The sequence below is a fragment of the Hemiscyllium ocellatum genome, chromosome 5 (assembly GCF_020745735.1).
Source record: "Hemiscyllium ocellatum isolate sHemOce1 chromosome 5, sHemOce1.pat.X.cur, whole genome shotgun sequence".
NCBI classification, from domain to species: Eukaryota; Metazoa; Chordata; class Chondrichthyes; order Orectolobiformes; family Hemiscylliidae; genus Hemiscyllium; species Hemiscyllium ocellatum.
Genome location: NC_083405.1, coordinates 42,359,290 through 42,481,185, shown reverse-complemented (window position 1 = coordinate 42,481,185; position 121,896 = coordinate 42,359,290). Strand labels below are relative to the sequence as shown.

Here is a 121,896-nt window from a genome sequence, read left to right as displayed (position 1 = left end):
TACACCAATATGACAACACAATTCTGACTCCTAAATGTTTGATTTTCAATTTGCCCACATCAAATGCCTGTAAATTCACTTTGGTTAAATTTAAATCAGATCAGATAAATTTGAATAAATACATTCCACTTGGAACCCAGTTTGGACTTTGTAGATTAATAACACATAGCTGTGATATTTTTAAAAATTATGATAATAACTTAGTACAATATAAGTTGTCAAACAAGAATACCTTCAACCATCACTGGCACGGAAGTCACATGAATGTTATATCACATGTAGGAGGTGAAATTTGATACCTATGCCTCAGCATCACGGTATTATCTAATTACACTTAAAGGCATCAATGAAAAGGAAGTGTCTGTACTTTTGAGGAGTCATACTTAGAGAATTCATGAAGACCATTCTTAATACTGGCAAATAAAGGTAAGCAAATGCATTGGTTTACAATTTATTTCTACATATCATTGTTTAAAAAGAGTCAATCTCATTCAAAAAGTTCAAAAAGTTGTGATTTGGAGCAGCCGGTGTTGATCTGGGTGAACAAAGTTAAAAATCACACAATACCTGGTTCTAGTCCAACAGTTTATTTGGAGGCAGTAGCTTACAAAGAGCTGCTCCTTCATCAGGTAGCTGTGGTCCAGGAGCTGCTTCACAACCACCTGATGAAGGAACGACACTCCGAAAGCTAGTGCCTCCAAATAAACCTGTTGGACTAGAACCTGATGTTGTGTGATTTTTAACTTTGTAAAAAGTTGGTTATTTATAATGAACAGCCCGTGGAGCTGCTAGATTATTAGTGGGATCTAGATCTCTGCATTATTTGACTAAACTTGTAATTTTAAAACGCAGAATGTTAAAATGAGCAAGTTGATTTCGGAGGTACTCTGGTCACCCCAAAGCTTTTTGTGGTATCTGCCTGACTGTTCAAATTTGGGGAATGGTGTGAAGTTCCTATACTTTCTTCAGTGATAGTATCTAAACTCCCCCCAAAAAAAGAATTTGTTTATTTCAAATAAGTATCCCTTTAAATTTGTTATATTTCGTAAGTACTGTCAAACAGCCTCAGACTCTACATTACTCAGTCACAATTCTTCAATCTGATACGTTAAGGAGATAATAATATTAACTTGTATTATTATTTCCTTTCACATGGTAAGATGTTCTGAGATACTCTAATGAAGATTTGCTCAACTCCAAGTCACATAAAGGGAGGTTGGGACAAGTTCCCAAAACATTGGCCTGAAGGAGTGGCTTAAAAGAAGAGAGGGAGATAGAGAGGTAAACATATTAGTCGAAATAATTCAAAAGTTAAGGTCCTGAACAACTGAAAGTGCAGTTAAAATCAGAGATGTGTAAGAGGCCAGAATTGAATGAGTGCAGACCTGTTGAAGGTTACTAGGACAGAAAGAGGCCACAGATGTAGGGAAGGGTAAGGGTGATGAGATTTCTTTTTCAAAAGGATGAGTGTTTTCAAATTGTGCTATTGTCATACTGGGACATTGTAAGTTAACAAGCACGGGATGATAGATAAAACAGGACTCAGTGTGAGTTAGGATATGGGCAGCAGAGTTTGGATGAGATCAGATTTATGGACATTGGAAAAGGAGAGGCCAAATTGGTCTGAAGTCTTTGAAATGGATTTCCCCCTAGCACTGGATCAATAAGAACAGACCAGGTGAATGTACTCCCAACTAGCTCTAGCTGGTCAGCAGTGGAGGGATATTGAAGGAGGGGGATGTGGTCAAATTGAAAAGGAGGGATGTTACACAAAGGTCACGTTAAAGATTTCATATTTTATTTTGATTGGGACTATTACAGTAGAGAAGGGAGAACGGGGATGGAACGGATTAGGGAACCTAGTTGGAGGGCTCACACTTGGACTTACAGGAAGAGTGGGAAAGTTATTTATCCTTTTCATACAGCTCCCAGATGCTCTATAAAGGATAAAAAGTGAGGTCTGCAGATGCTGGAGATCAGAGCTGAAAATGTGTTGCTGGTTAAAGCACAGCAGGTCAGGCAGCATCTAAGGAACAGGAAATTCGACATTTTGGGCCAAAGCCCTTCATCAGGAATGAGGAGAGGGTGCCAGGCAGGCTAAGATAAAAGGTAGGGAGGAGGGACTTGGGGGAGGGGTGATGGAGATGTGATAGGTGGAAGGAGGGTGATAGGCCGGAGTGGGGTGGGGGCGGAGAGGTCAGGAAGAGGATTGCAGGTTAGGAGGGCGGTGCTGAGTTCAAGGGAATCGACTGAGACAAGGTGGGGGGAGGGGAAATGAGGAAACTGGAGAAATCTGAGTTCTGAACTCTCTCCTCATTCCTGATGAAGGGCTCTGGCCCGAAACGTTGAATTTCCTGTTCCTTGGATGCTGCCTGACCTGCTGTGCTTTAACCAGCAACACATTTTCAGCTCTATAAAGGATGTCATATTCATTGGCCTTTACTACACCATGACCTTTGGTTCAAAATGCATAGCAAACAAATTGACAGATTCAAGTGTAATTAAAAAATGGTGCCATTCATTCACCAATGAATCCAAAATCCAGACCATCAAGATACACTAAGGATCAGCAGTAAATGTTAGCAAAGCCAACAAAAGCTGTAAATCATGAATAAATAAATGAATATGAAAGAAAGCTAATGTCTTCACATTGCAATGTCATCACAGTTTCCTAGTGTCAGCACAGAAACCACCTTTATTTTCAGGAAATTTCTTTCTTTTAGGTTTGTTTTACACAACAGCCTGAATGCTTTTCGCTTTCTTTAATTAGTTTTCGAGGGGAGTAGGAATCCCAGGAATCATGGTTCAAGAATACAAAGCAAACCAAGGGCAAGATGTTTCTGCTGATGGTGAGTCTTTATTCTGTAGGTTTTTGTTTCAAGTACTGCACTACGCATTTCACAATGATCCGAAAAATGTCATTAAAATATGCAGTTGAAGCGCGACTGCTTGTTTTAAACATAACACATTTAGATCACTCTTAAAAAGAAACAAATATTCTGAAGCTCAGCTGAATATGAAACTGAGTTTGAAATTTGCAAAGCATATTTTTGTTTCTCAGATTTTCAAGTGATTATCAGTTTAGTAAACCATGTTTGTGCTGAGTGTTGACATTATGACCTACAAGAAATTATTTAGTTGGCAAGTGGGCTTTTCTGTGTGCAACCTGGGCTTTGTCCTTAAAATAATGGTATGTTACTGTTAACTGTTCATTTTATTTATAAGGGGGCATGTGTTGGAGAGAAGGACTATTAGTTCACTAGTTTCCCAGCATGACCACAGGTGCTACCAACTTTTCAAACAAATAAATTGAATTAAATCCATTCCTCATCTGCTATATATGGATTCAGTATGTTTTTTCTAGATTTTATTTCTTGTGTTGCACTAATTGTTATAAGTTATAGAGTCATAGAGATATACAGCATGGAAACAGACTCTTCGGTCCAACCCGTCCATACCAACCAAATATCCCAACCCAATCTAGTCCCACCTGCCAGCACCTGGCCCATATCCCTTCAAACCCGCCTATTCATATACCCAACCAAATACCACTTAAATATTGCAATTGTACCAGCCTCCACCACATCCTCTGGCAGTTCATTCCATACATGTACAATCCTCTGCGTGAAAACATTGCCCCTTAGGTCTCTTTTATATCTTTCCCCTCTTACCCTAAACCTATGCCCTCTAGTTCTGGACTCCCCGACCCCAGGGAAAAGACTTTGTCTATTTATCCTATCCATGTTCCTCATAATTTTGTAAACCTCTATAAGGTCACCCCTCAGCCTCGGACGCTCCCGGGAAAACAGTCCCAGCCTGTTCAGCCTCTCCCTATAGCTCAGATCCTCCAACCCTGGCAACATCCTTGTAAATATTTTCTGAACCCTTTCAAGTTTCACAATATCTTTCTGATAGGAAGGAGACCAGAATTGCTTGCAATATTCCAACAGTGGCCTAACCAATGTTCTGTACAGCCGCAACATTACCTCCCAACTCCTGTACTCAATACTCTGACCAATAAAGGAAAGCATGTCAAATACCTTCTTCACTATCCTATCTACCTGCGACTCCACTTTCAAGTAGCTATGAACCTGCACTCCAAGGTCTTTTTGTTCAGAAACCCTCTCCAGGACCTTATCATTAATTGTATAGGTCCTGTTAAGATTTGCTTTCCCAAAATGCAACACCTCGCATTTATCTGAAATAAACTCCATCTACCACTTCTCAGCCCATTAGCCCATCTGGTCCAGATTCTGCTGTAATCTGACGTAACCCTCTTCGCTTCCCACTACACCTCCAATTTTGTGTCATCTGCAAACTTACTAACTGTACCTCTTATGCTCACATCTAAATCATTTATGTAAATGACAAAAAGTAGAGGGCCCAGCATCGATTCTTGTGGCACACCATTGGTCACAGGCCTCCAGTCTGAAAAACAACTCTCCACCACCACCCTCTGTCTTCTACCTTTGAGCCAGTTCTGTATCCAAATGGCCAGTTTTCCCTGTATTCCATGAGATCTAACCTTGCTAATCAGTCTCCCATGGGGAACCTTGTCAAACGCCTTACTGAAGTCCATATAGATCACATCTACTGCTCTGCCCTCATCAATCTTCTTTGTTACTTCTTCAAAAAACTCAATCAAGTTTGTGAGATATGATTTTCCAAGCATAAAGCCATGTTGACTATCCTGAATCAGTCCTTGCCTTTCCAAATACATGTACATCCTGTCCCTCAGGATTCCCTCCAACAACTTGCCCACCACCGAGGTCAGGTTCACCGGTCTATAGTTCCCTGGCCTGTCTTTACTGCCCTTCTTAAACAATGGCACCACATTTGCCAACCTCCAGTCTTCCGGCACCTCACCTGTGACTATCGATGATACAAATATCTCAGCAAGAGGTCCAGCAATCACTTCTCTAGCTTCCCATGAAGTTCTTGGGTACACCTGATTAGGTCCTGGGGATTTACCCACCTTTAACTGTTTCAAGACATCCAGCACTTCCTCCTCTGTAATCTGGATATTTTGCAAGATGTCACCATCTATCTCCCTACAGTCTAAATCTTCCATATCCTTTTCCACAGTAAATACTGATGCAAAATATTCATTTAGTATCTCCCCCATTTTCTGTGGCTCCACACAAAGGCCGCCTTGCTCATCTTTGAGAGGCCCTATTCTCTCCCTAGTTACCCTTTTTGCTCTTAATATATTTGTAAAAACCCTTTGGATTCTCCTTAATTCTATTTGCCAAAGTTATCTCATGTCCCCTTTTTGCCCTCCGGATTTCCCTCTTAAGTATACTCCTACTTTCTTTATACTCTTCTAAGGATTCACTCGATCTATCCTGTCTATACCTGACATATGCTTCCTTCTTTTTCTTAACCAAACCCTCAATTTCTTTAGTCATCCAGCATTCCCTATACCTACCTACCAGCCTTCCCTTTCATCCTGACAAAAATATACTTTCTTTGGATTCTTGTTATCTCATTTCTGAAGGCTTCCCATTTTCCAGCTGTCCCTTTACCTGCGAACACCTGCCTCCAATCAGCTTTTGTAAGTTCTTGCCGAATACCGTCAAAATTGGCCTTTCTCCAATTTAGAACTTCAACTTTTAGATCTGGTCTATCCTGTTCCATCACTATTTTAAAACGAATAGAATTATGGTCGCTGGCCCCAAAGTGCTCCCCCACTGACACCTCAGTCACCTGCCCTGCCTTATTTCCCAAGAGTAGGTCAATCAAGTTTATCACCTTCTCTAGTAGGTACATCCACATACTGCACCAGAAAATTGTCTTGTACACACTTAAGAAATTCCTCTCCATCTAAACCTTTAACACTATGGCAGTCCCAGTTGATGTTTGGAAAGTTAAAATCCCCTACCATAATTATTCTTACATATTCTTACCCTATTATTCTTACAGATAGCTGAGATCCCCTTACAAGTTTGTTTCTCAATTTCCCTCTGACTCTAGTGAATAGATGAGTAATTTATCACGTTGCAATGGAGATTCCTCAAAATGATTTGTGCTGCAGTATTGACCTGGTATGCACCATCATTCATGCAGATTACTTGAAATTTTGAAAGACATCGCGGATGCATTATTTGAGACAATTAGCTAGCATGGACTTAATAAATGCTACATTGAATTCACACAAGTGGAGACGGATAGATAGGCTTAATTTCAGTGCTGGGAAGCATCAAGAGTGGATTAAAATTGATTGCCGTTTAGAAGAATAATGATTAATAAATGATAACTAATATGAATTCAGTAAAGACAAACTATGAATGGCAAACTTGATTTTGTTCTTCAGTGAAATAATGGAGAAACATAACATAGAGTCATAGAGCTGTATAGCATGGAAACAGTCCCTTTGGTCCAACTTATCCATGCCGACCAGATAGCCTAAATAAATCGAGTCCCTTTTGCCAGCATTTGGCCTATATCCCTCTATACCCTTACTATTCATATACCCATTCAGATGCCTTTAAATGTTATAATTGTACCAGCCTCCACCACTTCCACTGGCAGCTCATTCCATACACGATTTTCCCCCTCTGCATGAAAATGTTACCCCTTCAGTCCCTTTTAAATCTTCCCCTCTCACCTTAAATCTGTGTCCTCTAGTTTTGGTCTGAGAATTGATTGGCCTTGAAAAGGTATTGAATAAGGTAACAGAAAATAGATTTGTCAGCAAAATGGTGTGAAATTGAGAGTTTAAGATACCTTAGTTGTGCATACGTATGTAACAGAGGTTAAAATTTGGTTAGTAAATATATGATTAAAATGTTTGTTTTTTTTGACTTATAAATGATTTATGGATATAGAAACGTTGAAATATTTAAAGTTGTTAATTCTGATTGCTTAACTTAGTGGACTGGGTTCTTGAACTTTTGCTAAAAGTGTAGGTTTTGCAATTAGTGCTTGTTAAATTATTTTTCAGGTCATAGACATGCACAAATTGAGAGCAGGCGTAGGACACTTGACCCCTTGAACCTGTTACTACAATCATTAAGATTAAGGCTGATTTAATTACTTCCCCCCCACCCAAAATAATCTTTCACCCAGTTATTTATCAAGAATCTATCTATTTCTTCCTTAAAAAGAGTAGAGTTTCAAAGACTCTCAAACTTTTTAAAGAAAATAATTCTCTTTATCACAATCTAAATGGTGACATTTTTAAACAATGACCCCTCATTCTAGAACCTCCACAAGTGTAAACATTCTTTTTGTATTCACTTGTCACGAACCCTCAGAATCCTTTATGTTTTTATTAAATCACCTGTTACATTTTCGAACTCCACCAGATAGATATGTTTAACCTGGCAACCTTTTGTCATATGACAACCCATCCATTCTGATTATTAGCCTAATAAACCTTCTCTGAATTGTTTCCAATACATATACATTTCTTTTTAAAATAAAGAGACCAACATGTACACAGGAGTCCAGATGTCTCAGCAATGTCCTATATAGCTGAAGCATAGTCATCCATTTTGTATTCAATTCCCTTGTAATAAACAATAACAATCTATTCACTTACCTATTTACTTGCTGTGAGATATTGTGAAATGTAATAGCCAAGATAGATTTGAGACAAGAATTGGGAGAATGGGAGAATATGATAAACAAATTACCTTCCATGGATTGTTATTTATCTTGGGAGGTGACACAAAACAGAAACATCAGATTAGCTACCCATTCTGTACAACATCTAATAATTATTTACCTATTTATTTGGTATTTGTTTCCATTTTCTGGAATATAAGTTATTATCGGGTTCTGTGTAGAACAGGCGGCTAATCACTAGCAGCACTGTTTTCTCAAGAAAAATGTTGATTCGTTGGTGATTTCGAAGAAAATACCTCATTCCTAGGGATTTATTCGGGTTAATACTTAACCTGTGTAAACAGCAAGGACAGTGTTTGTGAGAAGTGTTCGATAATAATGTTATGCTTTCCTTAACTATCTGTAGAGAAAGTTAGGATCACAAGGATAGATTAAATTTACATGTCTCTGGGCAAAAAAAGGACAAATGCACAGATTCCTCTCTATATCCACATTTCAAAAATACTGTGGGAAACTTTATTTTTTTATCAACTACTACATGGGGAATATGCAAAAATGAAGACCAGGGATTTAGGAGTCAGACAAAGTTGGGCAGTAACCACCTAATGGGATTAGAAATAGTTAGGTGGTTGTTTGTGACTGGTATTGACCAAAGGGAAGGGCCTTTTTCTGTGAGGTAGATCTCTGTCTCAATGACAGCATTTACAACCTATCATTTAACACAGTGGGAACATTCTACATTCATGGTTTGATTAACAGCTCCATGCATTGTAAAAGTTGTCTTTGATGTGGGCTATGAAGGGATTTAAGTGCCATTCCAAAATTCTGCCCTTTCCCCCTTTGCCTACCACGTCAACTCACCGAGGATCTACTGCTACCCATACACACAGGATAAAGTATAAGGTTCAATTACTTAAAGTTGTATATTGCAGACTACATTTGATTGAAAAAATGTATCATTTATAAAAATCCATTTCGGTTGCTGTTGAAAAGGTTGATATTTCTGTGATAGTTGAACAGACAGCTGTAACACAAAGAGACTTAGGGGGAATTGTACACAAAACACAGAAAGCTAGCATAGATGTACAGCAGGTAATTAGGAATGTTAATGGAATGTTGGGCCTTCTTTCAAGGGGTTTGGAACATAGAACATAGAACAGTACAGTGCAGGAACAGACCCTTCACCCCACCATGTCTGTGCAGACCATGATGCCAATCTAAATTAAGCCCATTTGCCTGCCTATCGTCTATTCCCAGTTAACTCATGTATCTGTCTAAATGCCTCGTAATCGTATATGCTTCTACCATCTCAAGGGACAGTGCATTCCAGGCACCTATGACCCTCTGCATAAAAAACACTTGCCTTGCGCATTTCCTTTAAACTTTCCCCCTCTCATTTTAAACCTATACCCACTAATATTTGATATTTCCACTCCGAGAAAGAGACCCCAACTATCCACCCTATCCAAACCCTTCACAATTTTATATGGGTTCATTAGGTCACTCCTCAGCCTCTGATGCTCTAGTGAAAACAATCCAAGATAATCCAATCTCTTCTTATAGCTAATACACTCCAATACAGGCAATATCCTGCCAAATCTCACCTACATCCTCTCCAAAGCCTCCACATCTTTCCTATAGCGTGGTGACCAGAACTACAAATGTGGACTGGCCAAAGTTTCATACAGTTGCAAGATGACTTGCAAACTTTTATACTCCAAACCTGACTGATGAAGGCCAGCATGCCATATGCCTTCCATACCACCTTATCCATTTCTGTTGCCACTTTCAGGGAGTTATCGACTTGGACCCAAGGTTCCTTTGTACATCAATGCTCTGAAGGGTCCTGCCATTTACTGTATACTTTCCTCTTGAATTTGACCTCCCTAAATGCATCATGTCACAGTTGTCCAGATTAAACTCATCTTTATTCATTTCTTTATTCAACTTTCCACCTGATGTCTATCCTGCTGCCTCCTTTGATATCCTTCCTGTCTAAAACAACTTCACCAATTTTTGTGTCACCTGCAAATCAGACTACTGACATTTTCATCCAAATCATTTATATATATATTACAAACAACAGAAGCCCTAGCACTGATCATTGCAGAAAACCATTGGACACAACCCCTCCTTAACTACCCTCCATCTTCAAAGGCCAAGCCAGTTTTGTATCCAGCTTGTCAACTCACCATGGATTCCTTGCACTTTGATCTTTTGGACCAGCCTACCAAGAGGGACCTTGTCAATGTAGACAGCATCTACAGCTTAACCCTCATCAATCATCTTCATCACTTCCTCAAAAACTCAATCAAGTTTGTAAGTCAAGACCTCCCAAAGAATGAAAGGAAAAGACTGCCTGGTGTTGACTGGAAGTTGAATTCAGGCCTCCCACATGGCAGGCAAGAATATTACCATTGAACTAGCAATGTAACAAGAGCAGGGTTGCAGTATAAGAATAGGGAAGTCTTACTGCAATTGTGCAAGGTGCTGGTGAGATGATGTCTAGAGTCCTGTGAGCAGCTTTGGTCCCCTTATTTAAGGAAATATATATCATTTCATTGGAGGCCATTCAGAGAAGGTTCCCTCGAATGATCCCTGGAATGGAGGTGTTGTCTTATGAGCAAAGGCTAAACACGATGGGAGTTTACTCACTGGAGTTTAGAAGAATGAGAGGTGATCTCATTGAAACATATCAGATTCTAAAGGGGCTTGGCAGAGGAATCTCGATCATCCGGCATTTGATTATCCGAATAATGGATTCTCTGGAAAGATCTCAAGGTCCCAATGCTTGGCTAAGCTATGTTATCCGGCTTCGATTATCTGGAATTTGATTAACTGAACAAAGTACTGCACGCCCGTGTCCTTCGGATAATCGAGGTTCCTCTGTATCTGCTTCTCTCTCATGCCAGGATGAACAGAGCCCACAATTGAGCTAAAATAATCAAGATGAGTGATGGGCTGCCTGACATTTGGCCTGGGATCACGTGTGGGTTCACAGATAAAGCGAGGGGAAACCTGTGCTCTTTGTCCCACAGTGGCCTGTTGTAGCTGCTGGCTGCCCCATGAGTACATTGCACTTCCACCATCTTGGCCTGCAGCAAAAAGAATTCAAGGAAGATTTAGTAAGAGTATTGAACTTTTATTGTAGAGAATGAAAAATGGTTTCCTGTGGGAAAAGGAAAATAGATTTAGACAAAATAAAAAGCAAAGGGAAAATGGGGGCTTCCTTTCTCTTTCCATGCCATTTGTCACAATCATCTGGCATCTATTGCCTTACCTGGTGCTGAAGGAGATTCAGTACTAATTATCAAACATGAATAAGATATATTGAAAGAAAACTATCTGTAAAGTGATGGAGAATGAGAAAGAATGTGTGAAAGAGTGAACTAATTATTCAAATAAACAACGTTAACAATGGGCTAAGCGCCTTTTATATGCCCATTGTTTTAATGACATATATTTCAATACCAACAAAAAGCTTGATTAAAATATTAATAAATTTCCCACAGGATTCTCAACCGCTGGCTATGACAATCAAGGCTACAGGGAGGATGAGAATGAAGACACTGGTCATCCACAGAAAGGAGAGTAAGGAATCCACTCCTAATTCAGGGGCAAACAGATTTTCTCATGATGTTCACTGCAAGTTAATCTTAGATTTTTTTTTGATTTCTGCAGAAAACAGAGCAAGAAGAAAGAAAAGAAGCTAAGAAAGGCAGTTGGATTTTTTGAACTGGTTTGTTTTTCCTATTTTTCTTTACACAATAGGAACTGTATATTGTTGGTCTACACTTGAATATGAGCATCAGATTGTGTGAATTGTTTGGTTGCCATGGCAACTCCATGACCAGCTGTCCTATACTTGCTACATTTAAATCCTGGTGGACTGGCAGGAGAGCAGGAAGAGGGTCACTGCCCCTTGATCTTATCTCCTCCCCTCACGTTGTAGCTAACATCTGAGGTAGGGAAGCGGGTGGGCAAAATTCCTGCCTTGAGGTGGGATGATAGATGCAAAACTTTCTTTGAGGACTGAGACTTTTACAGAGATGGTTTAATAATTCAAGGAGGCGAATGGAATGTTGGCCTTCATATCTAAAGGGCTGGAGTATAGGGATGAGATGTTATGTTGCAGTTATACAGAACCCTAGTTAGATTCCACTTAAAGCACTGTAAGCAGATATGGGCACCACACCTTAAGAAGGATGTTTTAGCCCTGGAGGGAGTTCATAAAGCAGATTTACAAGGATGGTACGTGGACTTCGGTTATAAGCAGAGATTAGACAAATCAAACCTTTATTCTCAAGAATTTAGAAGGTTAAGAGGTGATCTAATTGAAGTCTTCAGGATATTAACAGGTAAAGATAAAATAGATAAAGAAAAACAATTTCCACTGGTCAAAGACTCTGGACCCAGGGGCATAGTTTAAAAATTAGGGATTCAGGAATAATGTTGGAAAGGATTTCTGTAAAGAATAATGGAGGTTTGGAACTCTCTTCCTCAAATGGCAGTTTTTACTACTTCAGTTGTTAGACATTTTTTATTCAGTAAGGGTATCAAGAGTTATGGGCACAGGGCAGGCATATGGAATTAAACCATAATCTTATTGAATGGCGATGCAGGGCACAAGGGGGTGAATTGCCTCATCCTGGTCCTGTGTTCCAATATGAAGAATATGGAGTCAGAAACTAAATGTGGGGTTAGTTAGGATGTTAAAGGGGGAACAACCAGAGTCATCCTCTGACAATGGGTGGAGAAATGGAAGAAACTTGCACAGGGGTGTCAGCTTTGAAGCAGACTGGAAATGGTGGCTTTAGTTTTCCTAATATTTAACTAAGGTAATTGTTGGATGTTGGACAAACAATAGTGCAACAGTATTGGGAATATTGAGAGAGCTAGGGCAGAAGTAAAGGTGGTCCAAGATAATGTCCATGCAGAAACTGACCTTATATCAATATTTACTAACTGTTATCAAAATTACATTCAGAATAATATGTTCATTGTATTTAAATCTTTCATACTTTAATGTGATATATCTATTGATGAGGCATGTTGTTATTTATAGTTTCGCTTTGCAGATCGATTGGACACCCTGTTGTTAACAGTAGGGCTGATTTGTGCAATACTACATGGAGTTGCTTTGCCCCTCATGATCATTGTTTTTGGAGAAATGACTGACAGTTTTGTCAGAAGTGGTATCGTGCCTAACATCTCCACTGCAGGTACTGAAAATGCTTTGATGCTTCATTCAGTTAAACAAATAAATTATTAACTTTAAAGCAGTTTTATCACCCAATGATAACGGTGAACAGATAAACTTTTCACTTGGCAAACTTTGAATCCTATCTTTGCTCTTCCTGCATCATAATGTTTTGTAAAAGCAACATGGTCTGAGTGTATTTAACACAAGTGGACTAACTTCTGATCCCAGTTCCTTCCAATTTCGCATTACGAATGAGGCTAAGAGTGTTAATGGTGCTACCATCTTTACACCATGCAGAGTAGATTAATCCAAGTGAATGTATTGTTCAGCTAAAACCTCTACCAAAGACACTTTTAACCATTACAGGAATTCAGTTACTGTTACTAGCTTTGAACTTAGTTCTCTATTTCAAGATAAAATATATCAGTCAAAGAATATTGCCTCAGAAACAACTTAACAAAATGTGATATAACAGGAAACTATTGGGTGATTGACTAGCATCAACAGTCTCTGTTGATTTGTCAAGTGATTTTAATCAGGACACATTATTACAACTGAAGAATACAATTAGGAAACTCCCTTTTATAATACTTAACATTTTGATCATTCAACATTGCCCTTTGATGTGAAGGGCACTGCTTGTCACAGGCCTCTCAGGTGTTTCCTTTCTTCCTGGTGGTGGAAATTTGAATAAAGATTTGTGCACCTTGTGTCTTTCACTGTGTCTCACACTGCACACACACAAAAAAAAGAAAAAAAATAGAAGTGTCTGAGCCCTTTTAAAAAAAAAGAAAAAAATAATCCTTGACATTCAAATTAAGTTGTTAAAAAAAAGAGAGAGGCCCGGCAGGTGATCTGTTGCAGCTGTAGTATGCGGGAGTTGGTAGATCCTGGTGTGATCTGCAGCAAGTATTGGCTGCTTGAGGAATTTCAGCTCAGAGTTGATGTGCTGCAGACACTGTGACTCATCATGGAGGGGTTGAATTACCAGGACACTGTGTTTCAGGATGCAGCCCACACCTCTTAGAATAATTGTAGGGACATGTGATCATGAGTGAGGTAGATGTGGGAATCCAAGATTTAGCTGTGAAAGAGCTTCAGCCAGTGCCTTTGTCCAAAGGTATGGAATTCTTACTCCTGGTGTAGATAGGGCACAGACTGCACGGATAATGAGCAAACTGCCCACAACTCCATGGCACAGAGCACTGTTTGAGTACAGGGAGAAAAGAGCTGAAAATGTGTTGCTGGTCAAAGCACAGCAGGCCAGGCAGCATCTCAGGAATAGGGAATTCGACGTTTCGAGCATAAGCCCTTCATCAGGAATCCTGATGATTCCTGATGAAGGGCTTATGCTCGAAACGTCGAATTCCCTATTCCTGAGATGCTGCCTGGCCTGCTGTGCTTTGACCAGCAACACATTTTCAGCTGTGATCTCCAGCATCTGCAGACCTCATTTTTTACAGGGAGAAAAGAGAAATTGATAGTAATCGGGTTAGTACAGTTAGGGGAATAGATACCGTTCTCAGCAGCAAAACAGAGAATGCCGAAAACTAATCCACAGTAATTTTCTGCTGTTGGTTCACTGGAATTTGTGCCATTGTTATTTTGTGGTACTAAACAACATTGCCCACTGCTATTATCATGTTGTGTATGTGATGATGCCGACGACTACGAGCCTGCGGTTGGGGTAGTTTGTTGCCATTATCCTACATCCTTGATAGTGTTGGAGGAAAGTTAATGGTAAGACTTAAAATAAAGATGCTCTTATTTTAAACATGACTCCGCCCTTGCACTGTCTTGTGCTTCCTCTGCTGGGATCCCCTGGCACTCACATGGCAGCTGTCACATTCCAATCCCAGCTGCCCACTATGCCAAACACTGCCAGCTGGTCTGAAGTAGCCACCTGAAATCAGGGACGCTCAGCAATGCCACAGGATAGTTAATGACCTTCTGCGCTCCTTGAATAGAAGTGCTCCACTTTTCTCTCTACTACTTCGCACTCACTCTAACTCCGCTGCTGCATTCTAATGCATCTCAACCATCCCATCCTCCCACTACCTCCTCCCTCTCCCCCCACAATCTGTTATCCCTTCCTGCCCTCTGCTATCTATACTCCCTCACTCAAGATAGCTTACTACCTTGACTGACCAACGACAGAACAGCCTCCTGACTGATCATGCTTCCCTTCAATGGTTCATTACTGGCAAGCATGACAAATTGCCTGGCTATCTCTGTGCTAAAAGGTAAGGCAGAGATGCTGTAAGCATCCAAGTAAGCGTGAAGGGAATGAGTACTAAGAAAATAAGTGAACAGCAGTGAGATACAAAATAAAAACCAAAAGAACTGGGAATGCTGTAAAGCAGAGACATACGCTGAAATTGCCGGAAAAGTTCAGCAGTTCTGGCAGCATCTGTGGAGAGAAACAAGAGTTAGCATTTTGGGGTTGAGTGATCCTCCCTCAGAGAAGGGTGTCTTTTCCAATGCACAAAGCACCCTGTCAGCAACACTGCAATGACAGGTGTGGTGAACTCCAAAGTACATCGTGAAGTGCTGAACAGCTTTATAAATGAGTTCCTCATGTGCCATGATGATGTGATGAGGCTGGTGCAGTGCTGATGCCAACATCCATAGATATAGAGTGTATGCAGTTACTGCCTATGGAATGTGCCCTGAGATGTTGGGAAATGCTGGTCAAGGTGGAGGCCAGCTGTAGCCACCAGGTACCTGCTCAGAGCTTCATGTTGAGAATTGTTGCCATTTCCACTGCCTGGGAAAGCAGCAAACTGCATTTAAATGACATGCAGTTAGGTAATGATGAGATATTAATGTCTGAAAGTAAGTCCCTTAATGCTCCCTAGGAAAATGCTCATCTCACGATTTGGATCTTGGGTGAAAAGTTAATCCTTTTCTTCTTGACAACGAGAATCTCATTTTGCTATTCTTGCTACATTTTCTCATCTGATCCGCCGTTGCTTATGTATTCAGGGGCTGGGAACTTTATGCCCAGTGTTCATGTGTGAACTGGATACTGAATACTAGTGAATGTTAAACCCTCACAGATGATCACCTCCTCAATAAAAGAATTTCAGCAACAGCCCTTAGATACAGACAAGATGGAGATTTTGGTTGATATTTCCTCTCTGTTACCTGGGTTGCAAAAACAAGAATTCTAAACCCAAATCCTAACCTCACCACAATAGTTCACAGAAACCTAAGATTTTATAAACTATATGGATTGGTGATGCAATACATTTGTCATTTAACAATTGTCTATAATTTAAGCATTTACATTAATACACATATATCTATTGGTCTTAACAGCATTTAACAACCGTTCAACAGATACATGTTTTGAAATACCTGGACTGGATTTGGAAGCTGACATGACACGGTAAATAGATTATGGAACTTGGAAATACGTTTACTGCAGTCACTATCCTTAACTAGAGTTGACACATTAAGTTCCTGCAACGTTTTTACCTAAATGTCTTCATTACTATAGGTTTGCCCTCTATTTTATGGGACTTGGATTCGCTGTCCTGATTTTTGGCAGTTTTCATGTCACCATGTTTTTAATCGCTGGCATACGACAGACTGGAAGAATAAGACGAGAATTTTTCCATGCTATTCTTCATCAAGAAATGGCTTGGTTTGACTCAGTCCAAATAGGTGAACTAAACACAAGGCTGACTGAGTAAGTAATTGAGCTTTAAAAACTAGCTACTCTTTATGATAATCAAATACTGTAAGGATTACAACATATTTATCCAGCCTAGAAAATTTCAAGTTTTAGAACTGCCTATTTTTTTGTAGCAGCTTAATTTGTATGTACAATTGACCTAAAAGTACATTTTAGCATTTGATAGCCAACTTTATTACTCTACCAAAGTTATTTAATGGTCATATTCCTTTCTACATCACTTTTGTCTATTTCTATGTTAATCAGTTATTTAAATTTTCCCTCAATTACTGTTTAGATTAGATGGAAACAGGCCATTCGGCCTAACAAGTCCACACCGACCGGCCGAAGCGCAACCCACCCATACATTTACCCCTTTACCTAACACTACAGGCAATTTAGCATTGCCGATTTACCTGACCTGCACATCTTTGTGACAGTGGGAGGAAACCCATGCAGACACAGGGACAATGTGCAAACTCCACCCAATCAGTCGCCTGAGTCGGGAATTGAACCCGGGTCTCTGGCGCTGTGAGGCAGCAGTGCTAACCACTGTGCCACCGTGCTGCCCGTGATAAGTTACTTATCACAAATGCATGGGGGAAACATTTCACTGCTTTCTCTGAAACTGCTGTAACATATAGAGGTACCAAAGATGGGTCTTTAAATCAGAGCATCGAAGTTATATACCTAATCTTTTGATGTTTGTTGATAAGGAAATAGGCAAATATGTTTGATGTCTCTGTTGTAACAAGATGTAACAAGACACACCTTGTCATACAAGATCTTATCAGACTTTTTGTAGTTGCTACAGCAGTATTTCTTGGTAGCATTTAAGCTATGTACAAACATTTTATATAACTATGAAAATTGTATTCATAGTATTAATTTAATGTGATATTGTTTCAGTTACATAATTATACTGATGACAGTAATTGATTCTGTGTCTTTTATATTAACAGTGATATAAATACTGTCAAAGACGGTCTTGGAGACAAGTTCAGCATATTCACTCAGTTATTTAGCACTTTTGTGGCAGGGTTTACTATTGGATTTGTCTATGGATGGAAGCTTACACTGGTCATATTGGCAGTGTCTCCTCTTGTCATGGTCTCAGTAGCAGCATGGACAAAGGTACAAGCATAGCATATATTTTCAAAAAGTTTAATACCTGATCAGAACAAAATGGACCCAGTATGAGATGAAGGTTATTATTTTATGTTTATAAAGTTAATAACTTTTTAAGTAATAACTTATAAATTTAAACCAATTTCAATTCTGTAATAGCTTCTGCAGTAATTGTTTTAAATAAGGAATTGGTCAAACAACAGGAGAAAGGCAGGTGATGAAATTTGGTGTATTAACTTTTTATCAGATCAAAAACAGTTTTATAAAGTCAGAAACATAAAAGACAGGAGAAAGAACCAACAGATACGCCAACCACTGAGTGCCGTTACTGTGTCTAATATACTGAAAATTGTTAAATAGAAAACTTGTGACATAGAAGTTCATGGAGATAATTCTGACCTTGATCAATCTCAATTTTTATTTGTACTGACTTTGATAGAAATTAGAATCCTAAGAATTGAATAAAGTTGGCTGATCCATATCACCCAGATTACATTCTCACCCAAATTAAACATTCAGTGCCCCTATACCTGATTAACCCGACATGTAAAGGACAAATATTCCAGTTGTTTGGGGGTTGCAGAGGGGTAAAGAAACACAACCAAAAAGGAGGAAAAAAACATTGGCTTCAACAAATATGAAACTTAAAACACACAGTAAATTCAAATGAAACATGCTGGTGACTAGAAAAATACCTGAAGTTGAATATTATCCATAATGTAGAGGTGCTTGTTTTGGACTGGGGCGGACAAAGTCAGAAATCACATGACACCAGGTTATAGACCAACAGGTAGATTTGAAATCCTAAGCTTTCAGAGTGTATCCCCTTTGTAGTGTGATTTATGAATAGTATTAGCAACTTCAATTATATAAACCAAAAAAATGCTTAATTTTCAATGTTTTTGGTTATTGTAGCTTTATGGAATACTGAGTATTTAATACATTTCATGTTCAACAATTGTCAATACTATATCAGGCAAAATAATGTATTTTATTAAACTAAATAACATGAAATTGAAACTCATTAATAGTACCTGATGCACATAGTAATAGTAATTATCTTGATCTGCCCAAGTTATGTCAAATATAACTTGGGCACGGCACGGGGGCACAGTGGTTAGCACTGCTGCCTCACAGCGCCTGTAGACCTGGGTTCAATTCCCGACTCAGGCGACTGACTGTGTGGAGTTTGCACGTTCTCCCCGTGTCTGCGTGGGTTTCCTCCGGGTGCTCCGGTTTCCTCCCACAGTCCAAAGATGTGCGGGTTAGGTGAATTGGCCATGCTAAATTGCCCGTAGTGTTAGGTAAGGGGTACATGTAGGGGTATGGGTGGGTTGCGCTTCGGCGGGTCGGTGTGGACTTGTTGGGCCGAAGGGCCTGTTTCCACACTGTAAGTCTAATCTAATCTAAAAAAAAATAATAGATAGTGGCATAAATTATACCCAGATTACTCTATGTGGTGGAAATATATATAAATGCTACGGACAAGTTTCTGAAATATAATTTTAAAATAGACCTTTAGTATAATGTATATATTCTGTGAGATACAGAATATCCTAGATTTCATACAGCACCGTTGCTAGACATTAGGAAAAAATGACAGCACATATACTCCGTGAAATGCCGGCGCTGAGACTTGGGTAGCTTTGTAGATTTGACACTAAGTATTTCTAACTAGTTCGGAACAGAAACCAACTAAGTCAAACTGTCTGAAGCCACATTGACAAAATAGTAGACTAAATTCAAAATGTAGTGATCAAATTTCATATTAATTTGTTTGAACTGCATCTTGAATATTGTCTACAGTGTTTTCTCAGGGCCATGCAGAGACTAAACTGAGAAGGTAAGGGAAGAGTTATGGGTGCAGCAGGTGAGGGATTATCGATCCAGAAACAAGTGTTTCCCCAAAGTCCTGCTGAAATACCAGCAGGACCTCTTTTACATGTTTTACCCGATTTCTTCCTTGACAGCTAGTTTGAGTGACCAGGAGAAAGTGAGAATTGAGGATGCTGGAGGTCAGAGTCAAAATGTGTGGCACTGGAAAAGCACAGCCAGTCAGGCAACATCCGAGGAGCAAGAGAGTCGATGTTTCGAGCATATGCCCTCCATCAGAAGTGTGGAGGGGCACAACAGGACTGAGTTACGGAGAAGGTAGCTTGGAAGGCGATAGGTAGATGCAGGTGGGGATGATGGTGCTAGGTCAGAGAGAAGAGTGGAACAGATAGATGGGAAGGAAGTTGGACAGGTAGGACAGTTCAAGATGGCGGCGCCGATTTGGAGGGTTGGATCTGGGATAAGGTGGGGAGGAGGGGAGATGAGGAAATTGGTGAAATTGACATTGATGCCGTGTGGTTGGAGGATCCAAAAGCAGAAGATGAGGCTTTCTTCCTCCAGTTGTCTGGTGGCTAGGATTTAGAGGTGAAGGAGGCCCAGGACTTGCATGTACTTGGTGGAGGGGGAGGGAGAGTTGAAGTGGTCGGCCATAGGGTGATGGGGTTGTTTGTTGCGGAGATGTTCTCTGAAATTTTCCACAACTGACAAACTGACTTCCCATTATGAGAGAAAGCACGGAGGAGAGAACTGTAACTGTGGAGCTGAGAGAGGTGAAAGTCAGGTGGGAAGTTTGACCTGGGGTGGTGAGGAGGAGATCAAAGATGGGAGATCAAAGCTGGAGAAACTGAAGTGAAGCTTTTAAAATACAGATCAATGTGAAAAGCATAAATGTCAAAGCTTATCATGGGCTCCAAGTTGATTTAATTTTTTTGAGCTGGAGGAAACCTTTCAGCACATTGTGGCCAACTAGAAATGCTGTAAAGACACTTACCTTGTAGACCTAGTTTTTTCTGACTCACTTGCACTGTGAAATCATCTGAAACTAGAGTCATCTCCTCTCCTTAAATAATTTCAATAACACATTTGGAATATTGTGCACAGTTTTGGGCCCCATATCTCAGGAAGGATGTTACTGGCCTTGGAGCGTGTTCAGAGGAGGTTCATGAGAATGGTCCCAGGAATGAAAAGCTTAACATGTGGGAAAAGTTTGAGGACTCAAGGTCAATACTTGATGGAGGTCAGAAGGATGAGGGGGGATCTAATTGAAACCTACAGGATACTGAATGGCCTGAACAGAGTAGATGTTGGAAAGATGTTTCCATTGGTAGGAGAGACTAGGATCCAAGGGCACAGCCTTAAAGCAAAGGGAAGACCTTTTAGAACAGAGATAAGGAGAAACTTCTTCAGTCAAAGAGTGGTGAATCTGTGGAAGTCACTGCCACAGAAGGCTGTGGAGGCCAGGTCTTTGAATATACTAAAGACAGAGGTAGATAAGTTCCTGAGTATCAAGGGAGACAAAGGTTAAGGAGAGAAAGCAGGAGAATGGGGTTGAGAAACGTATCAGCCACGATTGAATAGCTGAGTAGACTTGATGGGCTGAATAACCTAAATCCTGCTCCCATGTCTTATGGTCTTATGGAACTCCTGAGAGTGGAATGTTTGTCTTCCAGTCTACCTCAGATTACCTTACAAGAAGAAGGTGTCACAAACTTTTGGACAACATGTGGAACTAGCTGTCTCACATTGCTATTATGCAATAAACCCATGAGTGTTTTTCTCCACTAACGGGATGCCACTATCAAGCCAAACATCTGTGTGGCTACAGTAAATGCTGATGTGACCAATGTTTCAATACAGGTGGGAATGATGGGAATGTTGGCTGTATGTCTCAACAATTGGCAGACCATATCAAACAATGTGTCCAATTGGCCATCTGCAGCTGGCAACGTGCCACTCGTGCTTAACCAGCCCATCTACTTTTAGATATGATTCTATTATTGCTAATAGTATACTGAATAATCCAAACCATGTAAGAGTTACACTGGAAACCATTTTAGGATTAACAGTTGGGCTCAAAGTGTGGTGCATTTATGAATGCTGGAAGCTCTATATATAAATAAACTGGACCCGTTTCATGTAGGAAAAAGTACTTTGCACACACGCTTACAGCATTTTCATTAAAAAATGGTTATGGAGATAGTCTCTGCTATATCATCAGCAGAGTGGCAACACGCTGACCAATCAGAATCAACCTGCCTGGTCTGAGAATTAAGATTGACAGTTAACTATTGTTGCTGCACTGCTAGATCACTGATGACTCCACCAGTGAACACCCTCTCCACATGAAGTATTAAATGGTGTATTTTTCTCAAGTCTGTTCCTTGCATCTTAATTCTGCTGTTTGCAAGATCTGTTGCAAGCTTTGATATGTTGTCTCCTTTTAGCAAAGTTAAGTTCTGCCCTCCCATGCAATGACAATAATTTAATCTTCCAAATTTAACTAAGTACAGTTTCATTCATTTTGGATATGACTTATCACCATCCGTTATATTGAAACAGATCTTGACAATACTGACCGGGAAGGAACTAGAAGCTTATGCTAAAGCAGGGGCAGTGGCTGAAGAAGTTCTAATGGGAATAAGAACAGTCTTTGCCTTCAACGGACAACAAAAAGCACTAACAAAGTAGGTTTCATTCTGAGTTAACCTGTAGCAACTCAGATATTGTGTTGTGCAAATAAATGAAAACTGCACACGATCCTATTTTCAGAAAACATACTTTATTTGACAATTTTTTAAAAATACATTACATAACAGTTCAAATTTGACATGACATAAGGTTCTGCATAGAATTGTTTCTTTCAGTGAGCCATGTTCAGCATTCTGTGCTGCCAACAGCACAAGAACCTTTAAATAGTTTACAATCATTGTGTACATGACTTACACAGAAAGATGTTTTATATTTAAGAGTAAAGAACAAAGAACAAAGAAAATCTACAGCCCAGGAACAGGCCCTTCGGCCCTCCAAGCCTGAGCCGATCCAAATGTACTGTCTAAACCTGTCAATCAATTCCTAAGCATCTGTATCCCTCTGCTCCCCACCTACTCACTCATCTTAAATGAATCTACCGTGCCTGCTTCTACCACCTCTGCTGGCAACGCGTTCCAGATGCCCACCATCCTCTGTGTCAAGCACTTGCCACATGTATCCCCCTTAAACTTTTTACCTCTCACCTTGAAAGTGTGACCTCTCGTTATGGAATCCTTCACCTTAGGAAAAAGCTTGTTTCTATTCACCCTGTCTATACCCTTCATGATTTTGTAAACCTCAATCAGGTCCCCCTCAATCTCCTTTTTTCTAATGAAAATAAACCTAATCTACTCAACCTCTCTTCATAGCTAGCACCTTCCATACTAGGCAACATCCTCAGAAACCTTCTCTGCACCCTCTCCAAAGCGTCCACATCCTTTCAGCAATGTGGTAACCAAAACTGTACACAATATTCTAAATGCAGCTGAACCAATGTCCTGTACAATTTTAACATGACCTGCCAGCTCTTGTACTCAACACCCCATCCAATGAAGGCAAGCATACTATATGCCTTCTTGACCACTCTATCCACCTGTGCAGCAACCTTCAGGGTACAATAGACCTGCACTCCTAGATCTCTCTGCCCATCAGATTTTCCCAAGACTCTTCCGTTCATTGTATAATTCGCTCTAGAATTAGTCTTGCCTAAATGTGTCACCTCACATTTGTCCAACTCTCCAGTCTATCTATATCCTCCTGTGTTCCTTGACAGTCCCTTATGCTTTGTGCTACTCCACCAATCTTTGTGTCATGAACATTTTAATGAACAATAACAATTTTTAATAAATTATCAACTATAAAACACTTTAAAGTCATTGTGGTCATTCATTATTTTTAATTATTTCAGATATGAAGCCAACCTAAACCAGGCTAAAGATGCTGGAATAAAGAGAGCTGTCAGCACAAGTATTTCCATAGGACTTCAGAACTTTTTAATTTATGCTTCCTATGCTCTTGCATTTTGGTATGGGTCCAAACTAGTTGTTGATGAACCTGAAAATTATTCAATTGGACGAGTTTTGATTGTGAGTATGGTATTTTGTTACTTTTGTCATTTTGCAGAATATGTGACATTAGGATTGGAGTAATGGTCTCTACCATTTCTGGTTGTTATGCACTGCTGTCTATGCATCAGCCTTCAAGACTGCTGTGTAACTGTACCTGAATGTACCTTAAAGGGAACGTTGCTTGTATGCTGCCTATTTGTTCACTATGCAGAACATCCTTAAATGTTGAGGATCCATCCACACACCTTCAAAGCAACATTGCTTTGGAGTCTTCCACTTGGACAGTTCACATTTTGTATTATTCCGCATTCTGCTCACTTATTTTAACAAGTAGGAGAATTGGAAGCAGGAAACTTCAGTCCTCCAAATTTGTATAGAAGGTGGTGGAAATAAACAAGAGATGAAGTTACTAATGTAAGTTTAAGAGGATCTGCTGTTCTTTCATGGAGATTGTTCATCTTTATCAATTCTTTCATACGTATATAAATTTGGACACTTGCTCCAGAGATTTGTAATAAAGTCTCTGAACTGGTTGATCAGAAAATATCTAAGTCTGGAGGGGGCTGGGTTTTCATAGTCTGTGCTTAACAACCTCCAATTCTTCTCCAATTCTTCTCTGATGCCAGCTGGATTATACCACAAGCTGTACCCAGCTATTTGAGTTAGTAGGCAGAAATTTTATTTCATCAACCAGACCTCATGTGGGCATCTGACAACAAAATCCTGATTACAGGAGAAGTGGGCATTAATGTCCCACCTCCGAGTTTTCTGACCAGTCATTGAATGCAGAGATCGTAACAACCTGCACTTCTCAATGGAAGAATTTCTATTTAAAAGGACTCCAGCAGGATCAGAGTCTGAGTGGCTTCCTGAGGCTTCAGCATGCGCAATATGGGCAAGCTACTTGCTGGCTCTCTTTTTCCTGGAAGTCCTGGGGCAGCTGTGAGAACCTAAAGAGAGGTACTGTTTTCCAAAAGAACAAACAAGCATACAGCAGGAAGTAGCAGATGTAATGACCAGCAAGAGCTGGTCCCTCGCACGGGGTCAGAGTGCTGCAAGTGGTCATTGACGTCATGAGGACCAGAAAGGTGAATGAAATCCAGCTTGCATAATAGTAAAACAAGCAGTTGAAGCCAAATGGAGCACATGTAATGGGTATCGGATTCTTTATTTCTTTAAACAAAGAGTTGTGTACACATTGAGTGTAGGGGTTGGCATATCAACTTGCAATTGTAAAGGACATTGGTGAGACTACTTTTGGAGTGCTGGTTGCTGTTATAGGAAGGATATTATTAAATTGGAGAGGATTCAGAAAATATTTGCAAAGATGTTACCAGGACCGTAGGGTTTGAGTTATAAGAAGAGACTGGAGCATTAGAGGTTGAGGGGTGACCTTATAAAGGTTTATAAAATCATGATAGACAAGGATAATAGCAAAGGTCTTTTGCCTAGAGTGGGGAAGAGAGCATATTCTTAAGGTGAGAGGAGAAAGATTTAAAAGAGATCTGAGGTGTAACGTTTTCACCCAGAGGGTGGTTCATATGTGGAATGAACAACCAGAGGAAGCGATAGATGCTGGTACAGTTATAACAATGAAAAGATATTTGGACAGGTACTTTAATACAAAAGGTTTAGAGGGATAAGTTAGGAGAAGGGAAAGGAGGAGGAGAGAAGCAGGATAAGAAAGACTTTAATGTCCCCAGATTGCCTGTAACTACCATATAAATAATAGAAATACTTAATAAAGTGAAAGCGAACTGAAGAAGCCTTGGCAGATAAGACTTTGTCACAGGGTGCAGATCCAGGCTTAAAAGATTTTAAAGCCTGTCAGGGCTTCTGGATAATCCAAGATGGAGGATAGGAAAAAATTGTAGCTGTAAGAGCTGCCTGCTCCTTTTTTAGGTATTTTCAGTGCTGGAGCTAACTTTCTCGAATTCTAGGAAGAGTAATTACTGTTCTATTGTTACATTCTTTTTGAACTTTGGAGGAAAAAAAGACCAAAACAATGGCACTTTAAAAAGGAGGAAGAGAGACAAGGGCAGTGATTCAAATGGAGAAAGAAATCTGCACTGCCTGAGCCAGCAGTAACCTGCACAGCTACTGCCTTTGTTGTTTAGTTTCAAGTACCTTATATACTTGATTTGGAGATGCCAGTGTTGGACTGGGGTGGACAAAGTTAAAAATCACACAACACCAGGTTACAGTCCAACAGGTTTATTTGGAAGCACTAGCTTTCGGAGCTCTGCTCCTTCATCAGGTGGTTGTGGGGTATAAGATCGTAAGACAAAGAATTTATAGCAAAATGTTGGAAGCTACTGCTTCCAAATAAACCTGTTGGGCTATAACTTGGTGTTGTGTGATTTTTCACCTTATATACTTGAATAATAGTCAAATTGTTTTGCCTGCTTTTTAAGGTTGAATTTATGAGGTTGACTATCACATGAATGCTACTTTTGAGGGGCTGAAATTCATGCCAGTCAAAATTCCTACCCTATCATTAGCAGAAGGCCAACTGATCTCAAAACAAATAAAGAAATGTACATCTCTATGAAGGAAAAAATGAATATGGTAGTTCTGAAAACCTGGAGCAGAACACAACAGCCAGTGGACTGGAAGAGTGGGAGCGGAGCGGAACAACCAGCAGACTGGAAAGTTGGAGCGGGACGTGTCATGAATATTGATCTGTTATCTGTGAAGAACTAGGGTTGACTTTTACATGAGAACATGGGAAATTCCAGATTATTGGGCCAAAAAATAGGGCATCAACTTTTACATGTGATTGACTATTACTTGAGGGTCTCTAGACATCGAAGTTCTTCTAAGAAAAATAAACATACAACGAATTTCACAGCTGACCTTGGAGAAACCTATGTGTCAACACACACAGCAGGGGAGGAGTACCTGAGAGCTTTTTTAAAAAGTGTAACCTTCCTGTTTTACTTTTGCAAATCTGCAATAGCAAATAGAGTGAGGTTTTTTTATTGTATGTTGTTACTGAAATCTGTCTCTGGATTGAACTTTAAAAATATAAAAATGAAGTTACTACGTTAGCCTGGAGTAGTGTTTTTGGAACAGGAAGACTGCATTATTTTCTGGTCTGTATATTGTTAAGGTGCAAAGATGTTCATTATTGGAGTGATGTCCTCTTTTTGTCAGATGTGGGAGATTAGGGAGAGCTTCCATGTGACTGATGGTAATGTCTGTAGGACATGTGTTTAGTTGCAAATCCTATTGGACTGCATGGATCGGTTGGAGCAGCAGGTAGAGGCAATAAGGAATTTACAGGAGCTGGGGGTGTGATAGATGGCAGTTTCAGGGAAGGAGAGGTATCTTCAATTTAATCAGGTAGATGGCTGACCTCTAGAAAAGGTAGGAGAGGGAGGCAGATAGTTTAGGAGTCTCCTGTGGCTCCCAGTGTCACGAGCTAGTGAAGGTAGGAATAGGAGGATGGAGCAGATAAATGTATAGCTGAGCAGTTGGTGCAGGGTAGAAAGATTCACAGTTTTGGATCATTCAAATGTATTCTGGGATAGAAGTGACATGTATAAGAAGGGTGGATTGCACTTGAATTGGAAGGGAACTAATATACTGACAGGGAGATTTGCGAGAGCTGCTTGGGAAGATTAAAACTAGTAAGGTGGGGGTGGGATGGGGGCTCTTGGTTGTGAAACAGGGAGATTGTGAGGAAAGAGATCAGTCTCAGACTAGTACAGTTTGGAAAAAGACCAAGTCAAACAGGGCAAGAACAAAGTAGAGAACGAGATAGGATAGACAAAATTAAACTGTATTTATTTTGATGCAAGAGGTCTAACAGGTCAAGCAGTTGAACTCAGGGTATAGTTAGGAAGATGGGACGAGGATATAATAGCAATTACAGAGACGTGGCTCAGGGATGGGCATGGCTGGCAGCTTAATGATCCAAGGAAGGATAGAGAGGGGGAGGGGCATTTTTGATTAGGGCTAACATTATGGCTGTATTTAGGAAGGATATTCCTGGGAATATGTCCCGTGAAGTTACTTGGGTGTGGAACTGAGAATTAAGAAAAGGATGATCACCTTATTGGGATTGTACTATAGACCCCACAACAGTCAGTGGGAAATTGAGAAGCAAATTTTGGAAGGAGAAGTTCAGTATCTGTGAAAATAATAGGGTGGTAATGGTAGGGGATTTTAACTTCCGGATTATAAACTGAGACTGCTGTAGTGTTAAGGGCTGGAGAGAGAGGAATTTATGTGTGTAAAATAAAATTGCTGATTGTGTATGTAGATGTACCTTCTACAAAAGGCGCAAAATGTAGGCAAGGCATGTGAATGAGGTATTGGTGGAGGAGCACTTTGGGGCCAGTGACCATAATTCTATTTGTTTTAAACTCGTGATGGAAAAGGATAGAATGGATGTAAAAGTTAAAGTTCTAAACTAGAGGAAGGTTAATTTTGGCAGTATTAGGCAAGAACTTACAAATTTTCATTGGGGCTGGATATTTGCAGGTTAAGGGATAGCTGGAAAATGGGAAGCCTTCAGAAATGAGATAACGAGAGTCTAGAGACAGTATGTTTCTGTTAGAGTGAAGGGCAAGGCTGGTAGGTGTGGAGAATACTGGGTGACCAGAGAAATTGAGGTTTTGGTCAAGAAAAAGAAGGAAGCATATTAGCAGGTACAGACAGGAGAGATCAAGTGAATCCTGAGAGTATAAAGGCAATAGGAGTGAACTTAAGTGGGAAGTCAGGAAGGCAAAAGGAGGCATGAGATAGCTTTGGCAAATAGGGCCAAGGAGAATCCAAAGGGATTCTACAAATACATTAAGGGCAAAAAGGTAACTAGAGACAGAATTTGGGCCCTTTAAAGATTAGGAAGGCCACCTATGTGTGGAACCACAGGAGATAGGTGAGATAATATATGAGTATTTTGCATTTACTGTGGAGAAGGAAATGAGAATAAGAGAACATTGGGAGAAAATTAGCAACATTTTGAAAGATGTCCATATTGCATAAAAGGAGATGGTGGATGTCTTAAAACAGATAAAGGTGGTTAAGTCCCCTGGACTTGAACAGATGGTACCCTAGGATTCTGTGAAAGCAGGGGAAATGATTGCGGGACCCCTTACTGAGATATTTCTATCATCGATAGTCACAGGTGAGGTGCTAGAGACTGGAGGTTGGCTAACTTGGTGAAAATATTTAAGAAGGGTGGTAAGGAAAAGCCAGGGAACTATAGACTGCTGACCCTGACATCAGTAGTGGGCAAGTTGTTGGAGGCAATCCTGAGGGACAGAATGCACATTTATTTGGAAAGGCAGGGACTGGTTCGCAATAGTCAACATGGCTTTGTGTGTGGGAAATCGTGTGTCAATAACTTGATTGAGTTTTTTTGAAGAAGTAATGAAGAGATTGATGAAGGTAGACAGATGGATGTGATCTATATGAACTGGTTCGCAAGGTTAGATCACATGGAATACAGGGAGAACTAGCTATTTGGATGCAGAACTGGCTCAAAGGTAGAAGACCGAGGATGGTGGTGGAGGGTTGCTTTTCAGACTGGAGGTCTGTGACCAGTGGAGTGCCACAAGGATCGGTGTTGAGTCCACCACTTTTCATCATTTATATAAATGATTTGGATATGAACATAGGAAGCATTGTTAGTAAATTTGCAGTTGCCACCAAAATTGGAGGTGTAGTGAACAGTGAAGAAGGTTACCTCGGATTACAACAGGGCCTTGATCAGGTGGGACAATGAGCTGAGGAGTAGCAGATGGATTTTAATTTAGATAAATGTGAGTGATTCATTTTGGAAAAGTAATTCAGAGTGGGACTTATACACTTAATGGTAAAGTCCTGGGGAGTGTGCTGAACAAAGAGTGTGGACTGGAGGTTCATATTTTCTTGGAAGTAGAGTCGCAGGTAAATAGTATAGTGAAGAAGGTATTTAGTATGTTTTTCTTTATAGGGCAGTGCATTGAATATATGAGTTGGGAGGTCATGTTGTGGTTGTGCAGGACATTGGTTAGGCCACTATTGGAATATTGTGTGCAATTATGGTCTCCCTGCTATAGGAAAGATGTTGTAAAACTTGAAAGGATTCAGAAAAGATTTACAAGGATGTGCCAGGGTTGGAGAGTTTGAGCTATAGGGAGAGGCTGAATAAGCTGGGACTGTTTTTACCTGGAATGTCGAAGGCTGAGTGGTGACCTTAGAGGTTTATATAATCATGAGAGGCATGGATATGGTAAATAGACAAGGACTTTTCCCTGGGTTGAAGGAATCCAATACTAGAGGGAATAGGTTTAAGGTGAGAGGGGGAAAGATTTAAAAGGGACCTAAGGGGCAACCTTTTTACACAGGGGTAGTGTGTGAATGGAATGAACTGCCAGAGAAAATGGTGGAGGCTGGTACAGTTACAACATTTAATAGGCATCTGGATGGGTACATGAATAGGAAGGGTTAGAGGGATATGGGCCAAATGCTGGCAAATGGGACGAGATTTATTTAGGTTACCTGGTTTGCATGGACAAGTTGGACCGAAGAGTCTGTTTCTGTGCTCAATATCCCTATGACTACATGCTCTAGGCCTGTTGATTCTGTTAAGCTTCAAACAGGTTGGAAATCAATACGTCAGCTATTTAAGCCAGGATCCTGTTTAAGACATCTTATTATATTTAAAATACTCACCCATTATTTCAAGGATAATTTCCATTATTAGCTCCAAATGGATCTCCAGTGAAAGCTGGAAATAAATGGGATTATGTCAGACTTTCAACACACTGGTAAAAATCTATTTAAAATGATTGGTCTCTGGGTGGTGGGGGTATAGTACGGAGATGTGCTTCTTTCTACTATTTATAAAACAAACATAGAACAAAGAACAAAGCGAATTTACAGCCCAGGAACAGGCCCTTCGGCCCTCCAAGCTTGAGCCGATGAGACATGTACCCAATGAGATTACCTCTGGTGGTACAATGTAACAAAACCAGAATCAAATGTCAATGGATGTTTTCTTCTTCATACTGAGTTTAAGGTTTAGTTTGATTGTCAATATGGAGTATAGACTGCTAATGAGCCAAGAAAAGTCATTCGCCTTATGCAACAAGAGGCAAATATATAGCATAATAGCAATATGTACAAATTGCATTAATTAGTTAGGTTTATGTTAGATTAAAGACTATCAAGATCCAGTGATGACATTTTTCTGAACTGCCTGATTCTTCACATAAAGGTTGAATGATATGTTCAGATTGAGTGGAGCCCAACCCAATTTCAACGTTAACTTTTTCATAACTATTATTTTACTAAACACTTCCTACTCCTGAACCTGCACCCACCCCGGTCAATTAAATGCTGTTCATGGCTTTGAGGCACTCTATCTCCCCATGCTGTTTGTGTACCTATGGGTGTGCCACTGAGTGTGCTTATAAAGCACAATGTTCTCTGGTGCACTCACATCTGCTGGGACAACTCTCAAACCTCAGCACTTGTCCTATCATAGACTGCAGCAGAGGCAGAGGTCATCACATACAAATTCAGTCAAATGTAACAATGTATACTGTAACAGGAATTATTCAGTCAAAATCCCTCCCTTGTCTTCTTAACTTTGCAAACATCACTTCCCCACACATAGACTCCATACAGAGCAATCTGTGCGAATGTACCAGCAGGCATCTTTTGGACTTGGAAGTAGGAAAAATGAGCAGTCACCAACACATTCCTTGTGACAGTGCCCATTTGTTGAATGGCAAGTGTTGAGCCATCATGGCAAGAGCACTCCTTGCTGAACAAATGCAGGACATATCAGGGCCTCTGTCCAGCCAAGCTCTAGTGTTGTAAAACTCCTTATATCACAAATTATGCTGTGCATTATCCTGAGTGTCCTCTCAAAATGGTAGATGTACCACCTTAAACTTAATAAGTGATGAAGCTATTGCTTGGCCCTGGGGATTTGCAGTAGCTAAAAAATAATTATAATGGTGAGAATCAGTATCCTGTTTTCATGAACTCATATAAAATGTGGTCTGTTATTCAGTATAAATTGCCACCCTTTATGTGGGGCATTAGAAATGTAATTCAGTGTTCTGTTAAATTAACCTTGAAATTGGCAACTAACCTTCCATCTTCATTTTGCAGGTGTTTTTTTCAGTGATCATAGGAGCCTTCTCACTTGGCCAGGGAGCACCAAACCTAGAAGGTGTTTCAAAAGCTCGAGGTGCTGCTTACAATGTGTATAGCCTTATTGCAAAGGTAAATAATGCCTTGAACATCTGTTCCATTGCTAGGAATTACTTGACTTGTTTAAAATTGATTTTCACAGGGGTGATGTGGTGATTAATTCGGCAGCACAGAAGGTCAGTGGTCCATTTGCAAAGCTGTTATGCATTGGTAATTTTAGCAGGTCACCAGTTGGGACTTCAACAGTAAAGGCTAGAGATCACAGAAATGATCCAATCTCTTGTTCCTGTTCATGTACTACTGTTACCTGCTGGGGAGTGTTCACGTTTGAACATTTGGTTGAATTTTCAATATGTATTCACCATCCAGGCAGTCAAAAAGTAAAACAGTCAGATGGTTGAGGTAATTCTAGGTTTTTGTTGTACTTTTGGAACATCGCACAAGTCAAGAACTCTGAAGGGACGTAAACAAAAGAAAACTGCAAAATATTGGAAAGAAAATACAAAGCAGAAGTTCATGCAATTACTTGGTCACCTGTCACAATAGAGATTTGATGCTTTGTGAAAACATCACAATGCAAGTGTATTTATTTTGAATTCCTTTATTTGCAGCATCGGCCTATAGACAGCAGCTCCAAAGATGGTTATAAGCCAGATAGTATCAAAGGAGACATTGAATTCAAGAATATTTACTTCACCTATCCAACTAGACCAGATACAAAAGTATGTATATTTTAATTAATCTCTGGTTATTTGGTAAAATATCTAAATAGCCAAATCAAAAAGACAATGTGTACAAATTAAGGCCAGAATTATCATTAAAAACCACTAGGAAAACCCCAACTAAAATTTCACTGAACCACATGCTTTGATGAATGCACCCCCAAATGAACTAGACAAAATCTAAGTCAAAGCAATCTAGCCAACTGGCACCGCATCCACAAATGTTCACTCCTTCCACCACTGAGGCTGGGTAGCAGCAAAGTGTACTAGAGTACGACAAGAAACACTGCAGGCTCCTTCAACTGCTCCTTCCAAACCATGATCAACACTATCGAAAAGGACAAGAGCAACAGATGCCACTCTCCTCCCCGCTGACTTGGAAATTTATTGCTGTTCCTTCAGTGTTGGTGGGTCAAACTTCTAGAACTTCCTCCTTGACAGCATTGTATGTGAGTCTAGACCAATTGGACTGCAGCAATTCAAGGCAGCTCACCAATGATTTCTCAAGAGGGCAAAAAGGAATGGGGTATAAATGCTGGCCCAGCATCAATGCCTGCATCTCATGAATAAATAACATAAACAATTCCCTGAGGTCAGGATCAGATTCCTCATTTGGGATCAAGCCAATCCTTTACAAAGTCAGAAATCAAACACTTGATTGGTTTCAAACACTGACCATTCCTTTATTTCATTTGCAGCAAAGGTTCAGCATTTGAACGTCAAGCTTATGCCCCTGGGTTAGGTCTGCCATGCCTACATTGAGGGTCAGGGATCTGACCTGCCCAGTTCTGTGGCCTTGTCCCTGACTAAATGGAAGAGAAATTTATCACTTGGCTGATTGCTGGGCATGAAATTTGTCAAAGATTAATTATCCAAACTTTTGAGTATATCCTCAAATCTCCACCATTTCTTCTAGATGAATCAAACTGGTGGCTTAAAGAGTTAACTAAATGTTCAAAGAAAATTCTTGAATCACATCCAAACTACTTTCAAATGTGAAAAGCTGCATTCTATAAATGCCATGTTCTAGTGCAAGGAGGATGAGAACCACAGTATTCCACTGATTGTTTCCTTATATTCTTCAGTACATTTCCTTACAGATTATAATCACATTCCTCACCATATACTTATCCAGTTCATTTGTAAATGAGTTAATGAATAATACTCCTTTTGAATCAAAGTTGCAAAATTTGAATGAGTTATTTCTATTAAAAAAAAACCTTTGTCCTTTTGCTTAATTTGAGTTAGTAAATTTTCATTTTGCTTGACTGCAAAGGTGGCTCTAAGGCTGCAGAGGCTGGGGTTGTTTTTCTCTGGAGCATCTGAGGCTGAGGGGTGACCTTATAAAGGTTTGTAAAATCATGAGTTACATGGATAGAGTGATTAGTCAAGGTCTTTTCCCAGGATAGGGGGTGTCTAAAACTAGAGAGGATAGGTTTAAGGTGAGAGGGGAACATTTTAAAAGGACCTGAAGGGTAATTTTTTTTTACGCAGAGGGTGGTGTGTGTCTGGGACAAACTGCCAGAGGAGATGGTAGACGCAGCTACAATTACAACATTTAGAAGGCATCTGGTTGGGTATATGAATAGGAAGGGTTTAGAGGGGTATACATCAAATGCTGGCAAGTGGCACTAGGTCAGTTTGGGATGTCTGGTCCTCACAGATGTGTTGGACCAAAGGGTCTGCTATAGGTCTCTATGACTTGAATTTAAAAGCCTAGATTGTTTTTTTTTTGATTAGATTAGACTTACAGTGTGGAAACAGGCCCTCCGGCCCAACAAGTCCACACCGACCCGCCGAAGCGCAACCCACCCATACCCCTACATTTACCCCTTACCTAACACTACGGGCAATTTAGTATGGCCAATTCACCTGAGCCGCACATCTTTGGACTGTGGGAGGAAACCGGAGCACCCGGAGGAAACCCACGCAGACACGGGGAGAACGTGCAAACTCCACACAGTCAGTCGCCTGAGTCGGGAATTGAACCCGGGTCTGCAGGCGCTGTGAGGCAGCAGTGCTAACCACTGTGCCACCGTGCCGCCCACAACTCGGGCTCGTCCGGGTTATTTGGCCTTTGATTAGTTTTGTTGATATTCTTTTAACAAATTTCTTGTTAAGGAGCCGTTTACCTTTGATGATGAATTATGTTTCAGTTTGTTTCATGTTCCAGTTTGTATTCCCTGATATCTTTAAAATCCATCTCTCTCAACTGATTAATTTTCAGCATTTGGTGCACAGTCATCAATAATATTCTTCAAGAAAAGGTATAACAGTCCAATTTTTAGCAGAATGGGTGAATTATAGAATAATCCATAAGTTTTGTTTACAGTATTCATCAATAAATATCATGCAAACTATTATATTTTGATATTCCATATTATCTTCCTCTGAATGCAAGGTTAAAATGTTGACAGTGATAAGTTTCAAAAAAACACAACGCATAAGTAATCTGTGTAATGTATGTTTGGAAACATTATATGGCCATAACTTTTAATTTGTATTTTTATCCATAACACCTTTTATTTTACAGGCTTGTAAATCACAGTTCTTTTTTAAATCTCAGATTCTTAAGGGCTTGAACATGAAAGTATGGAGTGGACAGACCGTTGCATTGGTTGGAGCTAGTGGTTGTGGTAAAAGTACAACAATTCAACTGTTCCAGAGATTTTATGATCCAGAAGCAGGAGAGGTAAGATTGTGTTACATTTACTGAGCTCTTAGGAGAGCACTATATCATTAATGTCACACATCAATTCTAACTTAAACCCGGTGTTGAAAACTCTGACCTCAAGTGCAGATTTCATGATATTGAGAAAACATTACCCATGCAAACAGCATCACATCCAAGGTCAACAATCACCATGAATGGAAGGTTATTATGTACCAACAATACTATTATAATAATTGAAAAATATGCCTGCTATTAAGCTTTAAGTCTTGATTTAGAATCCCCTCGTTGCAGAGAAATAATAAAAGGAATGGATAACCTTGAAACATCTTCATGAATAACATTTCATGGTATCAAGGGCACTTGCAAAGAAATAACTTGTTCACTGGATTCTGCTGTTATTACAACCTTGATCCAAACATGGACAAAAGCTGAACACCAGAAATGAGGCTTGAGGGGTTGTCTTGCCATCAAAGCCACACTTGTCTGAGTGTGGCATCAAGGAACCACAGCAAAAGTGGAGACAGTGGGTATTGAAGGAAATCTTTCCACGGGCTGAAGTCATAATGAGCACAAAGGAGGATGATTATGGTTGTTGAAGAGAAGTTGTCTGAGTTCCGAAATTTCTCTTAGCACTGTACTAGCCCCAGCCACCTTCAGCTACTTCATCAATGATCATAACTTCATGATAAGATTATATTTAGGATGTTTGCTGATGATTTAAAATATGATTTCCCACTAACATAATCAAGTTGACTCTCCCTCACAAGCTTGATGTTATCCAAGTATAACAAACGACTCAAAACAAGACCTTACACCTAACATGCATTGTTTGACCTGAGATGTCACCTTTAGGCTGGAAAGTTATCTTGGGGCAGTGACTTGAAAGAAATTCTGGGATTTACATATTAGTCGATCGAAGCCTGTATCTCCATTCTTACTGATTAAAGACTCAATGGCCATCTAGGATTGTTCAATGTATTTGCATAAGTTGTATGACCCTTCAATTTTTTACTTTTAAATTGTGTGTCCAATGTTTTCTGCCTCAGGAAGGAGGGAGGCTCTAAAAGTTTATAGTTTCAAATAAACCTTTTGGGACTATAACCATGTGGTTTGAAAGGTCACAGTCAGCCTCTGACAACAGGATATTATTAGCTTTCAAACTGTCAATAAGTGGCTACATCCTGCTTGCAGGTAGAAGGCCTGATTGTCTCTGATTCTGCCTGGTGATGAATAGCCTGGGGGCAGGATGGAGCCAGTAAGGGAATGCCAACTAACTGGTGACATTGAATTTCATACCCACTATTCCCATCCATCAGGATTGAAAACTCCATATCATTGAAGTTTATCTGTTGTTACACAAGTAAAATTTATGCACTAAAGAACGGAATTGAGGTTGTAAATCTCAATTGGTGGAACTCAAGCCACTGTCAATCATCATTATGCCTGCAGACCCCTACCCTCGACTCTTAACCCATCTCACTTGAGAGTCCCATGTCTGCTATCTATCATGAAGCCACCTTTAATCTAAAGGAAAATAAATGCACTTAAATGACCCTCATGAATTCAATGTCCCAATGTATTTCAAGAAGCAGTTTCAAATGCAGTACATGGAATTAATTTGATTAATCATTAATTTAGGATTGAGCTAAGTTCAAAGATACATTTTTGATATTAATCAACATTGTGATTTGTAACATGATGGTAACTTTACTACTCTAGAATTCTGGGAGAAAGTGAGGACTGCAGCTAGAATTCTGGGTGAATATTCTGGAATCATAAGTTCAAATCTGATCACAGTGCAGGAGGTGTTTAAATTCTATTAATTAACAAATCTAGAATATAATTCAAATCAGACAACACAGATTATAGTCCAGTACGTTCATTTGGAAGCACTAGTTTTCGGAGCGCTGCTCCTTCATCAAGTAGTTGTGGAGCATAAGTTATAGTCCACCAACCACCTGATGAAGGAGCAGCGCTCCACAAGTTAGTGCCTCCAAATAAACCTGTTGGACTATAACCTGGTGTTGTGTGATTTTTAACTGTGTACACCCCAGTCCAACACCAGCATCTCCAAATCATGACTAGAATATAGTACCAGTTTTATTATAAATTAAAAACATTATATTGTCATTGAAAACTCCTTGGTATTTCAGGAAAGGAAATATCTGTTTTCTTGACCTTATCTGGCCTGTATATGACTCTGAGCCCACAGCAATGTGGTTCACTCCAAAATGCCTTCTGAAATAGCCTAGCAAACCAATGAGTTGCTGAAAGGCAATTAAGAATGGGGAACAAATATTGGCGTTACCAGGCAAATCACATTCCTAACACAAATTAATGCAAGTGTTCTGCATAGAAACTACACTTAGTTATGTAATACTGATGATTGTAGCAATCAGCCCTTCATCAAAAAATTTTCAATACATCATTTCACAATTGTTCGTTATGTAACAGCTGGAGTTACTTGCCAATTGAACTATGCTGTGTTTCTTGTCCTCCATCACATAAATAGTGCATTTTTTAAGAAATGATGTGCTATAGATAAGATTGCAGAACTGGATTTCTTACCTGTCACAGGAATTTTCACATACTGGTTGAAGAGCCAGCAGGGAACACACCTTTTGCTCTTTTAGACAGGGCCTGTCAAATTAAATGGCACTCTGGCATTTCACAGTATAACAGCAGGCTTCATATGAGATCAATGGTCCCAGAGAGGTAAGCCCCATCCACTGAAGCATGCCATTTAGATGTTCACAAACAGTAACGTGTGGAATGCGACAGGGAACATTACTAGGATCTCAATTATTTATGATTGATATTAAATGCTTGGCTGAAGGAACCAAGTGTTTTTTTAGACAGATTTTTTGATGAAAAGTAATAGTTGGGAAGGCAAGCTTGTGAGAAAGTTAAGAGCTGGCAAAAGGATATAGGTAGTTTAAGTGAGTGGACAGAAAATGGATTATAATATTGGAAAATGCAAGATGGTAAACTCTCATGGGATGGATAGAAAACCAGATTATCTAAACTGTTCCAGCTAAATCAGAACAGTCAAATAGCTACTGTCTTTGCAGTCCTTGTTTGAACACAACAAGTTTTCATTTAAAAATAATACTTCCCAATTCAGTAAATACTTGACTGCATATCTTCTATGATCATAAAATAACTAATTGGTCAAGTTTTCCTGTGTTTAACAATAATTCCAATAGTTTATCATCTTTAAATCAATCTAAATAAAGAAATACTGATTTTCCCACTGAATCCATACACACAAGTTACATTGGAGGAAAGGGTAAGATGTCCAATTTAGAGTCTTTGAAGAAAAGTAAGAGTACAAAGTCGGTGACTTTGGCTGGTTTCAGCCCAAATTTAAAGATGTAGACAACTCAGTTGATTGTTCTTCAGGAAACACAGCTGTAGATCGGGATGTAAGTTTGCTCGCTGAACAGAAAAGTTCATTTTCAGATGTTTTGTCACTATACTCAGTAATATCATCAGTGAGTCTCCAGTGAAACACCGGTAGTATGGCCAGCCTTTTATTGCTGTATTTAGGTTTCCTTGGGTTGGTAATATTATTTCCCTTGGCAATGTTATTTCCAAGGGAATTCCAAGGGAATTTCCAAGAGACCACAATTTCCCTTCCCACGTGGTTAAAGATGCCCTCCAACACATCTCGTCCACATCCCGCACCTCCACCCTCAGACCACACCCCTCCAACCGTAACAAGGACAGAATGTCCCTGGTGCTCACCTTCCACCCTACCAACCTTCGCATAAACCAAATCATCCACCGACATTTCCGCCCCCTCCAAACAGACCCCACCACCAGGGATATATTTCCCTCCCCACCCCTTTCCACATTCTGCAAAGATCGTTCCCTCCGTGACTACCTGGTCAGATCCACACACCCCTGCAGCCCACCCTCCCATCCTGGCACCTTCCTCTGCCAGCGCAGGAACTGTAAAACCTGCGCCCACAGCTCCTCCCTCACATCTATCCAAGGCCCTAAAGGAGCCTTCCACATCCATCAAAGTTTTACTTGCACATCCACTAATATCATTTACTGTATCCGTTGCTCCCGATGCAGTCTCCTCTACATTGGGGAGACTGGGCGGCTCCTAGCAGAGCGCTTTAGGGAACATCGCCGGGACACCTGCACCAATCAACCACACCGCCCCATGGCCTAACATTTCAACTCCCCCTCCCACTCTGCCGAGGACATGAAGGTCCAGGACCTCCTTCACTGCCGCTCCCTCACCACCAGACGCCTGGAGGAAGAACGCCTCATCTTCCGCCTCGGAACATTTCAACCCCAGGGCATCAATGTGGACTTCAACAGTTTCCTCATTTCCCCTTCCCCCACCTCACCCTAGTTCCAAACGTCCAGCTCAGCACTGTTCCCATGACTTGTTCTACCTGCCTATCTCCTTTTCCACCTATCCACTCCACCCTCTTCTCCCTGACCTATCACCTTCATCCCCTCCCCCACTCATCTATTGTACTCTGTGCTACTTTCTCCCCACCCCCACCCTCCTCTAGCTTATCTTTCCACGCTTCAGGCTCACTGCCTTTGTTCCTAATGAAGGGCTTTTGCCCGAAACGTCGATTTTGCTGCTCCTTGGATGCTGCCTGAACTGCTGTGCTCTTCCAGCACCACTAATCCAGAATCTGGTTTCCAGCATCTGCTGTCATTGTTTTTACCCCAATGTTATTTCCTGTTATTTTCTTCAGGGGGTGGTAAGTGGGATCCAAGTCAATGTGTTTGTTGGTAGAGTTCCAGTTGGAACACCATGTTTCTAGGAATTCTCGCGCATGTCCTGCTTTGGCTTGTCCTAGGATGTGTTGTCCCAGTCGAAGTGGTGTCCTTCCTCATTGGCATTAGCATCAGTTTTGGAACGGGGGGATCTGTACCATTGGGACAGTCTCCACTGAACCAATCAGGTACCAATGTTCTAGCGAAGAGGATAAATAGGGTGGTCAGTAGGACTTTAAACTTCTGAGTTGGGGGGAAGGGAAAGTGAAAGTGACAGGGAGTATGGAGTTAAATGGAAAGATAAGCAACAGGATAGCATATGTGCAGGTGGATCTAAACTCGAGGCAGACTGAGAATGCAGCAAAAAGGAAGGATAACTTCGGACATCTTATGACTTTCAATATCTCTAATGATAAAGTTAGCATTAAGGCACTTTACCTGAATGCTCGCAGCATTCATAACAAAGCAGATGAACTAATGGCACAGATCATAGTGAATGATTATGATGTGGTAGGCATCACAGAGGCTTGGTTACAGGGGGGTCAGGACTGGCAGTTAAACCTCCAAGGATTTTCAACTTATCGAAAAGACCGGGAGGTTGGCAGAGGGGGAGGGGTTGCCTTGTTAGTTAAGAACAAAATTAAATCTATGGCACTGAATGACATAGCGTCAGATGATGTGGAGTCTGTGTGGATGGAATGGAGGAACCACAAAGGCAAAAAAAACATAATTAGAGTTGTGTACAGACCTCCTAACAGTGGTCAGGACCCAGGGACGCAACATGTACCGGGAAATAGAGAAGGCATGTCAGAAAGGCAAGGTCACGGTGATCATGGGAGACTTCAATATGCAAATGGGCTGGGTAAATAATGTTGCCAATGGATCCAAAGAAAGGGAATTCATGGAATGCTTACAGGATGGCGTTTTGGAACAGCTTGTCATGGAGCCCACAAGGGAGCAGGCTATTCTGGACCTAGTGCTTTGCAATGAACCAGACTTTATAAAAGATCTTAACGTAAGGGAACCCTTAGAAAGCAGCGATCATAATATGGTAGAGTTCAGTCTGCAGTTTGAAAGAGAGAAGGCAAAATCGGATGTAATGGTGTTACAGTTAAATAAAGGTAATTATGAGGGCATGAGAGAGGAACTGACAAAAATAGACTGGAAGCAGAGCCTAGCGGGGAAGACAGTAGAGCAAAAATGGCAGGACTTTGTGGGTATAATTGAAGACACTGTACAGAGGTTCATCCCCAAGAAAAGAAAGATTATCCAGGGAGGGATTAAACAGCCATGGCTGACAAAGGAAGTCAGGAAATGTATTAAAGAAAAAGAGAGATCCAATAAAGTGGCCAAGAGCAGTGGGAAATCAGAAGATTGGGAAGGCTACAAAAACAAAGAGAGTAATAAGAAAGGAGAGGATCAAATATGAAGGTAGGCTAGCCAGTAATATTAGAAATGATAGTAAAAGTTTCTTTCAATACATAAGAAACAAACGACAGGCAAAAGTAGACATTGGGCCACTTCAAACTTATGCTGGCAGCCTAGTGATGGGAGATAAGGAACTAGCAGAAAAACTTAACAAGTACTTTGCATCAGTTTTCAAAGTGGAAGACGTGAGTAATATCCCAACAATTAAAGGGAGTCGGGGGTTGAGTTGAGTATGGTTGCCATTACAAAAGACATAGTGCTAGAAAAGCTAAAAGGTCTTAAAATTGATAAATCTCCTGGCCCCGATGGGATACATCCTAGAGTTCTGAGAGAGGTGGCTGAGGAAATAGCAGAGGCATTGGTTGAGATCTTTCAAGAGTCACTGGAGTCAGGGAAAGTCCTGGATGATTGGAAGATTGCTGTTGGAACCCCCTTGTTCAAGAATGATCAAGACAAAAGATGGAAAATTATAGGCCAATTAGCCTAACCTCGGTTGTTGGTAAACTTCTAGAATGCATCATTAAGGATGAGGTTTCTAAATTCTGAGAAGTGTAGAGTCTGATTAGAACAAGTCAACATGGATTTAGTGAGGGGAGGTCATGCCTGACAAACCAGTTGGAATTCTTTGAAGAGGTGACAAATAGGTTAGACCAGGGAAACCCAGTGGATGTGGTCTATCTAGATTTCCAAAAGGCCTTTGATAAGGTGCCACACAGGAGGCTGCTGAGCAAGGTGAGGGCCCATGGTGTTCGAGGTGAGCTACTGGGATGGATTGAGGATTGGCTGTCTGACAGAAGGCAGAGAGTTGGGATGAAAGGTTCTTTTTCGGAATGGCAGCCGGTGACAAGCAGTGTCCCGCAGGGTTCAGTGTTGGGACCACAGCTGTTCGCATTATATATTAATGATCTGAATGAAGGGACTGGGGGTATTCTAGCGAAGTTTGCAGATGATACCAAGTTAGGTGGACAGGCAGGTAGTACTGAGGAAGTGGGGAGGCTACAGAAGGATCTAGACAGTTTGGGAGAGTGGTCCAGGAAATGGCTGATGGAATTCAACGTGATGGAATTCAATGGCTGATGGAATTCAATTGCACTTTGGCAAAAAGAATAAAAGCATAGACTACTATTTAAACGGTGAGAAAATTCGTAAAACCAAAGTATAAAGGGATTTGGGAGTGCTAGTCGAGGATTCTGTAAAGGTAAACATGCAGGTTGAGTCCGTGATTAAGAAAGCGAATGCAATGTTGTCACTTATCTCAAGAGGGTTGGAATATAAAAGCACCGTTGTGCTACTGAGACTTTATAAAGCTCTGGTTAGGCCCCATTTGGAGTGCTGTGTCCAGTTTTGGTCCCCACACCTCAGGAAGGACATACTGGCACTGGAATGTGTCCAGCGGAGATTCACATGGATGATCCCTGGAATGGTTGGTCTAACATATGAGGAATGGCTGAGGATCCTGAGATTGTATTCATTGGAGTTTAGAAGATTAAGGGGAGACTTAATAGAAACTTACAAGATAATACATGGCTTGGAAAGGGTGGACGCTAGGAAATTTTTTCCGTTAGGCGAGGAGACTAGGACCCGTGGACACAGCCTTAAAATTAGAGGGGGTCAATTCAGAACAGAAATGCGGAGACATTTCTTCAGCCAGAGAGTGGTGGGCCCGTGGAATTCATTGCCGCAGAATGCAGTGGATGCTGGGATGCTAAATGTCTTCAAGGCAGAGATTGATAGATTCTTGATGTCTCGAGGAATTAAGGGCTACGGGGAGAATGCAGGTAAGTGGAGTTGAAATGCTCATCAGCCATGATTGAATGGCGAGTGGACTTGATGGGCCGAATGGCCTTACTTCCACTCTTATGTCTTATGGTCTTATGATCTTATGGTCACATCTCTGTGTAAGGATGATAGTGGGTCATGGATGTTTGTGGCTAGTTGATGTTCATGTATCCTGGTCGCCAATTTTCTGCCTGTTCATCCAGTGTAATGTAAGGTATTTTGTAAATGACATTAGTTTTGCTTGTTGCCTGTGTAGCTGCTGTTTTCGTGTGCTGATAGGTTGGTGGGCTACCACATACCTCTAAACACATAAATAAAAAGTGGGCCATGCCACCAGTGCTTAACTGGAGACTCACTGATGATGTGACCTAGTATAGTGACAAAACATCTGAAAAAGAACCTTGCAGCTCAGTGAGCAAACTTACATCCAGACCTGCAACATGAGTTACAAATCTTCTCAAAACTCACTAACACAGTTGTAGAATTCAGTCTGTTTTGTAAAATCGTTGCTTTCTACATATGGAGACAATGAACTGTAGCAAGCAAGATTCAAAGCTTCCAAGGAATATGGAAAAAGAGGGATCAAATTTAGCTTCTTGTTCAGACAAAACACATTCTTAAAACACATCGAGGTATTTGACCATTCTCTCAAACTAACAGTAATTTGAATCTTACATTTTAATTGTAAGTCAATTTGGTTATGTCGCTGATGTATCTTAAAGAAGGGTTCTATTATCCACGCAATTAACATTAAATAGTCATCTCTAACAGTTGAATACGCAGGTGACTGCCTTGTTAATGAAGCAGGTGGAGGGACCTTCACACTCAGGGGGCTATTGCCTTTCGTCCTTTTACAGATTTGCTGTTTTCATTCTAATTAAGTTGAATGCAGGATGGATATTTTTGCAAATCAGGTGGACATTTTGACTATAAGCGTAAGTTCTTTTTAATTTGTATTTTTTAAGACAACTTTTTAAAAGTTTGATTTCATGTTTCCATTTGAAAGAGTGTAATTTGTTTTCTGAGGAACCTGTCTGTCCTCTTATTTGAACCACAAGCCTTCAGAATGCAGGTACTGCAAGTAATTAAGAAGGCAATAAAACATCAGGCTTTATTGCTAAGGGTTAGATTATGAAATTGGGGAAGACTTGCTACAACTCAACAGGACATTGTTGGTACCCACAACCTGAGTACTATGCATAGTTTAGATCCGGTGGTGCCAATATTCATTGATGTTTCAAAGAATGAAACACTATCTAATTGAAACGTAAGATTCGGAGGGTGGTGACAGGCAAGATACTGATATGATGTCTCCATCTATGGGGGAATCTAGAACTAAGCAGCAAGGTTTATAGAGCTCTTCCATTTATCATGAAAGTAAGGAGAAAATTTATTTCTACGTGTTGCTAGTTTTGTGTGTTAGCTAGAATGTCTTGGAAGAGGTTGCTGAACCATGGTGGATTCAAAGGGTGAAAGTTTAATCATGTAGTAAGGAACTATGTCCTGCTTATGTATAATTACATCTGTCTCTACTGAAGTTGTGTTCAAACTCTCTTCAAGTCTTTGTTATGTGTTCACTAACATTATTCTAGGGGGTGGTATTCTTACAATTCCAGACAATATAGATGCGATGCAATTGGGCTTAGCTTTTCATCATGACTGAGACTTAATTCGTCACAGCAAGAATGTCAGGAAGAAGCCAGGATTCTTAAGTTATTCATTGAATCTGGTGCCTCTAATCCTGATGCAGTTGTGAGTGGAAGCAATCCATAGATTGCGCATGCACAGTTCTTGGATACAGCTAGCTATTTAGCAGGTCATGGGAGTTTGGAGCCTCTGGGGAGTGGAGATTATACCAGATAATAGCAGATCTGATATCAGTGATTTGAATAGCTAGGTGAAGGTCTTGAATCAGCTTGGTATGTACTTTCCGAACTATTTTTATGTTAACTGCAAATTCAGCCACCACATCTTTGAATGTTTTATTGAAGTTATTGATGTAAATTCTAAAAAGTTGAAGATGCAGCACAGACTCCTGTGGGACATCACTCAACACATCTTGCCAATACGTTAAAAAAAAGACAGAAGTGAGGTCAGGGATTAGAGGGCCATGACAAAATCCAAACTGAGAATCACTGAGCAGGTGTTTTTTTTTATTCTGAGCAAATGCTACTTGATAGCGACTCTCAACTAACCCTTCTATCATTTTGCTGATGATGATTGGGACAGCCAAACTATCGAAAGAACTGCCAGAATGTTCAAAGTTGTCAATGAGGAGTCAAATTTGTCAAAGCTGGTCATGAACTGTCCAAGAGAAATAAAAAGATAAAATACATGCTTGGTATTTCAGTAACAAAAACAGAAATTACTGGCAAAATTCAGCAAGTCTGGTAGTATCTGTGGAGAAAAAGGAGAGTTAACATTTTGCATCAATGAACTGAGGATATAGGCAGGCTTCTTAAAAAGCACAACTTGAAATATTAACTCTGCCTTTTCTTCACAGATGCTGCCAGACCTGCTGAGTTTCTCCAGCAATTTCACAGGGTAATTTGCCAATATGGCCTTTGTGACAGGAGGCACGGGTCAAAGGTTATTTTTTTGTGACTGGAAGCCCATGTCCATTGGCGTACCATGGCACTGAATCTCTTGCTGTTCATTGTTTATCTACATCAATGATCCAGACACAAAATTAATCGTTATTCTGAGATTAACATTCAGGAAGATTATGTCACGTCTTCTGCTCTTTGTGAGTCAGTGAAATATGTGCGATATGGGATCTTTTCACCACAATTCTAATTGATACCTCTTCACCAAGTCCTCCTGTCAGTCCTTTCAATCCTTCCACTACATCACTCCATTTTGTCATAGGAAAAAAAATCTTGTCTTCTTTTTAATCCTGGCAGTTTCATCTCTATCATCCGACTCACCACATTTCTCTCTCTTTGCAATTTGGATAATTGTATCATTTCACTATCCCCTTGGCTACATTCTTTGGTGCTTCCACAATCTTCACTGACCCACTGATCAGTCGATTCAGTTTTTGTTCTTTCTCATCACTTCACACAACTGTTTCAGCAAATTCATCTCATGAGTAAGCTGCAAATGTGTTGCTGGTCAAAGCACAGCAGGCCAGGCAGCATCTCAGGAATAGAGAATTCGACATTTCGAGCATAAGCCCTTCATCAGGAATAAGAGAGAGAGAGCCAAGCAGGCTAAGATAAAAGGTAGGGAGGAGGGACTAGGGGGAGGGGCGATGGAGGTGGGATAGGTGGAAGGAGGTCAAGGTGAGGGTGATAGGCCGGAGTGGGGTGGGGGCGGAGAGGTCAGGAAGAGGATTGCAGGTTAGGAAGGCGGTGCTGAGTTGAGGGAACCGACTGAGACAAGGTGGGGGGAGGGGAAATGAGGAAACTGGAGAAATCTGAATTCATACCTTGTGGTTGGAGGGTTCCCAGGCGGAAGATGAGGCGCTCCTCCTCCAGCCGTCGTGTTGTTATGTTCTGCCGGTGGAGGAGTCCAAGGACCTGCATGTCCTCGGTGGAGTGGGAGGGAGAGTTAAAGTGTTGAGCCACGGGGTGATTGGGTTGGTTGGTTCGGGCGGCCCGGAGGTGTTCTCTGAAGCGTTCCGCAAGTAAACGGCCTGTCTCACCAATATAGAGGAGGCCACATCGGGTGCAGCGGATGCAATAGATGATGTGTGTGGAGGTACAGGTGAACTTGTGGCGGATATGGAAGGATCCCTTGGGGCCTTGGAGGGAAGTGAGTGTGGAGGTGTGGGCGCAAGTTTTACATTTCCTGCGGTTGCAGGGGAAGGTGCCGGGGGTGGAGGTTGGGTTGGTGGGGGGTGTGGATCTGACGAGGGAGTCACGAAGGGAGTGGTCCTTGCGGAACACTGATAGGGGAGGGGAGGGAAATATATCCTTGGTGGTGGGGTCCGTTTGGAGGTGGCGGAAATGACGGCGGATGATACGTTGTATGCGGAGGTTGGTGGGGTGGTAGGTGAGAACCAGTGGGGTTCTGTCTTGGTGGCGGTTGGAGGAGCGGGGCTCAAGGGCGGAGGAGCGGGAAGTGGAGGAGATGCGGTGGAGGGCATCGTCGATCACGTCTGGGGGGAATCTGCGGTCCTTGAAGAAGGAGGCCATCTGGGCTGTGCAGTGTTGGAATTGGTCCTCCTGGGAGCAGATGCGGCGGAGACGAAGGAATTGGGAATATGGGATGGCGTTTTTACAGGGGGCAGGGTGGGAGGAGGTGTAGTCCAGGTAGCTGTGGGAGTCAGTCGGTTTATAATAGATGTCTGTGTTGAGTCGGTCGCCCGAGATAGAAATGGAAAGGTCTAGGAAGGGGAGGGAGGAGTCTGAGACAGTCCAGGTGAATTTTTTTTTACTCATCTCATGAGTACCCATTCATTGTTCTCCTCATATTTGCCATATGTATATGTAATGTAATATAAGTTATATAATAACTTTATTGCCATTACTCCAACTAGAATTAATCTATTGTTTAATTTCCACATCCTTGCTCTAATCTTCTGATATCGATGACCCCAGGTAAACTATGCACTTAATTTTCTCCTTCTGTTCAAACTGACTGGCTCTAACCTGACAAAAGGTAAACTACTAAAAGCTTTGACAGATTTAGATGTCTCATTGTGTGAAAAAGGGTCATTTGTCTTCCTGCCAACCTCACCCCTTTTAAAAACTTTCAAGGGCTCCCTCTCCACTCTGCACTGCTCCTCATAAAAATAAACTCAATTCCAATGCAATCATTTATTGAATATATAATTCAGTGCAGAGGAGGCAAGAATCAGGAGGTGACAATGAAACAAACAATTCACGAAAATAACTGCAAATGACTAGCATGTTGGATATTGGGAAAAGAAAATGTATTGAAACAAGTTAAATACATAATCCGGGCAAATTACTTTGGCAACTGCTAAATGAATAGTATAGAAAATGCTTAACTGAAAAATAATCACTTTATCTGTTCTTTTAGATCACTCTTGATGGGCATGATATCCGTACTTTGAATGTGAAGTGGCTGCGACAACACATCGGCATTGTGAGCCAGGAACCAATATTGTTTGCCACAACAATTGCTGAAAACATACGATATGGTCGAGAGGAGGTAACTGATGCAGAGATTGAGCAAGCTGCAAAGGAAGCAAATGCTTTTGACTTTATATCAATGCTTCCTGATGTAAGTGAATGTTTGAATTTTACAAAAGCACAAATCCTGTTTACCTCGTTTTTGTTTTGAGTGACAAGATTTCCATAGAAAGCGTTTTTATGTTGAATCTTTCTATTTTCCATTTGTTGTAACATGCTACATCAATGTCTGAGTTAGAGAAAATAACTTGAACACAAATCCCACCAGGTTTGATCTCTGGAAACTTGCGTACATTGAGGTGGAGGTTTTCCTTTTATGTTAGTCAAATGTGTTCAAAAATATCCTCTTGCGCAGTAACATTGAAAAGTCTGAATAGTATATGCATTAACAGATTGCTCAATTGGTAGTATTTAATGTTCCCTGTTATCACAAATGGTAACAGCATACAGTACACTCTAATATTTCACTACTACCATATTTAACTTAGTGACAATTACAGTCTGTTCTGATATAATGCAATAGTTCCATTCCTGTGTGGTCCTATGTTGTAACAAAATTGGGTAATAGCAGCACCATTTAAACTAATAGGACCGGAATTGAGTTGTAGCCAATGCAGGTAAGGAAAGTTCACTTTCTACAAATGATGGTCTAAACGCTTCAATCACATTATAGCCAATTTGCATTAAAGAAACATGTATTATAGCACAACTGACAGTATGCAGATATTAATTTGGTCTGATTAATGTAAATGAGGCAATCATGTGCTGGTCATACAGCAGCTATGGTATTATAAGCTATCTGTTTTAAACAATCCATTATTGTCCTTTCATCTGCCTTGCATTAATGTCTGAGATTCTCTCTCTCTATTTTCCTGCCTTCCTACCTTTCTACTTTTCTCTCAAGCTTTAAGATTTTCTGCAAAACTGAACTCTTTAGATAGTATCTTCCCATTCTAAGATTAAGTGTGAAAGTGCAAGAGATTAGCAGAGATTATGCTGTGTGTTTTGCTAAATGCTGTCTGTGTTATGTTAAACCCTGATAATTAACTGGATCTTCCAATGATTAGGCATGTGAATTGGTCACCAATGGATGTTTGACCTCATCAGGTCAGGAGAAGGTCGGGGGGTACGGCTCTAATTGGTCACTCTTTTGGCTGTATCCAGTCTCTCAGTAGTTACAGACCAGGTGGGATTAGAGCTTTAAATGGTGATGAGGTGGTTATTAATTGACCACTTAAAAGCCTGAATTAGCTGCAGGGTGGGAGGTTTGAGTTTGAACTTTTCCAACCAGAAGGTGGTTCTGGTAGAGATGGGAATGTGGCAGGATCCTAGGATACTGTGATTCTGCCTAATTAAGTTGCCTTCCCTAAGCCAGAGCTATTATCTTCAGAACCAGAGAATTCTTCCCAATGCCTAATGTCCTATCCATCTGTTCTGACATATTTTTCTGTGGCATGGTATAAAAAGGGTTTTCATTGTTAATGTTCTTTGTAAGTGAATTGGGATATTTTATTATTGTGAGATCACAATATGAATGGTAGCTGCAATTTTTATCGTTACTGTGTGGAAAACTATAACACTACAGGTGAATTACTCATGACCAACTTGAAGGAAGTAGCACTATTCATACAAATGGTTGATTTCCTGACTACAATCATGAGGTGATTTTTCTATTTATCCTACAAAGAAAAGAAAAATTGTTCACAGAATTAATAATAAACTGAGATTATTATTTCGGCCACATATCTTTAAAGGCTGCAAAAGTAACTCAGTGGTTGAGGTACAGTCCACCTGCTTGAGAGCTGTAGATCTTCTATTGTCCTACAATTTATTTTAGATCAATATAGCTCATTGTTTTAAACATAACACAGAAATTACAGGAAATTTTAATTCAGGACAATGAGGTGCACAGTGAACAGTGCTCATTGATCATTATAAAACATAATGGCACAAATTGTACAGTGAGTGGTAAGCAAACAGCACCAGTTTACTTGTTTGTTACTAACTTACTTCATACTTACACTTGGCTCTAGTCTGTTTTTTACAAGATTTTTACAAGATACTGTCAGCTGGACAAGCAAATAGAGCAATGCACTCCCTCACTTATGAATTAGAAACAGCGAGAAGCCAGTTTCAACAGCTAATAGGGAAAGCTGTCCTTTATTTCAACTGGAATAGAGTACAAAAATAGGAGTGTCATAGTCAAGTTGTACAAGACACCAGTCAGACCACAGCTGGAATACAAGAAAAGTTTTGGGCCCCTTATCTTACAAAATGTATAGTGACATTAGAAATAGTCAGTATATGTATAGGGAGTTGATACTGGGATATTCTTTTCACATTGGCATGCTAGGATGAATCTTTTGGATTCAATGTATCTCTGTGTATATCTTTTGACCAGAAACCACATTCCTTACCACATTCTGCCTGGTAGCTCACAGAGAATTTTCAGTTTCTTCTCTCTACAAGCCACACTATCCATAGTGATTTGTCTCTTTGTGTGTGACCTCTATCACCTCTGTCTGAAAAATTGGAGAATGCAAGTCTGTCCACAGTCAGGTCATCTGCTCTTTCCTTTTTTTTTAAATCTCATGAACAACTTATACCTTCTTCCCACTAAATCAACCTTGCACCCCATCTTTTCCTAATCAAGTCACTTGGTTTGTTGTTGGGCAGTAATCAGAGCAGTCTCTTCACTCCTTCATTGTATCTTAATTTAAAGAGACAATTTGAAATACAATAGCTTCATAAAACCTCAAAATATAACAATGCACAATTGTGACACGTTGAGTGATTTGTATCTAAGGGCATCGAATGCACTGTTAGCCTCATCATTACTGTCACAACTAATTTTGGCTAATAATTGGATTATCGTGTGAAGGTTTCCTATGCAGTAGTTATAACACTTCGATAACTCTTTATTGGTAGTGAAGCACATGAAAATGTTCTGAGTGCATAAAAGATATAAATGTAAGTCTTCTGTTCTCTTTTACTAATGCAATAATTGATTGTTAGACCAAGCGATACCTTCTGTCATCATTCTAAGTCCCTGCATGGTAGCATGGAGGTATATTTTTCCTAATAGTTTACTTTTTGTACTTATGCAATTTCTAGAGATTTAATACGATGGTTGGTCAAAGAGGTGCCCAGCTGAGTGGTGGACAGAAACAGAGAATTGCTATTGCTCGTGCGTTGGTCAGAAACCCAAAGATCCTTCTGCTGGATGAAGCAACATCTGCTCTTGATACGCAGAGTGAATCAATAGTGCAGGCAGCATTGGATAAGGTAAGAAATTATCAAGGAAATTGCTATTAAATTTCACAGCATCTCTTTCCTGAAGTTAACTTTAGGAGAATTTGTGATCAGTTTCACACTGTTAACTTCTACGAAGCACAGTATGGAAACTGTGGGCTCTTGCAATGGCTACCTATCATCTGCAAGTTCAATGCAAAGTGGGTAACTGAACCAGTTTCTGCCAGATAGATTAGTTTAAGGCTACCAGATAACTGTCCATCTCTGTATTCCTAGATAAACTAATCCCCAGAACAATCCTGTGTTAGCCAAACAACTCTCCAACAACACTAAACACAAACTTCAAGTTGTCATCCTGAAATATTTCCAATGCATAACAGATCCATAGAACAGTGTATTTAATTTAAGTTATCTTGGATAAAATATTTGGTAAATATCTATTCATTAAGAATGCATGAGCGGGAAGTACACAGAACATTTCTATTGTAATTATTGCAATTAGCTATAACTTAGAGGGTGCAGCACTATTGCAGTTGCCATAACTTTGCATGGTGTATACATAGGATACATGCAACATCCCAGACTTGATATAACTTGAAAATAGTGTTGTCAAAGCTTGTGTATTGCTGAAAATGTGTTGCTGGTTAAAGCACAGCAGGCCAGGCAGCATCCCAGGAATAGGGAATTCAACGTTTCGAGCATAAGCCCTTCATCAGGAATGAGAGAGAGTAGCCAAGCAGGCTAAGATAAAAGGTAGGGAGGAGGGACTTGGGGGAGGGGCGATGGAGGTGGGATAGGTGGAAGGAGGTCAAGATGAGGGTGATAGGCCGGAGTGGGGTGGGGGCGGAGAGGTCAGTAAGGAGATTGCAGGTTAGGAGGGCGGTGCTGAGTTGAGGGAACCGACTGAGACAAGGAGGGGGGAGGGGAAATGAGGAAACTGGAGAAATCTGAATTCATACCTTGTGGTTGGAGGGTTCCCAGGCGGAAGATGAGGCGCTCCTCCTCCAGCCGTCGTGTTGTTATGTTCTGCCGGTGGAGGAGTCCAAGGACCTGCATGTCCTCGGTGGAGTGGGAGGGGGAGTTAAAGTGTTGAGCCACGGGGTGATTGGGTTGGTTGGTTCGGGCGGCCCGGAGGTGTTCTCTGAAGCGTTCCGCAAGTAAGCGGCCTGTCTCCCCAATATAGAGGAGGCCACATCGGGTGCAGCGGATGCAATAGATGATGTGTGTGGAGGTACAGGTGAACTTGTGGCGGATATGGAAGGATCCCTTGGGGCCTTGGAGGGAAGTGAGTGTGGAGGTGTGGGCGCAAGTTTTACATTTCCTGCGGTTGCAGGGGAAGGTGCCGGGGGTGGAGGTTGGGTTGGTGGGGGGTGTGGATCTGACGAGGGAGTCACGAAGGGAGTGGTCCTTGCGGAACGCTGATAGGGGAGGGGAGGGAAATATATCCTTGGTGGTGGGGTCCGTTTGGAGGTGGCGGAAATGACGGCGGATGATACGTTGTATGCGGAGGTTGGTGGGGTGGTAGGTGAGAACCAGTGGGGTTCTGTCTTGGTGGCAGTTGGGGGAGCGGGGCTCAAGGGCGGAGGAGCGGGAAGTGGAGGAGATGCGGTGGAGGGCATCGTCAATCACGTCTGGGGAGAATCTGCGGTCCTTGAAGAAGGAGGCCATCTGGGCTGTGCGGTGTTGGAACTGGTCCTCCTGGGAGCAGATGCGGCGGAGACGAAGGAATTGGGAATATGGGATGGAGTTTTTGCAGGGGGCAGGGTGGGAGGAGGTGTAGTCCAGGTAGCTGTGGGAGTCAGTCGGTTTATAGTAGATGTCTGTGTTGAGTCGGTCACCCGAGATAGAGATGGAAAGGTCTAGGAAGGGGAGGGAGGAGTCTGAGACAGTCCAGGTGAATTTCAGGTCAGGATGGAAGGTGTTAGTAAAGTTAATGAACTGTTCAACCTCCTCGTGGGAGCACGAGGCAGCGCCGATACAGTCATCGATGTAGCGGAGGAAAAGGTGGGGGGTGATGCCAGTGTAGTTGCGGAAGATGGACTGTTCCACATATCCTACGAAGAGGCATGCATAGCTGGGGCCCATGCGGGTGCCCATGGCAACTCCTTTAGTTTGGAGGAAGTGGGAGGATTGAAAAGAGAAGTTATTCAGGGTGAGGAATGTCGAATTCCCTATTCCTGGGATGCTGCCTGGCCTGCTGTGCTTTAACCAGCAACACGTTTTCAGCTGTGATCTCCAGCATCTGCAGACCTAATTTTTTACTCAAAGCTTCTGTATTTGCAGCTTTACCATTTTCTTATTCACAATTACCTAAAAAGGAAACGTCCGCATTATGTTAATTTTGCAGTTTCCATTTCATGTAGATCAGTTTCCATTTCGAGAATCATCTATAAAAGAGCACAAAAGCACACTAACCATAAAGAAGTTCTGCTACCAATTTTCTGTACAAGATTGAACCTGTTTAGTCAGTATATATGAGAAATTTGACATTCTTAAAAAGTATTGACTAAATGGACTTTTATAATATGACATCACATCCTGTTTTACATTTGTCATTCCCAATATTAACTGTTAAAATATGATCTTCCAACGATGTTTAGTCTTGCTTTATGATGCAATCTTGATTTACATCCTGGTTACCTTCTAAACTCCCACTCTCTACATTCATGAATTTAGTCTAGAAAATATGGTCACCCCAATCTTACCTCAGGTTTCCTTTTTTGTTCCTCATTAGCATTAAATACCCCTCTCTTAATTATTGTTGTAATGAAAACAAGACAATCTGCACCTTCTTTGAGTCCAATCATTTTAAATCTTAGCTTAGATCCATTCCAAATGTGATTCCTCAGCACTTCAGTCTTCTCTGCTTTTTATGAAATATATTTATTTGAAATTCAAGCATTGTTTACATTATTTTCCTTCCTATTCTTTTCAACTTGGTATCTCTTATTTAGATTTCACCTAGATTTCTTGAATTAAGAAGTGTATTTATGGAATCTCCACTTAGCTACAGGATTTTAGAGTTGTAGAGCTGTAACCTGTCTGTAAATGAACAGCCAGTAGGTAATGGTAAGAATGTTGATTGAGGTGACTCATGAACAACTGATGGAACTTTGCACTTGCTAAAGATAGTTGTCTCAAAACATTTTTTGCAGGAGTAAGAATCAAAGTGGAAGTCTTAACCATCAATGTAAACCCATTAATATTTACATTTTGATTCCATTCATGATTGGATAAAACAAACCAGTTGATTTATTTTCATATATAATGCTATCAAATTCAGTATATATTTATGCAATACTTTAATTGAGAAGTTAAAGTTTTAAATTCCTATGTGTACGGTTTGCATACTTCAGATGAAACTGGTTTAATAAACAGCAGGCTATAAAAAAAACCTGACTCTGTACTTTGTGTAAGTAAGCAATGTTCTTTTTTTTAATTGCTGTCTGGGCGATATATTGACGCAAGGGACACAAAATTCCTTAAACTTTGAAAATTCAAGAATATGGGAAATGCCAAAGTTCTTTCAGTTACTCTAACTTTTTGGGCCAGTTTTCTTACTGAGTAGCCAAGTTGGTGATAGTTTTAAAAGATAAAAATTGCATTGTTATATATTTTAGAAACATTTTAAACCACTTTGCATGCATGATTTTAGTGTGTGGCTGCTGCCACAAGTAGACACACGCGGCACTCAGTTTTTATAAAGTACCATCTCACAAACATCCTTGTGATGAATGACCAGTTGATCTGTATCTGGTGAAGTATTTCCCCGATACTGTTAAGCTATTAGTTTCAATATGTGTACAATATTCTCAAAGGTTTTGCTGCAAATTTGATGAAAGACACAAATGTGCATTCCAAGTACTGTGTATAGACATTTGTTCGTCCATGGAGCCCAATGAGTATTGTAGGATTTTCCATACTTTAATTTAAAATAAAAAATCCTGTGAAATGTGTTGACCTTCATGCGATATTTCCTGACCTGCTCTCTTGGTCATTGAACTTATACTAAAAAGGTAAGTCTTGCTTCTCGGTTAATTTGTGACTAAATGCCTTCGGCAAACATGATGAGCTTGTTTTTGAACAGTTGTTTTCCTTACTTATTTTTCCCTCAGAAGTACTTTCTGTGAGAATTTTGCTTTGTTCTAAGTAAAGTATTCCATTTTGTTTCTCAAATTCCAAACATTTATTTACTAATTGTAATGCATTCCATTTCAATGATCCTATAATGTATCTGTACAACTTTTTCTTCTCCATAAATCCAAATACAGAAGAAAATCTGGACGCACATAGTAGACCAGCTAGTATTTGAAAAGAGAATGCAGTTGATGTTTCAGATTCTTATTCTTCAGAAAAGGAAAACATCTTAATAAAATTTGAAAGAGGGAGTGGGGGGCAAGGGACAAAATCAACAAAGAAATACCGAGAGGAAAAACTAGTAGAATTATTGTTAGAAGGAGTAAACAGTATTCTTAACCAAACAATAAAAATAACCATTAAATAAGTTGAAGAACTTAAAGCATCAAAGAATATTTGAGCAGCAAAAGAGAGTAATTTGCCTCAGGAAAAGACTAGAATAGTACAGAGTTTTTTTTTAGAAAACTCAGTTTGAACATTTCTGAAAGAATAACGTGCAGTGACTTCAAAAGCACCAGGAATGCAAGAAGTTGAATGACCAAAAGCACCCCCCCCCCCCCCCCCCCATCCCAACCCATATCGCCATTGCCAGAAACTCCATAGCCTCAGCATCTATCATAGCTGTCAGCATGAAGTTCAGCTGAAGGCTTCTTCACTAATGGTTGTAGTTTCAAGGAAATCGTTAAACACATATATGTGAATCTTTACACTGTTGCTAGCGTAAATGTAAATTATGCTTTTAGTTAGTTACTATTATAGAGTAATGAGATAGCAGCAGCATGTGCAAAGATGATGTCAGTGGAATGTGATAATGGGGAAAGAACTGGAATGATGCAGATGCTCAAGCAACATTACAGGATCACAGAATTATTTCAGCACAGAAGGAGGCCATTTGGTCCAACATGTCTGTGTATGCTGTCCTAATGAGCAGCTCAGTTAGTGCCATTCACCTACCTTCTTCCTGTAACCCTATTTAAATAGAGATCTAATTTCCTATTTGAATGTAACAATTTAATTAGCCTTATCCACACTCTTGCAGGCAGAACATTCCAGACACTAGCCACTCATTGTGTGGAAAAAAGAATTCCTCACATCACCTTTTATTTTAACAAATTAATATAAACCAATGCTCTCTCATTCTCAATCCTTTCCCATTGGCAACATTTTCTCCCCAATTATTTTGTTCATATTTTGAATACTTCTATTGGATCTCCTCTCAGCCTTCTCTTCTCCAAGAAAAACAGTCCCAAATTCTCTAATCTATCTTCATAACTGAAATTCCTCATGACTGAAAACATTCACATTAATGTTTTCTGTGCTTACTAAAGCACAGTACCCAGACATGGGTGGAGTACTGTAACTGAGGCTGGATTAATGTTTGTACAACATAACCTCCTTACCTGTAGTTTTAATATCCCTATCAATAAAGCCGAGAATGCTGTGTGTGCTTTACTAACTCCAAACTCACCCTATTATGTCAATGACTTGGCCACATATATACCTAGATCCCTCTGTTCTTCCAATCCCTTTAGAATTGTGCACCTTATAATGTGTTGTCTCTCCATGTTCGTCCTAACATTATGTTTTCCATAGTGAATTTTGTCCGGCCCCATTCTCCACATCCCACCAATCTCTCTATATCCTTTTGATTTTTTTACATTACCTTACTTCGTCACAATGCTTCCAAATTTTGTATCATCCACAAATTATGAAATTGTATCCTGTTCCCCAAGGTCTATATCATTAATTTATATCAGGAAAACTGAAGTTTCCAACACTGACTCCAAAATGCATCCACTAAGCATTATTTTCTGTTTCCTGTCACTTTGCCAATTTTGTTGTTACTGAGCCTTTTTTCCATGAACTCTAATGGTTTCCACATTGCTGAGAAGTTTTGTTGTATGGCATCATATCAACTGCCTTTTGGATGCCCATGTATACCACACATTAGCTGAGGTGCTCTCATCAACCCACTCCATTAGCTCCTTAATAAGTTCCAGCAGTTTCCCAACATTGAAGTTAAACTGACTGGTTTGTCATTTTAAAAGGACATGACCTTTGTAATTCTCCCATCCTCTGGCATCACCCCGAGCCTAAGAAAGACTGAAAAATTGTTAGTGTCTCCACAATTTCCATTCTCCCTTCCTTCGGTGTCCCTGGATGTATCTCATCTGATCACAGCTCCTAGTCAGCTTTAAGTAAAGACAACTTGTGTAATATCGAAACTCTATCAATTTTAAACTGCTCAAGCACCCAAATTTTCTCTTCTTTTCAAGATAATTATAAACTTTAAATTTAATACCTCAGCTGTGTCCCCTTGATCTCCGATCAGCTCTGCCTCTCCTTCTACCATTCATCTCTTTATCAAAAACACTGGGATTTCTCAAATGTTAGCTGCTAATCTCTAATAATTTTCCTTATTTTGTTTCTCTTATTTGATTTTTGACTCTCTTTTCTTCTGAGCCTTCTACATTCAGTCTGATTCACCAGTTGTATTTTTCACTTGACGTCTGTCATAAGCACACACTTTCCATGTTAGCATAATTTCAATGGTTTTTTGCATTCTAAGAGTCCTAGAATTGTTTGTCCCTTCCTTTCTTTTCAAGAGAATAAGTCTTGACTATGGTAGATCTGTTAATATGTTCCTGAAGAAGGGCTTATGCCTTAAACATTGATTCTCCTGCTCCTTGGATGCTGCCTGACCTGCTGCGCTTTTCCAGCAACACATTTTTCAGCTCTGTTAATATATGTGGATACACAAGAAGTTGCAGATTAAGAGTTCTAATGGAAATCACTCCACTCTAACTGGAATGGATTCCAGTACATTGGGAGGATAAGTACGGTTAGATAACTTTATCATATCTTTAGAATCAATCAGAACCAATCACTAATGGCTGGGGGTGAGTGTTGCCACCAATTCTCCTGTCTGTACTGGGTCTGAGTACCTGATCACCTGACAGTGGTAGAGGATGAATAACTAGGTAAAAACAAGGGCTGCAGATGCTGGAAACCAGAGTCTACATTAGAATGGTGCTGGAAAAGCACAGCAGGTCAGGCAGCATCCGAGGAGCAGGAAAATTCATGTTTCAGGCAAAAGCCCTTCATCAGGAATACAGGAATAAAGGCAGGCTGCCTGCAGAGTGGAGAGATAAATGAAAGAAGGCGTGGGGGGGGGGGGGGGGAGGTGGGAGTGGGGAGAAAGTAGCATAGATTACAATAGGTGAATGGGGGTGGGGATGGAGGTGATAGATCGGGGAGCGGGGGGAAGGTAGCAAAGAGTACAATGGGTGAATGGGGGTGGGGATGAAGGTAATAGGTCAGAGAGGCGGGTGGAGTGGATCAGTGGAAAGGAAGATAGGCAGGTAGGACAGGTCATGGGGATGGTGCTAAGCTGGATGGTTGGAGCTGGGGTGAGGTGGGGGAAGGGGAAATGAGGAAACTGGTAAAATCCACATTGATGCCCTGGGGTTGAAGTGTTCTGAGGCGGAAGATAAGGCATTCTTCCTTCAGGCGTCAGGTGTTGAGGGAGCGGTGGTGGAGGAGAACCAGGACCTGCATGTCTTCGGCAGAGTGGAGGGGGAGTTGAAATGTTTAGATTTTACTATCACCTCAAAGTACAGAAAGTACATGCGTTATTTTGCATGAGGCATTTTAACTTTGAAATGTGATAGGGTACAAAAAATATAGAGACCAAAATCTTTCCAGGAATTTGTGTCAAAGCTGGCTTGACCAATAAAGGCAAGCATACTAAATGCCTTCTTCACTATCCTATCTACCTGCACTCCAAGGTCACTTTGCTCAGCAACACTCCCCAGGACCTTACCATTAAGTGTCTAAGTCCTGCCCTGATTTGCCTTTCCAAAATGCAGCACCTCACATTTGTCTAAATTAAACTCCATCTGTCACTCCTCGACCCATTGGCCCATCTGATCAAGATCCCGTTGTACTCTGAGGTAACCTTCTTCACTGTCCACTTCACCTCCAACTTTGATGTCATCTGCAAACTTACCAACTATACCACCTACATTCACATCCAAATCATTTATATAAATGATGAAAAGCAGTGGACCCAGCACTGATCTTTGTGGCACATTGCTGGTCACAGGCCTCCAGTCTGAAAAGCAACCACCTTTATTGAATTCTATTGCAAAAATATTTCTTCACAGCAGTGAGGCCAGTTGGGAAGCTGTTACCTTTATGAATGGGTTTTGCTGTGACTGTTTAATGCAGTTATAATATTAATACCTACTCTGGATTCCTTGAGCAATGGCAAAATGAACGTCAGGATGATCTGGACCTATCAATGAACAGTTCTCCATTAAAAGGCACTGTAATTAAAATAACCTTTGAGACTTACAGATGAGTATTTTTCAGTTTTCAATCCCTTTGAACAAGGTTTGGTAATATCTTCTCTAATCATTCTCTTTCATTACAGGCAAGAGCAGGTCGGACCACCATTGTGATTGCCCACCGCCTCTCAACAATTCGCACTGCCGATGTTATTGCTGCCTTTGACAATGGCGTGGTCACTGAACAAGGAACACACAGTGAACTCATGGAAAGAAAAGGGATCTATTATTCCCTGGTAATGCAACAGGTAAGCTGAACACATCTTTACCAGAAACCAGAAAATTACAAATTCAGCCTTAATTATTCAGTTTCCTTGTGATAGATGTCACTTTAGAATTTTGCCACCAGCACTTCATATAACGAGGTAAAGTATTGAAGCAATTCATGGCAGAGAAACAACAATATGCACTACACGATGAGGAAGAAAAATTCAGAGATTCCTTTTTATTCCAAGAACACCTTCCTGAGCAAAAGAATGGAAGTCTCACATCAAATGTTCTAGCGTTCTTAAGAAGCCAAGTTTCTTGTCAGAGAGGCAACACACTGCATTTTCCTTTCTGCTAGCTAGAAATAATTATGTTCACCATAAAAAGAATATGTCTCCTAATTTGTACAGTGGTCCAAAACAAATTGATTTGTGACATATATGTATTCTGTGAAAATCTAGAAAATCCCTGGGCAAAGAAGTTGAGTTGTATGAAAGCTTTGACTGCTTTTGTTAATTGAGCTGTATCATTACATCTGATCCCATCAGGACCTACTGACTTAGCTTAATGTTTTTCAAGATACCCAACATCATCTCCTTCTTAATATTGACCTGCCCTAGAATGTCAACATAGCCCTCCGTGAGAAGGACACGAATGTCCCTGTTCCAAGCAATTAAGAAATTAATCAACATTTACCTTGGCAACACTTTCAACTGTTCACAATATCAATGTGAATAGCCCTTAACATCTGAAATGCTTCATTTTATATAATGATGGAATTTCAATCGAGAATGTTGTTGTGTCACCATAGTCTTACCAAACCATAGGGGCTGCTCTCTCATGAGAGAGAGAAGTGACCAGTGGTGATTTAACCTGAGGGCCACCAGACCTCAGTTGAACGAAGAGGTTAAGAAGGAGAGTCCTTCATGGTAACCTCAAAACAGTGATGGGAATTGAACCCACGCTGTTAGCATCACACTACTCTACAAACTGACAATCCAGCCAACAGAGATAAACCATTTCCTCCAACTGAGGATATCTATAACTTGTAGGAGCAAACATACTACTGTATGAGTGACTATTAAAAGGAAACCAAAATGTTGTGGTTTTGGAAGCCTCCTGACACTAATCCACTGTGTTGCTATTCCTAACCCAGGAAATAGCAATTCATCCAACTCCACGGCAGGTTAAGTAGTCTGGATGATTTTGACTCTCTTGGTTTATGAAGGACAATTGGGGTTCAAATTATCCATTTAGAATCTGCAATACTAACACCAAAATAATGGCTTGTGTGTTTATGTGTTTAAGAATTCATGTGAGGAGAGTGAAAGTGATGAAGAAACAGATGATACTTTGAAGGAAGTGGAACAACCAGAAAATGAACAGAAAAGTGTAAAGATTATCAACAGGAACAGCTTTAAAAGAAAATCAAGCAGGAAACATCACCAATTTGCTTCCACTGAACAAGAACCAACAACAGAGTCCAATGAGCAAGAGAAGGAACCGGTTAGACTTAAATAATAATGTGAACTAATATTGGCAAATGTTTTTCAATATACATATACATTTGTGTGTTTTTGTTTATTCTGAGGAAAATCAGAAACACGTTAGGTTGGCATGGACAAGTTGGACCGAAGGGTCTGTTTCCATGCTGTACATCTCCATGACTGTGAAGCAATCAGAGAAGTAATTAGCATTAACTTCATGATTTTAAAAAAAGGTAATCTCAGTAATAAAATCTTAAAGAATTGTGGATGCTCGAAATCAGAAACAAGAACAGAAATTGTTGGAAAAGCTCAGCAGGTCTGGCAACCTTTGTGGAGAGAAATCACAGTTAATGTTTCAAGTCCAGTGACATTTTCTCAGAACTCTCAGTAATTTGGTTTCACTCACAAACTGAGTTCATGCAGTTCCTGCTTCGATTTCTTTCAAACATTTGAACTGAATTGAATTGAGTTTATTGTCTCATGTACCGAGGCACAGTGAAAAGCTTTGTCTCATAAGCAACGCAGGCAGATCACAGAGTTAAGTAGCATAGAAAAGTAAATGATAGATTAACAGCAGCAAAAACAAAAACACAGGTACAGGCAAATGTACAGTGTTTGTGAGTCCATTCAGTATTCTAACTACAGTAGGGTAGAAACTGTTATGAAACCAGCTGGTGCGTGGGTTCAGGCTTCTATACTTCTCCCTGATGGTAGAGGTTATAGAAAAGTATTGCCAGGGTGGGATGGATCTTTGGGCATGCTGGTGGCCTTTCCTTGACAAAGGGCCTGGTAGATGGATTCTATAGATGGAAGGTTGGCCTTTGTGATTGTCCGGGCCAAGTTCATCACTCTCTGTAACCGTTTCCGATCTTGAATAGCACAGCTGCTATACCAGGTAGTAATACATCCAGACAGAATGCTCTTGACGGCGCATCTATAAAAGTTGGCAAGGGTATTCACCATCATGCCAAATTTCCTCAGCTGCCTGGGGAAGAAGACATGTTGTTAGGCCTTTGTAACCAGTGCATCCACATGAAGAGTCCAAAAAAGCCTATTGTGGATGACCACTCCCAGGAGCTTGACACTCTTTACTCATTCCACCTCTGTGCTGTTAATGTGTAGGGGGGCATGAGTAATATCCTGTCAAAAGTCAATAATGAGTTCCTTGGTTTTGCTGGCATTGAGAGCTAGGTTGTTCTCAGTGCAACATTTTTCCAGGTCTTCCACCTCCTGTCTGTAGTCTGTTTCATCACCATCTGAGATTTGACTGACTATGGTGGTGTCTCAAAATAAAGTACCATGAAATTCATGCTTTATTATTAGAAACTGATAGTGAAGAAAAAAGTAACATGAAAAAGAATAATTTTATAGTCGTGCAATCTAAAATCCAAGTCTCTGAATTGTAACCCTACCCTGACTGATATTCCTTTTGTACAGGCTTTTATTGTATGTAACTCCTCCTGTTTGCCAGTAGACACAGCACAAATCAGGAAATATTTTGTTTTAAATCTCTTAAGTTTATATTCAAAAGCAGTGCACACCACGGGTTCAGGATCCATGTTCAGTACACAAATTATATTCATCTAACATAATTAATTTGCCAATATTAATAAATAAATTGTGCAGCAATTGGTGGCATTAAGGAGATAACACTTATTGTGACCATCTCAACAAAATGTTGGAAATTTATGCTGCTTTGTTTCTAACCTTGTGAAAAGGACAGTAGCTTTCCCAAAGTGTCCCTGCCATTTTCAAAAGATTGCCAAAAGATTGCATATTAATAGTCTGTTGAACTCTCCACAGAGAGTTGCTACTTAACTATGGAAATGCCTTTTTAGTGAGATTTATATTTGTAGGATATCCCTGCACTATTTTTCTCACAAGGAGTACAATCAAACAATTGAGTCTTGTTTTTGTTGCAGCAAATTATTTTCAGTGGTTCTTTAGATTTTGCAGCATTTTCATATTTACCCTCTTTACTTTTTCACTCTCTCTAATTGTGGTTTTCTTTTCTTCTGTTAGATTTTGGGGAGGCATGATCACATGATTATAGTCAGTTGACTATTTGTAAACAATTTTCAGATACTTTGAAGTTCTAAAGAGCAGAGGTTTAGATCTGACAATTAGTTAATTAGACAAGGAAAATAGACAATCATGACAATTGAGGATGAGTCACTGATACTAAAGGATAAATAAGCTGTTGGCCATGGAACTTATAAATGTCAGTAAAGCTGTGAAGGAAGTATCCTATTTTCCAGCTGAAGTGTTCCCCAGGTCTTTCTTCAATCTCTCCAAGTCCATTTTCCATCTGAAGAAGACCAATCCCTGAGGACTACCACCTCAAGGATGATCTAATGAGGACTACTCTCTGCTCTTGAGTACTTGTTAAGATTACCCACTTCTAATGAATGAAAGTTTACATTGCATCAATCAACTGTCTGAATCCTTTGGCCAATGACCAAGGAGCAACTAATTATGATCAAGATGGCCGATATCCCCTTGTCCACCTCCATATGAAGGTCATTCTTCTAAGACCAAACCATCCTAATTCTCTCAGACACTGTATTGATGATAAAGTAATGTGGATCCAATAAATCATTCTGAGTAAGTATTTATTTGACAGTGACCCCTGTGGAAGATGAAATTACAGTTTAAGTTGTCATTGAAAACATGTTCTTATCTCTGCACTCCCTGCTTAACATCTGCAATTATTGCATGCCAGAGTAATAATCAAAAACAAACATTTTCTTTCAGGAAGTTAATTGTGGTTAACTTCTAATTTATATATTAAAAAATCCCCACCATGGTCAGTTGAGAATTATGGTAGATTTCCAGTTCAGTAACTTTCAATACACAGCTATCTAATATTGGTTTATTTGTTTACTTGATCTAAAATAATGCAAGGAGTTGGTAGATCTATTCAAGCCAAAGGGACCAGAAATCCTCTACACTGTTGGTGGATCTTTAGCAAAAGTATATGTAAATGGCTTGAAAATATCAGAAATGCAGGATCTCTGTCTAAATGACTGCTGCCTCTGAACTGCACCAGGAACTGAGAGTAGTTTGAACCTCTACCTGCTCCAGACCTGGGCCTGAGAGATGCCAAAGAAACAAAGACAAGGGGAAGCAGTTCCCATGTTAAGAATTTGTGCTGTTTGTTTGAGCTGTCTGAAAACATCAAAGGATTCATATCACAGTTTAAGAAAGGTCTTAAGGTCAAAGTCCTGATCTGAAATACAGCTTATAAGCTTGATTAAATAGTTTCTTTTATGAAGGGATAAACTAAAGGTAAAAAATCTCTAACATCTGTACAAATATATTGAGGGACCTAATCCTCTCTCTGTAGCCACCATCTTGGTCACATAGACTGTATTCTGTAGGTATTATTTAAGATGCATAAACTTTGAAAGGCTGCTCTCTGTTACCAGGTGAACCGTTGACTTGACCCGGACCCTGATATTCCAACAGAGTCAAAATCAAATGCCTGTGTTGCCAGTTCCGGTGCCTCCATTTCAACAAAATGTGGCCAAACCTTGTTAACATTGTTGTTTGATCCTAAAATGAGATGAATCGCATTTATTTTCCAAAACAAACACGCACAATGCTCAGTGACAGAAAAGCTGAATTATCATATAAAATGTGTTGTGTGATCTCAGGATTCAGTCCATCCATATTCCACAATCTCAAATGAAAGGCATTTTAGAGTTAAACTGGATCACGCTGAAATAGAAAATGCTAAACGAGAGCTGTAATTAATTATTTATTTTTGTTTTCAAATTTTAAAGGAGGAAAACTTGCAAGAAATTTCATATTCAAAAATTCTTTCTTTGAACAAGCCAGAGTGGCCATACATTGCTATAGGAGCTCTCACTGCCGTAGTGTCTGGTGCTGTCTCACCAGCGTTTGCTGTTGTGTTTTCCAGGATTATTGGGGTGAGCTATTTTTCTTTCTCTAATTGGTGACATTCAGAAATTTAAAATCATATGCCTTGCTTTGTTTCAAGTGATTTTGCAAGTTACATTGAAAATTGATGATTAAGTGTATTGAGGAACTCAATTAAAGGGTAAAGGGACTGCGGGAAAATGGGAAGCCCTCAGAAATGAAATAACATGAGTCCAGAGACAGTATATTCCTGTTAAGGTGAAAGGAAAGGCTGGTAGGTGTAGGGAATACTGGGTGACTAAAGAAATTGAGGTTTTGGTTAAGAAACAAACGGAAGCATATGTCAGGAATAGACAGGGTAGATCAAGTGAATCCTTAGAGCATATAGGCAATAGGAATATACTTAAGAGGGAAATCAAGAGGGTGAAAATGGGACATGACGTAGCTTTGGAAAATAGGGTTAAGGAGAATACAAAGAGTTTTTACAAATATATTAGGGACAAAGGGTAACTAGAGGGAGAATAGGGCCCCTCAAAGATCAGCAGGTCAGGCAGCATCCAAGGAACAGGAAATTCGACATTTCGGGCATAAGCCCTTCATCAGGGCTTACTCCTGATGAAGGGCTTATGCCCGAAACGTCGAATTTCCTGTTCTTTGGATACTGCCTGACCTGCTGTGCTTTTCCAGCAACACATTTTCAGCTCTGATCTCCAGCATCTGCAGACCTCACTTTTTCCCCTCAAAGATCAGCAAGACAGCCTTTGTGTGGAGCTGCAGGAGATGGGGGAGATACTAAACGAGTATTTTGCATCAGTGTTTACTGTGGAGAAGGACATGGAAGATAGAGAATGTAGGGAAATAGATGGTGACATCTTGAAAAAATGTTCATATTACAGAGGAGGAAGTGCTGGATGTCTTGAAATGCATAAAATATAAATCCCCAGGACCTGATCAGGTATACCATAGAACTTGGTGGAATCTAGGGAAGCAAATCCTGAGCCCCTTGCTGAGATATTTATATCATTGATAGTCATAGGTGAGGTGCCGGAAGGCTGGAGGTTGGCTAACATGGTGCCTCTGCTTAAGAAAGGTGGGTAAGGACAAGCCAGGGATCAATAGACCAGTGAGCCTGATGTCAGTGGTGAAAGTGAGGATTGCAGATGCTGGAGATCAGAGCTGAAAACGTGCTGCTGTGCTTTTCCAGCAACACATTTTCAGCTCTGATGTCAGTGGTGAGCAATTTGTTGGAGAGAATCCTGAGAGACAGGATATACAAGGCAAGGACTGATTAGGGATAGTCAACACAGGTTTGTGTGTGGGAAATCATGTCTGACAAACTTGGTTGAGTTTTTTGAAGATGTAGTAAAGAGGATTGATGAGGGCAAAGTGATGGACACGATTTGTATGGACTTGTAAGACGTTCGACAAGGTTCCCCATTGGAGACTGGTTAGCAAGGTTAGATCTCATGGAATACAGGGAGAACTATCCATTTAGATACAGAACAGGCTTGAAGGCAGAGGATAGAGGGTGGTGGTGGAGGATTGTTTTTCAGACTGGAGGACTGTGACCAGTGGAGTGCCATTAGGATCGGTGCTGGGCCCTCAACTTTTCGTCGTTTATATAAATGATTTGAATGTGAACACAGGAGGTAAAGTTAGTAAGTTTGCAGATGACACCAAAATTGGAGGTGTAATGGACAGCAAAGAAGGTTATATCAGATTACAATGGGATCTTGATCAGATGGGCCAATGGGCTGAGAAGCGGCAGATGGAGTTTAATTTAGATAAATGTAAGATGTTGCATTTTGGGAAAGCAAATCTTAGCAGGACTTATATACCTAATAAGACCATAAGACATAGGAGTGGAAGTAAGACCATTCAGCCCAGCGAGTCCACTCCATCATTTAATCATGGCTGATGGGCATTTCAACTCCCCTTACCCGCATTCTCCCCGTAGCCCTTAACTCCTTGTGAGATCAAGAAGTTATCAATCTCTGCCTTAACGTTCTCAGCCTCCACTGTACTCCATGGCGATGCTTTCCACAGGCCCACCAGTGGCACACCACCTTAATGGTAAGGTCCTGGGCGTGTTGCTGAACAAAGAAACCTTGGAGTGAGGTTCATAGCTCCTTGAAAGTAGAGATGCAGGTAAATAGGATAATGAAGAAGGCATTTGATATGCTTTCCTTCATTGGTCAGAGTATTGAGTACAGGAGTTGGGAGGTCATGTCGCAGCTGTACAGGATGTTGGTTAGGCCACTTTTAGAATATTATGTGCAATTCTGGTCTCCTTCCTATCAGAAAGATGTTGTGAAACTTGAAAAGATTCAGAAAAGATTTACAAGGATGTTGCTAGGGTTGGAGGATTTAAGCTATAGGGAGAGGTTGTACAAGCTGGGGCTGTTTTCCCTGGAAAGGTCGGAGGCTGAGGAGTGACCTTATAGAGGTTTATAATATTATGAGGGGCATGGATAGGATAAACTGACAAAGTCCTTTCCCTGGAGTGGGGGAGTCCAGAACTTGAGGGCATAGGGTGAGAGGGGAAAGATATAAATGTGACCTAAGGGGCAACTTTTTCACCCAGAGGGTGGTACGTTTATGGAATGAGCTGCCAGAGTAAGTGGTGGAGGTGGTACAATTGCAACATTTCAAAGCCATCTGGATGGGTATATGAATAGGAAGGGTTTGGAGGGATATGGGCCAGGTGCTGGCAGGTGGGACTAGATTGGGTTGGGATATCTGGTCGGCATGGACGAGTTGGACCGAAAGGTCCATTTCCGTGCTGTACATCACTATGACTCCAATTACTCTAATTAGATATCAGCCTTGGCTCAATGAGAGTACACTTGCCACTGATTCAGAAGCATCTGGGTTCAAACACCACTCTGGAGGTCTGAGTATACATCTAGCTTACACTACAGCACTGGACAATTGGAGGTGACCTCCATGAAATAAACTGAGGCATTCTCTACCTGATCAGGTGGATGTAAGTGATTCCATTGCACTATTTTAAGGAAGAACATGATAAGTTCCTCCTACACAACAGTAGTATCTCAAATTCAATCAAAAAAATTCACAAGTCTGGTCCCAAACAAGTTGCTATTTGGAACTTAGCTGTTTGTTTTGCAACAGGAACCTCACAACAGGGAAAAAAAATACTTACCTACTACAAACGGCTTAGGGAAGTCCTGAGGTCATGAAGGTTCTGACATAAAGGCAAGTCTATCTTTATTATTTCCAATAGGTTTTTTCAATCTTAGACCCTGAGTTGAAACGACAGAGGACTGCTATGTTTTCGCTGATATTCCTGGCTCTAGGTGCTATTTTCTTTCTGAGCTACAGTATACAGGTAAGTGGTCAAGAGGGGACACAATGTTTACCCACCAAAATAAAACTTTAAAAGTTGAAACAGATTGAAGTTTTAACTTGAATGCTGGTTTTACCCATTTGGGGAATCATAATTTTAAAAAAAACTCCTGCTAATCTGATGCTTTATTTTAATCACCAGTTTTCCTTTTTAAATCCTTTAGGGATACATGTTTGGAAAGTCTGGAGAAATCCTAACTATGAGGCTGCGTGGATTATCCTTTAAAGCCATGTTGCATCAGGTAGGTAGTATTTCGAAGTTTCTGTGAGAATGTCAGCTGTCATGACTGTTGATACTGTGGGGTGGCATGGTGGCTCAGTGGTCAGCACTGCTGCCTCACAGTGCCAGGGACCTGGGTTCGATTCCCGCCTTGAGTGACCGTGCATACTGCCCATATCTGCTCTGGTTTCCTTCCACGATCTGAAGATGTGCAGGTTAGATGTGCCATGCTAAATTGCCCATTGTCTTGAAAGATGTCTAGTTTGGTGCATTAGTCAGAGGTAAATGTAGAGCAATAGGGTCTGGGTGGGTTACTCTTCAGAGGATCAGTGCGGACCTTTTGGGCCAAAGAGTCTGTTTTCACACTGTAGGGATTCCATATATATATATATAATATATATATATACATGTGTGTAAATGTATGTGTGTATGTATGTATGTATGTATGCATAATGACTGAAGTGCCTTGTGCAAAGTAGAAGTACAATACTGTGAATTGGGCTTCTGTGAACATCTCGCTGGGAGTGTCAAGAACAGATTGATCCTTCAATAAGATTAGTAAAAGGGAATGTAAAATTCTTGGGTTATTTATCTCCACTAGAGATGCCAGAAGCAGCCAGCTCATGACTTTAACCTGCTGAATTGAGCCAGTGTAAGCAGGGGATTCTAGAATTCAGGAACTGGTGAGACAGAATCAGTGTTAGAGCAGGTAAAATTGGAAGTGAAGCAAGAGCTCAGAATTGGCAGAGCTCAAATATTGCGGAACATTATCGAACTGGAGGAAGTAACAGACATGGAGTTGCAAGATCTTGGATTCATTTAGAAACCGGGAGGTAAGTTGTAAAACTAAGGAGTTTCTCAACTGGAAGCCAGTATGGATCCCAAAGGAAAAGGATGAATGAAATGTTTGGAGGAATGTTCCCTTCCTGAACTGCAGCAGGGAAAATGGCATTAAAGGTAGGTAATCAAACATTTGTATGGACAAATTAGGACTGGGCATTAAATGCAAAAGATGCCCTGATTGCATGAACCACTATATATAAAAAAAAAAGCCTGGTTCAGTAGAAATGGTGTCCTCTGTGAGGGGCATTCAAAAGTTAAAAACCCTTCAGTTTAAAGGAAGTTATCACACACGGAGAACACCATCAAAGTCAATAGTCTGTCAGCCAAACACCGAGCAAAATGTCCAATTCCAAAGGAAATATTTTCCAGAATAATAAGACTGTAAGACAAAGGAGCAGAAATTAAGCTATTCAGCCCATTGAAGTCTGCTCCATTATTCGATCATGGTTGATAAGTTTCTCAACCTCATTCTCCCACTTTCTCCCCATAATCTTTGATCCCCATGACAATCAAGAAACTATCTATCTGTTTTAAATACACTCAATGACCTGGCCTCCACAGCCTTCTGTGGCAATAAATTCCACAAATTCACCGCTGTCTGGTTGAAGACATTTTTCCTTATTTCTGTTCTAAAAGGTCTTCCCTTTACACTAAGGCTGTGCCAGTTGAAACCTCTTCCTAACATCCACTCTGTCCAGGCCATTCAGTATTCTATAAGTTTCAATTCGATGACCACCCATCCTTTTTAACTCCATCAAGTGCAGCTCCAGAGTCCCCAGACATTCCTTATATGTTAAGCCTTTCATTCCTGGTATCATTCCAGTGAACCTCCACTGGACCCACTCCAGGGCCAATACATCTTTCCTGACTTTTAGGGCCCAAAATTGCTCATAATACTCTAAATGTGGTTTGACCAGAGCCTTATACATTCCTGCTTTTATATTCTCATCTTCTTGAGGTGAATGACAACATTGTATTTAGTGGAAACTGTCTGAATTGGTGAATTCAAAGAATTGATGGATGAGTTAGGATGGTAGTAAATATAACTATGTATTTGAACAGATTAATCAGAAATAAAAGCTTGAGGAGATGCATTGTAGAAGATATTTGGTTCTGAAATGGTTAGAGCTGCGAAGTGCATGAAGATCCACCATTTGGATAATGTCACATATGACGTGTACAGCTCTAGATTCTGAAGAAGCATGACACACCACCGAGACCTTCTCACAATTTTCAGAACGATGTCTATCATATTATCGATGTAACTCCTACCTGATTTGCTGCCATGCAATAAACTACACCAAACAGGGGTTAATTTGGGTAGGTAGGAATGTAGATTGATCAGATCAGCCACAATTCTGCTGAATATATATGAACCAGCTCAAGGGGCCAAATGAGCTGGTCCTGCTTCTGTCTCATGTTTATGTAGAATTTGATAACAACAAGAGTCTCTTCTTGTTAGGCTATCTAATAGTTTTCCTCAGCCACAGTAGACCGGTTCTGTAGATCCCGCCTAAAAAGGAAGCTGGTGGCAACAAATTTACTTTCTGGTCACCAAGCATCCAAGTAGCTCACATAAAATGATGAGCAGTGGTAAGGATTCATAACACCACTGCCCTGGCCTCTGACACCCCTGTACCCTTTTCCCTCCAATACCCACTGCCAACTCACTGTCAAATATCACCTACATTTCTCAGTGTTGATCCACTCATTGGATGGTCTTTTCCCAGCAGCAGTCTTATGCTACCGAGTTCTGGCACTGCCCATCTCTCCCTAATAATTCTAAATGGGTGGGACTTCCTGCTCCAGGGTCCTATTCCATCAGAAAGGTAGTCCATCAGCTGCCTAATTGCCAGAAGATCTCCCATCAGTTTCTCTCCTGAAAATTCCACTCGTCTCCACTCCACTGACAGAGCACAGACTCCTATAGAGTCCAGTAAAAAAATACACTTCTTAAAAACCATTCTCTCCCACGCTGCTGGTAGGCCTCTTGAGAAAGGTGATCATTGCTCTCTGGGCTTATTTTTCTCATATCAGAAGATCATGGCTTTTTCATCGAGACAGTTTCTAACAAGATTTCAAAGATGGATATAGGCAGAAACCCCAGGGTAGCTTGTGAACTCCCTCCAATGTGGCCCACTGACACAAGGTATGCATAGAAGATCTTCTAGGTTCCCTACAGTGTGGAAACAGGCCCTTCGGCCCAACAAGTCCACACCGACCCTTCGAAGAGTAACCCACCCAGACACATTTCCCTCTGACTAATGCACCTAACAACTATGGACAATTTAGCATAGCCAATTCACCTGACCTGCACATCTTTGGACTGTGGGAGGAAACCCACTCAGACACGGGGAGATCGTGCAAACTTCACGCAGACAGTTGCCCGAGGCTGGAATTGAACCTGGGACCCTGGTGCTGTGAGGCAACAGTGCTAACCACTGAGCCACCATACCACCCATCTGCACATTGGATCTGCCTATCTGTACATTAGAAGCTGGAATCATTGTTGAACCCAAAATACCAGATCAAGCAAAGGAACTACTTATTTACCATGCTTCCAGTTGGAATGGCAGGGTCCCTGATATTGCATCTTTTATCAATGTATATTGTTTAATGATTCAAATTTGATTGCCAATTAATTTATTCTAACACTAGGATATCAGTTGGTTTGATGATCACAAGAATGCTGTTGGTGTGCTAATAACCCATCTGGCTACAGATGCATCACAGGTTAAAGGGGTAAGTAAATTTATTAGAATATTCCTCTCTCATTCATGGAATAAATGCTTACTATCTTACAGTTACATGATAACCACAGGTGTAAGGTTCAGAAGAGAGCAGTATATATATTCTGTAAGACATGATTCATGTAATGTACTGCATTTTTTTTACAACTTAACTTTTTCTTTTAAAATGAAACTTTTCCATGCTCCAAAGAACTGATAGAAATCTTTGTCGCATTTCTCTGGGATTTCTGTCAAAGTTACAGCACGAAGTCAGTAGAACCCTTAAGCGAATGCTGCACCTTAATCTTTTAAAGCAGTACCTTTGAAGTAACTTGCTAATCAGGTAGATTTTAATTCGCAAAAGTAGCTTTCATAGACAGTAACGCAGCACCAAATAGAATTATCAGCTTTAATACTACAATCCTCCAAACAGGAATATTCAACAGAATTCTTCTTGATAACACCTGTCAGGCACTATTTCCACTCAGATGTGAACTTATTTTCAAGATACAGCAATAAGACTCCTGATAATACCAGAGCTTCTAATGTGTTTCTGCTAGGTTTGAGAGCAGGTTATATAGTCCTGACGCAGCATTTGATATCTTGTGACAAAACCGTATTCAGGCTGATCCACAACGTATCTTTTTGAAGCAGCAGCACCCATGAACAGCCTTACTGCCTCCACCTGGAACTTTGAGGCATCTTTCTGGATTGCTTCACTTTCCCTGATATTCTTTTAGTCACGTCAAACTTCTTGTAACATCTCAGAGGTACAAGTGAAGACCACTGACTTCCCCTGGCCCTCATGTTTATCTTTCACTAAAAGCTGATTTTCAAATCATTGTTGCCTGTGGATATTTAATATACACAACATGGCTGCTTTTATATTTCCTGTGTTATAACAGTGACTACATATCACCAGTACTTCCTTGGCTGTTTGGAATGTCCTGAGACATCCATCTATGTGTCTCTATCATCCCAACCACATGTAATGATACTGTTTACACTGCCTGCACATGAGATCCCAGCTCCCAAATGATTGATTCTTCAAGAATGGCCTGAGACCAGTGTCCCAACTGAGGCTGGTCAATTCTACACCTCTGGATAAGTAGCATTCCTATCCCCTTTCACTTGCACATCCTCATGCTCACTAGAACCCATTGCCTTTCCCTTTAAAAATCCTTCTATTGAAACCTTCACAATGGTCCTCTTTACACTTCTGTTCTAGCTTCTACCACTTCAGATAGACTGTCCATGAGGGAGGAGGCAGGATGTGTACCTTGACCACTGCTCTACCTAACTGGAGAATGGCTACACCCTCAATTCAGTTTCACGGGTGGTACTTTAGTAGACTGGGTCAGGAATACTTTTTGTGCTTGGGTTTCTCATGTGGTGCAAAGCAGCATACCCTAGACAGGGACATCTTGCAACTTAGCAACATCCTGCACAATCCTCATAACCAAAGAGAGCTGTGTCGGCCAAGGATGAGATACAGGACTTGCCAGGAAACCAATGAGGAGGAAGTTGAGGGTGAAGATCCAGAAACACGCCAAGTGACTACCCTCCCTCTTCCTTCTCTTTGACAATAGTTCACTGGGCCGAAGAGGCCAGAGACAACCACTATAGGCAGCTGCTTCCAGGACAACCGAAACGTGATGGAGACTTCTTCTGTTTTTGTTCCTCTTTCATTGTACAGCTGGCAGTCAGCCCTCTAATGCTGTATGCCACGCTTCTCAAGGGTTGCCTTGTCCTTCCATTTGATGTTATCTATGCAATAAAACATTGATTTTGTTTTCCTCTGAAATGTGGCTTTGCTATCCTCATATTTGAAAACCAAACTTCATGCAAAAACCTTGCCCTGGCCCAATGTTAGCATTAAAGGAGCTGTCAGACCGTGAGTCCTTTCACTACCTGAAGGTTTGTGACAGAGTCACCTAGTCAAAGAGATGTACAGCACGGAAACAGACCCTTTGGTCCAACTAGTCCATGCTGCCTAAATATCTCAACTCACTCTGGTCCCACCTGCCAGCACCTAGCCCATATTCCTCCAAATCCTTCCTAATCATATACCCATCCAGATGCCTTTTAAATGTTGCAATTGTACCAGCCTCCACCGCTTCCTCTGGAAGCTCATTCCATACACGCACCACCTGCTGTGTGAAAAAGCTTCCCCTTAGGTCCCTTTTATATCTTTCTCCTCTCACCCTAAGCCTATGTCCTCTAGTTCTGGACTCCCTCACCCCAGGGAAGAGACTTTGTCTATTTATCATATCCATGCCCTTCATGATTTTATAAATCTCTATAAGGTAATCCCTCAGCCTCCGATGCTTCAGGGAAAACAGCCCCAGCCTATTCAACTTCGTCCTATTGCTCAAACCCTCCAACTCTAGCAACATCCTAGCAAATCTCTTCTGAACTCCTTCAAGTTTCACAACATCCTTCCAATAGGAAGTAAACCAGAATTGCACACAATATTCTAAAGTGGCCTAACCAACATCCTGTACAGTTGCAACATGACCTCCCAACTCCTATATTCAATGCTCTGACTAATCAAGGAAAGCATACCAAACACCTTCTTCACTATCCTATCGATCTACAACTCTACTTTCAAGAAGCTATGAACCTGCACTCCAAGGTCTCTTTGTTCAGCAACACTCCCTAGAACCTTACCATTAAGTGCATAAGTCCTGTTAAGATTTACTTTCCCAAAATACAGTGCCTCGCATTTATCTAAATTAAACTCCATCTGCCACTTCTCAGCCCATTGGCTCATCTGATCAATATCCCATTGTAATCTGAGGTTACCATCTTCACTGTCCACTACACCTCCAATTTTGGTGTCATCCGCAAACATACCAACTATTCCTCTTATGCTCACATCCAAATCATTTATGTAAATGATGAAAAGAAGTGAACCTAGCACTGATCCTTGTGGCACTCCACTGGGTCACAGGCTCCAATCTGAAAAACAACCCTCCACCACCACCCTCTGTCTTCTACCTTTGAGCCAGTTCTGTATCCAAATGACTAGTTCTCCCCGTATTCCAAGAGATCTAACCTTGCTAATCAGTCTCCCATGGGGAACCTTGTTGAATGCCTTACTGAAGTCCATATAGATCATGTCCACAACTCTGCCCTCATCAGTCTTCTTTGTTACTTTTTCCAAAATCTCAATCAAGTTTGTGAAATATGATTTCCCACGCACAAAGCCATGTTGACTATCCCTAATCAGTCCTGCCTTTTCAAATACATGTACGTCCTGTCCCTTGGGATTCTTTCCAACAACTTGCCCACCACCGATGTCAGGGTCATGGTCTATAGTTACCTGATTTGCCCTTGCCACCCTTCATAAAAAGTGGCAACACGTTCGCCAACCTCTAGTCTTCTGTGACTATCAACGATACTAATATCTCAGCCAAGGGGCCAGCAATCCCTTCCCCAGCCTCCACAAAGTTCTAGGATACACCAGGTTCTGGTGATTTATCCATTTTTATGTGTTTCAAAATATCCAGCACTTCCTCCTCTGTAATATGGACATTTTTCAAGATGTCACCATCTATTTCCCCACATTCTATATCTTCCAAGTCCTTTTCCACAGTAAATACTGATGCAAAATACTCATTTAGTATTTTCCCCGTTTTCTGTGGCACCACACAAAGGCTGTCTTTCTGATCTTTGAGGGGCCCTATTCTCTTTCTAGTTACCCTTTTGTCCTTAATGTATTTGTAAAAACCCTTTGGATTCTCCTTAACCCTATTTGCCAAAGCTATCTCATGCCCCCTTTTTGCCCTCCTGATTTCCCTCTACTGCCTTTATTCTCTTCTAAGGATTCACTCGATCTATCCTGTCTATTTCTGACATATGCTTCCTTCTTTTTCTTAACTGAACCCTCAATTTCTTTAGTCATTGAGCATTCCATATACCTACTAGCCTTTCCTTTCACCCTAACAGGAGTATACTGTCTCTGGACTCTCATTATCTCATTTCTGAAAGCTTCCCATTTTCTAGCCTTCCTTTTACTTGCAAACATCCGTCCCCAATCAGCTTTTGAACGTTCTTGCCTAAAAACAGTCAAAATTAGCCTTCTTCCAATTTTTTTCTCAATTTCCCTCTGACCAGTAGGGGATCTATAATACGATCCCAATAATTTGATAATCCTTTTTTTATTTCTCAGTTCCATCTAAATAACTTCCCTGGATGCATTTCCAAGAGTATCCTCCCTCGGTACAGCTGTAATGCTATCTCTGTCCTCTCTTGCCTCCCTTTCTGTCCTTCCTGGAGCATTTGTACCCTGCTGCCAATCTTATCCATCCCTGAGCCATGTTTCTGTAATTGCTATGATATCCCAGTCCCATGTTCCTAACCATGCCCTGAGTTCATCTGCCTTCCCTGTTCGACCCCTTGCATTGAAGTAAATGCAGTTTAATTTATCACTGCTACCTTGTTGTCTCTTTGTTCCTGCCTGTTTGACTCACTTATTTTGTCAACTGTACCAGTCTCAAATTGATCTCTTTCCTCACTATCTCCCTGGGTCCCACACCCCCACCTTAATAGTTTAAATCCTCCTGAGCAGCTCTAGTAAATCTCCCTGCCAGTATATTAGTTCCCTTCCAATTCAGGTGCAATCCGTCCTTCTTGTACAGGTCACTTCTACCCCATAAGAGATTTCAATGATCCAAAAATGTGAATCCTTCTCCCATACACCAGCTCCTCAGCCGTGCATTCATCTGCTCTATCCTCCTATTCCTACCATCACTAGCTTGCAGCACCGGGAGTAATCCAGATATTACTACTCTCAAGGACCTCTTTTTTAAATTCCTACCTCACTTTATTTTCCCTTCAGAATCTCACCCTTTTCCCTTTCTGTGTTGTTGGTTCCAATGTGTACAATGACCTCTTGCTGGTCCCTCTCCGCTTTGAGAACATTCTGCACCGTCTCTCTGAGACATCCTTGATCCTGGCAATGGGAGGCAACACACTATTCTGATTTTTCCCGGCTGGCTACTGCAATATCTGTCTGTGCCTCGGACTAGAGATCTCTTGGAACCCGACATTGCTTAGAGCCAGTCTCAATTCTAGAAACTCGGCTGTTCATGCTACATTCCTCTGAGAATCCATCACGTCCTACATTTTCCAAAACAGCATACGTGTTTGAAATGGGGATAGCTACAGGAGACTCCTGCACTCGCTGCTTACCTCTCTTACCTTTCCTGGAGTTAACCCACCTATGTGACTGTATCTGCAACTTTTCTCCCTTCCTACAACTGCCATCCATCACATCCCCTTGCTCTTGTATTTCTTCATTGCCCCTAACTGCCTCTCCAACCGATCCATTTGATCTGATAGGATTCGCATCTAACAGCATTTATTGCAGATGAAATCCTCAGTAACATGTAAACTCTCCCTAAACTCCCACATCCAACAAAAAGAGCACATCACTCTACTAAAGGCCACTTTTGCTTCTTTCAATCTACAGACCCAGAAAATAGCACCGTCTTATTCCTCTACAAAACACAGCTCCAGGTTAAATTAATACTTATGGCTAATATTGGGTGGCATGGTGGCACAGTGGTTAGCACTGCTGCCTCACAGCGCCAGTGACCCGGGTTCAATTCCCGCCTCAGGCGACTGACTGTGTGGAGTTTGCACATTCTCCCTGTGTCTGTGTGGGTTTCCTCCCACAGGCCAAAGATGTGCAGGTCAGGTGAATTGGCCACGCTAAATTGCCCATAGTGTTAGGTGAAGGTGTAAATGTATGAGTGGGTTGCGCCTCGGCGGGTTGGTGTGGACTTGTTGGGCTGAAGGACCTGTTTCCACACTAAGTGATCTAATATTTGTAATCAAGAGACATACCTCAATAAAACATATAATCAAGAAAGAACACACTCTACTCACTACTGCAGGCCCACTGTAAGGCCACACTTAAAAATCTTCACTTATCTGTTTCTGTGCTGTGACCTCTCCCAAACAGGTTCCTCCAAGATTAATTGTGAATTTTATTGTTTGTTAATTTTTCCAGACGCGCTCCAATGTACAGCAATACATGAATTCAAACAGCAACAGTGGGTTTTTCTCTCTCACTGTGTCTCTCTCTCCTGCATGGACATCACCATGTGCTGCCTTTGTCTGTTCTTATCCCTTTTCAACGTGTTGTTGTTTTGACTTTTGTTCTCTCAAAAGTTCCAAAACAATGCAACAGCTTATAAAACAGTAATTGCTGCTCCTGGAATTTGAGGAAATCACCTCCAACACCTAAAATACCTCAAAAAATGAGCAGCCTGTAACAGACAGAAATTTTTCCCATCTTCCATCTTGGATTATCCAGAATCAAAATGGCCCTTTGTAACAGAGGCATATGAGTCATATTAGAAAGCCCACTCCCTTGTAAATACCACCAAGTTATACTTAGCTCTGAGACTGCTTCTCATGAGTCTTGTTATACTCCTAATTTTCCCTTCACTGTTGCAAAATACAGTGAACCTTTGCAATGTATCATCATTGACAATACCAGTACTTTGGACCATGAGATATGGATCTGTTCCCTCTACTTGGCTCCACAATTATAGTAAAGTGACATTTGTCACTGCTGATGAGTGTCTTTGTGCCACAAAACTAACCAAAAATTAATGCATTGCCAACAATGTTTTTGGAGCTTCAGATAAAATGTCCCTCTCTGAGTTTAACTCTGGTTAGGACAAAAAGCTTATCCATGCTGATAACCTAGATTGATTCAACCGTCTGCATTACAGTGTGGAAACATGCCATTCAGTCCAACAAGTCCACACTGACCCTTCGAAGAGTAACCCACGCAGACCCATTCCCCTACCCTATTTCCTATATTTACCCCTGCCTAATGTACCTAATCTACACATCCCTGAACACTTTGGACAATTTGGCATGGCCAGTTCTCCTCACCTGCACATCTTTGGATTGTGGGAGGAAACTGGAGCACCCGGAGGAAATCCATACAGGCACGGGGAGAATGTGCAAACTCCACACAGACTGTCGCCTGAAGCTGGAATCAAACCTGGGTCTTTGGCGCTGTGAGAAAGCAGTGCACACCACTGAGTTACCATGCTGCCCCACTGAGTTACCATGCTGCCCCACTGAGTTACCATGCTGCCCCACTGGGGAAGCACTGCATCACACACAGCCAAATTGTATCCATGATGCATTCTTCAATAGAAACATCATCCAGTTTTCTCAATTAGTCAAATTAGACCGAGCATCATAGACATTCAACAAGTCAGCTTTTATATAGATTTATGTCATAAAGTTCATTAAGTCATAACTGTTCTTCACTATTCAGCTTCTAGTTCTGAGAAGACTGCCCTGCACCACAAGAGCCCTCCTTTTAAATCAACTGGTTCGGGCATGTTCTGAGACCTCTGGGGCAAGTGGGACTTCAACACCAACCTCCTGACCCAGGGCCATTACCACTACACTAGAGGACCATCTACACATTTTAATAGAATTGACTTATTAATTCCCAACTCCTGTTAACCGTGTTATCCTTAATTCCTATGTATTTATCATCCTCTCACCAAAATTAGATGCTAATCTTTTAAATAACCTCAAGAAACAACCAAGTATTTACTAACAACACCATTTGATTATTTAGTTTTTGTGTGAATTAGTTCAGCAGTTTCTTCGCTGTAGCTTGAACTGCCCGCAATATTTTGTATTTAATTAGCAATGTTTTTAATTTCTCCTCAGGCAACTGGAATACGACTTGGTACGATGGCAATGACTGTTTGCACTTTTGCCGTAGCTTTAATTCTTGCATTCATTTTTGGCTGGCAGTTAACTCTTCTCATCCTGTGCTGCATCCCATTTCTTTTTGCTGCAAATATTATTGCAATGAAATCAGTTCTTGGGCACGCATCTAAGGACAACAAATCCCTCGAAGAATCTGGAAAGGTGAGAATTTAGCTAGACATTCTTACTACATCTTTTGATGCCCAAGAGGCAAATGTTCTGATTACATGTCATAACTTCAGGCAATAATGTAAAATGAGCATGTAGATTAGATTCCCTACAGTGTGGAAACAGGCCCATGAGCCCAACAAGTCCACACCAAACCTCCGAAGAGTAACCCACCCAGACTCATTCCCCTACCTTTACCCCTGACTAATGCACCTATCACTATGGGCAATTTAGCCTGGCAAATTCACCTGGCCTGCACATTTTTGGATTGTGAGAGGAAGTCCACACAGACACAGGGAGAATATGCAAGCTCTACCTGAGGTAGGACTTGAACCCAGGTCCCTGATGCTGTGAAGCAGCAGTGCTAACCACTGAGCCACAATGTTGCCCCATCACCCAAAATCAAAGTCCAGAGAACTGTTTAATTGGTGACTGAGCCGATGTCATCGATTTTGCACTGTTGGTTAAAACCAAAGCTTCTTTTGGTATTTCTCACCAGCCACAATTTTCCCAAAATAAAATTATAAGCAACTTTATAAAGAAAAGGCTAACACTGATAGAACAGGGCCAATCTATTTTGTGTTAGTGATTTGGTGATGCATTAAAATGTTTTTTCTTCCATATTTAAAATGTCTTTTCATTGATGTTTACAAGTTGAATCAACAAGTGCATATTTTTATTGGATATTAGATGGGAGTGTAAATTAAGAAACTAAGAGCACAATCCCTAACACTTCCTGTCCATTAAAATTTGAAATAGGAAATTATGGGATGTAATTTCCAACATAATCTCTTGGTTGATCTGGACCTCTGAATAGAAATTATCCTTTTTTTCATTACTCCGAGCAAATACAGTACAAATAAACTTATTTTAGTCTTCAGAACATGCACCTGAATATTGTTTTCAAGTGATAACAACAAAACAGTTCTCCATCCTGTAGGTCGAGGAGACATAGTTTAAACAATCTGCCATCCCTTACCTGTTTCTCTTGTATCAATGATTTTGCACAATTTATCAGAGGCTCCAGGAATCATAGGAACATAATACAATTGGCTGTTCTATGCTGCACATATATTAACCAATAAAAAGATAAAGGGGTTAATGTGATTTTCAGTCTCTCATATATGTTTTGTTCTAGTCATTTGCAATGTACTTTTTCAACTGCTCGATGCCACATCTAACTGATATTTGTAACACTTATTAAGAAATTAGAAAAATAAATATTTACAGAACATGTTACGTTGCTAATATTTGAGTATATACGAAGAGCAATATTTACTACTGCATAATTCATCATGTCGTCAGTGCACTTTATTAGGAATGTGTGGCTAAATATATGACCATAAGACATAGGAGCAGAAAGTAGGCCATTCAGCCCATCGAGTTTGCTTTGCCATTCAATAATGACTGATAAATTTCTCAACCCTATTCTCCGCTTTCTCCCCATAACACTTGATCCCTTGATACTCAAGAACCGGTCTATCTCAGTCTTAAATATACTCAACGACTTCTGTGGCAATGAATTCCATAGATTCATCACTCTGGCTGAAGAAGTTTCTCCTTATCTCTGATCTTTAAGGTGATCTCTTTTATTCTAAGATTACTCTAGATTAAGACATAATAATTAGATATGTTAATATTCTATGGCAAAGAGAATCAGATTCCTTTGAGCAGCTTTACTAATGAACTAATAATTTGTTAATTTTTGCAGGTTATGTTTTTTATAGATATTCTGAATTGAATTTTTGTACTTTTATCATCAAACTAAACATTCTTTCCCCTTTGGAAAACAGAATTGTTGTGAATGTCAGGTGGATTCCTCAGAATGGCTTCAGATGCAAATGAGAACCTCTGCTTTAGAGAATAAAATTTTGAATCAATTTTTTAAAACTTCATTACTGAAAGCAGACTTCGTTTGTTGTTCTGTTTATATTTGATTCAGTAAATTGTATGAAATAGCAATCTTTGTGATATTTTGTTTCACTTCCTCTCAGATTGCAACAGAAACAGTAGAAAACATTAGAACTGTGGTATCTTTAACAAGAGAAGATGCTTTTTATAAAAAATACATGGAACATGTAGATAAACCTTACAGGTACATAGTTTTCCCAAACTTATTTTAAATTGCATGCTGAGTCTATGATTGAAAACAGTATATCTAGAGCAACATTTTAGTAGCTCTTTTAGTAAAAGATTTAAAGCTTCCATGCAGTCTTTAGTCTAAAATAGGAACATGGGTGTCCACAATGCATATTATATGTTCAGACAAACTACTTATTTTTGATCTATGATTCCCCCTTATCAGAAACCAGTTCCTGTAATTTGCCATTTTTTTTAACTCTGGAGAAATTAACCAATCCACAGATCCTAAGGATAATCCAAGGGGAGCTTGTTTTCTCCTTTCTCACCAAGAATAAAGTTATCCATTTATTAACCATGGCATTGATTCCCCTATTATTCTACGATAGCCTTCACAGTTGTTTTAAATTTAACGCTGGATTTTTGAACACTACACATTTTCAAGATGAGAATTATTTAAATATAAAGTCAATGAATATATTGCATGAACCATATTTTCACTGATTCGCATTGTAAATAAGATGCCAAATTTTCTGAGCTATTTTATGATTTTTGCAGAGCCGCACTCTCAAAAGCTCCACTCTATGGCTTCAGCTACGGTTTGGCACAATGTATTGCATTTTTTGTTCAAGCTGCAGTCTTTCGATTTGGAGCATGGCTCGTTGTAAATTGCTTCATGGTTTTTGAAGACGTGTTCTTGTAAGTAACTTTATAAAGTAAAGCCATTCTTATGATCCTAGCTGATGGTAATATTGGACAGGTTAGATCCCTGAGTGAAATCTGGGTAAACAGAACATTAGATGAATTTTTGAGGTTGCTTACTGTGGGGATTAATTGCTGAATATATTCTCAAGAGGTTGCCAATGTTTTCTAACAAAAGAACACAAGTTTATTACACAAAAGAATAAAAAATATATAAGTCAGTTTGAAAAGGTCTTAATGTGAACTGTGTAACAAAGCAAAGTCTTGCATTTGGTCAACAGTCTATCCAAAAACAATTTGCATGCTGATTATGACATACTTTACTATATATTATACCAAATTATTCAGAATGTTTTGAAGCATGACTGATCATCACCCCAAGAAAAAGCCGTAAAATAATAATCATGAAGATGACAATATCCTACTACACTATTGATGTTATTCCTGTAGCCACTGCTGTGTTCTCCCATACAACAGTTTAGGGCTTTATATAACATTCCTTCAATATTTTTGTTGATTAGGATATAATATCTAGGAAATGAATGAAGGGGCTGTTTAACTGGATGGTGTGAATAGTGGCAAGAGTAGTGTGATAAGCTACCAGAACAATGTTCAAGTTGAATGGCCAAGTATTCACTTGCAGACTCCTTTCTTAGAATGTGTCTAAAAGCGGAAATTAAGTCTAATTTTTCAGGCTGTGTTAGTGAGCAATTAAAGCCTGTGTGTTCAAGCAATCCCTCTTTTGACAAGCTATGCAGTTAATCAACTTTGCTTTCATTACTTTCATTTAATTTTTAACAGTCTGATACAGTCTGGTCTGAGTGGTGGGATTTCTGAGGCAACATTGATTCTCATTTGTGAACAGTGACCAATTTGTGATGAACCACACCAGGAGTACTGTGTACGGTTTTAGTCTCCTTACTTGAAAAAGGATGTACTGACACTGGAGGGGAAACTGAGGAGGTTCACTACATTGATTCTGAAATTGAGAGGCTTGGCTAATAAGGAGAGGTTGAGTAGACTGGGATTATACTCTTTGGAATTTAGAAGAATGAGGGAGGGATCTTATAGAAACATCTAGAAATATGAAGGAAATAGATAAGATAGAAGCAGGGAGGTTGTTTCTACAGGCAGATGAAACTAGAACTAGGAGGCATAGCCTCAAAATAAGGGGGAGCAGATTTAGGACTGAGTTGAGGGAGAACTTCTTCACCTAAAGGATTGTGAATCTGTGGAATTTGCTGCCCAGGGAAGCAGTTGAGACTATCTCTTTCAATGCTTTTAAGACAAAGATAGTTTTTTGAACAATAAAGGAATTAAGGTTAAGTCCATGAAAAGATCAGCCATGATTTAATTGAATGTGGAGTAGGCTCAATGGCCAGATGGCCTACTCTATTTTTTATGTTCTTATGAGCTGCTAATAGTTATTTCGGCTGGAATTTGGAATGGGAGCAACTCTGGTTTATTTGAATTATGCTCCAAACTCCGATTCCTGAGGCAAGAAATAAATGACTTTTCCCTGCAAAGAAATATCAGATTTTTGGGAATTTTGTGTTTTGTTTTCTTTGTCCCAGTTATTATGATGGCACAGACCATACATATCTGAATGATATGTGTTCGGATCTCATGCCAATCCTAGTACACTGTTTATACATAATTACCTGTCAGGCTTAAAGTTCCGTTGAGGTACTGACCAACATTTGGGACCCTCAACTTCCCACACTGGAGATGTGACTCCATTCTACATCAAGGAATACTCCAACCACTGGCACCTGATTTTCCCACATGACTAAACCTTTGCTATAAAGCCAACACACAACCCACGGGCATTTGACCGTATTCCCTAATGCAGTCCAACTTCACCCACCTCCTCACTTATCTTGCAGCCCCCAGGCCCCTCCTGATAAATGGATGTCAGTCCTGCCAACCCCTGACAACTGACCCACCATAATCAAATCACCCACTTAACTGCTACCTGTATTCTCCACCAATCTGCTACCCAAACCTTCTCACCCACCTGGCTAACACCCTATCCCTTACACACCTGGCACCCTACTCTCTTAGGATCCATGCAGTTGAGCCATTATCCACTCTGCACCTAGCCCTTGGACTCTACCCATGTGCGTCTGGCTGCCATCCATACTACTTATATCTCCATAACCCTATCCCCTCATTCACCTGTCAACCGACATACTTGGCACCCCTTTCCCTCACCCACCAAGGCACCCTACACCCTTACACCCCTGGTACACTAACCCCCTCAACCACTTGACATCCATTATTTAATCCGCCTGTCATGCTACCCCATTACTTATCCATGTGCTACCCTGTGATACTTGTGATCATGACTGAGTGAGTAAGATGGTGGGTGAAAATTCCCTTTGTGATGTCGAAGTGAAGGTTCAAATCTTGCAAAATTCATTCCTCTCTGCTTGTCTAAACAAAAGGGGTGGGTGTTGCACTTCCTCCAATGTATATTACTGCTCCGTCATCACTGAACTTGTGTGAGAGTGGCTGCCTCTCAGCTCCTGGTTCTCATCTGTGACCAGAAAGAATAGATTTTGGCAGCTATTTTTATAACAATGATCTTTGCACCAGCCCACTGGAATGCTGCCTGTATGGACTGCTGGACTACTCCTGTTGTGATCAATCTTGCATCAGAAATCCAACCAAAATTGTTAGAAATGGGCAACACTTGGTCTAATCTGGTTTAGAAATAGGGATTGCAACCAGGTCAGAATATTTCAGACAAGTGTCTTTGTACATGATGGACAAAGTGAGGACTGCAGATGCTGGAGATCAGAGCTGAAAATGTGTTGCTGCAGAAGCGCAGCAGGTCAGGCAGCATCCAAGGAGCAGGAGAATCGACGTTTCGGGCGTAAGCCCTTCTTCATAAGCCCTCATTCCTGAAGAAGGGCTTTTGCCCGAAACATCGAATCTCCTGTTCCTTGGATGCTGCCTGACCTGCTGCGCTTTTCCAGCAACACATTTTCAGCTCTTTGTACATGATGTCTTTATTTGAATTATTGCAGAGACAAATCACACACGTTTATTTCCACAAGGGATGCTATGTTAAAAAATTAGAAATCGGCAAAAAAAAAGCAACGATTGAATAGTTTGCCCAATTCTGGTGAAGTTATTTCATTGCAAGCATGCTTTTCCAAAATACTAAAGAGAATAAAACTATTTCTAAAATCTGTTTTTAAATAATATTAGGGTTTTTGCTGTCATTGTATTTACTGCTATGCAGTTGGGACAAGCTTCAACTTTTGCACCAGACTATACCAAAGCTAAAATCTCAGCACAAAAGATATTCCGTCTTTTAGAAAGGAAGCCACTTATTGAAACTTACGATGAAGGAGGAGAAAAACTGGTAAGTAGCAAGCAATTGCATTAACCAAAAATTATTTCAATAAGCATGTTATATGCATGTTAATTAATTCTACAATTTTCATGGTGCATTCTTGGAATTCTATCTTCACCTCTAACAGTAATTTTATTATTAACTAACACTCACTGGAAATCCGTGGACCACCACAGCTAACTAGAGAATTGTACTTCCTGCATCCCACTTAACTGTTTTCCCAGTTTCTCCATCTCTGTCACTTTTTCCATACTAACAATTCTGCTGTCATCCCTGCATCACCGCTATCTTTCCCAGAACCATGACAAGATTAATCTTTTCCTCATCTTACCCCACAGCAGCATCTCTATTCAACAGATTATCCTCTGCCAATTTTTTCCAGCTCCAGTGAGAAGCCACCAGCAGAAGACATCTTCCCTTGCCAAAGCGACAGTTTTCTCTCTGTGATACCCTGGTCCATTTCATTCCCGCTCCCTACAGCACCTTCCTTTCCTACAGTACTTTTCTATGCAAGCACAGAAAATATAACATCTTCATTTTACATCCTCCTTTCTCACCATCCAAAAGGCTGAATACTCTGTCCGGTATTTGCTGCTCACAATATGGTTTCCTCAATTTTGGAAATGTTAAACATAGACTTTCTGCAGAATACCTCCACTCTTTCTATTGGAGAGACTCTGGGCATGGATTTCTGCTGCCAAAAGAAGGGAGAATAATGTACTAACTCATTCAGGAGAGTGAAACTTTAATGGTTAAGACTCTGACTCGCCTTGAGGAGAATGTTCTTGCCATCAAGTGGTAAGAACCTAACATGCAAGTATCCATGTCTCCTTAATGGCACAACTCAGTGGAATTAACTTTGCCTTCCCATTGACTTCTGCTCAATCTCACACTTCAGATACTCATCTGCGTTCAACAAACACATGCCTGGCAACTTGATCTTTCACCTCCAGGTGCATTCCCTGCCTCTTCTACATCTAGCAAAACACTATGTAAATAAAGCAAAGAACTGTGGATGCTGGAGAGCTGAAACAAAACAAAAATGCAGAAATTGCTGGAGAAGCTCAGCAGTTCTGGCAGCATCTGTGGGAAGAAAGCAGAGTTAACACTTCAGGTCCACTGACTTCATTAGTTAACTACTTGGAAAAATGATTTGGAGATGCCGGTGTTGGACTGGGGTGTACAAAGTTAAAAATCACACAACACCAGGTTATAGTCCAACAGGTTTAATTGGAAGCACACTAGCTTTCGGAATGACGCTCCTTCATCAGGTGATAGTGGAGGGCTCTATCGTAACACAGGATTTAGAGCAAAAATTTGCAGTGTGATGTAACTGAAATTATACATTGAAAAATTGATTGTAAATTAAGCCTTTCATCTGTTAGAATACAGTGATAGTTTCACTTCTTTCATGTGTAAATCACATAACCTTTTTTTTAAAGTTGCATTCTCAGGTTAGCTGTTAACAATGGTGATAGCGAGACAGTATGTTGAAGGTGTTAGCCCCCTGTGTTCTCTGTCTATGACCTGATGCTTAGATTGATTTTAATCTAAAAAGTGAGATAACAGAGTTTTACATAAATTCATGCAGTTTTTGAGCTCAGAGTTCTACATGAATATATACTGTTTTTGAGCAAAGTGCAACGTAACTCTGCAAGTACAAATTCACCCCACAAAATATATGTGTGCATGTGGGTCTTTGTGTATGTATGTCTGTCTGGGGTGGGGGTTGTGAGTGTGAGAATGTGTGTGTGTGTGTGTGTGTGTGTGTGTGTGTGTGTGTGTGTGTGTGTGTGTGTGTGTGTGTGTGTGTGTGTGTGTGTGTAGTGAGTGCAGAGCGCCTTAAGTCTGTGAGGGGGTGCATGTGTGAGTCTGGGAGTGTGTGTGTGTCTATAAGGGTGTGTGTGGGTGTCTGTGTGCGCGTCTGTGTACCTGTGTCCATGTGTATGTGAGAGAGTGTGTGTTAGGAATATCTGTGTGTGCATGTAGTGCAATGGTGATCACCTGTAATGTGACATGAACCCAAGGTCCCGGTTGAGGCCCTCCCTATGGGTAACAAACTTAGCTTTCAGCCTCTGCTCGGCCACTTTCCTCTGCTGCCTGTCCCGAAGTCCACCTTGGAGGATGGTCATCCGAAGGTCCAAGGCTGAATGTCCTGCACCACTGAGGTGTTCCCCAACTGGGAGGGAACCCTCCTGTCTATTGATTGTTGTGCGGTGCCCATTCATCCGTTGTCGTAGCCTTTGCTCAGTTTCCCCAATGTACCATGCCTCCGGGCATCCTTGCCTGCAATGTATAAGATGGACAAGGTAGACTTTCACATAGCTACTATTTTGCCATTGACACCTCAGCTGGACACCTCTATAGTTTCTTTACTGGTCCCATGTCTTTGGCTCTCGTCTTTGATTTAATTGCTATATTCGATAACTCTCCTGCCCTATCAAAGAATATTTTCTTTTTCTTTTCTTCCTACTCTCCCCTTTTTGCATACTCAAAACCTATACATGTGAAACTTTTCTTGGGGTTCTCATGAAAGGTCACAGGCCTGAACCATTAGCTCTGTTTTCCTCTCCACAGATGCTGCCTGACTTTGAGTATTTCTATTATTTCTGTTTTGCTTTTATAACCATATAATGTCTTATGTAAATGAACTATTAAAGATTCAGTTGTCTATTAAAGTTAGCAATGTCATTGATTGTTCAATAATAGCATTTCATCTCTATTTAATTATCATAACTATTGCAACCTTTCTCCTTTTGCAGAGCAAGTTTGAAGGGAACATTGAGTTCTGCAATGTGAAATTTGCATACCCTACACGACCAGACATACAGGTCCTGAAAGGTCTGAATGTCCAAGTTAATAAAGGCCAATCTCTGGCACTTGTTGGAAGCAGTGGATGTGGAAAGAGCACATCGATTCAGCTACTTGAGAGATTTTATGATGCTGTAGATGGACAAGTGGTAAGAGTCAATTCATAAAACTTAAATTGTCATTCATCAGCTCAGCAGGAATGTTGAACATCAAGTGAATTCACTTCATGGTCATTACTTCTGAACTGACCTCTTTGCTTCAGTCACTTTTATCCCTTTCATTAGCAAATTAATCTTGACATTGTCTATCCAGTGCCTCCTTGGTCCTCTTTGGCTGATTAATCTATGTACCTTTGCCGGTAAGTCCATGAAACAGTCCATCCAGCAGTTAAAATCATCGCAGTTATCACTTCTGAACCTTTTGAATAAAAGGTGACTCTTGTCCAAGCTATGTGTTTAGAAGATAGGCTGGTGATTCACACAATGTCACCGTATCCTTCTCATGAGCTCATCAGCTGTCAGCATCTGCTGCTGTCAACCTTTCGAATGCACCAGCTTTCCCATCCTTATAACAAGAATACATCTCTGACTTCACAGTATTTTTAACTGAAATGTTGTTGGCTTGTTATATCCTGTTTATTCTTTCCATCAGTGCGAGTGCAATTCTTGTATTCATCCAGAGTTCTCACTCACTGATACTAACCATTCAAGATATACAAACTTATAATCAAGTAACCTGTCTGCACCTATAAATGAAACATGGCACGTTGAACAGAGAAATGGAAAGTGCTGTTCTCCTGGAAACAAATCCCAGTCTTCAAGAAATAATGATGATATGATGCTTGTATTTGTACATTTCATAGTTTTTATTGACTACAGTACATTATATCATGCTATTATGCAAGATGAAATCATTTTGGAAGAAAGTGTGGATTAAAACTACTCTTAGAATAAATTAGTTATGTATATAGCAATCAACAAAATATTGCATGCACTTTTTCAGCATGCATAGTTTGAATTCACTGCATCATATCATTGTGTTTTCCAGTTGGCCGATGGGAAAGATGTAAAATGTCTTTCCTTGTCATGGCTGAGACAACAGATTGGAATCGTATCCCAGGAGCCCATACTCTTTGACTGTAGCATTGCTGAAAATATACAATATGGTGACAACAGCAAAACTGTAACTCAGGAAGAGATTGAAGAGGTTGCAAAAACAGCTAATATTCACAGTTTCATACAAAGCTTAACTGAAGTAAGTCCATATTTACATTGGTTGTCTTTTTAATGATGGGGCAGGCACAAAATCTTTAATATTTTAATACACTTCTACATATTAAATAATTTTCTGTGCAAGTATACACAAGTATATGTACATAATTAAGAGATTAAATCTAAACAATAGAATTTGTAAGTGCCTGAAGTTTTGTGCTACCAAATGAGTATTTTATAGTAAGAGAATTACTAGCATAAATGTATTTCTGTTGTTTAATGGATACAGACTCATTATTACATGCCTTTTTGAAAACAGATGGATGAAAGTGTTATAAATTATTTATTTGACTTGATTAAAAGAGAGGTTTTTGTATTTATTTTTGAGATGTTGTTATTGACCAGGGTCAGCATCTATTGTGCATCACTTTATGCAAGAGAAGGTAATTGGGAGCTGCTTTCTTTAAGTGCCTTTGGCTGCAGGCAGACCCACAGTGCTGTTACGTAGGAAGTTCCTGGTTTTTGGAACAGGAGAGAAGAAATGACAATGAAGATCCATGTCAAAATGCAGTGTGGCTTGGAGGAGAACTTGCAAGTAATGGTGTGTCTCTGCATATGTTCCACTTGCCCTTCCACCTGGTAGTGCTGACAAGTTGGAAGGTGCCTCAAAGGAGGCTTGAGTTAGTACAGCATCTGTGGCAGAGATTGGAAGTTAAAGTTGGTAGATGGGATGCCAAACAAGTGGGCTGCTTTCTCCTTGATGCTTCTTGACTGGTATTGGAGTTGCAACCATCAAGCCAAGTACAGAGTATTCCATCACAGTCCTGGCTTTTACCTTGTGGAAGGTGGGCAGGCATTGAGGACTCGGGGTGAATTACTTGCTGCAGAATTCCTCACCTGTTCTTGTTGCAACACTATCTATGTAAATGATCCAGTTTAGTTTCTCCTCAGTGCTAATCCCCAGGATGTTGATAGTGGGAGATTACGTGATGTAACACAATTGAACATCAAGGGGCAATGATTAGATCCTCCCTTGTTGGAAGTGGTCATTACCTGGCACAAATGTTACTTGCCACTTATCAACCCAAGCCTGAATGTTGTCCTGTTCTGGCTACAAATGGACATGGATTGCTTCAGCACCTGAGGTCATAAATGGTTTTGAACATTGTCTAATCATCAGCAAACATTTCTACTTCTGACCTTATAAAAGAAGGAAGGTCATTCATGAAGCAGCCGAAAGTGGTTGGTCCGGGGGCACTTCCCCGATAAACTCCTCTGAAGGGGCTGACATAATTGGACTTAAACTAAAACAGCCAGTTTCCCTTGTGCTAGGTATGACTCAACCACCTATGAGCTTTCCCCAATTCCTATTGACTTGAGTTTTGCTCAAATTCTGCTTTGATGTCAAAGGTGGTCACTGTCAGCTCACGCTGGCAGAAAGCTATGGTTCAAATGGTAGCAACTGGATTCAAAGTCTAAAGGGTTTGTGTTCAAATTCCACCTTTGGCTTTGAGGGTGGCAGTCTGGATTGATACTTGGACTGACGATGTGATTCTCTGTTGGAGATAATGGAATGAGTTTTTTCCAAAATTTAGCCTAATGTTGATTTCAGTGATGGGCATAGAAGGTTTCTCTCCATGAGCTCTCATGTGATTATGTGACGCTCACCTTAAGCGTGCACCACACTTCCACAGAGGTGTTCTCATGCCATCTTGTACCGAACAATAATGCAAGTATGTTCAGCTGCGAGGATGGTCTGCGGTTTCTGCCACCAGTGTCACACTTAAACTCCCGCTGAGCACTGGTTGGAATGCTGCAAGCCAGAAATAGCCTTTCATGGTTCACATTTGTGAACCATCACACCAGAAAAAGCCAATAGAGAAATATTGGCACCCCAGTTTGCTGATGGGAACCTAGAGATCCTGCTGGATGGAATAGTGGACAGGAAGGATGTCATCTTTCCTCACATCTGCCAGAGGAGAGCAGAGCAGCAGAACCTCCCAGTCTGGTCTGAATTTGTCACCTGGGTCAATGTGGTGTCCATGGTAAGGATTGCTCAGCTTTGCAAGGAGAAGGTTAATGATTTTCTGCACTCCACAAGGTTATATGTCATCATCTTCTCTCTTAGAAATTCACATTCACTCGTAACTCCACTACTGTGCCCACCAAGGTTCATGATTGGCCACTCCCATTGTTAGATGTAGCATCTTCCCTCAAACACACTCCATTCCCCCAAAATCACTAACCTAGCATGGAGGCACAGTGGTTAGCAATGCTGCCTTCCAGCACCAGAGACCCGGGTTCAATTCCTAACTCAGGCGACTCTCTGTGTGGATTTTGCACATTCTCCCCGTGTCTGCGTGGGTTTCCTCCGGGTGCTCCGGTTTCCTCCCAAAATCCAAAAAAAATGTGCAGGTTAGGTGAATTGGCCATGCTAAATTGCCTGTAGCCTTGGGTGAAGAGGTAAATGTAGAGGAATGGGTCTGGTTGGATTGCGTGTTGGTGTGGACTTGTTGGGCCGAAGGGCCTGTTTCCACAATGTAAGTAATCTAATCTAGCACACCCTGGTTGACTTCAGACCTCACCAACTTTCTTCAACTTGCTTCAGTGCAGCAGCTGTACCAGTCACTTTCATCTCACTCAAATTCTGAGCTTGTTTCTTCCCAGGAGGTAATAGCACACCAGAGGGCAGTGAGGAAAAGGATGGGTAGTGGGCTGCCTGAAAATCAACTGCTCATCTGCTATGCAGAGAGAATTCTCACCTTACCATGAGAGGACCATGATTGCTGATGTGGTGATGGGGAAAGCTTCATGCCTTGCTGACCAAGAATTGTTGTCAAGTCCTGTGCTACTTTCCCAACACCAGCATTGTGAATGTATTCTTAACATACCTGAGTTTCAAACCCCATTTCACAACCCATTCCCTAACTTGCTTTTCCCCTCACAGCCCCCACGATGAAGAGACCAGCCTTTCCTGCCAACACCACTTCCATCACCTCAGTGCCTTTTGGCACACACCCATAAGAGAATGTACAGGAGAGGATGTCTCCTGCACAACTCAGACACTGACATCTCGATGGGTACATGAGCTAGGTTAGAGGTGGGAGGGCATTTTACTGGCCCTTTATGAGCATATTACTGGCACATCTCTGTAGATAGCCAAGGAAGAAATGCCCAATTCACTAGCACCGTGTGGACTGCTGGAGTCCACATCCCTGCTCAGTCTCAGGTCAGAGAGGATTGCATTGTGTTGGCCATTAATACCTTTGTCAACATGAGCAAATTGACAAAAGAGCAGCAGTAACCCTTTTCTTAATACTAGGGAAGCTAGAGCAAAGGTTGGAAGAATCCACCAATATCGTCTGTATAATTCTGGCTCTGGCCCGTTAGCAGACTGGTTAGTGGCTGCCATGGAGAGCCAATAGAATGGTCATTAGCTGCTGGAGATGCATGCAGACCTGCACTTCATCACTTTTGCTGTTGGTGGTCAACACCAATAACAAGGTGACAGAAGGGATGGAAGACTTCGACCTTTCTCCAGGTGAACCCCTTTCTCACAAAGTGACAAGGTAATGCCAGTAGGCATCCAGCAGAAGAGGCACCTCATATAGAAATCTCTCAGGATACTCAAGGTGTGCCCAAGTAGGTACCCATCCTTATTGCCCACCATGTTTTAACCCTGTCTGGAGAATAGCTAATTTTTCCTGATTGCCCATACAAACATAAGACATTGCCATGGTTGAATGAGGGAGCATCAGATATTGTGAAGGCTTCCATTGGTTGCTGGAGCTAATATTTATGAAACAACAAGAAAAACAAAAGAATAAAGTTGTAAGGTGTATTTATGGTTGGGATTAAATAGGGGATGCTTTCCTTTGCTGTTTTAACATATTTACAATGAGTAAATGATGACTTCACCCAACTCAGTTCCATTGAAAGCGCTTACCAAGTGATAATTGTATAATGGTCCCTGCAGTTGATGGTGCTATACTGTCGGGTAGTGAAGGTGATTCTCTTTCTGATGAACATCCTCATTTTCTTACACTAAACAATGCTGTAGCTCTCTCAGATCTTCATCATCCATCACATATTATGGTTGTAAATTTCAGTTGTCATAGGTAAACCATGCAAGGAGTGCTTCATCTGGACAGTGCTGCCACGGGCCTGTATAAGCATTGGCAGCTCATCGGAGGCCCCACTGGAAGAAGTTGTTGCATCGCGGACACAGACTGGGCATTCTGACTGCTTCCTGAAACTCCAATGCTGCTGCAGATGACGCAGTCTTGGTGTGGTGTCCCGGGACATCCTCATTCAGTGGTGCAACAACCCCTCTCTAATCTGAAGGATATTCCACCAAAGGAGAAAGACCATGGGACTCCTGCACTTTCTCCATATCAGGAAGGCACCTTTTGAAGGAAACTTTGCACGATGTGGCTGCTGCAGATTGGCTGGAGGCTGAAACTAGTTCTGGGTTTCCAAATGCATGAGTTCTTCATCAGTTTCCGTGGATGTTCACAGTGGAACAAACATAGCAACAGCTACAGTGTCAGGATCCATGGGGGGTTGGTTCCAAAGAGCACTTGTGAGGAAAATCAAAGATAAAGCAACTCATTATAAATTTAATTTAGCTAATTATTATGTGGTCATTCAGCAGTTGCAATGCACATGAATACATTTAAACATTATCCTACATAGATTAGGTCTACATAATGTAGAAGATTGCACACACACTCACACTCACACTCTCACTCTCTGTCTCTCACTCTCTTACACACACATGCATACTCACTCAGTCATACTCTCTCTCTTTCTTATTCTTCCCCCCACCACTTGCAATTTGTAATGATTAGTGACATGGCTACTTGTGGCCAGGGTTTTTAATTGACATGGTTTCTCACTTTTGATTCCAGGTACCTTTTACCTGTACTGTGTGAGTGCCTGATTAGTGCCATTGTCCTTGATGGCCATCAAATTTCTCATATACTGAGGCCCCTTCCTCACACAAATAAAGTACAGTTACTCCATTCATTCTGAGTGCGCTGGCAGCCAACATTCATTTCTGTTTCACATTTGCAATTCATGTGGGGAGGGAAGGTAAAACAGATAGCACTCCATGGAGTGAGTTGCAGGTTCAGCTTGTCAGTGTAGCTGGCCCCTCAAAGTTTCATGTTCCTTTCTGCCTTGGTTTGCTGCCAAGCCCATCAGGTTTGAGCTTTTCCCACAGTCCCACTCAAATCTTTTATTTAACACTTTACTGTTGTGCTTTCCTCGGCTTTACAGTCTCCCACCCTTATATGTTGAGTTACTCCCATTCATAATTATTATCCCCTCTGCATCCTAGTATGCTGCTGCTTCCAATTCCATAGTTGGCTTCCCCAAAGTTCTTACCACACATTGGCCTCTGATAGCGATCCCTTGATTTTCACTGAACATAGCTCCTGGACTGGCCATGACCCAACCCCTTAATTAAGTTGGACGGTCAGCTCTAACTAATGTCAGATCACACCCTGACTGATCATTGTGCAGCTTCCTGACTGACTTACTGCTAATCCCTGGACTGGTTGAACTGGGTTTACAGGACTGACTGAACGGTAATGATGCAGAACCCTTGACCTTGACGGTCCAGTGGCTAACAGATCATTGTACAATTAATATTGGAAAATGCCTGTGACTAACTGTGGCAGTACTGTCTGACCAACAACAAACCCCCAGACTTGACTGAGGACTACTTCCATTAATCCTTGAGACATGGCCACTTGACTGAAGTACATTCCTTATATTTACTGTGTAAGCTGGTTCAGGTATGACATTAATGTAGCACAATGCCATTCAGCAATATGTCCATCCCCTTAATTGATCATTGCTGGCAAACATGACAAGTTGCCTGGTTTGGTCTACACGACAAGGTAAGGCAAGTACTATGAGCCAGCAAAGCTACAAGGTAAGGCACAACAGGTGAAGTGATCATCCATGTAGGTGCAAAGTCAGTGAGTGCTAAGAAAGCAGGATAAAAACTCTGAGGTATACCATGTTTTGATGGGTTTCTATCCTTGCGCACCAAGTAGCCAGGCAGCAGCAATGGAAAGTAAGGTATCAGTAAACTCCAAAGTGCAATATTTAAGTGTGAGATGATAATGTGCTGAGATTGTGCTTGATCAGTGTTGAATTCTGTGGATGGATAGTGTGAGCAGTCACTGTCCATGGAGTGTTCCCTGAGATATTGGTGAACACTGACCAAGCTGAGTATATGGTTAAGAGAATATGGTTAATGTCGTTTAGCTCCTCTCCACTAACCAGAAAAACTGTAACCTGCATATAACTGAGGCAAGATTTGATAACCATGAGATGTTAATGCATGCAAATCATGGCTTTGCCACTCACAGTGAGATTCCCAATGGATATTGAAACCTTGCAAAGAAAATCAGGCTTTTTCTTCCATTTCTCCAATGTTTCCACTCTCCTAATAGTTTCCCAACTGCCTTGCATTCTCCATGTTACTCAGGGATTGGTGAAAATGCCACCCACTGTTTTTTTTGGATGAGACCCTAAGTCAAGGCTTTGTCAATCCTCTTGGGTGCATGTAAGGATTCCCAAGGCATCACCTTTGAAGAACAGTGGGGCAGTTATCCCTGCTGACCTTGGTCCTGGCTAATATTTATCCTTCATTCAAAACAAATAATTGATAGTCTGATTATTTTCACATTAGATGAAGCTTTCTGTGTACAATTTGGCTGTTGCGTTCCTACATTACAGCAGTAGGCACAGCGACAAACTTTCTCGCCAGCAAGAGATCCCATCAGATCGAGCACAAATCATTCCCTATGATGCTGAGTGGCAGGCTTCATGGTACAATAAGTTCACCTTCGAGTTCCACACAGCCTTTAGCTATTGACACCTGATAGTCAGGCATCCACTGGGAGTTGGAGAGAGTCTGTGGAGATCTTGCTGTTCAACAATAAAGGCCTGCACCAGCATAAAGCTGTGTTTTTTTGGGGGGGGCAAGAATTTTGGGGCATCAGAGTGGATCACCTTGGGGAGACTACAGTAAAAAAAGGTGGCTGTGTTGCAGCCACATTCATACCCACAATTACCCCTCAGATAGGGGTAAATAGAGAACCGCCCCCAATTTCTTCCCAAGCTGCAGGTAAGCCAACCTCATTTCCTTGGAGCCACTTCCCTATTCTTTTTAAAACAAAACTTTCATTGAGTTTTGCCTTTATTCCCATGGTCACAGAAACAGGCCCAGAATAGCCACTTTCCTTACATGGAAGAAAATTACCCAATTTCCTTTAATTTATATCCAGAAATGCTCTGACACACTAGTCACTGTCTTTTCACCCCAACACCAAATCATGCATGGTATTTTTATTTCCTTTTATTACCCACCACCAGTAAACGATAGGTAGTAATCTCAGTGGTGGATTGAGGCCCTTATTTATTTAGTATTGTTATTTAATTAGGATTTTTATGTGCCTTAATTGGTGACTGTTCAGGAAGGTCGCCCATTGACATTTGCACCCAGAATCGGTTTGCTGAGAAGGCAGGAAAGGGACGGTTAGCTTGGCTACATTGTTTGCTCTTCCCACCATTTCTCCCATCACCCTGAGGAAGGGAAAACCCTGTCATACAATTCCAAGAAATTTCATTCATTAGAAGCCACTTTGGGATGACCTACAGTCGCAAAATATAAACTATTAAGTGTAGTCGTTGCTTTTAAGGGTAAAACAGTTTTCAGGTTAATCGGTAGGAATGCGTCTGCAAACCGATTCTGACACAGTATTCAGTGGACACAAGGCAAATGATACATGCACTATGTCATTGTCTTTGTGTTATTCTATTCATCTGTTCACCAATTAGTCAAAAAATTAATTATTAAGATGGGTAATTTTGCCACAAAATGTGATACAGGCATCACTAACCTAGTTTTTGGAGGATTAGCTTGATTAAATTGCTGGAAAGTCAGAATTCAACAATATCTACAGTTTTCTGTCACAATTTGGCAGTACATTGTTTTTTTTCTCTCTCACCCAGACAGTCACAGAAGCTTCCCTGATCCAGCAGTGTGGGAATGTAACATGAATGGGTTAAGTTAGGCTAAATAGCTGCCTTCATCTGTAGGGATCTTGTGATCATTTGATAAAGATTGTCAATAACTATTGGTTACAAATGTCCTTGACTGTGTTAATTTAATGGATCTCCTTCTGTGATAGGGGTACAACACCCGAGTTGGAGATAAAGGCACACAACTCTCTGGTGGTCAAAAACAAAGGATAGCCATTGCACGAGCCCTTATACGTAAACCAAAGATCCTACTCCTTGATGAAGCAACATCTGCCCTGGACACTGAAAGTGAAAAGGTTATAAACTTAATCTATCATCAGTATCATTGGGTAACATGTAATTATTTTACTTATATTTGAACAGATTAAATTTTATGTAGTTTAAATCAATCAAGCCTCAGGGTACCTTGGTTCTTGATGGTAAATGAACCTGACATTGCAATATTAGAACTAAATTTTCGATCCTGGTTAGTAGCATGAAGTCTGTACTAGAAACCTAGCTTGAAATAATGGAAGTTGAGGTTTTCGATTTGAGGAGGATAAAAATTGAGAGTCTTGCAGGTGACACCAGAAAACCTCTGGAGGTTGCTTTGTGCAGGGCAGGGCTGAGTAGAAGGCCTACATCAGTGTGCTGGCACTTCAAGGCAAGGGGACAAAAAAGCAATCCAACATAGATCATCCCTCTAATACTCATCTCTCAACTTGAACACACACTTTCCATGCCGTAATATGTGATCTCATACCCACAACTCATCCCTATCCATTTCATAACCTCCATACCAGCCTCACTCTCAATACCCAGGCCTACAGCACTTCATATCCTCCATGTTAAGCTACGCCCTCAACTCTCCCCATGCTCTTTAAAGCCCCTGCACCAACTTTGTACCAATTCGTACCACCCATTCTTTCTGTAAACCACCCATGTCTTTACATCCACTGTGCTAATTTACTCCATATCCTCCATGGACAGACATCAGGGTTTATGTTGAGATGGGGAAAATAAAGTGCTTTTGTGCCTATTAACTAACTGTCTACAAAATACATGACAGTTTATTTAACTTTCTTTAATCCATTTTAAAATCTAGCATCAAAGAAGTTATACCAAATTGGAATTGTCAATTAAAATATGAAATGATAGGCCACCTACTATGATATTGAACTATTTAACTAGAACAGTTTTAAATGGTTTTACAACTAGGCAACTTCCTTTTTGACAACTCTGTCGAAACTTTTTTGACAGCTCCTTTTGATAGCCCTCCTGCCAGTTTCAATGATTTTATGAATTTTGTCAGTCCCACAACCCACCTGTTTCTGTCAAGGGCAGTTATTTCTTGCAAACATCACCAGACCACCCTTAAATGTCCTGAGACTATTTCTAAAAGGGTGTCCTACTTCTCCAAAGGTCTTTGGTAGCTTTGGGCCTTCTCCTACCAGGTCTAAAGTGCACAAGAAATGCTTTGAGTGAAAAATCTGATTATTCTGAAGTGGCTGCACTTTGGATAATCTGATAGGCATTTTTTTAAAAAAGCCAGCAGGTTGACATTGATAATCTCTTAACAGGTGGCCATTGTTGCTACAATTGCATTACCATTTTGAATATCAAACCGAGCATTTATTTTCTTTATCTTTTCACAGATTGTACAGCAGGCCTTGGATAAGGCAAGGCAGGGTCGAACTTGCATTATCGTTGCCCACCGGCTGTCAACAATCCAAAATGCTGATGTTATTGCTGTGATACAGAATGGTAAAGTTGTGGAAAAGGGAACTCATAGCCAACTTCTTAGTAAAGAAGGAGCTTATCATGCACTTGTCCATGCTCAAGTTCAACATTAATGTGAATGTTGTCGAACTGATTTCTAATGGCATTGGAGTGTGTTTCACTTGGTACTCTGCTATTGTAACTGCACAGGTTCCAAGGAAATTTATTTGTACATGTTAACTTTGAGAATTAAAATTTTAGTTGGAAGATTCTCTTTGATTTAAGATTTCATGTGATGGTGCAATTTGATGAAATATTATGCAAAAATGTGATTTTCTTTTATATTAATTAAAATTTTCCTCTGAGGTTCAAATAGCAGATAATTGTTGTTGCCTATTTGGTTTTGAGTTAAAGTTCTCCAACATACAGTAGAAATTGTGTTATCATACATTCAATAAAATTAGGGGTGCCTGTAAATAAAAATATCACTTGCTGGGGAGTTACCACAATGACAACAATAAAGTGAGAAAGGGTTTCAGAGCAACATTGAGGGCTGGAGGGCCTGTACTGCGCTATAATGTTCTATCTTCTATGTTCTAGACATAGAAGAATGTAAATTGACATGAGTGCTTTTGAGTGCCTCAGAGAGAAAGAGCTATTAGCAATAAACCACAAATATATATTTTGTGTAACTAGTAGAGCAATCAATAACTAAATCACCACAAATAGTACAGAAAGAAATATGTGACTTTTAAACAAGTACTGCTCAGTAATTGGCGTGTTGACTTGTTCCCATGCACCACATTATGGCTTTCTGCGGAGATGTATTTTTGCATTTTGTGAGCAGCTCAACCACACACCTTGTTGGCAAAAGAAAAAAGAAGTCCAAACCATGCAAATGGAAGCTATGAGTCTCAATTCAGAATATCACCCTCAACACAAAGTCAGAATGTTTAAAATATACATGGTTTGCTCTGAACAAAGGGTGTATCATTCTGGTTGGTGGAGAAATTTACTTGCACCAGTGCTGGATAACAAAATTTAATTGTTTTTCTTGTTTTATTATTGACTATTGTAATGTGAATAATTTTGATTGTCTTGGAATAGTTCTGCTTTTCAATTGATTTTCAAAGTCTAGTATGAGCTGTCCCTTCTTTTTCTTTTCATGGGCTGTGGACTTTGCCTTGTCATTTTGTCCTCAATGATAGTACACGTAAAGTCACCATAGTCTCAAAGGGTAAAAAGTGAGGTCTGCAGATGCTGGAGATCACAGTTGAAAATGTGTTGCTGGTTAAAGCACAGCAGGTTAGGCAGCATCCAAGGAATAGGAAATTCGACATTTCGGGCACAAGCCCTTCATCATTACAGAGAGACAATGGGAGGTGATAACTCAGTTAATGAACAAGATTGAAATGGCAGGACCTTTGGGGTAGCCTAAGCTGGTGTTGGAATTGAGTAATGCTGTTGGTGTTAATCTGTATTGTAATCTCGAAATCCAGCCAACCGGACTAACCTTTTAGTAGGCCTCTACTTTAGAGTAGGTGTAGATTGTGTACTGGACTTGGGAAAGGATCCAACAACTTCAGAGATAATGATGACAAGAATTGATGTAATTTCACTACCCATGTGTCTACAGCCCCATGATTTGTAGACAACTGCACCAACTGCACCCTTCCATACTCTGGTATTGTCCAGTATTGTGTGTGTGTGTGTGTGTGTGTGTGTGTGCGAGACAGAAAAGGCAAGATATTGGAACAAAGAACTAGAGAGAAAGACTGAACAATCAGGGATATTAGAGCCATAGATTCCCTACAGTGCAGACCGAGGCCATTTGCCCAATCATGTCTGCACCAACTCTGAAGAACCTCTACCCACTCTATCCTACTACACCATATTTACCTCATCTGCAATTTAGCACGTACAACATCCTAACCTGTACATCTTCAGAATGTAGGAGGAAATGTGAAAACCCAAAGGTTTTATGGTTAGGGGCTTTATTAAAGAGACACTTCACTTACTGCCACATAGGGCAGATGAAATTTTATATGCATGAAATAGGGATAGTGGGTTGGGCATCCCTGAATTAATGACCCGGATACCAATTGCAGTTATAAGGAGACATGAAGTATTCAAGCACTTGTCAGCAGCATGGTAGCTCAGTCGTTAGCATTGCTACCTCACAGCACCAGGTACCTGGGTTCAATTTCAGCCTTGGGTGACTGTCTATGTGGAGTTTGCATGTTTTCCCTGTGTCAGTGTGGGTTTTCTCCCACAATCCAAAGATGTGCAGGTTAGGTGAATTGGCCATGCTAAATTGCCTGTAGTGTTCAGGAATGTGTAGGTTAGGTACATTAGTCAAGGGGGAATGGGTCTGGGTGGGTTGCTCTTTGGAGGGTTGGTGTGAACTTGTAGTGCTTCTACACTAAAGGGATTCCATCCTATTATGCCTGCCTCATTTCATTTTAATGGTGAAGGTACTTTGGATACATCAATTGAATTGGATCAATTGAATACCTTATGTAAGATATGGAATCTGGCAGACATAGGGAGAACATCCAAAATCGACACAAAAGGTCACTCCAGGGTGGAATTGAACCTAGGTCCCTTGCATTGTGAGGCAGCAGAGCCAACCACAGTTCTATTATGCTGTCTGTTCTGTAGAAAACAGTAGGAAAATCCTTTAAATTATGAAAAAGGTTGATAGGATTAGCATGGAGGTTGTATCATGAGGTAGTTTGAAACAAGGCATCATAAATACAATAAAACATTGATTTTTAAAAATAATTCACACAGAAGTTGTTTAGTTACAGTGGTAAGAAGGTGAAAGCTGCTAAGACAGACTGGTAATGAATAATATTAATGCATTTGAAAATAAGGATAGAATAAGTAGCATAAGATTGGAAGAAATCTAATAGATCTAAAGTATGTGCATATTTCTGTCAATGGGTTAAATGGTCTGTTTCATTGCTTTCAAATGCGATAATCCTATGAAATTTTTCAGTCATGATTACATAAGTATAATTGAATAAAGATAAGCATGAATAATCCACAGCTTTGAATGTATTCTAACAATATCCGATGAATAAAGATATTTGGTAGTCAACTGAACAGCTATTTGTATATGGAATTATTAAATCAAAACTGGATTTTTGATGATTCCACTGCAACTGAACTGTGTAATCTTCCTCTGCAGTTAAAGTTTCTCTTTTAACCAATGTCAGCAGTATTTGCATGTCCAGGTAAATGTTAACGTCAGTAATTTGTCAACTGAGATCGGATTTGAGGTATTTCTTGAATTTTAATTTCAGTACTGTCATTGTATTTTGTGTACATGAGTCTCATGAGCTAATGAATCTCAGCAGGTTATTCTGCTGAGATTAAATTTCTTCATTCGATGAATGAATCACAGAAATAATACAGAGGAGAAAAACATTTTGGTCCAGCCAATCAGTTCCAGTGTTCCCCTTTTTGAATTTTCAATTCTGCTGGTCAGGAAATGCATTGCTACTATTAAATACTACTTTCATATCAGTCTCTGTAAATAGCTTTCTTTCAGGATTATGAAATTTTAGACTCTGTGATATTTTCTGGAATCAGAAATCTAAGGCAATGCTCATGGCGAGTTAAAGATATGAGCTTAACCTTTTTCACTTTCAGTTAGCATTTTGGTTAAATGTGATTCTTGTCACCCAGCCTGCCATGGCTCATAGTAACTTTGGTCACACAATCCTCCTCTCTTTAATTATGCAAATGGACTCTTCGACATCCTTCATGTGCAATCACACGACCCGACCATAATCTGCCAAACTTTCTAGCTCACCCTCAGGACCACTACTCACTCCACCTCAGCCACTACATACTCATCTCACCAAGGATCATGGACTACTATTCACTATTGCACACATCGTGTCTAATCAAAAGCTTTCACCCACTTCATCAACTCAAAGTATTCAGCCTTCCTACAGTTTGTCCTCCCACTCAATCGCTTGGGCATCTCACTCCCTGTCCTGCGTCACTACCCATTTCTCTTCCATTGATTTCTAGCATACTGAATCCTTCCCTTTGTTTTATTGTCACGTGCAATGTTATTCCATCTAAGCTACTGGCACATGATGTAGCTTTGGGTTTGGCATAGTTCGGTATTGTACAAAGACACATACCTGAATGTTCACCATCCCCTTGACCTGGTCAGTGCTCCCCACCATGACAAGCTGCTGTGTGTAAGCATTAAAAATATGAAGCTGAGAGCTTTCAGATGCTTGAGATGAAAATCTGCACTTACAAAGTGGCATGGTAGAAACATGCAAATCGTAGATGCCCCTGGGCTCCAAATCAAAGTGCTAAAGGTCTGAAATGGTGTGACAATAAGCATGATCAGTGGCTGCTGATGGTTTGCTAATGCTAATTCACTTGGATAGAGGGTCAAGGAACATGCCAGCCTGGAGCATGCTGGGAAAATGTGGGGAAGATACAACTGTCCTGTAGAAGTGGGTACGGACTCTGACTTAGGTTCAGGATTTCTGCCATCTGGGAAGGTGGGAGAATGGGAAGAGACTCATTAATAAGATTGTTTGAGGTATAAATATGTTGTAAATTCATGGGAATAAGATATTTGCTGTTCAATAATGAGATTCTGAAGTCATTATTTAAATGTGAAAGGGAAAATTAGAACATAGTTTCTCAGTGTTGAGATTCTGACTTTTTTCCGTTCTCGACCCATTTTCCCAATGCTCTTGCCATTGTTCAAACCACACAAAGAAAGGGAAGATTCTACCTGTTGTTTGTTTGTAAAAAGAACCTGGAAGACAGTAATGATGAGAAGAGTTGGTGCAGCAGCAGACGTGGAACATGAAGATGGGATTGAATTAGAGCTCAGGAAAACATGTGGGACAGGGTCAGAACATAAACTGCAATGCAGAAAGTGGGTATCTTCATAGTCATAGAGTCAAAGAGTCATAGAGATGTACAGCATGGAAACAGACCCTTCGGTTCAATTAGTCCATACCGACTAGATACCCCAACCTAATCTAGTCCCATTTGCCAGCACTTGGCTCATATCCCTCTAAACCCTTCCTAAAATTATAGCCAGATGCCTTTCAAATGTTGCAATTGAACTAGCCTCCACCTCTTCCTCTGGCAGCTCATTCCATACATGCACCACCCTCTGCATGAAAATGTTGCCCCTTATGTCCCTTTTATATCTTTCCCCGCTCACTCTAAATCTATGCCCTCTAATTCTGGACTCCCACACCCCAGGGAAAAGACTGTTTATTTATCCTATCCATGCCCCTCATGATTTTATAAACCTCTATGAGGTCACCCCTCAGTCTTCGACGTTTCAGGGAAAACAGCTCCAGCCTATTCAACCTTTACCTATAGCTCAAATCCTCCAATCCTGGCAACATCCTTGTAAATCTTTTCTGAAGTCTTTCAAGTTTCACAACATCTTTATGATAGGAAGGAGACCAGAATTGCACGCAATATTCCAAAAGTGGCCTAACCAATGTCCTGTACTGCTGCAACATGACCTCCCAACTCTGATCAATAAAGGAAATCATACCAAACGCTTTTTTCATTATCCTATCTACCTGTGACTCCACTTTCAAGAAGCTATGAACCTGCACTCCAAGGTCTCTTTCTTCTGCAACACTCCCTAGGACCTTACCATTAAGTGTGTAAGTCTTGCTAAGATTTGCTTTCCCAAAATACAGCACCTCGCATTTATCTAAATTAAGCCCCATCTGCCACTTCTCAGCCCATTGGCCCATCTGATCAAGATTCTGCTGTAATATGAGGTAACCTTCTTCGCTGACCACTACACCTCCAAATCTGGTGTCATCTGCAAACTTACTAACTGTACCTTTTATGTTCGCATCCAAATCATTTATGTGAATGACAAAACGTAGAGGACCCAGCACCGATCTTTGTGGCACTTCACTAGTCACAGGCCTCCAGTCTGAAAAACAACCCTCCACCACCACCCTCTGTCACCTTCGAGCCAGTTCTGTATCCAAATGGCTAGTTTTCACTGTTTTCTATGAGATCTAACAATGCTAATCAGTGTCCCATAGGGAACCTTGTCAAATGCCTTACTGAAGTCCATATAGATTACGTCCACCACTCTGCCCTCATCAATCCTCTTTGATACTTTTTCAAAAAACTCAATCAAGTTTGTGAGACATGATTTCCCACACACAAAGCCATGTTGACCATCCCTAATCAGTCCTTGCATTTCCAAATACATGTACATTGTGTCCCTCAGGATTCCCTCCAACAACTTGCCCACCGACATCAGGCTCACTGGTCTATAGTTCCCTGGCTTGTCCTTACCACCCTTCTCAAACAGTGGCACCACATTAGCCAATCTTCAGTTTTCCGGCACCTCACCTGCGACTATTGATGATATACATATCTCAGCAAGAGGCCCAGCAATCACTCCTCTAGCTTCCCACAGAGTTCTAGGGCACACCTGATCAGGTCCTGGGAATTTATCCACCTTATGTGTTTCAAGACATCCAGCACTTCCTCCACTATAATACGGACATCTTTCAAGATGTCACCATCTATTTCCCCACATTCTATGTCCTTCTCCACAGTAAACACTGATGCACAATACTCATTTAGTATCTCCCCATCTCCTGCGACTCCATGCAAAGGCCACTTTGCTGATCTTTGAGGGGCCGTATTCTCTCCCTAGTTACCCTTTTGTGTTAATGTATTTGTACAAATCCTTTGGATTCTCCTTAATTCTATTTGCCAAAGCTACCTCATGTCCTCTTTTTACCCTCCTGTTTTTCCTCTTAAGTATACTCCTACTGCCATTATACTCTTCTAAGGATTCACTCAATCTCTCCTGTCTATACCTGACAAATGCTTCATTCTTTTTCTTAACCAAAACCTCAATTTCTCTAGTCATCCAGCATTTCCTACACCTATCACCTTTGTGCTTCACCCTAACAGGAATACACTGTCTCTGGACTCGCATTGTTCCTGAAAGCTTCCTATTTTCTAGCTGACCCTTTACCTGCAAACATTTGCCCCCAATCACCTTTTGAAAGTTCTTGCCAAATACTGTCAAAATTAGCCTTTCTCCAATTTAGAACTTTAACTGTTAGATTTGGTCTATCCTTTTCCATCACTATTTTAAACCTAATAGAATTATGGTTGCTGGCCCAAAGTGCTCCCCCACTGACACCTCAGTCACCTGCCCTGCCTTATTTCCCAAGAGTAGGTCAAGTTTTGTATCTTCTCTAGTAGGTATATTCACATACTGAATCAGAAATTTTTCTTGTCCACTGTTAACAAATTCCTCTCCATGTAAACCCTTAACACTGTGGCCATCCCAGTCAATATTTGGAAAGTTAAAATCCCCTATGAAAACCACCCTATTATTCTTACAGATAACTGAAATCTCCTTACAAATCTGTTTCTCAATTTCCCGCTGATTATTAGGAGGTCTGTAATACAACCTCAGTAAGGTGAGCATCCCTTTCTCATTTCTCACTTCCACCCAAATAACTTGCCTGGATGTATTTCCTGGAATATCCTCCCTCAGTACAGCTGTAATGCTATTCCTTATCAAAAACGCCACTCCCCCTCCTCTCTTGCCTCCCTTTCTATCCTTCCTATAGCATTTGTATCCTGGAACATTAAGCTGCCAGTCCTGTCCATCCCTGAGCCACGTTTGCTATGATATCATAGTCCCATGTTCCCTACCCATGCCCTGGGTTCATCAGCCTTTCCTGTAGGCCTCTTGCATTGAAATAAATGCAGTTTAATTTATCAGTCCTACCTGGTTCTCTACTTTGTCCCTGCCTGCCCTGACTGTTTGACTCACTTCTTTTCTCAGCTGTACTAGTTTCAGATTGATCTCTTTCCTCACTATCTCCCCGGGTCCCACCCTACCTCCTTACTAGTTTAAATCCTGTCGAGCAGCTCTGGCAAATCTCCCTGCCAGTATATTAATCCCCTTCCTATTCAGGTGCAATCTGTCCTTCTTGTTCAGGTCACTTCTACCCCATAAGAGATTCCAAATATCCAAAAATGTGAATCCTTCGTCCATATACCAGCCATGCATTCATCTGCTCTATTCTTACCCTCACTAGCTCCTAGCACCAGGAGTAATCCAGATATTAGTACCCTCAAGGACCTCCATCTTCAATTCCTGCCTAATTTTCTATATTCTCCCTTCAGAATTTCATCCTTTTCCCTTCCTGTGTTCTTGATTCTAACATGTACAATGACCTCCTGCTGGTCTCTCTCCCCCTTGAGAACATTCTGCATTGGCTCTGAGACATCCTTGATCCTGTCACCAAGGAGGAAACACACTATTCTGATTTATCCCTGCTGGCCGCAGAAATATCTCTGACTAGAGAGTCTCCTGACACAATTGATTGCTTGGAATCTGACGTACCCCTCATTATATTAGAGCCTGTCTTAATACCAGAAATTTGGCTATTTGTGCTCCATTCCCCTGAAAGTTCACCATCCCCTATATTTTCCAAAATAGCATGCTTGTTTGAAATGAGCATAGCCACAGAAGACTCTTGTACTACCTGCCTACCTCTCCTACCTTTCTTGGAGTTAACAGATCTACCTGATTATATCTGCAGCTTTTCTCCCTTCCTATAACTGCCATATATCACACCCGCTAGCTCTTGTAAATTCCTCATTGCCTCTAACTATCTCTTCAACCGATCCATTTGATCTGGTAGGATTCGCAACAAACAACATTTATTGCAGATAAAATCCCCAGTAACACGTAAACTTTCCCTGAACTCCCACAACCAACAAGAAGAGCATATCACTCTTTTAAAGGCCATTTTGCTGCTTCTAATCTACAGTCCCAGAAAATAGCACCATCTTATTGCTCTACAAAACACTGCTCCAGGCTAACCTAATACTTATGGCTTACATTTTTATAATTTAATCAACAGACAAATCCCAATCAAAACATATAATCGAAAAAGAATCCACTCTACAGACTATTGTAGATTTACAGCAAGGCTATACTTAAACTGTTCACTTGTTTATTTCTGTGCTGTGACATCTCCTAAACAGGTTCCTCCAAGATAAGTTATGCATTTTGCTGTTTGTTAAGTTTGCCTAGACACACTCCGATGTCCAACAACACATGAATTCAAACAGCAAAGGCAGTAACTGTGCAGATTCAGTGCTGTATCAGTTAGCAGTGTAGGTTTCTTTTCTCTTTCCCTTCCAGACTATGTGCTCACTGCCTTTGTCTGTCTTTCTCCCTTTTAACAATGCCATTGTTTTGAATTTTTTCCCAAAGTCCTAAAACAATTGCAACAGCGTATAAGACAGTAATTGCTGCTCCTGGAATTTGAGGAAATCACCTCCAACACCTAAAATACTTCAACAATTGAGCAGCTGTTTGCAGCTTCAAATTTTTCCTGTCCTCCATCTTGGATTACCCAGAATTCCTAAGTATTATCACAATAAGTAAGTGTCAGTTTGATGCAAGCATGTTAAAAATTCAATTGATAAGTAGGAGCCACTAAGATGTAATGGTGATAGCTGCACTGCAGAAATTGAGGGAGCAGGCCTATCAAAATTCTAGATATACTGAAGTAATACAACATACCTGCGATGCAATTTTCAAGGTACTACATACTTGGACTCCTAGGTATCTCTGTTCAACAACACTTCCCAAAACCTTGCCATTAACATTGTAAGTCCTACCCTGGTTTGTCTTACGAAAATGCAACACCTTGCACTTATCTGAACTAAACTCCATCTACCATTCCTTGGCGCAGTTGATCAATGTCCAATTGTACTCCAAGACAACCTTCTTCACTGTCCGCTATAGCACCAATTTTGGTGTCATCTGCAAACTTACTAGCAATGCATCATGTTCTCATCCAAGTCATTTATATAAATGATGAACACCAGAGGATCTAGCACCAATGCTTGCCCAGTGCTGCTTGTCACAAGCCTTTAGTCTGAAAAAACAATCTTCTACCACCATCCTCTGTCTCCTACCATCAAGCCAATTTTGTATCCACTTGGCCACCTCTCCTTAGATCCAATATGATCTAATCTTACTACCCAGTCTATGATGTGGTAGCTTGTCAAAGGCCTCGCTAAAGTCCATTTACACAATGGAGAAAGTGAGGACTGCAGATCCTGGAGATCAGAGACAAAAAGTGTGGCTCTGGAAAAGCACAGCAGATCAGGCAGCATCCAAGGAACAGGAGAGTCCACTGCTCATTGGATGCTGCCTGACCTGCTGTGCTTTTCCAGTGCCACACCTTTTGACTCCACATGCACAATGTTTACCACACTGCCCTCATCTCTCTACCTGGTCACCTTTTCAAAAAACTTAATCAAATTTGTGAGATACAATTCTCATGCACAAAGCTATGCTGACTATCCTAATCAATCCTTGCCTTTCCAAATGTTTATAGAACCTGTACTTAAGAATCCTCTCCAATAACTTACCGATCACTGATGTTAGTCCCACCAGTCCGTAGTTCCATGGCTTTTCCTTCCAGATACTGTATTGGTACTACATTAGTCAACCCTCAAGCATCTCACCCATGACTGTCAATGATACAACTATGACTCCTGGGGTTCTTGCAATTTCTTCTCTAGCTTCCCACAATTTCCTAGGAGACACTTGGTCAGGTCCTGGGCGTTTATCTTCCTTTATATATTTTAAGACCTCTAACACCTCCACTTTTGTAATGTGGACTGTTCAAGACATCGCTACTTATTTCCCCAGTGTAGCAGCATGGGCGGCACGGTGGCACAGTGGTTAGCAGTGCTGCTTCACAGCACCTGAGACCCGGGTTCAATTCTCGACTCAGGCGACTGACTGTGTGGAGTTTGCACGTTCTCCCCGTGTCTGCGTGGGTTTCCTCCGGGTGCTCCGGTTTCCTCCCAAAGTTGCTAAATTGCCCGTAGTGTTAGGTAAGGGGTAAACGTAGGGGGATGGGTGGGTTGCGCTTCGGCCTGTTTCCACACTGTAAGTCTAATCTAATCAGTCTCCTGGCTGCTAAAACACAGATGGAGTGCTAACTTGGCCAGACAGTAAGGGATTCTGGGTACATTGGCCAAGTGAAACTCTGAAACCACAAAACCCACACATCAGACACAGTGTAAACACAGCAGCCAGGTGCTAATGATATTAGCATAATGTTAAGGGCAACAGTTATCTTGGTCAGATATACCCCCAGCAACTTATTCACTAAACAAAGGACAGCCTGGACAGAAAGGCACCAGGTCCTGCTACACAAAGAAACTAACAGTAGCTGCCATAAAAATGACTGACTATGTTTCAAGCTATTAAGTGTATCTCCCTGATTGGCCAGAACTATAGAAAGTTACAAAAACCATCTAAAGGCAAAAAAAAAACCAAGGTTCATCTGCATACCTCTCTCTTGGAATCATCTGAGGTCTCTGAGGTAAGCAGCATCTTCTGCCTGGACAACCTACAACCCAGAGGACTCAATAATGAGTTCTCCAATTTCAAACACTGTCCCTTGCCATCCTCCGACTCCCCTCCCTTTCACTGCTTCCTGCCACCAATTGGATTCATTCCTCTGATTGACCAATCAGGTCATACCCTCTATCTGTCTTTACCTATTGCCACTTCACCACCCTGCCCCTCTGCCCCCCACTTTATCTGCAGCTCCCTCCACACCCGCCTCCTGTCCTGAAGAAGGGTTACAGCTGAAGTGTCAATTTCTCCATCTCCTGATGCTGCCCGGCTTGCTGTGTTCTTCCAGCCTCCCACCTGTCTTAAGAAAGGGAGGACATTGGGAAATTGTTTCTGTCAGGCAGGGATACTAGGACCCATGGGCGCAGCCTTAGAATTAGAGGGGGTTAATTTAGAATGGAAATGAGGAGACATTTCTTCAGCCAGAGAGTGGTGGGCCTGTATCATTCATTACCATGGAGCGCAGTCGAGGCCAGGATGTTAAATGTTTTCAAGGCAAAGATTGATAAATGCTTCATCTCACAATGAGTTAAGGGATATAGAGAGAGTGCGGGTAAGTGGTGTTGAAATGCCCATCAGCCATAATTGAATGGCAGAGTGGACTCAATGAGCTTAATGGCCTTACTTCCACTCCTATGTCTTATGGTCTATGGTCAGACAGTTTAATTTGGATTCCAGCATTTGCAATTTTTTTGTCTCTTAAGAGGCAGAGACCAGTTGACCGTCCAGAGAGAGACAGACAGAAAGAGGAGGAAAGTAGCTTCACAGAGAGCCAGAGCCAGAGAGAGAGCAACTGTGTAAATGTACAAGATACCCAGGATGTATTTTAACTCTAAGGGGTCAAATAGGATTACAGCGATAGTACGTTTAGTATTACTAGATATTGTAAGTTCATTCCTGATAAAGTTGGGACTGTTCTGCATTACCAGCTCATTTTTGTATTGATTTGAGCGCTTCAGTATTGTGGGACACCTGAGCAAATTCATGTCAGAACCAAGTTCCCTAGCTTCTGTGTCCTTCTCCATGGTAAATACCGACAAGAAATATTCATTTCGGGTCTCACCCATCTCTTGTGGCTCCATACATAGACGATCTTGTTAATCTTAAATATACTTGTAAAATCCCTTCGAATTCTCCTTGACCTTAATTTCCAAAGCTATCTCAGGTCTCCTTTTTGCCCTCCCGATTTTCCTATACTCCTCAAGGGATTCACTCAATTCCAGCTGCCTGAACCTGACATATATCTCCTTTTTTATCTTGACCAGAGCCTTTATACTTTGGCCCCCCCAATCCTATATTTTCCCAGAAGTTGAAAGAGTGTTTTCTCATCCACTTTATTAGTCCCTTGGGATCTTATATGTTTCAGTTAAGACACCTAATACTTTAATCAACAACACAAGATCCAGGCCTATTCTGTCAAGCCTTTCCTTATAAGGCAATCTGCACATTCCAGGTTTCAGCCTAGAAAATTTTCTCTAAACTGTTTCCAAAGCATTAACATCATTACATCATTCCATCATTACAGTGACCTGTATTGTACACAGTACTCCAGATATGGTCTCACTAAAGCCCTATGGCTAAAACATAATCTCCCTACTTTTGGTTTCAAATCCCTTCATGATAATAAGTAACATTCTATTACCTTTCCTTATTAATTGCTGTTCCTGCATCCTGACCTTCTACACTAAGTCTGCATCTCGGAGCTCTGCAAGCTCTAACCTTCTGGAAAATAGGCATTTTTTAAATTCTTTCTGCCAAGGTGGACAATTCCACTTTTTCCTGTATTGCATTTAATTTGTCAGAACTTTGCCTACTCACTTTGCCCACCAAGGACAATAGGCCCTGACAAGATTTTAGCTCTTTTAATCCAGAACCTGACAAGATTCCGTCAATAGCACTGAAAGCTTGTGCTCCAGAACTTGCTGCTCTCTTAGCTAAGCTGTTCTAGCGCAGTTACAACACTGGCATCTCTCCAACAAAGTGGAGAATTGCCCAGGCATGTCCTGTATAAAAAGCTGTATTAATCCAATTTGGCCAATTACTACCTCATCACTCGATCATCAGTAAAGTGATGGAAGGATGTCATCAATATTGCAATCAAGGAATATCTGCTCAGTAATAACCTGCTCAGTTACACCCAGTTTGGGTTCCATCAGGGCCATTCAGCTCCTGACCTCTTGGTTCCAACATTGACAAAAGAACTGAACTGCAAAGGTGAGGTGAGAGTGTCAGCCCTTGACATCAAGGCTGCATTTGACCAAGTGTGGCATCAAGGAGCCCGAGCAAAATTGGAATAAATGAGTATTGGGGGCAAATTCTCTGCTGATTGGAATCAAACTTGGCATATAGAAAGATGGTCTTGGTTGTGGGATGTCAGTCATCTCAGCTCCAGGACATCTCTGCAAGAGTTCCTCAGGATAATGTCCTCGGTCCAACATCTTCAGCTACTTCATCAATGACTTTCGCTTCATCATAAGGTCAGAAGTGGGAATGCTTGTTGATGATTGCACAATGTTCAGCACCATTTGCAACTCCTCAGATACTGAAGTAGTCCATATTCAAATATAACAACATCTGGACAATATTCAGGCTTGGGCTGACAAATGGCAAGTAATACTGGTGCCAGAGACAAATACCAGACGATGAGCATCACCAATAAGAAACAATATAACCACCACCCCATTGCGATCAATACCATCATTGAATCCCAACTGTCAATATCCTAGGAGTTACCATTGACTAAGTCTCAACTGGACTCGCTATATAAACAGAGTGGCTGCAAAAGCAAATCAGAGACTAGGAATGTTACAGTGAATAACTCAACTTCTGATTCCCCAAAGCCTGTCCACTATCTACAAGGCACAAGTCAGGAGTGTGACAGAATGTTCCCCATTTGCCTGGAACAGTGCAAACCCAAAAACATCCAAGAAGCTTGACATCATCCAGGACAAACTAACCTATTTGACTGGCACCACATCCATACATATCCACTCTCTGAAACACCAACATTCTTTCACAGCAGTGTGCATTATCTACAAGATATACTGCAGAAAATCTCTGAAGTTGCTTAGATAGCACCTTCCAAATTCACAACCACTTCCACCTAGAAGGACAAGGGCAGAAGATACTTGGGAACACCATCACCTTCAAATGCCCCTCCAAGCCACTCACTATCCTGATTTGGAAATATATCACCATTCCTTCACTGTCACTGGGTCAAAATCATGGAATTCTCTCCCTGTTTACATTGTGAGCCAACCAACAGCAGGCAGACTGCAGCAGTTCAAGAATGTAGCTAGCCACCACCTTCTCAAGGGCAATTAGGTATGGGCAATAAATACTGACCCAGCCAGCAACACCCACATTCTACAAATGATTTTTAAAAAAATCACGTGAGCTATCTGTATCCCTTTGTAGGCTCATTACAGTATTTTCACAACTCACTTTCCTACCTATCTTTGTGTCATCAGAAAATATAACTACTATACCTTCAGTCCCTTCATCCAAATCATTTATATAAATTGTAAAAAGCCCCATTATTTGCCCCAATAGCACACTACTCATCTTGTGAGACTGAAAAAACTAATTTATTCCTATTCTCTGCTTCCTATTAGCCAATCAACCTCCTGTCCATGTCAATATGTTACCCCCTAAACTATGAGCTTTAACTTTTCCCTATAATCTATGATGTGGCATCTTACCAAATCCAAGTACAGTACATCCCCTGTACTTGGCTCCCCTTTATCTACAGACAAGCTACTTCCTCAGAACAAAACTCCAAAAAATTAGTTAAATATGATTTCCCTTTGACAAAACCATGTTGGATACACATGATTACTTTGAACTTAGGGAGATGCGCAGTTATAACATTTTTAGTAGTAACTACTGACATTTTCCCTATGACAGATATCAGGTTAACTGGTGTGTAGTTCCCTGCTTTCTGCTTCCCTCCCATTTTGAATAAAGGAGTTACTTTAGCTAACTTCAGTCAAAAGGAAATTTCCCTGAATCTAATGAGTTTGGAAAATTAAAACCTCTTCCTCATCTATCTCACTAGCTACTTCTTTGAAGACCCAAGGATGAAATCTATCTAGGACATGGAAACGTGCCAACTTGCAGTTCCAACAATTTACTCAGTATTATCTCCCTGCTAATTGTACTTTTCTTGGTTTCCTCCCTCCATTTCAGTTCCTGATTTATGTTACATGTATCCTCTCTAGTGGAGACTAGCTCAAAATATTTGTTCAATTCATTTGCCATTTCATTATCTTCCATTCCTAATTCCCCAGATTCACTTTTATTTTACATGTTCAACACTTGTTTTTCAGATTTTGATTTAAAAATTTCATCCACCCCAACATCCCAACACACGCACACTTTTTAAAAAATCAATGGGGTATATTTCCTCCATTTGCTCTGCCTGTGGGCTCTGACTTTGCAAGAATGGCAATAACTGAAGCAATCTATATCCAAATGCAGCAAGCCCTGGACAATATTCAGGTTGGGGCAATATTCAAGAGTCATTTCAGGTTAACATACAGTTTCAGTTGGCAGTTAGGAAGGCAAATGCAATGTTAGCATTCATTTCGAGGGAACTAGAATATAAGAGCAGAGTTGTACTGCTGAAGCTGTGTCTCTGGTCAGACTTCATTTGGAATACTGTGAGCAGTTTTGGGTCTCTTATCAAGGGGAAATATACTAGCGTTGGTGGGGTTCAGAGGAGGTTTACAGAAATGATCCTGGTAACAAAGGACTTGTCATAGGAGGAGTGGTTGAGGACATTGGATATCTGCTCAGTGGAATTTAGAAGGATGGGGGGGTTATTTCATTGAAACTTACAGAACACTGAGAGGCCTAGATAGACTGAATGTAGGGAAGGTGTTTCCATTAGTAGAAGAGACCAGGATGCCAGGGCCCAGCTTCAAAGTGAAGGGGGCGACCATAGAGAGTTGAGATGAGAAGACATTTCTTCAGCCAGAGGGTATCTAATCTGTGGAGGCCAAGTCATTGTGTGTGTTTAAGACAGAAGTAGATAGATTCTTGATTGGCAAGGGAATTAAGGATTACAGAGAGAAGGCAGGAGAATGGGCTTGAAAAACAAATCAGCCATGATCAAATGACAGAGTAGATGTGATAGGCCAAATGGTCTAATTCTGTCCCTACATATTATGGGGTTATGGTCTTATGATCTAATACCAATATCTCTTGTCAGGGACCAGCAATAAACTGCTACTCTAAAGTAACCTAGTTCATTATATATCCTTCCATTCTGAACAGCGCAGGTCAACCCAGTAATCCTATTCAGGGAACTGTCTCACTCAAAACAAAAACTAAAACCCAAAGACTCTTTCTCTGAGCTACGGGTGTCTTCCTTAACCTTAAAAACAAACAAGTTTAAGCAGTATCTAACTGCTATTGAGACCCTGCTATTTACCTTAATGGATCACAAAATAATCTAAATGTTCATCTGTGGTGCACAAAACCTAAAATCTGTTTTTGAAAGAAATCACCATGTCAACAGAAATGCTTGTAACTTATTTATTAACTTCAGACAAATCCACCAGATACTATCAGAATGTCTAGAAACCCAAACTCACAATAAATAATATTGAGAAATATACGTAAATTCTACTGTTACCATTACACATAATAAACTACAACTTTAAGACAAGAGCCATTTCTCATTGGACTCACTAGTGTTTTTTCTCTACCACTCAAAAACAAATGGGCAGTTACATACAGTCTTGGAAAGAGGATGATGGCACCAAACTACCCCAACCATAGACTGGTAGTAATTGTCATTGTAGCATATACAAAAATGTCATCTGTCTGAGGAGAGAGCATCCAATGTTTTCCGACAGTGACTATTCACTACTGTCCTCGATGCCACCATCTGATGGGAATCACATGATCCTGTGATGAATCATCCTTACATATAGTAAACTCATCTGAGGGATGTCATTATTGTGATCGACTTGGATCACCTATTGTGGAATAGCAGAAATTCCCTGTGAAAGACAAAGGACATGAATGTGTACTGTGGAGGTAAAAATATTTCAAGTTATTATGGGCATGGTCATATATCAGTAACAAATGATATCAAATGAACATGGCTGACTGTATGTGGCTGTCTCTTATTTCATTCTGTCACCAAGGATACCCCACAATTCCCATCTCCAATGGCCAGAAACATTGAGGCTCTGCTGATCTCCAGTGCCTAATTCTCTGCAAATGAAGACCATGCCCTTTGCCTTCCCTAAACATTCACTGCTTTCTCATCCTGAAAGGAGGGAATGAAGAGAACTAGAAATGAGAGTAGAGAGATGTACTTCCCAAATTCTATTAATCCTCTAGGTGTGAGTGCTTCATAGAGAGAGGCTCAATATTACCTAAAAAATAAATGTGTACATTGTAAAGGGTCAGATGGGGATTTGAGAGAGTCCACACATATAGAGCTGTGCCTGAAACTGCATGTTTAACTGGTTGTGAGGAATGCTGTACTTAAGAAGGCAAAGTAAGATAGACATCAGGATGGAGGGTGTCCCATTGCTCTCACATTTCCTGTCTTTCTGACATAATTGAACCACTGTCTGCATTAAATTTAGGCAAATGGCAGCTGTCCTGCAGTTATCCTCCTGGGAAACCTCCAAACACATTTTCTTTGTCTTAGCTGCTAACTACCTCAATCCTTCAATGGGGAAGAATGCCTCTGTCTGCACCCTTACTGTCCCCTAAAGCACATCTAGGGAGGTGTTGCTGAAGCACAATGCAGCCTTTCCCCATCTTGACTCAACAATAAGTGATCTTCTTAGACAACTACAAACTCATTCACATCTTTGGGTTTAGGATTACTCCTTTAAATACAAAGTTAAAAATCACACAACACCAGGTTATAGTCCAACAGGTTTAATTGGAAACACACTCGCTTTCAGAGCGACGCTCCTTCATCAGGTGATAGTGGAGGGCTCAATCCTAACACGCAGAATTTATAGCAAAAATTTGCAGTGTGATGTAACTGAAATTATACATTGAAAAGTTGATTGTCTGTTAAGCCTTTCACTTCTTTCATGTGTAAATCACAAAACCGTTTTTTAAAAAGTTGCTTCTCGGGTAAGCTGATAACAATGGTGATAGCTAGACAATATGTTAAAGGTGTTGGCCCCCTGTGTTCCCTGTCTATTCCCTGATGTTTAGATTGATTCTAATCTAAAAAGTGAGATAACGGAGTTTTACATGAATTCATGCAGTTTTTGAGAAAGTACAATGTAACCCTGCAAGTACAAATTCACCCCACAAAATATATGTGTGCATGTGGGTCTTTGTCTGTCTGTCTGTGTGTGTGTTTGCCTGGGTTGGGGGTTGTGAGTGTGAGAAAGTGTGCGTGTATGTAGTGTGTAGAGTGTCTTAGGTCTGTGAGGGGGTGCATGTGTGAGTGTGAGAGTGTGTGTGTCTGTAAGGGTGTGTGTGGGTGTCTGTGTGCACATCTGTGTATATGTGTGTCCATGTGTATGTGCGTATAGGAGTGTGTGTGTGTGTGTGTGTGTGTGTGTGTGTGTCAGTGAGAGTGTCTGTGTGCAGGAGTGTCTGTGTGTATGTATAGTGCAATGGTGGTCACCTGTAGTGTGACATGAACCCAAGGTCCAGGTTGAGGCCCTCCCTATGGGTAACAAACTTAGCTATCAGCTATCAGCTTCTGCTCGGCCACTTTTCTCTGCTGCCTGTCCTGGAGTCCACCTTGGAGGATGGTCACCCGAAGGTCCGAGGCTGAATGTCCTGGACCACTGAAGTGTTCCTCAACTGGGAGGGAACCCTCCTGTCTGTTGATTGTTGTGCGGTGCCCATTTATCCATTGTCGTAGCCTTTGCTTTGTTTCCCCAATGTACCATGCCTCCGGGAATCCTTGCCTGCAGCGAATAAGATAGACAACGTCGGCTGAGTCACATGAGTACCTGCCGTGTACAAGGTGGGAGGTGTTTCCACGTGTAACGGTGGTATCTATGTCCACACTCTGACACGTCTTGCAGCGCCTAACGTGACAGGGTTGTATGGAGTTGTCCTGAAAGCCAGGCAGCTTGCTATGAATAATGATCTGTTTGAGGTTTGGCGGTTGTTTAAAGGCAAGTAGTGGAGGTGTGGGGAAGGTCTTGGTGAGGTGCTTATCCTCACTGATAATGTGTTGCAGGTCATGAACAACATGGCGTAATTTTTCAGCTCCTGGGAAGTACTGAACAACGAAGGGTACCCTGTTGGTTGTAGCACGTGTCTTTCTCCTGAGGAGGTCGTTACGGTTCCTTGCTGTGGCACGTCGGAACTGGCAGTCGATGAGTTGGGCATCATACCCCATTCTTGTGAGGGCATCTCTGAGTACTTCCAGGTGTCCGTCACTTTCCTCCTCAACTGAGCAGATCCGGTGTACGTGTAGGGCTTGTCCATAGGGAATGGCTGTTTTAATGTTTCGGGTGGAAGCTGGAGAAGTGTGAGGCTGCCTGTGGGTTTGTGGTAGAGTGTGATGCTGAGGTGCCCATGCTTGATGGAGATGCATGTGTCCAAGAATGAGACAGACAGTTGAGAGTAGTCCATGGTGGAATGAAACTTATTGATGTCACTGTGTAGTTTTATCAGTGACGCCTTGCCATGGGTCCAGAGAAAGAAAATGTCATCAATGTACCTGGTGTACAATGTTGGTTGGAGATCCTGCGTAGAGAAGAAGTCTTGTTCGAACCTGTGCATAAAAATGTTGGCATATTGAGGTGCAAATTTGGTTCCCGTGGCTGTTCCATGTGTCTGGATGAAGAACCGGTTGTTACAGGTTGTGATCACGGATAAAGCGGATGAGTTGTAGGATGGTGTTTGGAGACTGGCAGTTGTTGGTGTTGAGTACTGAGGCTGTTGCCGCGATGCCATCATTGTGGGGGATGCTGGTGTAGAGTGCGGAAACGTCCATTGTGACGAGGAATGTTCCCGGTTTGACTGGTCCGTGGGTGCTCAGGCTCTGTAAGAAATCCATAGTGTCACGACAGAAGCTGGGGATCCCCTGTACAATAGGCTTCAAGACGCCTTCCACATAGCCAGAGAGATTCTCACATAGGGTCCCATTGCCTGATACGATGGGATGTCCTAGTGTATTGGCTTTGTGTACCTTTGGAAGGCAGTAAAAGTCACCTACACGAGAAGTACGTGGGATGAGGGCACGTAGGGAACTCTGAAGGACTGGATCCAAAGTTCTGATCAGTGTGTTTAATTCATGGGTGTGTTCTTTGGTCGGATCAGCTGGGAGTTGCTGTAGTGATCCTGGTTCTTCAATTGTTGTTACACTTCTTTGCAGTAATCTGTTCTATTCTGAATGATGATGGCTCCTCCTTTATCTGCTGGTTTGATGACAATTTTGTGATTGGTTTTGAGAGCCTGGATGACATTGTGTTGTGAACGGGTGATGTTTTGCTCTACCTTGTGGGTACGGCTGATGAATCTGGCATTTATATATTTCCTGATGGTTTGAGCATACATGTCAAGCCCAGGGCAGCGGCCTTCCAGTGGGGTCCAAGTTGACTCCTTCTTTGGTCACTTCTCTACGGATCCCTGTGATAACTTTTCCAGTTCATCAGTGGGCTCAGTGGGATCACTGCTGGCACCTTGAAAGAATTCCTGGAGTCTCATTCGTCTGATGAACTCCTCCGTGTCTGCTGCCAGAACCAACGGGTCCATTTTGGCAGAGGGTCAGAAGTTGAGAGCCCTACTCCTTTAAATACTTGTTGTAAAATTACACTTGTGCTTGCAGACATTGATTGGATGGAAAATCTAGATTTAAAATGATAATGGCGGGACTGGTTTAAAATGCCAGTGACAGACTCATTGCATTTACATCTGGGTTACCCAGCCCACCCACCCCTCCCAAGCCCCTCCACACCCCAACTCCCCCCCAACCGCCACCACCACCACTCTCCTCACTGTCACTCCCAGAACATCTGGGCAATTTTATCACCTGATCAAA

The 121,896-nt window shown here is 40.9% G+C and overlaps 1 protein-coding gene across 3 annotated transcripts; it reads left to right on the top strand.

The window, feature by feature from the left end:
• The first annotated feature begins 341 nt into the window (after positions 1 to 341).
• On the top strand, positions 342 to 103,492 carry LOC132815675 (ATP-dependent translocase ABCB1-like). 3 transcript variants are annotated; one of them, XM_060824707.1, is made up of 29 exons: positions 342 to 426; positions 2,771 to 2,849; positions 11,082 to 11,160; positions 11,251 to 11,308; positions 12,635 to 12,791; positions 16,094 to 16,163; positions 16,275 to 16,466; positions 17,414 to 17,585; positions 21,972 to 22,096; positions 23,350 to 23,527; positions 31,625 to 31,738; positions 32,278 to 32,388; positions 34,955 to 35,080; positions 48,008 to 48,211; positions 51,235 to 51,405; positions 59,945 to 60,106; positions 61,374 to 61,571; positions 65,338 to 65,484; positions 68,679 to 68,783; positions 68,965 to 69,042; positions 72,522 to 72,605; positions 80,309 to 80,512; positions 82,513 to 82,613; positions 83,156 to 83,296; positions 86,516 to 86,672; positions 89,426 to 89,623; positions 90,522 to 90,728; positions 98,896 to 99,042; positions 100,381 to 103,492. In XM_060824707.1, the coding sequence occupies exons 2-29, from the start codon at positions 2,801 to 2,803 to the stop codon at positions 100,576 to 100,578; spliced, it is 3,933 nt and encodes a 1,310-aa protein (XP_060680690.1). In that variant the 5' UTR covers positions 342 to 426; positions 2,771 to 2,800; the 3' UTR covers positions 100,579 to 103,492. The 3 variants fall into 3 exon arrangements, with proteins under 3 accessions (XP_060680690.1, XP_060680692.1, XP_060680691.1); XM_060824708.1 differs by lacking the exons at positions 342 to 426; positions 2,771 to 2,849; positions 11,082 to 11,160 and having other exon boundaries at positions 12,648 to 12,791; XM_060824709.1 differs by lacking the exons at positions 82,513 to 82,613; positions 83,156 to 83,296; positions 86,516 to 86,672; ... (2 more) ...; positions 98,896 to 99,042; positions 100,381 to 103,492 and adding an exon at positions 81,991 to 82,091.
• Positions 103,493 to 121,896: the final 18,404 nt, after the last annotated feature.

Bases quoted from the DNA above. Each gene is read 5' to 3' on its own strand.
- LOC132815675 (XM_060824707.1), top strand. From the start codon at position 2,801: ATGGTTCAAGAATACAAAGCAAACCAAGGGCAAGATGTTTCTGCTGAT. The intron at 16,467-17,413 runs GTAAGTAATTGA...TTATATTAACAG, and splicing joins CTAAACACAAGGCTGACTGA to TGATATAAATACTGTCAAAG. The intron at 89,624-90,521 runs GTAAGAGTCAAT...TGTGTTTTCCAG, and splicing joins ATGCTGTAGATGGACAAGTG to TTGGCCGATGGGAAAGATGT.